Here is a 144179-nt window from a genome sequence, read left to right as displayed (position 1 = left end):
ATGCCTTCTCGACCTTTCCATGGCCGCCCGGTCTTCTGTACGCCTTTCCTCCTGTACAGCTGTTGAGTCAGCTGTTGGAGCGGATACGGAGGGAGCGCAGGACGGTGATCCTGGTCGCGCCGGACCGGGGCACGGTAGTGTGGTTCCCGGTCTTGATCCAGCTTCTGGTCGCTCCTCCTTGGGTCATTCCTTGGTCGGCGACGGCCCTCTCACAGCACGACGGGTCACTGTTCCAGTACCCGATGTTGGGCCAACGACTGTTGGTGTGGCTGGTGGGAGGGTGAGTCTGGAGAGGATGGACCCTTCGGTGGTTGATACCATCCGGAATGCACATGCTCCCTCCACTGTCGCGCTTTACGCGGGCAGATGGGGTGCGTTCCAAGAGTGGTGTAAGGCGGGGGGCTGGGACCCAGTCTCCTGCCCCCTGGATGCTGTCCTGAGTTATCTCCAGTCTCTTCTTGGTAGACTGTCGGCTTCGACGGTGAGGGTATATGCGGCGGCTATATCCTCCTATCATGAGGGAATTGAGGGGACTGTCTTGTTCAGCCACCCTCTTGTGAAGCGTTTCCTGCTTGGCGCTCGACGCGTTAAGCCGGTGCAACGATCCTTGGCTCCGACTTGGGATCTTCAATTGGTCCTCGGTCGGTTGTCCTTGGCCCCGTTTGAGCCGCTCGAGCAGGCGCCGTTGGAACGGCTGTCTTTCAAGACCGCGTTCCTGCTGGCTGTCACTTCCGCTAAACGCGTGGGTGAGCTCTGTGCTCTCTCGGTACGTCCAGAGTGCCTGTCTTTTCGGGCCGATTGCGGTGCCACTCTGCGACCTAATCCTGCTTTCATGCCTAAGAATATCCGGAGTTCCTTCCGCTCCCGGGATATTGTGGTTCAGGCGTTTCGTCCTCCTCCTCACGCTAGTGAGTTAGATGCGGGCCTTCACCTGTCATGTCCGGTCCGTGCTTTGGGAATTTACCTCAGCCGTACTCAGGACCTCAGGGTTACCGATCAGCTTTTTGTCTGTTACGGTGGTTCTCGTGCCGGTAAGGCACTGTCGAAACAGCGCCTGTCCCATTGGTTGTGCGAGGGCATTGCCCTCTGCTACACATTGGCTGGGCAGGATCCCCCTGGGGGCATCAGGGCGCACTCCACTCGTGGGGTGGCTGCCTCTGCCGCTCTCCTGGGTGGGGCCTCAGTGGAGGACATCTGTGCTGCAGCTTCATGGTCCTCCCCGGGCCCCTTTGTAAGGTTTTACCTCATGGACATGACCGGGGGTTCTGTCTCCCAGGCGGTTCTGGGGTCTGTGGCCTTTCCTGCTTCCCGTCCTTTGGTAGGGTAGCAGGAGTGTGTGGGTATGGGCCACAGTGTGTTAGGTCACACTTGGTTCCGCCTGTGCTGTGTGTTCAAGGGGTTCTAGTTCCCTCTTGCTCGCACTCAGGTGGAGTTGACTGCGCCCCCCCTTCATTAGGAAGGATGGGGTGACAGGGCTCCCCAAACCCCTTGATGTGGGCTTACGGGTCCTCAGGGGGTACATCTGTCGGGCCTCGCGTCCGCTCTAACCCATAGCTTAATAGGCTTTAAGAGCGGGACGCGATAAGCCAAGTACGAATATATAACGATAGGTTATGTATATAACCTAGTTATATGAGTACTGGCTGAGCGTCCCGCTCTTAAGCGGCCCTGAGTTCCCTTTTGAGGGATCTTTTACTGGAACGGGATTTTGGCGAGGAAGGGTGTATTGGTGACCATGGTTATGGTCTTATAGGCTGCGCCTCCATAGAGGCGGGACCCGGTCAGGTGTGGGTGTACGTGTTTTTTCCGTGATGGAGTACAATAGGTACATGAGATAAGGGGTATCTCGATAGGCTTTAAGAGCGGGACGCTCAGCCAGTACTCATATAACTAGGTTATATACATAACCTATCGTTAATGTCCCCATGGGCCGGACACCTCTTCTTTAAACTTCTGTATAATTAGTTAATTTTTTGTAAATCACATGTTGGAAAGAATTGTGTCGTATTGTGTCAATTCATACGTTGATCTTGACATAGTAATGCATTAAATGAAGACGTTCCCTGGTGGCTGAGCAGACTATATACCTCTTTACAAACCTGCCTGGGTCTGACTGGAGATCATGTTGTCCTCCATTTTTACCTCTGCCAGGCAAAATCTGTTTGTGGTTGTGTGTGTGTGTGTGTGCGTGTGCGTGTGTGTGCGTGTGTGTGAAAAAGTACATTATAATGCTTTTTGTGTGCACATTCATGAGTCTGTGCAAGAACCACCTGGTTTTGGTGAGTCAGCACCTTGTAAACACCTCCTCAGTTGTAGCGCAATCGAGCACTAATAAAAAGGACATACCATCTGTCCTGCACCTGCTGTTGGATGTAGCAAATGTCAATAGTTGGATTCTCCTTCTATTTCTTTTTTTTTATTAAATATTTATTGACTTTTCTTGGCGGATTCTTCTCTTGGGATTACACTGTCTCATAGTGAAACGGAAGCTGCTCAGGTGTTCCAAAAATCTGAACTATCCCTTTAACCCCTCAGCTTTTCTGCCCTGGTGTCCAGTGAAGAGCTAGTATGTAGGGCTAGGAGGAGCAGGTAGACTCAAGCACCTCCGACTGCACAGCCATGAACGTTACTGGAAGCCTCCGGGCTGCTGTTGCATGCACACAGAAGACAGGCAGAAGTAGAGAACAGCATGATAGATTTGGATTCCTGGTTTCTACAGCAACATGCATTTCAAATCTTACATTTCATTATTGTTTTGAATCTTGCTACTGTAGGGCTGGTGCATTTTGGATACCTTGTAAACAGCATCATTTGGCAAGTTTGGTTAGACTTTGATGCAAACCCTTCAGTCCTCACTTTGCAAACGATTGATACAGAAGGAAGCTCCGTCTCACTGGCGACTTACTGAACTTCACAATCGTTGGAACAACTTCTCATCAATTCTCACCAATTATTATTATTACACCTCTCCTCCATCTTCCTCACCTCTGTGACTACCGGGTCTTTTTCTTATTGGCCAAAAAAGCCAGTGCCCAGGATATGATGTAATTCTCTTGTGCCATACACTCGAGTGAGTACACCTGTTGGACCCAGTCAGGAGGGAATTTACTTGGGTGCTGTTGCTGTTGTTATCAAGTGGGCACCCCCCATCACGGGTGTTTCACCCCCCGTCATGGATGTTTCATTGAGTTTCGCCCATGACATCTGAAGAAGGCTCAACAGTGAATTCCAGCATCCTGGATCCACCCACCTCAACATCCAATCCCATCAGGACCAACTGCACCTCATTCCTGATGTTAGGACTGCTGTTGATGCCGTTGTCCTGTTTCCCTTAGCCTCTTCTACTTGCCAGAGGAACTGGATTTGGCAGGGAATAGCCTCTGCCAGCTTCTTCAGAACTTGATCGTTTCCCCACCTGTAATGGCCCTGTGCTGAGGTGATTCTGCAGGTTGACGGATGCCAGACAGAGCCGGCAGGTCTCCTCTGTACAGAACCACAGCTCTATGTTCCAGGGGCAGGGCAAGGAGTCATGTGTGGTCTTTATCAGGAGGCTAAGCCTTGCCTGAGGGATCTTCCAGTCAGTCCATGCTCACCCACAACCAGATCAGTTGAGGTTCTGTCCATCCCAGGCATCAGGATGTCTGGCAAACTTGGACCATGTGGTCTTCATTGTGGTGATTAGTAAGAAGGAGGAGAGGCCGGAGATTGGTAAGAAGGAGGGGAGGCTGAGATTGGAGAGAAAGAGGGGAGGCTGAGATTGGAGAGAAAGAGGGGAGGCTGAGATTGGAGAGAAAGAGGGGAGGCTGGAGGAGCTTCTGTGTAGAAAGAAGACCTCAAAGGGCATCAGAGACCAGCTGGTGGTGGCAGTCAGGTGTGTGGAGAGGTGGTCCAGACTTACACTTACATGACACATTTCCAGCTAAATTCCTTTCCTTGGCAAGGATTAGATCCCGGTGGATAACTAACCTCACTGGCATGATAAACACCTTTATCCCAACATGTAACTAATGTATAGGCAGGGGTGTAAAGTACTTGAGTAATTGTACTTTGTTACAATACTTAAGTACTGTTTTTGGGGATTTGTACTTTACTCTATTATTATTAGGTTTGTATACTTGTACTTTTACTCAATTACATTTCAGAGAAAAAAAACATACTTTTTACTCCTTACATTTTAAATGCAGACCTACAAAGTACAAAGTACAAATCTCGCAGGTCCAACAATTTTAATTAGTATTTGTTTCTCTGGCCGAACTAACGTTAACATTAATCCTGCAGCCGGACTTTATTTAAAAACAGCCAATCAAATCCCCATCAATGGAAAATTAACCCACCCATACCCATGCTGATTGGTCCTTGTGCAAGACTAGATCTTTGATTAAACTCCTGCTAATATCAGAAGAATAATTTCATATCAAATGAAAACTTGGCCCACGATGGAATGAGTTTGAGACCCCTGGTCTATCCCTTGCAATAAAAAAAAGTTTTTGCTTTGACTTTTTAGTACTTAAGTACATTTAAAAGTAGAAACTTTTTGACTTTTACTCAAGTGTGTTTTTAGCCAGATACTTTGACTTTTACTTGAGTACGATTTTCAGGCGGTACCCATACTTTCACTTAAGTATAATTTCTGGGTACTTTTTACACCCCTGTGTATAGGTTACTATAATGGTTAGACCTAACGTTACTTAGTAGGTTGCAAAAAAATAGTTGTTCCTTTATTGGCAGTGTGATAAATACAACTATAATGTTTATAAATGGTGTTTTAATTTCCCCTGGGCATGCGCAAGAAACTTTTCTGCCACAAATTGTCATGTGAATTAGAAGGTGTTTACAGGGCACTTTCCAGAGTCTCTGCCGGAATAATGTCCATTAATGTTTTGCTGTGATGAGGTGAGTTAGTTCAGTAATGTTCCTTTGTTGGCAAGTACATTTTCTGTGTCGTCCAAAGCTTCATACAGTTCCTTGTTTCTTTTGACTAGTGTCATAGTCCTGTCTCAGGTCTTAACTGAGCAGCCTAGATGTACCCACTCCCATTTCTCAAGTGTAACATTCTTCCCCTCCAGCCTGACCATGGACTGCCCAATATTTATTTCAGTTTCTGATTGGTCAATGTTCCCCAGTTAAAGGAGGGGGGGGGGGGGGGGGGGGGTTCAACTTCAGACAGTTCATAAAACTTAGTTTAGGTAAAAATAAAATAAAGAGAGAGAGAGCACAAGAGTATAGATGACAAGTACAGTATGATAATGTCGAAATATATATTCATAATTCATTATATGCCAATATTAAATACATTTGATTAAAGGTAATTGCATTTCCAATGAATATTAGGTTAGAAAATACATGTTGGTATAAACCACACCCACTTCCGGTCTTCTATCCAAATACAGATAGACACGAGAGACACTTTTCTGGTACTGTAGCCTCGCCTTAATCCTAACCTTAACCACAATGGGTCTCATTCACCAACGGCCTTAAGACAAAAAAAAATCCTTTTCGGGCCGATTTTGGGATTCACCAACCGTCCCTCATCTTGGATTCGGCCCTGACTAAGAGCAGGATTTAGGAGCGCTGAAGAGCAGTCTTAACTTGACAGACTGTTGTGCTCCGTGTTCTTAGGGGATTTATTTGGGTGTAATCATAGTGATTCCTTCATGTCAACTCTACAGGCCTCCTTGGAATTAATTAATCATAATTTAAATAAATATGACAATATTTGTACAATAAAAAATTACACATTTGATGTCGGAAAAATAAATAATATGGATTCATCTGATCACAGGGCAGCTGGATTAACCATATCTGAACCAGCCATTTTGGACAAATAGAATGACTTAATTACTCAGATATTCAAACACAATTATGCAATTATTGTGAAATGATTGAAAAGAATCATAATTTAATTCCTTCTGTGGCATTTGTATTATTATCTGTTTTATTGATTAATTATACATTTGAAAGAATGCAGGTTATAGCCAACATGCAATATATCCCATTGATTGGTACAATGGGACAGACATTTGTCGTTTTATATAGCTATAACCTGCATTCTTTCAAATATATCATTAATCAATAAAACCGATATTGAAATACACTATGTAGCCTACTACACCAACACTGCAAATGACAGTGGATGAATACATAAGAACTAAAGCTAATCGTGTGGATATTAGGGGTGGGACGATACATCGATCCAGATCGATATATCGATCTATTATCAATAATCAAATAGGATCGATGCCACGTAAAAAGATCGATTCATATTGCAATGATTTTAAATCCGGCGACGTCATCGCCCCGCGCCCAGTGTTGTGAAACTCCGTTTAACATCAACAGCACACAGAGCGTCACTAGAGCAAGACTATTGTGCCTATTCTGTGACCCAAAACATGTCCCTGCTGTTTTATTCCGCAACGGGTCCAATGCATCTAACCTGCTTTGCAATCCTCGCCACTCCATTATGCCCACGTCGCGTTAAAGATCGAAGATAACGTTACGTTAGTGACAAGCTAACCCAGAGCCGAGCAAGACTATTGTGCCTATTCTGTGACCCAAAACATGTCCCTGCTGTTTTATTCCGCAACGGGTCCAATCCAATGCATCTAACCTGCTTTGCAATCCTTGCCACTCCATTATGCCCACGTCGCGTTAAAGATCGAAGATAACGTTACATTAGCGTAAGCTAACAAGCTAACCCAGAGCCATAGGCAGAGAGAAGTGGGGACTGGGAAGGAGGGTGCATTCTCGGGATAGCCCCACTAACAGGATCTGGACGGCTTTTCCAGCCAAAATACAGCTCTGTGACAGTGAATAGGATATTAATATCGAGAAAAAAAAAGAAAAAAAAACCAAAAACAGTGAACAGGAGGTCTATTTGTATTAAAAACAATAGATTGTTTTTCATTTTAATGTCTGGAAGAGCTCAAAAATAAAAATGTCAAATGATATTTCCATTGCCTTTTTTTGTTGATTTAAATGTTACTGATTGTGTTAAACGGGCATATAATATCGTCTCATATCGATCGCAGGCACCTGAATCGAATCGTATCGTGGCAGACTGTGTGATATCGGATAATATCGTATCGTTGTCCAAAGCAGTGGTTCCCAACCTTTTTCCCCCCAGGGACCCCCAAACATCTCTGATGAAATTCGCGGACCCCCTCCTAATAAGATACCATAAAATACTTTTTTTTTTTCATTTTAATAACAAACTGCTTATACACAGGCATATGCATCACAATTAGACCCACTATGCTTCTTTGACTTGTGCCTTCAATCAACAAATCTCATCTTGCACCATATGCATTTCAAAATGTTTGGCCAATATTCAAATGCTGTATTCATCCTCTCAAATCAGGCCCTAATGGTGAACGGTTTGCATTTATGGAACAAATCAATGCAACAAATTAAACTAAATATGAGACAGGAAATTCCAATCAGTAGCAGAGAGAATCTGTCCTAGCTGGGTTTAATACCTTTTTTTTGTCATTTTAATAACAAACTGCTTATACACAGGCATATGCATCACAATTAGACCCACTATGCTTCTTTGACTTGTGCCTTCAATCAACAAATCTCATCTTGCACCATATGCATTTCAAAATGTTTGGCCAATATTCAAATGCTGTATTCATCCTCTCAAATCAGGCCCTAATGGTGAACGGTTTGCATTTATGGAACAAATCAATGCAACAAATTAAACTAAATATGAGACAGGAAATTCCAATCAGTAGCAGAGAGAATCTGTCCTAGCTGGGTTTAATACCTTTTTTTTGTCATTTTAATAACAAACTGCTTATACACAGGCATATGCATCACAATTAGACCCACTATGCTTCTTTAACTTGTGCCTTCAATCAACAAATCTCATCTTGCACCATATGCATTTCAAAATGTTTGGCCAATATTCAAATCCAGTATTCATCCTCTCAAATCAGTCCCTAATGGTGAAAGGTTTGGATTTATGAAACAAATCAATGCAACAAATTAAACTAAATATGAGACAGGAAATTCCAATCAGTAGCAGAGAGAATCTGTCCTAGCTGGGTTTAATACCTTTTTTTTGTCATTTTAATAACAAACTGCTTATACACAGGCATATGCATCATAATTAGACCCACTATGCTTCTTTGACTTGTGCCTTCAATCAACAAATCTAATCTTGCACCATATGTATTTAAAAATGTTGGCCAATATTCAAATCCTGTATTCATCCTCTCAAATCAGGCCCTAATGGTGAACGGTTTGCATTTATGTTGAATGAAGTAAGAATCCACTGCAGTAAAAATATCCTCACCTCGAGTGGTGGTAGTAAGGTTGACTGACATGAGAATGTCCTGCTTCAGATCCTCATTTTCGATATATTGCACATAAACGATGAGCACAGCCTCGTCTGCGACAGTTGTAGTTTCATCAAGTTGTATGGCAAATGGACCCTTTCTAAGCTTTTCTGACATCTTATCAATTCGGTCTTTCACTACATTGTTCGAGAGTGGTACTGATTTTAGTTTATCCGCCACCTGTGGGCCGCACAGTTTCTAAACCATTTTGATGCAGGCTGGTTTGATGAGCTGCTCGCCAATATTGTGCGGTTTCTTTGCTTTTGCAATTAAAAGCGAACACTCAAAGGAGGCTTCGGTAGCCTTCTGTAAATCACTGCCACCCCTGCTCCACGCTACTCTAACATCAACAGGCTTGTTCGCCTTGAGAGACTGTTCTTTCCTCCGAAAAAAGTCCGGATCCTTCCCAACGGTTTCTGGGTGCTTAGACGCCTGATGTCTCTTCAGCTTGCTGGGCTTCAGGCTCGAGTTTGCCAACTTTTCTCCACAAATCACACACTCAGGTCGTTTGTCTGGTCCCTCAGTGAAGCCCATGGTGATGTAATTTTCGCGATTGCTGTAGGTCCTAACTTTTTTTGCAGATGAGCTGCCGTCATCTCCTTTTCGTTTGTCACACATTTTCGCCTCTGGCGGCTGACTGCAGACGAGCCGAGAAAGTTAACTAGCGTGCTAGGCTAGCTACAGAAAGTGATACAGTCAACTGATTCGCGTTTTAGCGGCTACCCGGTAGCCTACTGTTAACGTTCAAAAATCATGTCTAGATGTTTATTTATTTATCTTTATTTTTTATTGTAGTGGAGAGACTATTCATGCTTCTGATGATAAAAATATGCTAATTAAATATTTCTCTAAAAAAAAAAAAAAAAAAAGACCTCAAATCATCTGTGGTCTGGCGGACCCCCTGCGCCCCCTGGCGGACCCCCAGGGGGTCCGCGGACCCCAGGTTGGGAATCACTGGTCCAAAGAATCGATATCGTATCGTATTGTGATGAAACTGATGATTCCCACCCCTAGTGGATATATACAGTATATATAGTGGAATAGACTGCATTAATATTCCATAAGTCTTGTTGCGCCACACGCACACTGTATAGCCTACGTGTCTAATGAATGAACAGTAGGCTTATATTATTCTAATTACTTGTTTAATTAGGATTTAGTAGATACTATATGCTCTGCCCTATACGTACAGTAAGTACAGTACACATATTAAGGCCACCAGAGTCGGGCGTACCATGAGCGGACTGGTGGACTGTACTACTAGGCAGCGCAGTATCTGTGATCTAATAAAACAAGTCATTCGAATAATATAAGCCTACTGCGTTCATTCATTACGCACGTAGACTATACAGTACTGTGTGTGTGCTCGCACGTGCTGCAGCAGGTGGCCACGAGCTGTATATAATATGATGACAATACATTCATCTAATCTCATTTTGATCGGTCGCAAAGCGCCTCCGCTACCTATATCGGCCACCATTTCCACACGGCTGCATCATCAGTTGCACTATAATGAGCTGGACAGGTGTGTCTAACAGGTGTGTCTTTTTGCGATTTCATCTTTTTCTCCCATTTTCTATATTTTCTCCCATCCCAATTTTGTATCATCCAATTCAACCCTCCCCTGTCACGAACGCTGTTTCTTGCCTCCCACAAGCCGGCTGCAATGTGGTCATACATACAAAAGTCATACATAGCACAAGTCCCCTCCGGTACTTGAGGTAACAGCAGTCGCATCTTTTCACCTGCGCAGCTCGATCTCTCAGTGGCGAGGAGTAACGCGTGGGAGGCTCACGCTGCCCCCGACACTTCCTGATTCTACTGTGCAGGCGCACCAACCGACCTGTAGGAGTCGCTGTCCACAACGCCCAATCCCCACCCATCAGTTTCCCACCCCCTAATACGGCCAATGTGTATTAGTATGAACGACCAGCTAAACTGAAAGCAATGTGGAGCGCTGGGCTCGAACAGGCGAGCACAGCGTCTCCGCATTCGTGGCGAGCGTCTTGCCCACTAAGCCACGTAGCCGCCCAACTTTTTGCGATTTCATTTGCACACGGGTATGTTTGCTCGCTTTATAAGGAGCTGCCGGAGGCGTGTCTGTATGCAAATGAATGAACTAAATGCGAACGCGCGTTCATGTTTGTCAATAAGTGACATTCCTCATTGTGGCCATCCCAGCTGGGATCGTTTGGGCCACTTAAGACAGCTTCCCCGGGAGCTCCCGTAGCTCACCGCATATCTCGGCGCTATTTCTGCGTCGGGGAAAACCATGCTCGTCACGGATCTGGGGGACACGAGTTCGATTCCCGGACCCGCCGTCATTTCTCAGAATGTCTTCCCCTGCTCTACATCCCATTTCAACCTGTTTCTGTCGGTAATGCTTGACCAGAAAAGCGATAAACGCTAAAAAAATAAAGTAAAAAAAAAAAAAGACAGCTTCCCCACGTGTTGGTGAATCAGGGTGTACTTGTCGGCGATTCTGTCTTAGTCTGTTCCAAGATGGTTGCCCTGAGAGAAATCTTTTGGCAATGTTGGTGAATGAGACCCAATGTTACCTTAAACTAACCACAACCATAACCTTAACTTTAACCCTAACTTCCTATCTTAACCATAACCGTTAAACATTAAAAAGCATCAGAGGGGCGGCTGGGTGGCGCAGCGGACAAGGCGCTCGTCACCAACGCAAGAGACACTGGTATCGAATCCAGTTGTCAACGTTGCTTCCGGCTTGGCCAGCCGTCATACTGGCTCGATTGGCAGAGTCAGCGGGAGGGAAGCCGTGGGTGGGTCTGGGTCGTTGTGGACAGCGACTCCTACAGTTCGGTCGGGGCACCTGCACAGCGAGGGAAGGATCTAAGAGAGGTAGTGTGACCTTCCACACGTTACACTCTCTCAGTGAGAGTCCGCGCTGCCAGGTGAAAAGAAGTGGTGGGCTGGGTACACATGTGTCGGAGGAAGCATGTGATAGCCTCCGCCCTCCAAGACCGACAGTAGGGGGTAGAGTACGCAACGACCAGGAAGGGGATTGGGAATTGGCATAACGACTAACATTGGGATGGGAGAAAAACGGAAAAAGAAGGGGGGGAAATATCATATTAAAAAAAAACACATCAGAACTACCATCTCTGACATGTGCCAACATCTGCAGCATATTTGTTTTTGCAACGTATGTCGGACTAGTTGTTTCTGAGAATGGTGTGACTCATAATTCACATAATTAACACATCCACATGCATTTATTCTGTATTATTTTGAAGACGTGAGGGTAGACGCTGCCTTTCTCCTCACCTTCGCTAAATCCTCATTTTCACCATCACACCATTGTTGAGGCAAGTGAGCAATTTGAATGCAAAGTGATCATTTTGAATGCAAAGTGGTAATCACTGCAGAATGGTCCAGATCTGCGCTCTGGGGGAGAGCCATTCATACGTGTGGGTACCAACACCTGGTGGTGTTGATAGCCAAGATAGCCACTTATACTATTTTGAGAAGATAATTCATCTGTATCGCAACGGAGTCACGGATCTGGTCGGGGTAGGTAGCATTATGTCGGGAAAAATTTTATGAAATAAACAAATGTGAATTAAAGAATTTAAAACGAAGTTTAGCCTATTAAATCATTTTAGAAGCTTATAGCCATGTACATACTTTAATTCTCGCTCCGTGGACGACTGGCTGCGATGACTGCGAGGAGGAGGGGGAATTGCAACCACCGCAAGCAAAACTGAGTTCGGTTAATGATGAATGTATAGTAGTTGAGAAGCTGTGAAGGTTCAGCCCTGTCAGCCAAGGCTGTGGTATTATGAGCTGTGACTTGAATGAAACAAAGAACTTAGCTTAAAGCACACACACACACACACACACACACAGTCACAAGGAAAGCAGTCAAATATAATGCTTCTTCAGGTTGACAAGGACCCCTGTGGCTCTCTCTCTCTCTCTCTCTCTCTCTCTCTCTCACACACACACACACACACACACACACACACACACACACACACACACACACTTGCCTCTCAGTGCAGTGCTAAAAGGCAGCTGTCATTAGGGCCCACTGTGGTGTGTGTTTGTTTGTTTGTTTGTATGTGTGTGTGTGTTTGTGTGAGACAGAGAAAGAGAGAGAGAGGCAGAGTGTGGGGGACCCTGATGTAAACAAGACAAACTACTTTCTCTGGTCTGCATCCCCTTAACACTTTCACTGCCACACACGAGATATCTCGGGTTTCCGATAGTTATGTTGAAAGCCACTCACGAGATTTCTCTGATTTTTTTTTCTTTTTTTTTAGCGATCTGAAATCATATAGCATCACGCGAGCCTACCCGAGTATACCCGAGCGCCGCCGGCGATCATATGTGGAAAAAAGCGCCCCCTATCGTCTCCCAGATGACATAAGGGATTTTGGAATGGACTCAATGAAAATGGATGGGGGAAAAAATCCGGTACTCCACATTTTCCACTCCACTGATCCAGCCGGGGTTACCACAGTTCATTCTGGAGCCTCTCAGCCCCGCGGAATCATGTGTACTACTGTATCACGTTGGATCCATACACTTATCGATTTTTTCGAATGGTGATCAGGAATTGGAATATACCAGTTGGATACCATCTGATGTCAGGTAAGGAATCTATGTTATCAGTGTTAGGATAATCAGACAAATTTTGATGAAGATATAGGCTGTTTTGTGAAATGGGCTCTTTCGGTTTCACTGTAAAAGTCCAAGAGGAAATGAACACGGCGATTATCCATGCGCGGCTCGAATGTGCTTGCGTGCACGTATAATATTGATCATCTAGCGTTTATTTGAAAACGATTCATAAATAGGCTGACGAATATCAACGTTCTGGAATATTCCAGTAAAAGACGATTATCATAGAATGGCCCAGAATAGGCTGTTTTTTACCTCAAAACGGGTGCTTTTCTAAATGCTCTCAAATGGAAATGAAGCGAAAAAAACCAATCTGCCTTGACAGCACTGACTGGAAAAGGATTCTTTGATAAGCGACGGGCAGATTAGACACATAATTTAAAACATAGATTAGGCGATATTAAGCGTAACATTGGCGCCGATGGTGGCATTGAAGCGCTACCTCTGGCGCCACCTCGTGGCATTCAAAGTGTTAACAATTGTGTGTATTGAGCCTTACTGCATTGTACCCATTCTGCAATCTGTTAAATAAAGTTTTCTTTCATTCATTCATTGTGTGTATGTGTGCGCGTGCGTGCGTCTGTTTATCTCTATGTCTTTGTCTGAGTGTGTGTGTGTGTGTGTGTGTGTGCGTGTGCATGTGTGTGCGTGCGCACAAGCTGCCATTAAGGCCCCACTGTGGTGCGGCTCAGTCCACTCTACCCCACGGCATGCTGGGAAAATCTGTAGCTTCCCCACTGCAGGCAGCCCAGAGCCAGAGAGCTAAATAACAGGTTAGCCTCCTCCTGGACGCCCCGCACAGCAAACCCAATGCTCCCAAACTGCTACCCTGCAATTAACACACCACTGAGAGCAGGAGGAGGAGACGAGAGCAGGATAAATGAAATGAAAAAGTTGTCGGTTTGCGCAATCTGATTGGCCACTGACGTTTCTGGTCATGTGACATGTGCGGCCAATCGTGTGACGGCAAGTTCTTTCGACAGTTAAGCTTAGGCACTCTCTCGAAGTTGGTTATGGTTAGAGTTTGTCTTAGAGCATGGCGATAGAACACCAGCCCTGATTCCAAACTCTAACCTTAACCAACTTCAAAAGAGTCACCTAAGCTTAACCAGTGATAAACTAGGCGTTAGGTAGTTTGCAGGCTGTTAGACCCGGAAATTGGCGCAGAACTTGCCGGCACACGATTGGCGCACATGTCACATGACCAGAAACGTCAGTGGCCAATCAGATTGCGCAAACCGAACGAGGAAGGACAACCACCTTAGGGAAAGTATTCACGCGGAGGGGATAGGAGAGGAGAAACATGAGAGGAAGGGAGAGGAGAGAAAGAGACCAGGTGGACAGCGCCTTATTGCTGAAGTGTCATTCAAACTATCCTTACTTAAATATGACTGTGACGGCGACGGAGAGTGGCTGACGAAGCCACCCTGAGCCTGTTCGTTTCCGACACTGAAGATGAGGACTTTGGTGGTTTTAGTACGCAGGAAGAAGACGAAGATGAGGATTAATGACGTGACTCTTCTGGTTACAGCCGTGTACTGCAGTGAAAGGGTTAACGTGTGCCTTTTCTGGTTACAGCCGTGTACTGCAGTGAAAGGGTTAAGTTTAGCTTGCGGTGGTTCCCCCTCCTCCTCGCAGTCCTCACAGCCAGTCGTCCACGGAGCGAGAGTTAAAATACGTACATGGCTATAAGCTTCTAAACCGATTTAATAGGCTAAACTTCATTTTAAATTCTTTAATTCACATTTGTTTATTTCATAAAAATTTTCCCGACATAATGCTACCTGCCCCGACCAGATCCGTGACTCCGTTGCGAATGCGATACAGACGAATGATCTACTCAGAATAGTATAAGTGGCTATCTTTTATGTGTAGTTTAACACTGGTTGAAAACCACTGCTGTAGATCAATGCCGGTATGTGCGTGCAGAACCTTTATTTCAGTGGGGACTGCATGTGTTTATTTGACGTTACTGTACAATATATGTGTGTATTAAAAGACGGAGCTGTCTTTTATTGTAATATAATAATTATTAATATTAAAAATGATAATAATAATTTATAATATCACCAGAGCGCATCAGGTGCATGATGAAATAGCGGGGAACATAGGACCCGGGGAACATAGGACCCTTTTTTAGTCGTGAAGTGTACGTTTGAGAACACCACCGTAATGACAGAGAAATGAAGCAAGCTGACATGGTCGGCCCTCACACAACTCATCGCTTTTTCGGGAGCCGCAACGGGAGTGGGGAACATAGGACCCGGGGAACATAGAACCGTTTTTATCTCGAGCGGGGAACATAGAACCTGGGGAACATAGAACCCGGGGAATATAGACATGCTCCCTTCCAAGTGACAAAAAGACGATAAACATGTTTATAACTATCAAAAAAATAGGCCTGTGCTTCTAATGTTAGAAGTTGCCGACTTCTCTATTCTCAAAGTCAACTTCCTGTCTGTTGTTGCTACGCAACTACGGCTTGGGGGAAACATTCACCCCGGGTAAATTGTGTATGCTTCATTTAGTGCAGAAAACGGATCGGAAAAGCGGAAAATTAAACACAATCAAGGGTAATTTTCTTCAGTGCATCACAATGCCAAAGAGCTGCTGTGTTACGTTTTGTACTAATAACTAAATCAAAAATCTAAATCGCAAGTCGGCTATCAAGAGGGCACACGTAGACGCAGACGGGAGAGTAGATCAAAGCAGACACTGGTCCCCCAAGTCAAATCATACGTATATCTGCTCTACCCATTTCATAACAGGTGAGAATAAGGAACAAATATTTATATCGTAAATAAATTATTGGCTGTGAGGCTGTAAACAGCAGATAAATGTTAGCTGCTAGCTACTTCGCCATATAGTCCATTCTCAGTGTAAGTGCACTGGAGGCTTCAAGTAGCCTACATGCCTTTTTCATGTTTATATGTTACTACTATTTAACACATTCGGGGCCATTTGGATCCGTCTAATATCACTCTAGACGGCCAGCATTTCTAAACAGACTTGCATAGTTTGTGAGGCTGTTTGTAGAGCTAAATCTATACTTTATAGTATTGATATCTGTCCATTCTCATTGTCAATTGACATCATAAACCGTCCCTTCAAAATGGCTTAAAGAAAAAAAAATTTCATCAATACGTTCTCATTTTATAGCGTTGTGAATATAAGCGTTATAAGGGATTTGGACTAGTATATTTCCTGGAAGGCGAGATACAGAGCGCTAAGCTAATAACATTAAATCGAACAGCGTTTTGGCTATAGAGAAGCTAGAGCTAAAACGCAAAATGCATATGATCGATATGATGGTCCACCATGAATGCATGAAGGGGGGGGGGGCGGGGGACGTCGTTTCTGATGATTGATTACCAATAACCGCCAGGGAGCGAAATTAACTTTTTGACTCACCGGCCAGTGGCGGGTAGATGGGAAGAATCTACCCGCCAAGCATATTTCTTACCTGCTAAATTTTTTTTGATTAAAAAAATAAATAAATGTATTTTATATAAAAAAAATTTTTTTAATAAAATATATATATTATATAATCATACTTGTAGTTGTATTATCTGCAAAACATCGCCACCACGCAACAAGTCAAAATGCTCGCTATCTGCAAACAGCTCCACTGTCTGTGTGTATACTCGAGTAGCCTCCAGCTCCAGCAAGGATTCTCCGGCGCTGCAGCTGGACCTTAAACTCTACATTCAGCATGCAAGGATTCTCCGGCGCTGCAGCTGGGCCCTATTCAGCGTGCCCTCATGCGAGAGCAGAGACAGAGCAGAAGAAGAGCGTGTCGCGGATGTCACGTTGGTAAACAAGCCAACGAGATGGATTCTCCGGCGCTGCAGCTGGGCCCTATTCAGCATGCCCTCATGCGAGAGCAGAGACAGAGCAGAAGAAGAGCGTGTCGCGGATGTCACGTTGGTAAACAAGCCAACGAGATGACGCGCCGTGAGAGACGGGGTTGCCAAACACTGCGACTGTCGTGTTTTTTTTTACATGACTATAAGGTACCCGTCACACGGCGGGCAGACCTCTCAGTGGCACATGCCAAATGTAAAAACTGCCCGCAAATGGCGGGTGGCGGGGTCCAATTTCGCTCCCTGATAACCGTGTTAGCCTCAGTAGCCACATTCGCTGATCGGGTGGATGGCTATCATAACAAGGCCTGATCAGCATGTAATTTACGTGAAAAATATCTTACCGTGGGCCGGTTGGATCCCCCAAAGGATTTCCCAGTTATCAATTGCCATCTGGTAGATCGCTATGTCCATTGGCTGATCATATATTCCTTTACTGCACACTGAAATCCGCGTCCCAAAATGTATTCCGTGCTACAGGCTACAGGAATAGCTTCATGTTAGCAGAAAACTACATTGGAGATCCAGAAAAAACAAGACAACTTCTGCCACAGGGAACACTGCATTATCGAGATAGCGCCCCTAAGAGGATCTGGCCGGTAATGCACTTTTTCGAATTCAAAGAGTAGGATACTTCTGCAGTGCTGCTCGGTGACATTGAGTAGGATATTACAATGGAATAAAAGCCAAAACAACCTTGCCACGGACATGTCCGTGGATGGCCGGGAAACGGTTAAAAACGGAGCTCACTTTTGCTGGTACACACCTGTTGGTTGTCCCCTACACTAAGATAGCCAAGAAGTTATTGATTGCTTCTGTTTGATTGCTTCTGTTTAAATGCAACTCATAGGCCGTAAGGTGAAGGCTGTATCGTTTCATCCCGTTCCCACCTCGGCGGACTACTCAATTTTCACTCTGGGTGAAAGATATATTGGTGTAGATTTAGGAATAATTTTACGTAATTGGTGCAAGTTCGGTCATGTATATTGCGCTCGACCAATAGCAGCTCTCTTTGTCCTCTTTGTGAGGATACGGCCGTCGGGTGACAACAAATGACATCCACAGATTAACACTTTGATCGCCATGGTTAAATTCATAATTTACCATCCCTAGCCAGCTCTATTTGTCTATGGAGAAGTTCCTCTTCTTTGCAGGGCTATAACTTTTTTAATTCTATTGCTAAATTGCCATTATTTATTTTTTTGATCCACTTTTTCTCCCATTTTCTATATTTTCTCCCATCCCAATTTCGTATAATCCAATTCAACCCTCCCCTGTCACGAACGCTGTTTCTTGCCTCCCACAAGCCGGCTGCAATGTGGACTAAGTCATACATAGCACAAGTCCCCTCCGGTACTTGAGGTAACAGCAGTCGCATCTTTTCACCTGCGCAGCTCGATCTCTCAGTGGCGAGGAGTAACGCGTGGGAGGCTCACGCTGCCCCGACACTTCCTGATTCTACTGCGCAGGCGCACAAACCGACCTGTAGGAGTCGCTGTCCACAACGCCCGATCCCCACCCATCAGTTTCCCACCCCCTAATACGGCCAATGTGTATTAGTACGGACGACCAGCTAAACTGAAAGCAAATGTGGAGCGCTGGGCTCGAACAGGCGAGCCCAGCGTCTCCAGATTTCGTGGCAAGCGCCTTGCCCACTACGCCACGTAGCCGCCCTGCTAAATTGCCATTATTATGGCCCATTCAATGTCCTATATCCATTGTTCAGGGTGTAGCAACGATATACTTTTTCATTCACATATTCATACTAAAATATGGTCTAAAGTATAAGTATGTTTTTATCGTTTTCTGCAGCTTTCTCCAGAACTTGATTTATAGCTCCAAATGCATTATATTGATGATCAAATACAGTTTGGTAGCTATCGTTGCCAGATGAAAAATGTCAACTGGAGGTACTTCTAGAAGTTACTACGTATCATCTGATATTGACCGGATGGGCGAGGGGGCGTTTATAATTCCGTGGGCAACGTTATACCATTCATCTAGTGTGGGTCATATGATCATCAGATCAGTTAGTATAGAATACGTTAGAAAATAACATTGAAACTCACCGTATCTTCCTCGCGCCGTTGGACGATCAGCGTGGAGTAGACAGTTTTCGATTATGGGATGTTGATCCTGATGAACCATTTCCAGGTTGTATAATACTATATACGTCCAAATAACGTTGTTTATTGAGTTAGGGCGAGCGATTGATTATCCAGTGTGTTGAGATAGAGTCCTGCTAATGATCGCGAGTGCCCGGACGATTTATGGATGAGCACTTCCTGTTTGACGAGTCACTTCCTGTTGGCGATCTGCCGATCGGCCACCAGATGGCGCTCTTGAACCGCTAGAGCAGGGGTCGGCAACCCTAGGCACGCGTGCCTGCTTAGGCACGCGGGACCATTTCCATAGGCACGCGGGGGGGGGGGGGGGGGGCAGCATAAAAAAAAAAAAAAAAAAAAAATTATTATTATTATTATTATTATTTTTTTTTTTACTTCGCTTTGAAATATTATAGTGAAATGTTTTGCACTGTTGTCGCATATCTCTTGTTGAAATCCTCCCACAGTTTCTTTTTTGTAAGTAGACTGTTCTGCACACCCCTATATTATGACAGCAATCAGCTGTTCCCATGTGCTCCGCTGTAGCCGGGGGCCTCCCCTTCACTCGCGCCAGGTAACACAAAGTGCTGAGGTTGCATTCTGTGCAGTGTCATGATGGCAACCCCCGCTAAGAAATCAAAGCAAATTCGGACATTCCAGCCCTCGTGGACAGACGATTACGGGTTTGTAGACATTCAGAAGGACCGTGCTATGTGTTCTTTCTGTTTGGAAAATGTAGTTTGCCAAACGTCATCTGTGAAACGCCATTTCGAGACCAAGCATAAAACAAGTTTCAAGGATCAGGCGGATAAGGCAGAATCTATTAAACGTGCCGTCGCCAGGTATGGGAAGCAAGCCAGCACCCTCAAAGTGTTCACGCGAGCTCAAAACCACGCAACTGAAGCAAGCTTTCGCATTGCCCATTGCATTGCAAAACGTGGAAAGCCATTCACGGATGGCGAGTATATTAAGGAGGCTTTTCTCTCTACCTCAGATGTTTTGTTTGAAGGCTTGCCAAATAAAGATAAAATAAAAGCAAGGATAAAAGATATCCCAGTGTCAGCTCGAAGTGTCGAGCGACGCATCAATGAAATGTTAGAAAACATCCGAGAACAGCAAACAGCTGGATTAAAAGATGCGCCGGTGTTTAGCGTTGCACTTGACGAAAGCATGGACGTGAACGACATACCACGTTTGGCAGTCATGGTCAGATACTGTGACTCAACTGTGAGAGAGGAGCTCTTCTGTTTAAAGCCAATGACTGGCACAACAAAGGGCGAGGACATAGCCAAGGTGTTTATGGAACACTTTGTGGAGAGAGGGATTGACATCAAGAAGATGTTTGCAGTGACTACAGACGGAGCGCCCGCCATGGTCGGGAAACAGAAGGGAGCGGCGAAATTAATTGAGGATGAAGTTGGTCACGCCATCATGAAACTCCACTGCATAATCCACCAAGAAAACCTCTGTGCAAAGATGTCAAAGTCGGATCTGAATGAGGTTATGGCTACAGTGGCAAAGATAGTGAACTTCATTGTTAAGCGATCTTCTCTGACACACCGACAGTTCCAGGCCCTGCTCGAGGAAACGGAATGTGCATATAAAGATCTCCCGCTGTACTGTGCAGTAAGGTGGCTCAGCTGTGGGAAAGTTTTGGAGAGGTTTGTCGGCTGCTTTGGTGCCATCAAGACCTTCCTGGCTGAAAAGGGCCAAGACTACCCAGAGCTCGAGGACGAGAAGTGGGTTGTGAAACTCATGTTCCTCGCTGATATCACGGGACACCTTAACGAGCTCAACCTACGACTGCAAGGCGCAGGGCAGACTGTGCTGGACATGTTTGACACGTGGGCGGCTTTTGTCGACAAGCTAGCGGTGTTTTCCAATGATGTTGCTACTTCCACGTTCCGCTACTTCAGACACGTAAAGGTACTGAGTCTGTCCTCGCAGCACAGCATCAGCACCGCTGAAATATGCACGTACATGAGCGAGCTCAAGTCGGAGTTCCTAATACGATTTGGGGACTTTCAGAAGTATGGACCCATGTTCTCCTTCTTGATCAAGCCAGACAGCTTTGATGGACACGAATTGGATGTAACTCTGACAGACTAGTTGGATACACAGGACATAGAAATGCAGCTGATCGAGCTGAAGAGTTCAACACTGTGGGTGGCCAAGTTTGCAGAGCTACGCAAAGAGCTAGAAACCACGGCAGTGAAAGACCACGGAGCCTGCATCTTCTCCTGCTGGGCATCTGTACCGGAGAAGTTCAGCTGCCTACGGAATGTTGCAATGGCTTTGCTGACGGTCTTCGGGTCAACATACCTCTGTGAGCAGATCTTTTCGCACATGAAGTACGTGCTCAACCCCTCCCGGAGTCGATTGACAACCGACCACTCCGAAGCATGTGTCCAGCTCAAAGTGACTAATTACACCCCCCAAATAACGGAGCTCAGCCAGGCAAAACAGGGCCAGGGATCTCACTAATGCGACAGGTAGGCTGCTGTTTATTTTCATATACATCGGTTTGCATGTTAACTTGAACGTGCATATGCAGGGTTCTACGCATAATAGAGCATAGCACAATCGCGCATATAATATTATTATGCATGCGTATGTGTAGGGATAGGGGAGCTGTCCACTGTGTGTGGTGCTGAACCTTACGTAATGTCTCTCTCGCTCTCGCTCTCTCTCTCTCTCTCGCTCTCTCTCTCTCTCTCTATAGCTGGCTCTGGTGGAGAGATTGGAGGAGGAGGAGGAGGGCTAGGGGAGCTGTCCACTGTGTGTGGTGCTGAACCTTGCGTCATGTCTCTCTCTCTCTCTCTCTCTCTCTCAGCTGAGAGAGAGAGAGAGAGAGATCTGGTGGAGAGATTGGAGGAGGAGGAGGAGGGTGTGCTTTGTGTGTGCACTGTGTGTGTGCCATCATGTTAGCCTCAGTTAAACCTTGCGACGCCTCGTTAGATGAAGCTGTGTTCGGAGGTCCTGTGTGCTGATCTGTGTTCTGATCTGTGTTCTGATGTGTGCTGATCTGTGTTCAGATCTGTGTGCTGTGTGCTGATCTGTGTTCTGATCTGTGTGCTGTGTGCTGATCTGTGTTCTGATGTGTGCTGTGTGCTGATCTGTGTTCTGATGTGTGCTGATCTGTGTTCTGATCTGTGTGCTGTGTGCTGATCTGTGTTCTGATCTGTGTGCTGTGTGCTGATCTGTGTTCTGATGTGTGCTGTGTGCTGATCTGTGTTCTGATGTGTGCTGATCTGTGTTCTGATCTGTGTGCTGTGTGCTGATCTGTGTTCTGATGTGTGCTGTGTGCTGATCTGTGTTCTGATCTGTGTGCGGTGTCATGTGACACTACACATATTTAATTGAGACCCTTTATTTGTTTATTTCAATTTAGCTGGAAATACATTGCTACATCATTCAGTAACATTTGCAGAGCCTTTTTTTTTTTTTTGATCCACTTTTTCTCCCATTTTTCCATATTTTTCTCCCATCCCAATTTCGTATCATCCAATTCAACCCTCCCCTGTCACGGACGCTGTTTCTTGCCTCCCACAAGCCGGCTGCAATGTGGACTAAGTCATACATAGCACAAGTCCCCTCCGGTACTTGAGGTAACAGCAGTCGCATCTTTTCACCTGCGCAGCTCGATCTCTCAGTGTCGAGGAGTAACGCGTGGGAGGCTCACGCTGCCCCCGACACTTCCTGATTCTACTGCGCAGGCGCACCAACCGACTTGTAGGAGTCGCTTGTTCACAACGTTCGATCCCCACCCTTCAGTTTTCCCTCCCCGTAATACGGCCAATGTGTATTACTGCGGACGACCAGCCAAACTGAAAAACAATGTGGAGAGCTGGACTCGAACACGCGAATCCTAGCGTCTCCACACTGGTGGCGAGTGCCTTGCCCACTACACCACCTAGCCGCCCTACATTTGCAGAGCCTTATAACAAAAACATTATTAAGGTCACCATTGTGACATTGTGACATTTTATTATTTATTTTTCTATTATTTCATTGAACATTGCACGTGTTAAAAGCCATTTTTTACCAAGTCGTTCTTAAAACAATGACAATAAACAGTTTTATTAGGTTGAAATAATGTGGTTGTGTACTTATTTTTCTGTTAACTTATTATGGCTTGAAAACTGGTTCTCCTGGTGTGACAGCACACGTACAGTACACACACCGATGGTGTGTGATGTGTCCACAAATAAATGGGCGATTGTGAGTGAAATGGTCGCACTGTATGCAGCTGTTTGTCTGCATTGCATTCACCCCCCCCCCCCCAACTCAGATTTAGGGTTGATACAACCATCATAATAATATTGTTAATAATAACAATAACAATAATGATGTAATAATGTAAAAATTATCATTAAAAAGACCTGATTATGAGAAAAAAAATGTACGATGCATGGAATATTGTTGAGGCACACTAGTTACAACTATATTTCAACCAGGCACTCCATGTCAAAAAGGTTGCTGACCCCTGCGCTAGAGAGTTGAGTGGAGATCAGCAGTATATGATTTCGATCACAGATTTTTGAAATATTGACATCAAAGACGAGTTACGGCGTCTTCGGCAGAATGAGCATGGCTAGGAATGACGTCTAAACACGTCATCGGCGATTAAAGTGTTAAAGTTACATCAGAACAGGACGAAAATGGACAAAAAACACCTAAAGTTCGCAAAAAGGTTTCTAAACAATGTTATATGCATCTCACGTCTGTTCAGAAAGAACGTGTACAAGATTTTACACAGACACGGTGGGATATATATAGAAACTGTGTTGAATGGTGGTTTAACCTATAGCAGAATCATACCATTGTGGAGACATACAAACATTGTTTAGAGATCGATTTGTGTCATAAATGTCATGATATATATCTGTATGTCGTGTATGTCATAAATGTCATTATGAATTGAAAATGGGGGACCCTGATTAGATTAGATTGTACTTTATTGTCATTATATTTGCATACAATGAGATTTGTGACTCAAACCTAAGGTGCAGTAATAAAATCACAAGTAATAAAAGAGAAACATAAAATCATATACAGAAATATTAAATGCTATACAATAAGACAATGTTACAGTCCTGGGCCCTATTCCCCGTACCTGGTTCAACTACGTCGATCAAAAGTCCCATTATCCAGATTCAATTAACCCGATGTTTAAATCCAGGCTTTCCCTGTTCCTCGAACGCTGATTCAGTCTCGTTAATTCGAACCAGACTTGATACTCAGGATAATTGCGCGCGGCCGCCTCACCTGAAAAGACAGCAGGTGTTGATCGCCGAAATCCTGATTTTCTAACGGCATTGATTGATTGATTGAAAACTTTATTAACAGATTGCAGAATGGGTACAATACAGTACGGCGCAATAGCCTCGCAGACAAGTTAAATGCATAATCTATAGGCAAATTTTAAGTCCCTCATTACCCCAATCAATCAGATTATATTTCTTTAAATGTGCCTGCTAGCAGTAGGCTTAATGTAATGAATAATCGAATGAGTTCTTGCTAGCGATAATAATTAGTTCAACTCTTTCAGAATAAGTAGATAAAAACAAGCCCAAAGAGTATCTAATTGATACGAATTATATTATGAGGATATCTGTACTGTATGCACTCGGCTTAGGTATCATGTACTTTATATATAAATACATGGTTCCCGAAATAACGTGTCAGAGAGGCTTGGAGGGAGGCTATACAGTTTCACTATTAATCAGGTTTTAATCTGTTTCGGACATCATCCATACATGCATTGAATTGATTAACCTTTGGTTTATATCAGTGACACCTCATGTTCATCATCAGATAACAGTGCTTGAACAGATAAATGCATTTTCTCAAATTCATTCATCAAAACGTCAAAGGCTCATTCAATTTATCAAGTCACGTCACGTCATCAAATCCGTCAAACAGCGCATCTCATATTTTAAACCCAGTTACAATATCACAATAATGTGTGAGTGACAATTCAATACAATTCAACAATCCACAGATTCAGATTCCTCGTAATTCATATCCACAATCCACAAATATAAAGACGCTTCAATTTATGCTTGAATGAAACACAATTCGGGCGCTCCGCCGCAGATACATCCTCAGCGCCGCAGATACATCCTCAGCGAAGAATATGAAACTAATCAGAGCCAAACGCCCGATAGGTTTCATTTATTAAAAAATATCCCAGCGGGATTCACATTTGCAATGCTCCGTTATTAAAATAACCACATTGTGTGTCGCGATCGCGAGCGCTGTATCCGTATAACTATGACGTGTATTATTTAGGATAAAGTAAATCCATAGGCTGAATATGATTTATTATCAGAATTTTATGTATATTATTTAGGGCTGTCCCCGACTAAGGATTTGGATGGTCGACTAGGATTGGCCAAAATTTTCCGTTAGTCGACTATTGGTCGACTTAATTTTTTTTTTTGTTTTTTTTTTTTTTATCGTTCCATTTGGGCTGTGGGGGTGCTTAATGTCTGAAGGAGTCGACTGAAGGCTTCTTGTCCTCTGCAAAAGCATGCAATTGGTCCACTGATGGATACATCTTGATATTTGTCTAGTATAGTGTGTTCATTAGATGGGTGAAATCCTCTTTCAGTGCCTCTGTGCCTGTTTTCGTAGGCAGTTAGCCTCTGGTATGCGTGCCATTAGCGTTAGCCACGCTTCTATGCCTCTTTTCTTTTGAAAAAAATGATTTTTTTTTTTATATATTCGACTAAGAGGTTGGCCAGTCGACTACGGCCCCCTTCGACCGATTAGTCGACTAATCGATTAATAGGGGTCAGCCCTAATATTATTTTACATTTCAAAAGCCCCCTCTAGAAAAACGAAGCACAAAAACATAATTCAGAATGGTATAATGGTATAAAACTGTGAGGATTATTTCAGGAAGCGAGCTGGCATTTCTTTGCGAGGGCGTGGCCATGCAGGTTATCCAGCTAACTGAATTTAACCCTGCGCTGGAGCAGGTTCAAACTTTTTGATCTGTTGCCATAGTGATTTAGAAAATTGCGCGTCAGGGAACGGAAAGGTCTGGCTTAAGTCAAGTTATATTATCGTATAGCTTACTCTCTGCACTCTAGTGGAACCACATCCCTTATCAATCTAATACTGAATAATCTTCTCCACATGTACACACCCATCCGCCTGGCCACACCCACATCCGCTCCTCTACGTAAGCGGGGTTGTGGCCATACTAACAGCTCCTTTCCTTTTTTCACCACCGAAAAGTGACTGTATACACCACTTTAGTTTGATGCCGAAATAGTTATTGGAAAGGAGTTACGTTATTGGAGAAAAGGAGCTGCGTTGACATTATATCTTTGTTTTTTCGAGGAAATACAGCGATAATGTCTTCGCCACCGGAGTGTCTAGAAGATGATGATCATTCTGACCTCCACCGGCGCTTCGCATTAGGGGCTCGCGTCGCTGAGCAATCCCCGCCGGCATTGCCTCCGGCTCTGCAGCTGGACACTTTGCTTGGGAGGCGATCTGCCGTGTGAGGGCTGATGGCCTCTCTGGGCGGGTGATGTTTTTTGCGACGCGGGCGCCAGGTATGTCGGTTGTGGGGGGAACAACTACACAGCTTACGAAGATCGGCTCCAGGCTAGGATCCTTTTCGCTGCCCCTTAGCGGCATGGAGGGGGTTCTAGTTTGATGCACCACAATAACATTAGCTCCTCCTCAAGTGAAGTCGTAGCTTTGTTTTCCTGGGACCGTGATTCCGAATCTGCGGTTCAATTCCCCGGGTCTCTGGACAAACGGATACCCACTGTCGCCGTGCTGGCCCCGCTTTTCAAGATGAAAAACACCCGGTGCGAGGGAGGTGAGCTTGGTGTTCGTTATGAGAATATCTCCATGCTCAGGTCGGCTATAGGCCGCGGTCAATGAGGGGCTTGGTGCCGACACCGCTGTGTCTGGTAAACACCGTTCTGAAGAGGGACGTGTGTTGCCTTTTTTTTATTTTATTTTATTTTTTGGATAAGAAGAGGAAAAGACAGCGGCTGTCTGAAGTGTTGGCCTGTATTGCTTTTCTCACGTTGTACAGTTTTCAGTAGTAGCCGCTTAGCTTGCTTTCTGCGTGATACCCGGTTTGAGCTAACTGTTAGCCAGTTAGCTGTTTAGCTACGACGTTAGCTGCCGGCTGGGAATGTTAGCTTGATGCTATCAGTTAGCCTAGAGTTAGCTGTTTAGCTTGGGCTACAACCATTGGCGTAGCCATGAGAATAGCAGGCCCTGGCACTCTGACTACGACGTCATCTTTGGCAGAAGATGTTGTCGGGCCTGCGCCATGACCGGCTGCAGGAGGGGGGTGTCACGCCGGAGCAAGGCTTGTGCCTTTCTCTCTACCTAGGAACAGCATTGTTTTTTACGTGAGTAAAAATGAATTTTATTTTTTTTTGTATGATGAGAAGTTGTGTGTCTTCATGTAACGTTTAGACAACGTGGCTGAGCCCACAACTGGCTGGGTTACCCTACAATGCTGTGCATAGTGGCATATGATCGAGGGCTGAGTCCCTCTCTTAGCTTGTTATTCTTTACTTGTAATGATGAAAATAACAAGTGGCAAGTTTTTTTCACACATAAGCTGAGCTGTGGGAAACCTGTTTCAAACAAGGTCTTCGGCTGTGCTGGCGTGCATGATGTAAAGCTTTTACTCTACACATTTGGCGTCGTATCGGGTAAGGTGGTGAGGGGTGGGTGAAATTATTCCCCGGTTTGCCCCTAGCCCCCCCCCCCCCCCCCCATAAATACGATTTTGTTTACAAAATCCCTCCCTCCCCAGTGATATGGACCCTATGCAATTTGCATACAGGCCAAACAGGTCCACTGACGATGCGGTCTCCCAAGTACTGCACAGCACCCTCTCTCATCTTGACCGCCAGAAGGGGGGCTACAGTATGTGAGACTGTTGTTCATTGACTACAGCTCAGCGTTCAACACCATAGTCCCCACCAGACTGGTGGACAAGCTGATCGAGCTGGGTCTGAGCTCCGCTCTGAGCGCCTGGATACTGGACTTTCTGAGCGAAAGGCCCCAGGCGGTCAGGGTGGGGGGTCAGACCTCCAACACCATCACCCTGAGCATCGGGTCCCCCCAGGGCTGTGTTCTGAGCCCCCTGCTGTACTCACTATACACACACGACTGTGTGGCCAAGTTCAGCTCCAACTCCATAGTGAAGTTTGCGGACGACACAGTGGTGGTGGGGCTGATCTCGGACAACGACGAGAAGGCCTACCGGGAGGAGGTTAAGGTACTGGAACGCTGGTGCCAGGACAACAGCCTGCTCCTGAACATAGGTAAAACCAAGGAGCTGATCGTGGATTTTAGGAGGAGACAGCAGGAGACACACACACCACTGAGGATAAACAGGGCTACCGTGGACAGGGTGAGCAGCTTCAAGTACCTGGGGGTCCACATCTCAGAGGACCTAACATGGACAACACACATAGACTCAGTCGTAAAAAAGGCGAAGCAGCGCCTCTACCACCTGAGACAGTTAAGGAAGTTCAGAGTATCTGGGAAGATACTCCAGTCCTTCTACTCCGGAGCTGTAGAGAGCATCTTGACTGGAAACATCACTGCCTGGTATGGCAACAGCACGGCACAGGACAAGAAGGCCCTACAGAGAGAGGTGCGCTCAGCCGAGCGTACCACGGGTATTGCACTACCAACCCTGCAGGTCCTATACAACAAGAGGTGCAAATCCAGAGCCTGCAGGATAATGAAAGACCCTCACCACCCCAACAACAGCCTGTTCATGCTGCTGCGGTCAGGCAAACGCCTGCGAGCACCAGTAACGAGGACAGAGAGACTTAGGCTCAGCTTCTTCCCCCCAGGCCATCAGAGCCTTGAACACTGAACTCTCCACGCACAAGCACACATGAGCACACACACAACACTGTACACGCTCACACACTAGCAGCCACTTTAACATGAGCACACACACACTCATGCTGCACACGCTCACACTATGGACACTTTACAGAAGGAAAGATCACTTTAAGAATAGTATAGCTTGAGATCGTATAATATAGCATTGTATAGCAGTGTACATAAAGACCCAATGCCTCATCTGTAGCTAACAGTTTAACATGAGCACACACACACTCATGCTGCACACGCTCACACTATGGACACTTTACAGAAGGAAAGATCACTTTAAGAATAGTATAGCTTGAGATTGTATAATATAGCATTGTATAGCAGTGTACATAAAGACCCAATGCCTCATCCGTAGCTAACAGTGTACTGCACTGACATAGGACCTAGCATGTCCTACCATGCTCTGTAAATAGCTCATGTACAGATACCGATATGCCTACTTTGTTTACTTGTTTATTGCACTATGTCGCTCTATTGGTTGCACTTTATTATTATTTTGATTTTTTTGATTTGATATTTTTTATTTTCGTGTCTTACATACAGATGTATGCCCAGCCCATATGGGCTTACAAGACACATAACAATAAGTATATAATAATATACTTTACCAATTACTTAACAAATGACATAGACCAAGATGGCCATAAAAAAAGAAAAATACAAGAAAATACAATAAAACGTAATATAACACAAGCTGTACTCAATGTAAATAAACAGAAAAACAGAAAAACAAGGTGAATTCAAATACAATTATATAGGATACAGTGTGTTTTGTCTCAGGTGCCATGCCTTCTCCAAAAATCCTGCAAAACCGAAGATGTCCTCCACAAAAAAACAACTCAACATACAGCTCTCAGACTGCCAAAACAAATCTGGGTTTGCAATTTGAATTTTTTCAAATAAAGCCCTCCTCAAAGTGGTGTACAAAGGGCAATAAAAAACAAAATGATATTCATCCTCCACCACTCCCAGATCACACAGAACACACAGCCGCTCCTCCTTATTACTTGTATTATGCACATCGTTGCGGGCGAGCCCCCCCGCATTTCACTATATACCTGTATGCCGTGACAAATAAAACTCGTATCTTGTATCTTGTATCTTGTAAAATGTGTGTTGATTCACTATATTTTTGGGGATACGGTGTAAATCCCTCAGCTTCTGCTGGGGTTGTGCTCTTGCTTAGAGAGAGGCAATTTCTCTGAAAAATTGTTTGGTCGCTGTCATGTAGACTTAGCAAGGCCTGTGGCCAGCACTTAATCAAGGACTTATGTCTTCTCTCATCATAAAAAACGGTGTTTCCTCTTACAGTAGTGAGAGTGAACTTTTTGCCCTTTTTTGTTGTGATGGAGGGTTGTGTTATTGTATTCACGTTTAGGTAAACGTGGCTTTGAATCCACAACTGGGTTAGGTGTTGGCCTACAGAAGTTACATGTGTAGCTCTTGTACCAGGGCCCTTGGCCCCTCTCTTGGTCTGTGTTTTTCTTACTTTAGGGTAAAGGTGTAAAAATGCAGGTGGCAAGTTCGCACATGAGCCTGAAGCCATGTATGAAACCGGTTTTTGCACAGACGAGGTTATCGTCTGTGGCTCGCATGCAGAATGTGAAGCTGTTACCCTAACAGATATAATGCGCTTTCATGTAGCACGCTGTAACTGGTGTCATGGCTCTACTTTGTCGTTGAATCGTATCAGGGGTGAGGGGTCATGAGGGGTGGGCTGATCAAATCCCCCCCCCCTTTACTGATTGGCCAGGAGGTGGGAGCTCCTGCCTGTCAGTTTTCCCTGTCGGATGAGGGGCAGCGCGTCACAGGGAGGGGGAAGGGGGGGGGGGGGGGTGTTTCCTGGTTCCACTCCCTGTTAGGATGGATTGGGTGGGTCATGGGGCGGTTAGGTGGCGTAACGGAGATTGCGTTCGTCACCAACCCCGGAGCTGTGAGCTGGATTCGCCTGTTCGAATCCAGCTCACAGCTCCGGGGTTGTCACCAGCTTGGCTGGCCGTTCACACTAATACAATTGGCTGTATTAGAGGGTGGGAGAAGCTGGCGGGGTGGGTCCGGGTCGTTGTAAACAGCGACTCCTACAGTTCGGTCGGGGCGCCTGCTAAGCGCGGATAGGACCTGAGTGGGATAGTGTGATCCTTCCACACGCTACGCCCTCTCAGGGAGGATCCGTGCTGCCAGGTGAAAAGAAGCGGTTGATTGGCTGGACGTGTGTCGGAGGAAGCACGTGATACTCGTGATAGCCTCCACTCTCCCAGATGATCTGAGTGTGGGGGGTAAGTGCGCAGCGACCAGGAAGGGGATTGGGAAATTGGCATACGACTAACATTGGGATGGGAGAAAATCGGAGGAAAATGGAGCGGGAAAAAGATTAAAAAAGAAATAAAAAAAGGATGGGTGGGTCACAGGATTTTCCCCCGGCCATGGGATACGTCACTGGGTGCGTTTCCTATTGGCCAGGAGACATCCGTGAGGTTACAGGCTCTGTGTCTTTGTCAAAGTTGGATGATGCATTCTGTTCGTTTTCTGCCCTGCTCTCTATTACAGTGTGTATTGGGCCGTTGGTCACTTGGCCCAATTATTATTGCATGTATCTTTTTCAATTGTACTCACGTGGAGGTCTCTCTGGGGGAACTTCTGTCTTCCCCTCTTATGTGAGGAGCAGAATTGACGGGGTTGCCCTCAGTCGCGTCATATATCGTATCTGTGTCTTATTGACCGGCTTCCTGCTGCTCGTCCCAGACAGCATGGAGGGAACGTCGTCTGGTGTTTTCTTTTTTTTTTATAATTTTTTTTATAATTATTTTACATGAAAACAAGACAACACAATAACCATAATAATAATACACAGAACTTCACAGGGAGATAACAGCAACAATAATAATAACAACAGAAATAACAAATTATAAAAACAGAGTATAACATTTTAAAATTTAAAGGGGTACTATCTTATAAATGGCCTCTCCCAGTATTCAGCACCATTTCCCGGCCATGTGGACCTATATTAATAAGACCTATGTCTCTAATTCTCACATTGGCACATTCTTCCAATTCCCCTCACATTATTCACCCTCATTGAACTGAGTCATCTTAAAATGTGCATATCTGTGATGTCAAGAGATTTCTCAGCTGCATAACAATGTGGCAATTGCCACCAGGCCACACAGTGGTTGGAGCCCAGGATCAAAACGGCTTAAGATCTTGAGGTAGAAAAATGCTGTTTTTGAGTACTTGATTAGAAATACAAAACAATGAACCTATTTGAAAAACAAAAACCCACAGGAACCATGTAAAAGTGCCCAAATAGTGAAAGAAATAGTAAAATAGCTCCTCCCCAATAAAATCACCCCAGTTAAAGTTAAGGAGGACAACACAAAAGACAAGACAAACAAGACATTTCCTCCTCCCCCTCCCACAAGACCGCCGGACTCCCCCGGACAAGCACCCCAACCCCGCTCAGCCGCACACGGCGGTTCTGACCTTTTCGGCTGCGACCCACAGTTCAATCCCAGCCTGTCCCACCCTAAACACCCACGCTGTGAATATCTCAAGATAAATCACATCCATCAGTGTTAGGGACCAGTTCATCACTGTGAGCTTCTCAGGCTCCTTCCATCTCAATGCTATCAGCTTCTTCGCTGCTGTGACGCCTGCCAGGATAACCCTTTTTTGTTGTATGGACGCGGTTAGTGTCGTTATATCGTTCAGGAGTAGTGTAACAGCTGTGAATGGGATTGTTAAGCCACATAGATCTGAAAGTTTGTCCGTTATTGACCTCCAGAAGCGGGCTACTGGTGGGCTATCCCAATACATATGCATATAAGTGCCAGTGGCCCTTTGAGAGCACAAAGTGCAGTCGGTTACCAGTCCCATAGCAAATAGCTTCCTAGGTGTAAGATAGGTCCTATGAATATAATTAAAATTAATTTGCTGGTGATTGGGGTTGCGGGAGGACAATGCCACATTTGTCCAAACCTCATCCCAGTCAAACTCGGGGTCCAACTCTGGGATATCCCCACGCCAGATTGTATCCAATGATACATTTTTATCTGTGGATTGAATTAAGAGCGTATAAAAGTCTGAGACAAACCCTCTGGAGGTTGTCCTGTCCACTATGAGCCTGAGGAAAGGGTGTGGGTGCAAAGCTTGAGCCCAGGGCACGCCATGAGCCCTCAGCGCTGACCTTAGTTGAAGGTAAAGAAAGAAGGACTCGCCGGGAAGATCATAAAATTATTTTAAGTCCTGAAACGCTCGAAGGCCGTTCTTATCATAGATATCCCCCAGAGTATGAACTCCCCTCCCTTGCCATTGAGGAATATTAACCGGTTTGTGCGGGTTGAGGCCGGGCTTGACCCCGTCTGCCCGAGAGTGTGCCCCCGCATTTTTCATGACGTCTGCCAATTGTGTCAGCCTCTCCTCTCCTGTGGGGGGGTAGCCTCTTGGGGCTTACGGCCATGCCAACCTGGATACACCCGATCTCGTCAGATCTCGGAAACTAAGCAGGTTCGGCCCTGGTAGTTCTTGGATGGGGGACCCCCTGGGAATACCAGGTGCAGTAAGCTAGAGTGCTTCAGGGCGGCGTGCCAAAGGGGGGAAGGGCCTACTCTTGATTTGGGCCCTGTCCGATACGCTGGTGATGTGGGAGGTGGTGTCATCAGTGACCGTCTGGTGGGGTCCCGATGCTACGGCATCGTTGACCTCACCGGGCCCCCTTTTTCGGGGGGTCCTGGCCCTCAGGCTGTTCCTGGGGCTGGGTCCTTCTCTGCGCTCCGCTGCTACGGCCTTGCCACGGGGTTGGGTTCTTGACCTTTGACCCCGTGATGTTCGGGGCTGTAACAGTTTTTTTTCCCTTCCTGTTCGTTCCCTAGTGGCATGTGGGATGCGCGCCTGAGTGGTCGCGGGTCCTTCTGTGAAGGTAAGTCCCACGATCTGCTCACCCTGTGCGTTGAGGTGCTAAACCCTCTTCGCACAGTCGGATCCGATTCTCTCCCGTCCTCCTCTAGGGGGTTCCGGGGGCTCGGGTTGTGTGGTTGTGGGGGGCCTCAGCGGGTACATTTGTCGAGCTTCTGCACTGAGGACCCCGTGGTCTTCGCCTTCGGTGCTGAAAGACTTGGGAAGGAGCTGTTAGTATGGCCATGACCCCGCTTATGTAGAGGAGCGGATGTGGGTGTGGCCAGGCGGATGGGTGTGTACCTGTGGAGAAAATTATTCAGTATTAGATTGATAAGGGATGTGGTTCCACTAGAGTGCAGAGCGCTCGCTATACTCATATAACTATGGTTATAGGATAACCGTATGTTATCATGAAGATTATCCGGCTAACTCAGGAACAGTACAATATACAAAATAACAACAATATACAGAATAGCAATACACAAATAACAATCACAGTGTCAGACTGTAGTGGGTGGGTATTGTACTGTATTGCACATCAGGATGTTGCAGTGTGGGAGGAGGGGGAAAGGTGAATTACCCTAGACCAGTCTACCTTTGATGGTCTTAGCAAATATGTGTGCCACCTGTATGGCCAGCCATCAGCTAAGAATGTGAATGATGCCAGATATAAACCATTCTGCATGGCATCATCAACTTTGCCAGAACTCTCTATGCCCCCGACAAGTGACGCATTGTACCAACACTGCAAAAGGGCAAATTACCAAACAGCTATAATGAGACATTCATTGAAAGCTATAATGTGTGCCCTTCACCTGTTGGCAATGGGTGGCAGGTCGAGGATGGGGAGTTAACAGCAGTGGCGTCGCGTGGGTAAAATAACAGGGGAAGCCAAAAAAAAATTATAAAAAAAAAAATTATTAAATATTTTTATTAATATTATTATTATTTTTTTTTTTAAGTCAAGCAGTCACCACGTACACTACAGTATGGCTCGGCGGCCAGTCAAACTTTCTTTTTATTTATTTAACAGATTGCAGAATGGGTACAATACAGTACGGCTCAATACACACAATTGTATAAGGGGATGCAGACCAGAGAAAGACGTTTGTCTTGTTTACATCAGGGTCATTAATACTGCTGGAGCATTGGTTCATTTTTGGTCGGATTTTTCCTTGCACGATTTTGCGCGCCGCGTGGGAGCAAATTCGAGACACATATTCGGTTGCAAAAAGGTGTCCCACGGTCTCCTCTATGGCCGTGAATATTTTCACGCGGATCGGAATCACGGCGCGCCCGTGGGACACTTTTCCGTTTCGGCGAGTTTATTCCATGCTTTCTGTTTTCCTTTTCTAAGCATTTTTGGGGCTACATGTGAATAAGTAAAAGTTGCGGGACGCCCAGATGTTTCCACGATAGAAAGCTCGCGTGGATCCCATAATAGGCTCACTTAATACAGCGTTTTTAAAATCACGCGACATTTTCAGGGTCGCGAGCCGACCTTTTCCCCTCGTTTTCGATGATGGAAGTGATTTAGGAAAAGCTTCGGCACGCCGAGAGGTCCCCGTGGATTTAATCTCGCGAGGATCGGGGCAATATTCGGCCCGTGGGAACAGTTACGGGTTAATACAATGTTCAGAGTGCAGAGGGGAAAATATGCTGTGTTTTCCTCACAGCCCCGTTTTAAACTTTTAGGGTGTGGCAGTCAGCTCGAATCTGATTGGCTAGGATCGGATTTGGACTCTATAATGCTGGAAGCCTGGAGAAAGAGACCTACCCCCTGCCTCTCTCCTATACTAGCATCAGTGAGCACAGTGAGTCTGACAGTGTGTTAGAGGGAGTGAGAAGGAGAAGAGGGAGACATTAAAAAAATAAAAAAATAAAAAAAATATAACACAGATGAAAAAGAATGTAAACTATTATTAAAAAAATTATATTTTTTTTCATTTTTTTTTCATATTTCATATTTGATATTAATTCATATTTTAATATTAGGGAGGCATGGCTTCCGTTGGCTTCCATAAGGATTCGCCACTGGTTAACAGTGACCTGGATGACTACAAAACCCGGCCCCTGATAGTGCAGGTAGTCCACTGCGGTTGCAAACAAGGACAATTTGAGACAGGAAGATGTTTATGTGTGTCTGCAAAACTGCCATGTACAGATCTTTGTCAATGCCAAAACTGCAAATGTTTCCAAGGAAACCGAAGATAGGGCTACATGGGATGATGACTTAGAGATGATAGTGGTGAGGATGATTAACATTAGTGTTGCCTGGGAAGTGTGGTGGTGGATGAGGGTGGACTGGGGTTGGGATTAGTGCACTGCAACCCTGCCCAAGCCCGACGGGGCCCTACCCGACCCAACGGATTCGGGCTGGGTAGGGCTTTATTTTTAAATAAATAATTCGGGCTCGGCCGGGCCGCATGAATATTAAAGGCAACCAACTTGTGTTCGGCTTTTCTCTGATTGGCCGCGCCCCCCCGCGCAGGCAAGCGCAGTCGTCCCACGTCCCAAATGAAATCCAAGGAGCGCAAGCGAGCGGCAGCGCGGGCAACCAACTTGTGTACCATGGGCTGCTGTTCCAACGCACTTGTGTTGGGCTGCTGTTTCACTTGTGTATAAACAAAGCCCATACAGTTATGAAATGCGCTGAACTAGAAAGCGTAACGTTATTATGTTTCGCGTTTTTAACAACCAACTACCAGATTCACTCGTGTATAAACAAAGCCCATACAGTTATGAAATGCGCTGAACTAGAAAGCGTAACGTTATTATGTTTCGCGTTTTTAACAACCAACTACCAGATTCACTCGTGTATAAACAAAGCCCATACAGTTATGAAATGCGCTGAACTAGAAAGCGTAACGTTATTATGTTTCGCGTTTTTAACAACCAACTACCAGATTCACTCGTGTATAAACAAAGCCCATACAGTTATGAAATGCGCTGAACTAGAAAGCGTAACGTTATTATGTGTCGCGTTCCATTGATTAACGCCATTACCTGCTGTGCTGTAGGAAGCAGAGGTACAGTAAGTTACAGTAGGTGTAGGTTACATGTTTAATCAAAGCCCATACAATTTTTTAGATTAATGATTGTGGATATAATATAGAAAACACATCATTATGATATTGTCAGATGGCGCAAAATACAATGGTGAGTGAGAAATATATCTCCAGTGATAAAACCCAGTGCTCTATGTCTCTATGATACACAGCGTGGATGGGCTTTCAGAGGGAGAGGCATGACTTCGCGACAGCCATATTAGACACTCACTGTACATCAGTGTGGAACTGTAACGTTATATGTTATTTCGCCCGTGGAGGCTGCTGAGCCTGAAGCGCCAGCGGGGCGATGCGGTGGTGTATCCCCGGCTTCCATGCGCCGCCCACGGCTTGACTCGGTTCAGCTCCAGCAGCAGCAGCGGCCGTTCCTCCGTTGTAGAAGCCCTTCAAGCGCTCTCATATTTTGCGAATGCATAAACTATATCTTAAATTATGGCTATGTGTCTAATATGGCTGTCGCTTATCAATGACTTCGCGACAGCCATATTAGACACATCGCCATAATTTAAGATATAGTTTATGCATTCGCAAATATGAGAGCTCTGTCATTGAAGTGGGTGGTGGCAGCATTACTAACAGTAGCGATTTTTATTGTTTTGTCATGACCAAACATAATCCCAACATAGATAGGAGGTGTACTGTATGTCAAATGTCGGTCATGTGGTGGAAGAGTTTAGTACAGTCACACAACAGAACACCGCTGTAGTACAGTCACACAACAGAACACCGCTGGTTCGACCAGCGATTCTGCCGCGTCTCTCTTGCCGCAAGGGCGTGTGCTAGTGGATTGATTGATTGGCCGTGTGGCCAATCAGAGAAACGCTGAACGAAAAGCTGAACACAAGTTGGTTGCCTTTAATATTCACGCGGCCGGGCCGGGCACCGCCGTTTTTTTTTTTTTTGCCTTTTTTTTCTTCTTTTTTTCATATAACTAGGGTTATAGGCTAACCTTCGTTTTCCTTAAGATTCGTTTTCTCTTTCGCGCAAGCTGTCATCAGAGAAACATTTGGATGTAATTACCGCAGCGCGCAGGGAGAACTCAGGGGAGAACTCGAGAGAGAACAGTGATGACCCTCAGGTGGATTGATGAACAAATGAACCGGACCGAAGTGGCATTGGTTGTGTTGGAACATAGCCGGTTGGCGAAGTTTTGTTAACGTTGTTCAACAGCGAAGTGGTGAGTCTGATGTTTATTATTTGCTGGGTGCTGCTGCCCTGTTTTGTTGTGCTTTCATTATGTTGCTCTGCTCGAAATCTGATTTCTGTTTTCTGTTTGTTTGTATAGTGACTGAGTAGGCTATTGTGTCGTGTGTGTGTGTGTGTGTGTGTGTGTCAAAGAAGATTCTATAGCCTTCAATACGTTTTACGAGGCTGTCTAATAAGCGAGCACTGGGACGGCATTCTAATAAGAGCGAAACAGGCTATGTAAATGTTTCTTAGTTTTCAGCGTGATATGCGTTATTTAGGCAGACCTATTGGACATTTTCGTTTTTGTTTATTTATTAAGTTAATATCTAAAGTGTTTAGAATATTTAAAACAAAAAAATAATTGTATATTGGACTATATAATAGAATTTGCGAATCAGGCTATAGAATGGTTTATTAGTTTTCAGCGTGATATGTGTTATTTAGTTAGACCTATTGGACATTTTCGTTTTTGTTTATTTATTAAGTTCATATAAAACCGTGTTTCGAATATTTAAAACAAATACAAAAAAAATACAAAATTTAATAATAATAATAATTATAATTTTTTTCTGGTTTTCACGCGGGCTAGGGCTTAAAATCTTATTTACAGTCGGGCTTATTTTCGGGCAGGGCCTGAAGTTCACGGGCTCGGGCTGGGCACGGGCTTCATTTCAAGGCCCTTGCAGACCACTAGTTGGGATGTATAGGGCGAGGGGATTAGGATTATACAGTAGTAGTGTGATTTGTTTGTAATTGTTGAGATCAGTTTGACAAAAATGTTTACTCATTTTACTCTGTATTGTATATACTGTATGTATATTGAATATTCCTCTCTACTTACTTTTTACTTACTTACTTTATTTTTTTACTGTATGAAGCACACTCTCAGGGGCTCATACAGAAACAAGCATTTCATCGTGAAGTACCTGTATTTTATTGTGATAAATAATAAACAAACTTGAAACTTGTGTTAGTTGTGTATGTATGTGACAAATAAACCTTCACACTTCCCAGGCAACACTGATGTTAATCATCCTCACCACTAGTCATCATCCCATGCAGATCACTGGGGGACTGGGATACCCCCTTCTGTTTAATAGTATGATCCCTGGGGGACTGGGATACCCCTTCTGTTTAATATTATGATCTCTGGGGGACTGGGATACCCCCTTCTGTTTCATATCTGATCCCTGGGCCCCGTTCCCCGTACCTGGATAACTGAGTTAGCCGGATAACTTTAACTGGATAACTGAGTTAGCCGGACTTTCCGGTTCCCCGTACCTGGATTTTCCAAATCACCATGACAACAGATCCAAAAGTTTGAGCCTGGTCGAAAGCAGAGTTTAAGTTCAAGTTAGCCTGAACCATCGCCACGCCCCCGCAAAGAAGTGACAGCCCGTTTCCTGAAATTATTCCCACAGTCTACGATCTGCATTATACCATTCTGAATTACGTTTTTGTGCTCCATTCTTCCAGAGGGGGCTTTTGAAATGTAAAATAGACCCAAAATGCTGATACTAAATTCACTTTGTCCTAAATAATGCACGTTATATATACCGTGGTGCTCGCTCGTGCAATGTACACATTATGTGGTTATTTTAATTGTAACTGGGATTAAGATGTCTGATGAGATGCGCTGTTTGACGGATTTGAGAAATTGAATGAGCCGTTGACGTCACATTAATGAATGAGGATAAAGAGATAAAACTTCCTTCAAAACAAAGAATATTCTAAACACGGGTCTCTCGTTCATTAATGTATAAACAATGAATTTATCCCATCTGGCACAGTGGCTCAGCGGTAGTGCTCAACCCTGGCAACCCGGCGACCGGGGTTCGAATCCCCGTCTTTCCAATATAAATTTTTGGAATATAATATTAATGATTATACGCAAAGGTAGCATAGTTTTAAGTTAAAATATTATAAATCTACATGCATTGAGGATGTCATTCTTTATATAGCTCTCAACGTGCACCAAATTGAATTATTCCTATATTGCAAAAAAAAGGAGACGACTGGGTCTCGAACCCCGGTCGTCTGCGTGAAAGTCAGAAGAACAACCCGTTAGACCACAGAGAAGATAAGTAAAAGATCGACCATACATCAATCAATGGGTAAGGGAGCCGTATCGTTATTCTGTATGACAGTTTTACTAATTATTTTCGCTAGCAAGATCTCATTTGATTATTCAATCCAGCAGGCAAGTTTAAAGAAATATAATCTGATTGATTGAGGTAATGAGGGACTTGAAATTAGCCTATAGATAACGCATTTAACTTGTCGGCGAGGCGATTGAGCCGTACTGCAATATGTTAATAAAGTTCTAAATCAATTAATCAATCAATGCCGCTAGAGAATCAGATTCTCTGCTATCGATACGTGCTGGCTTTTCAACTGAAGCGGCCGCGCGCATTTAGCCTGGGTCGCAAGTCTGGCTTGAGTTAACGAGACTGAATCCACCTTCGAGGAACAGGAAAATCCCGGCTTCAAACATCGGGTTAACTGAAGCTGGATAATGACATCTTGATCGACTTAGTTGAACCAGGTACAAGAAACAGGGCCCTGGCGGACTGGGATACCCCCTTCTGTTTAACACATCCTGCCCCAAAAACGTCGTACAACATGTTTCAAGTTCATGCTAATTCTGCCAATCCACGGCGTACGACATTATTGAGATCATATTTAATTTTTTCGCCATGTTATTCATATTTCCCTCACGGAGCCTGGTCTGATGCAGTGTGAGCCGGCACAACTCTGCAACGCTTCAATACTGCCCCCTGGTGGATGATCGGCGAGTTGCCAAACCGGAAATGGACGAGTCGATCTCGGTGCGTCTCCGAAATGCGTCCGGCCACTCGCATATTGTTGCGGGACTGTAGACACACGTCCGTGTGTAGCGATCGCTGCCATAACGCAATAATCTATACGATTTGGCCGTGTATTATGATGATACAAACCGGAAATGGATTTAGGCGATCGAACGGTAAGAGGATGCTGACGTTACTTTCAGCCTGTTTGTTTATTATTATCCATGCAAACTGCTCTGATCAATATATCACCCATACTACATAAAGCATTTAACGACGATCACGGAATTATAAACGACCCCCCCCCCCCCCTCCATTCATCCGCGCATGATCAGTCATAACGTTTAGGATCATGTACAGTTGAAATTTTTTAGATAGCGTGGATCGGCAACAAACGGCATTTGATAATCTATATATGCGTTTATGCCTATATCTCACGTTCTAGGAATTACTGCAGAAAACGATAAAAACATTTATATTCTAGATGGTATTTTCGTATGAATGGAAGCATGAAAAAGTTAAACGTTCCTACATCCTGAACGATAGATAATCGATGTTGAATGGGCCATAGTAATGTCAATTTAGCAATACAATTTAAAAGGTTATAGCCCTGCAAAGAAGGTGAACATCTCCATAGACTTACAGTGCTGGCAGAGAATGGTATAAGATGCTCAAATTGCGTGGCAGGGAATGTGTTAATATCTGAATCCTTTTTCACATTTACTGTCTTTTGTCATTTGTCTGTCTACTGTCTTCAGATTTATCCAACTGCATAAACTTTAGTGGATAAACAGTATAATACTCCTTGATATACCCAGTGACGAGATTCTTCAGACCTTCTCCACTCACGGGTGGTGTTTGCTGATCTTAGATCCAGTTTCTGTTATTTGTTTGCATCCTTCATTGGCACTGGTAGAGGCTTCCCCGCTCAGCGTCAGGATTTTTATGCGTCAAGTTTCACATTGTCATGCTGACATGTCAGATGCTTCATCAAATATCATCAAATTTATTTAGTATTTTTCACGGTTGCAAATGTTTTGCTCCCCCCACATACAGTAGTTTACAACAGAAGCTATTGAATGTTACCCCTTCGTTATAGGAGGGGGAAAAAACACATTTTGGCAACGATACTTGGATTAGTAACTGTAATATAATTACTATTTTGGAAATTGTAATGCCTTACTTTACTCGTTACTGGGAACGTGATACAATTACAGTAACGCATTAGTACAGTAACCAACACTGCAAATATGTGGCCCGGAATTTATGTTTAGGTAATGTAGAATGCTTCTGAGTAAGTACAATTATATTATATGACATACCGTCACACTGGTATATAAAAGGGGAACTACAGCCATTTCTAGAATTCATATTCATATGGTCTAAGACAGTCCAAAAATATTAGTGAACATGAACAACTCTATCCCAAATACAAAAACGAGAGTGCTAAAACTCTAATTTGTGATGTCACCAAATATAAACGGTAAAGCTGCTTCATAGACAATTAATTGGGATAGGTGTTATAGATGACATTGAGAGCACCCAGGGGAATGTTCTTCCCCTGACTTCATAGGTACATTTTCTGTTTCAGAACTGAGAAGACAGTATGGACCGTAAGTAATAAATAAAACAAACATTCTGTGGGTCCACAAAATCTGTCTGCCATTCATTGTCTATGGAGCAGCTCCAGACTTTATACTTGATGACATCACAAGTTTGAGTTACTTCTCTGGTTTCTGGCTTTGGGAGAGAGTAGTTCATGTTCACAAATATTGATTGAAGTTTCCTTGGCCATGGAAATAACATATTTCTATTCCCCATTAAATGTATTCAACTGTTTTATTATTAACAGCTGTGTTGTTTACATTCACATTTCGACCCAAATAGACAGTTTGATATTGTACTTCTATAATTTACAAGCTGAATACATTTCCTACTTCAAACTTCATTTTCACCGTTTTCTTCGCTCTCGCAATGTTTACATCCCATCAGTGTTAAGTTTCAAGTTTTTGGCGAAGTTGTAATGGCGAATGTCTGACCTCCGCTGATCGACAGGCAGTTAGCTTGTTAGATTTTGTCAAATTGAAACACAAGGGCATGTTTTACATGCTTCCAGTGAGCTCTTCCCCCTGTGCTTGTGGCTTGCATGTGCGTCCTCATGTGTGTACTGGAAGAACGTGTGATACATAATGATCGGGGACCACTTGTCTCCTACTGTGTGTAGGAGCGCTAATCTCAGCAACTAGTGGTCGAAAACTCTGCTGGATATCTCAATGTTAATTTGCCCGGCTGTTATATGTAGCTGGCAGAGTGTAGCATTACATATAAAGACGGGGACCAGCACCTACTCATGTGAGTGTTCATTTGAGCCGAGGGGTGAGGATTTGAATGGAAAGCAAAGGATCACGACATTGTCAGTGTACTGTATGATGTGTCTTTTCCTGCTGAGTCACTGGGAGACTCGGTCTGATAGGCTACTTCTTATGTCTGTATCGGCTCAGTGACCCTGTGATTAGAATGCCCACACCAAGTCATGAGAGATTGGGCATTCAGTCCCTGTTCAATCTTTCTCTCGCCACTCTATATGATAATATTGCTTTCGGGGCCCTGTAACACGTTGTCATGCTGTTTTCCAAGGTAGGGAATGGCCCTCTGCCCTGTCATACATGTGTACATATATTTTTGCAGAAAACATGCCCAGGAATCAGCATGTGGCATTGAAAACATCAGTGTTTCTCCTGATAACCCTTTCACTACCACACTACCACATGGTTAACCCTTTCACTGTGACAATACAGGAGGTTAACCCTTTCACTGCCACATGACAAAGGGTTAACCCTTTCACTACCACACTACAGAAGGTTAACCTAGGGCAGTGGCTAGTTCTAGCGGAAGCCGAACTAGAATGGAGAAGTAAGACAACTCCTTCCCTCCACTAGTCTGAGGGTCCACCTTGGGCAAGTGTTAGTACCCTCTCTAGCCTCCCTACCTAGGGATACAGGGTGCCACACTGCCTTGTGTGTGTACGATAGGGATGTGCATCTCCATCACGAGGCCGATGCGATGCGCATCTCGATACGGTGCCAACGATACGATACATTAACGATACATTTGAAGCACCGGGCGATGCAATGCGATACGATTCACCCCCTATTGAGATACGATATGATTCGATACGATTTGATTCAACATAATGCGATTCGGGGCGATACGATGCGATTCAACACGATGCAAAATAATGATACAATTTTATGGTATGACAGAGGATTTGGTTGTATTCCTTATATGCAGCTTATATTATTATTAAAAATAAAATAATCTACTGTAAGACAATTTATATAAAAACTCTTGGGTGCCTAAGAAGACTTTTGCATAAACTGTCTTTTCTATCCACTTTAGCTAAAAACACACACACAATGTACTACTGTGAGACAATAATAATCATACACAAAGGGATAATGGCTTATAGCAGACTTAAATGATTTTATAATATTTCAGATAATGAAATTAAATGTTTATCGTCAACTATCCAATTAGTATTTATATTGTAACGTTTGGCCACGTTAAATCATTGAACAGAGAGAGAGAGAGAGAGAGAGAGCCCGTCTGAGTCGCGTAGTTGATGATGTCACACACTAGGCTAGGATCGGATGTCAACAGAACACACACGGAGCCAGCCTGGATAGCCTGCTGCATGAAGCGATATAAAGAAACCAATAGCCAATAAATGTGAAGTTATCTTTGAACCTGTTGTCAAGCGTCTTCAATATACCCCCCCCCCCCCTCCTCACTAATGGAACTGGTGTTGCGTTAGTTAGTTAGACACTGTAGTTTAGTTTAGCGTTAGCTGAACGGCTAACTGGCGTTAGCCAGAGGAAGCCCAATTCTATTCATGTCCTCGACTTCCACTGTTTGTTGTTGTTAACTGTGACGCGGCTCTCGCCTTCTGTATTAGTAGTATAGTATCAGCTGTGTGCAGTCACAGTGCACTGCTGACAGAAGTGGATGAGAGGAAATTATATTAATGCATCGGTTTTGACCGACTCAAAGACGCTACAACAAGATGCATCGCGAGTTCAACCTGAGTTCTAGCCGGTGCGCACGTATTCCACCGGTGCACGCGCATCGTGAATGTGTATGCCGGCGCACCGATGCAAAACGATGAATCGTCACATCACTAGTGTACGAAGCTAAGGGAGAAAACCCCGAAAGAAAACCGCACTGCCTTGTGTGTGTAGGAATATGCAAAGGCTAGGTCCTCACCGACAATGGGGTTACCTGTAAGGAAGGGCATCCGAGGTATAAAACTAGCTACAAACCAAAAATTATGACTCCAGTGGCATGGAGTCATCGCCCGTCCAACCTCACTGTAGTGGTAAAATAGGGACGTAAAACAAAGATGATGATGATGGTAGTGAAAGGGATAAAGAGCAGCCTTAGCAGCTACCCAGACAGGCCTGTGCAATAGATAGTGGTCCAAAGGGGGCTTGAGCTCCTACTGCATTGCCCTTACATACAAAAGGTGTCCTTCGTGTATGTATATTTTTTGCATACATATTTTAGTTGACCATTGTCTTCATTTAAAATGGCACAAGGATATCCATAGAAAATAAAGGTATTTAATATGTCAAAAAGATATTCCACCCTTTTCCGTTCAAGATTGTCCTTCTGTTGCTCGAGCCCTGCCCACCAAATTGCCTGTGCACATTCCTGTGCTTAGATATGGCAGCGTGATGAAAACATCCCATCTTCCCTAGTGCAGAGTACTCTTAAAATAAGAGGAACACCATGCTTATATTCCATTCATAAAGAACAGGAACACCATGCTAATGCTTATATTCTATTCATAAAGGACAGGAACACCATGCTTATATTCCATTCATAAAGAACAGGAACACCATGCTTATATTCCATTCATAAAGGACAGGAACACCATGCTTATATTCCATTCATAAAGGACAGGAACACTGTTGAAGTCAGAGGTTCTAGGTAGGATTGTTATTAGGCCTGCCACGATAACACATTTTGCTGGGCGATTAATTGCCCCCGAAAATATCGCGATAAGCGATATTATTGCGACCGGTTAGAGTTTTTTTTTTTAGACATTTATTTCCCAAAACTTTTATTTTGAAGCCCACCGCTCCGTCTTTTCCTGTGTTTTAGACTTTTATTTTGAAGCCCACCGACCGGACCGGAAGTATTGTTGTGATTATCAGGTACTTTGGGTACCAGAAAAGTCACGTGAAACACTGCAGACCACTGATTGGTCAGAATAGAGACGCGTCTCTAGGATTTCATAATCATTATGTTTGCAGCAGGCACAAGTGCAATAAACAAAGGATACAGTCACTGTGTATTCTGCCTCATTTATTGATTAAACAAAACCGACATCAACACAATTTGCCACCGAGCGGAGAGTTTAGTCTCGCAAAAAGATCGCTGACTTGTTAAGGCTTGTTGTTAGGTTAGGTGCTAATGTTGTGCTAGCGTTTTAGCATGGCTATCGTACATAGCGTGATCAATATAACTCGCTATTGATTGTTTGTATGAGTAACGTTAATGCTAGTAGAATAGACACAACGTGAGGTAATCACCATCCATTTTAAACCGGTTATTACCTAATGCTAACGTTAGCAAATAGACGCGACTGGTAACGTTACAGCTTGTTAGCCTAATGCTAACGTTAACGTTAACGCTTGTAGAATAGACACAATGAGAGGTAACGTTAGCGTTAGCAGAATAGACACAACGAGGGTCTCGTTAATGTTGTTATTGATTGATTGAAAACTGTGTTTACTCTGTTTGTATGAGTAACGTTAATGCTAGTAGAATAGACACAATGAGGGGTAACGTTAGCCCCACGGAGCTCCTGTGCTGTGCTCTGTAGTAAAGCCAGCGGCCCGCCTCCCAACACGGACAGTGACTGACAAGGGGCACTGGGTCCGCCTCATTAAAACAAACGCGCAAATAGCAATTAATCGCGCCCGTCAAAATCATTGCATTCATTTTAATTATCGCGGCAATTAATCGATTTATTGCTTATCGCGGCAGGCCTAATTGTTATTAACTGTCTAACTGTATATATAACTGTTTCCACTAGAGGGCACTCTAGGCGGCGCTACTCAAGACACCACCAGGTGGCGAGTATAAATAGATATGTCTCCTCCTACTCAATCTCTCTTCCCCCACCTACCTCTCACGAGGAGGACTCATGTGTTACTGCTCTGCCATGTGAATAAATAAACCACGCCAGTTAAGGCTCAAGATAGAAACCATGCCTCTTGACCACATTATTGTCGCCCTATAGCCGGATTCTGTCAACAGGTTATGGGCCCAGATAACGCCGGGGCAAAATAATAAGGGTAGCAAGCTTAGCTAAAGTATAGGCTAGGTTAGCGCCGGGGGCAACGCGTGGCTAGACGCTAGGCCAACAAGAGTTAAAGCTACGCCGACCACCAACGAAGAGGATGGAAAACAAGGGAAGGGGCAAATGGCCCTCATTCAATGGAAAAGCAGAGGACTACGAGCTCTGGGAAGAGCGCATGCTATGCTGCATGCACGGTGCGGGACTGAAGGAGATGATCCTGGCAGCCCCCACAGGAGAACTGACGGCGGAAGAGCAAGCCCTGGACGACCAGCGTAACGCAGACGCGTACTGTGAGTTAGCGCCGCTGCTCGACGACACCAGCTTGGGGCTGATATTCCGCAACACTAAAGACCAAGGCCGAGAAAGCCTGGAGGTGTTGAGAGAGCATTACATCGGGCGAGGAAGACCCCGAGTCGTGGCCCTCTACATAGCACTAACGGCCCTGAGGAAGGGGCACACCGAAACTGTGACCGAATACGTCAACAGAGTGGAGCAAATCACGACGCCATTGAGGAGTGCCGGAGAAGCTCCCAAGCGATGGGCTAATGATGGCGATGATGATGAGAGGACTACCGGAGCTGGACAAACCGGTCACACTCCTGGTAACACACGGTTCAACGGACATGACGCTGGGACAGTTCAAGGCTAAATTAAGAAACTTCGAGGCCTCAGAAGATACCCACCCAGTCGCCGCGGAGGCGGGAGAGAGGGTGCTAAAGGCCAGAGCGACGCCTGGAGAGTAGCGGAACGAGAGGGCTTCATCCCCAGGGCGCAGATGGCGTACGTCACCAGGCCAACGCAGCTGCAACAGGCCCAAAGGAAGGGACGCAGGTGCGTCGTCCCACGTCATCAATGACAGGACTCGGTTCAAGAACTTTGACAGAACTTTCTGCCCTGAGAGACACAGCATGGAGCTGGCAGACGGAAAGCGCACCTACGGGCTGGCGAAAGAGAGGGGAGACGCACAGGTATGCCTCACGGACAGCGAGGGGCGCCGGCGTACAGTGACGTTAAAGAACGCTCTCTATGTACCATCGTTCCCACAAGGACTATTCTCTGTAATAGCTGCTACTGCGAACGGTGCCAGAGTGTTCTTCATTGAAGCCCAACTGTTACAAAGGATCAGATTAAACCGAATATATATATTTATTTATTGATATATATTGCATAGTATTTGTATATCGTTTGATATCCCCTGTATATTCCTTGTACATATACACGGAATATCCCTTTAGCCCAGACCATAATAGTTCATTCTCCCATTGGACAGCGGTCCACCGGCGCCAGGGACCGGCCTCCGGAGCCAGGTTCAAAGTCACCGTCAAGATGCGTCTGGACATGCCCGGCCTTGCCCAGGGATACGCGACAGAAATGAGAGTGGAACTAGTTTTGTTCACCGTGCGTATAAATACGGCGCAGGTGAATGTAGAAGCCCCTTAGCCCCTTACCTCCGTACCCTTAGCCTTAGTATGTTACCGATAAGTTGAAGCCTCACCCACGATACAACGTGCGGTGAAGTATGGCCTGTTTGGCCTCAGAATAGAGCATCGAGACCGCGTGCGAATTAATAACTGAATTGTCAGAGTTTGGCGCTATACCGTCGAGTGCGACATATTTCTATTAAGTCTTTAATAGTCTATTTGTGTATAGTGTATCGTGCGGTTAGAATTCTATAGTGACCAGCATCTCCAACGCTTTCTCATAGTAGCTAGAGTTCTTATCCAGGCTGGGCCGACCGCATGGCGCTTTCACCCGAGGAGACCTAGGCGAGAACCGTATGGACATGTACACTGGATTAATCTACCCGACGACTACATAGCCCTTTGCGGCTGGAATATATTTGCTTTGGTCCTGTGATTTATGGAGCGGATAATCGCCGACGCCTGCACGTGTTGGATTTACCCCGAGAGGAGTCAAGTCGAGTCGGCGCCCAGAGAGCCTGAGGCCGACTAGCTTTCTTCCCTGTGGAGCTACAGTCTACAAGAGAACCAAGCTGTATTCGTCTGTGGATCAAGAGGCTACTGCACCGGCTTCTGTACCTGAAGTCTCCCTAGTCATCGTTGACCAGACGTCCTACTACCGACAGATCTTCTACCCCCCCTGCTGGCTTACAACCAGTGGGAACCCCTTCCAGTATCTTCCGCTATATTACTAGTGCACCATAGATATAATTCCCTAAGATTCAGGTTGTATAATTACCTCCTGCGTAACCAGAGAATGGACATTCAATATTGATTTGCCTACGCATACTCCTTTGCCTTACAAGTGCATTCAAAGAATAATGTAAAGTATCCTATGTACCTTTTGCTCCATTAAATACTTGATTAATACCTTTGACTGGAACCGATTTCATTGTGGGAAGTGTTCATCATATTCATATATCGTGTACTGTATGGCCAGTAATTAAAGTACATAAAGCGGTAGTGGTTTAATGATACCATACTTATCAATACAGTCAGGGAATTGTACCCCTCAGTTACACCAACGGTACGCGATTTGACATAGAGGTGTATCAGAGAATGTATTACCTGAAAACAGAGTGTAATGACAATGATATGTGTAAAGTAACCGTCAGCCACGATATTCAGACATGGCATGAGATTATGGGTCATTGTAATTACGAGGATTTACTGAAACTGCAAGCAGTGACAGAGGGCATGCACATTGAAGGTGAAAAGCGTAGACCTGATAAAGAATGTGTCGTGTGCATAAAGGGGAAGTTTGCTCAATCGAGAAACAGAAATCCCACAGAAAAAGTAAAGGTACCTGTAACTGAGGGGTACAATTCCCTGACTGTATTGAATAAGTATGGTATCATTAAACCACTACTGAGTTATGTACATTACTACTGGCCATACAGTACACAGGTATATGAGATGAACACACCCACAATAACACGGCTTCACAAGAAATACTGTTTAGAAGAATATTTATTAGCAGCACGAAGATTATCTTACATTACTTATCAAGATTGAGAGTTGCGCTTGTAAGGCGAAGAATGTGCATGAATAGGTCAAGAGCGTAAGTCCATGAGCATATTACGCAGGAGATAATTAATACCACCTGTATCATAAGAATTATATATGGTACACTAGTAGATCAGCTGGAGATACTAAAGGGGTCCCTCCGGTTGTAAGCCAGCAGGGGAGAGGATTTGTCGGTAGCAGAAAGTCTGGGTCAACGAGGAATAAGGAGACTCCAGGTACAGGAGACAGTGCAATAATCCCTTGATCCGTAGACGAACAGCTATTCTCCGGTATGCAGTGCCGCATGGAGGAAAGCTAGCCAGCCTCAGAGTACTAGAGGCGGGCTCGACGGTGCTCCTCACAGGGTAAATCCCACACAACAGTGGGTGTAGACGATTCTCCGCTCCAACAGCTACAGGACCAAAGCAAATATAATCCAGCCGAAAAGGGCTCTGTAGTCGTCGGGTAGGTTATCCAGTGTACATATCCACACGGTTCTCGTCTAGGGCTCCTCGGATGACGGCACCAGGTTAGGCCGCCCAGCCTGGATAAGCACACTAGCTCGGTACGATGAAACGTTGGTAATGCTGGTCACTGTAGAACGGTAGCCGCACGATACACTATACATAATAGACTCTGACACTTCAGCTATCAATTCGCACGCGGTCTCAAGGCTCTATTTCGGGGCAAAACGGGCCCACTTCACAGCACGTTGTATCGTGGTGTGAGGCTTCAACTTATTGGGTAACTAACTGCTGTATCCACCTGCGACGTATTTATACGTAAGGTGAACAATCTAGTACCAGCCTTATTTCTGTCTCGTATTCTTGCGCAGAACCGGGCATGTCCAGACATGTCTTAGCGGTGACTTTGAACTAGACATTGGGGGGTATGGCCGTGGCGCCTAGGGGATCGCTGTCCAATAGGAGAGCGAATATTATGGTCTGGCCTGTACTAGGTAAAGGGATATTCCGTGTATATGTACAAAGAATATACAAGGGATATCAGACGATATACAAATACTAATAAATATATATATTCGGTTTAATCTGACCCTTTGTAACAGTACCCCTTGCGTTGGTTAACACAGATCTTGCCGGTCCAGTAAGAAACGAGTCCATAGGTCTGCTGATGGAGACTCAGTGTTCAGGGTAACAGAGCATGAGGTGAGGCGGACCTTTAAAAAAGTGAATATCAGGAAGGCAGCAGGACCGGACGGCATCCCCGGCCGTGTCCTAAAAGTCTGTGCCGACCAACTGGCCCCGGTATTCACTGACATCTTTAACCTGTCCTTGGAACAGGCTGTCATCCCCACCTGTCTGAAGAAGTCCACCATCATCCCTGTACCCAAAGAATCTACGCCCGCTTGCCTCAACGACTACCGCCCTGTAGCCCTCACCTCCATAGCCATGAAGTGCTTTGAGAAGCTAGTGAAGGGCTACATCTGTTCCTCCCTCCCCATCAACCTGGACCCCCTGCAATTTGCATATCGCCCCAACAGGTCCACGGAGGACGCCATAGCCCATGTGCTGCACACAGCAGCATCACACCTGGACAAGAGGCAGGGGAACTATGTGAGAATGCTGTTCATCGACTACAGCTCAGCATTCAATACCATAATCCCCTCCAAACTCATAGCCAAGCTCAGGGACCTGGGCTTGAACTATGACCTCTGCCAGTGGGTCTTGGACTTCCTGACGGGCAGACCCCAGGTGGTAAGAGCAGGCAACTGCACCTCCTCATCCATCACGCTCAACATAGGGGCCCCCCAGGGCTGTGTTCTGAGCCCCCTCCTCTACTCCCTGTACACACATGACTGCGTGGCACAGCGGAACAACAACACAATCATCAAATTTGCTGATGACACAGTAGTGGTGGGCCTGATCTCTGCCAACGACGAGAGGGCCTACCTGGAAGAGGTAGAGAATCTGTCACAGTGGTGTCAGGAGAACTGCCTCTCCCTGAACGTCAGCAAAACAAAAGAGATGATTGTGGACTTCAGGAGGTCGGGGGTCAAGGACTACAGCCCCCTCAGCATCGACGGGGCACCGGTTGAGAGAGTGAACAGTTTCAAGTACCTCGGAGCCCACATATCCGAGGACTTGACATGGACCACACACATTGACAGTGTTGTGAAGAAGGCACGACAACGCCTCTACTTCCTCAGGCCCCTAAGGAAGTTCCAAGTCAGTCAGAAGATCCTTAGGAACTTCTACTCATGTACAATAGAGAGCATCCTGACTGGCAACATCACCTCCTGGTTTGGGAATAGCACTGCACAAGACCGTAGCAGACTACAAAGAGTGACACGTTCAGCCGAACGCACAATTGGAGGGGGGCTTCCCACCCTCCAGAACATTTACAACAAGCGGTGCAGGGGGAAGGCTAAGAGAATCATCAAGGACTCCAGCCACCCGAACAACTGCCTCTTTGAACTGCTGCGGTCAGGCAAGCGATACCGGAGTCTTAAGGCGAGCACAGAAAGACTCAGAAGAAGCTTCTATCCCCAGGCCATCAGGCTGCTAAACGAACAATAAACACTATGCAACAACCATCAAATGCACACAGCACACACACCCACACGCACACACTCACTTAAACAAACAACACACTGCAGCACCCACTCTCCACACTTTAGATCACACAAACACACTTTATATTTATTGATAAAGGATTTGCACTACAACTCGTACACCTACTGTAAATTGTACCTAAATTGCACCTCATCCCATTTCTGCCTTGCACTATATAGTATTGTATATTAGTACACTGCATAGTATATTGTATATTATATGGTAACTCAGTTACGTCTATTCTGCATCGAACATTGTACATATGTCTATACTGAACACTGTGACCTCTTTTTTTTTTTACTTCTAATTTACATGCTATACTATGTTATTTTATTTCATACGTATCTTGTCTTGCACAGTCTCTGGAGCGTAACAGTAAGAAGCATTTTGTATAAAAGTATTCTGTACTTCTGTATGACAACTATTAAAGAAACTTGAAACTTTAGATATGTACAGTCTTTTTTTTTTATCCACTTTTTCTCCCATTTTTCTATATTTCTTTCTCCCATCCCAATTTCGTATCATTTAATTCAACCCTCCCCTGTCACGAACGCTGTTTCTTGCCTCCCACAAGCCGGCTGCAATGTGGACTAAGTCATACATAGCACAAGTCCCCTCCGGTACTTGAGGTAACAGCAGTCGCATCTTTTCACCTGCGCAGCTCGATCTTTCAGTGGCGAGGAGTAACGCGTGGGAGGCTCACGCTGCCCCCGACACTTCCTGATTCTACTGCGCAGGCGCACCAACCAACCTGCAGGAGTCGCTGTCCACAACGCCCGATCCCCACCCATCAGTTTCCCACCCCCTAATACGGCCAATGTGTATTAGTATGGACGGCCAGCTAAACTGAAAGCAATGAGGAGCGCTGGGCTCGAACAGGCAAGCCCAGCGTCTCCGTCATTCGTGGCGAGCGCCTTGCCCACTATGCCACGTAGCCGCCTAGATATGTACAGTCTTTTACAGACGTGTGCACAGGGGCAGTGTTTGTTTACTTTCTTAAAGCAAAGAGTGACACACTCCAGGCCACGGAAAAATTCCTGGCGGACATAGCCCCTTATGGTAACGTGAGATGTTTGAGGTCCGACAACGGAACCGAATTCACAAACAGAGAGTTCCAATCACTGTTGAGGAGGAACAGGATAAGACACGAGACGTCATGTCCATATTCCCCACACCAGAACGGAGTGGCAGAGAGAGAATGGCGCACTCTTTTCGAGATGGCTAGGTGTAAGCTAGTAGATAGTAACTTACCTAAGAGCCTATGGCACTATGCGGTGCAAGAATCCGCTTACACCAGAAACAGGTGCTTTAATAAGCACACTGGCACCACCCCGTATACAGCACTGACAGGAAAGAAGTGTAATCTAGCCAGAATGCACCGATTTGGATCAGTGTGTTATGCATACCTGCAGGACAGAGGAAAGCTCGAGTCCAGATGTGAAAAAGGACTCTTTGTAGGGCATGACAAGGGAAGCCCCGCTTTCCTGGTTTATTATCCCGGTAAAGGGCGGGGGGGGCAGAAACACAGGCTAGTCAAGTTTGTCACAAAGACAACATGTGAGGGCGAGACACAGACAGAGGAGCCAGAGCTGGACTCCAGAGTAAGGTGTGTAGAAACAGAGACACATCAGCCCAGTGTACTTAACACGGTCGTGCAGGCAGACAGTCAGCCACCCCCAGAGGGCGATGACGAGGAGCACCCGAGGGTGACGTCAAGTGCCCCAAGCAGTGGGAGGTATCCCTCAAGGGAACACAGACCCCCAAAGTATCTGACAGACTATGCTCGGAAAGGGAGTGACAAGGAGGACAGTACACCCACCACCGTTGATTACTGCTACAGGGTAGTTAGTGGGGTACCTCAGACCTTTAAAAAGGCCATAGTGTCCCCTGAATCAAGTAAATGGGAGAGAGCAATGATGATGACTTGATGATGATGACTTGGATTTATATAGCGCTCTTCATGAGACCCAGAGCGCTTCACAGAGTCCATTATTCGTTCATACACAGTCATACCGGTGGTGGTAAGCTACAATTGCAGCCAGAGCTGCCCTGAGGCAGACTCACGGAAGCGTGGCGAATAATCAACGCCTACGGCCCCTCCGACCACCACCAACATTCATTCACATGCATACACATTCATACGAGGCAAGTAGGTTAAGTGTCTTGCCCAAGGACACAACGGCAGTGGGATGGACATGGGCTTGAGCGGGATTCGAACCACCAACCCTTCGATCATTGGACGACCCGCTCTACCCCTGAGCCACGCCGCCCCACATGGATGAGGAGATGAGGTCCCTAGAGGACAACCACACCTTCACGCTAACCAAGTTACCAGAGGGCAGACAGACAGTGGGAGGAAAATGGGTGTATTCAATCAAGGAGGGTATTGAAGGCCACGATAAGTACAAAGCGAGGTTTGTAGCTAAGGGTTACAGTCAGAGGGAGGGGATAGACTACAGTGAAACATTCTCCCCCACAGCCAATCTGACCAGTATAAGGGTAGTGGTGCAGAAAGCAGCTGAGGACAGTTTGATTTTACACCAGATGGATGTGAAGACAGCCTACCTGCACGCACCCATAGATAGGGAGATATACATGGAACAACCTGAAGGTTACGAGAAGAAAGGAGAGAATGGCTGCTTTTTCCAGCTAGTGTGTAAGCTGGAAAAATCCATTTACGGCCTGAAACAGTCTGGGCGAAATTGGAACGAGATGCTTCATACATGCCTTATCGAAGATCACTTCCTACAGAACCCAGTAGACCCCTGTGTTTACTCGAGGGAGTCAGAAGAGTCAGGAAAAGTGATCATCGTCATTTGGGTGGATGATTTGATCATAGCAGCAGACAACACCAGAAGCCTAGCACAGGTGAAAGAGATGCTCTCCACCAGATTCAAAATGAAAGACCTTGGGAGGTTAAAGCATTTTCTAGGTATGGACTTTGAACAGTCTGCCAATTGTGTAAAAATATCCCAGAAGAGATATGTGGAAAAGATCCTGAAACGTTTCGACATGCAAGAATGTAGATCAAGGGAAACACCATGTGATCAAAAACTAGACTATCAGGAGGATGCTCAGAAACTGACAGATGTAAAAATGTATAGAGAAGCTGTGGGTAGCCTCATTTATTTAACATGTACCCGCCCTGACCTATGTTGTTTTGTAGTGAGTAAACTGTCACAGCATTTCGCTGACCCCACAGAGGAGCATTGGATCACAGCAAAACATGTTTTTCGTTATCTTAAAGGTACAGCAGACAGACAACTGTGTTTCAGAAAGAGCAGCGAGGGTCTAGGACTTAAAGCCTACAGCAGGGCTATTCAACTAAATTGTTCAGGGGGCCACATTGTCAGAAACCCAAGGGGCCAGGGGCCGGACTGCCACGGCGCCTCCCCGTGCTATGAATATATGTACACTTGACACAACACGCAACCACATTTTCACAACTTTTATTTAACTACATTGCAAAAGTAGTATACTTTTCAAAAAAAGTGCTTCATTTATGTGCCACATCTGCAACATCTCCTGCAAAAAGTGCTTCATTTATGACTGTGCAACAACTGCAACATCTCCTCCTCAACATTTCAATATAAAAATAAAATAAAAAACAAACAAGTGCATGATGTGCATCTGAACATTCTAACATTGACACTTGAACAAAAAAACACATTTATAGTGCAGCTGAGCTTATGAAAAAGTGCTTCATGTCTGTGCAACAACAGCAAATCACAGCATCTTATTAGCACTTATTGTCCACTCTTAACTCTCAAACATCAGGGGGGTGGGGGGCAGACAGGCCTAGCCTACATACACACATCTAATGAGAGCGATTGCACTTCTTTGACTGGGCAATGGCAGAGAAAGAGGGTTCATAGGAAGTGAGGGCTACCCGCAAACAGTGATGCAAATGATCTTTTGTCAAGGAGGCACGTTGCTTGTTTTAATGGCATTCATGTGAGAGAAACTGGATTCACAGGTGTATGTTGAGCCAAACATTGTTAGCACAGATATTGCCAGCGTTTTTATTTTGGGGAATGTCTTGACATGAATACACTTTATCCAAAATGTTGTGGTGGATTCATTCTCAAGTGCCTGCTTCAGAGCAGATGATGCTTGCATGTCAATTATTTCAAGTTGCAGGAGATCTTCATCAATGTGAAGTGATGCAAGGAACTCTTGTCCTTTTGTGGAAATAGCAGCTACATTGGCAAATGGGTTGCTCACAAAATGCATCAATTCTCTGGACATGTCAAATTCATCAAATCGACTTGCAAAGTTTTCCCTCAATTTATCAATGAAATCTGTCATTAATTGAGTGACTTTTGGCTCAATTGTGCGTGTTAACGTTGACATGAAAAGAAAAAAGTAAAAAAATATATATATATTAGAAAAAAATATTTTTTTTTAATTTTTTTTTATTATCATGTAATCTTTGGCGGGCCGCCAGTTGAATAGCCCTGGCCTACAGTGATGCAGACTGGGCAGCTGACACCACAGATAGAAGGAGTACCACCGGATATTGTGTGAGTTTGAACGCAGAAAGCTCACTGCAAAGAAGCAGCCCACCGTGGCTTTATCAACTTGTGAAGCCGAATATATGGCTCTAGCTATGACCATACAGGAGTGTATTTATCTGGAACAACTGCTCGAAGGGATGGATACCTATGTATATAACAATACTGTTGTTTACGAGGACAACCAGGGAACCATTGCGATTGCTAGAAACCCTGTGTGCCGACAGAGATGTAAACATGTCGATATAAAATACCATTTCATCAGATCTGTCATCAGAGAAGAAAGGATGACACTGATGTATTGTCCAACGGACGACATGGTAGCAGACGCTATGACGAAACCTGCTTCCAAATTGAAATTGAAGAGATTTGCAGAGGCCATGTTTGGTGTGTAGATATTGACTGCCATATTATTTTGATGTTTTTGGAGTATATTATTTCCTTTGTAAAATGCATTTCGAAGAAGTTACCCAGTATGCTAATACAGACCTAAGTGGGAGTGTTGAAGTCAGAGGTTCTAGGTAGGATTGTTATTAACTGTCTAACTGTATATATAACTGTTTCCACTAGAGGGCGCTCTAGGCGGAGCTACTCAAGACACCACCAGGTGGCGAGTATAAATAGATATGTCTCCTCCTACTCGATCTCTCTTCCCCCACCTACCTCTCACGAGGAGGACTCATGTGTTACTGCTCTGCCATGTGAATAAATAAACCACGCCAGTTAAGGCTCAAGATAGAAACCATGCCTCTTGACCACATTATTGTCGCCCTATAGCCGGATTCTGTCAACAAACACCATGCTTATATTCCATTCATAAAGGACAGGAACACCCTGCTTATATTCCATTCATAAAGGACAGGAACACCGTCCTTATATTCCATTCATTAACAAAACAGCCTGGATTGTGCACCAATTTAGGAAGAAAAATTATGTGAGTAAAAACACTGTTGCTAGATTCCTGAACGTATACTCGGTTTTTTGGCAAATGCGTTAGGCTTACAGTGATGGGACTAACGGCGCTATAAGTAATGACGTTACTAACGGCATTCGTTTTTTCAGTAACTAGTAATCTAACGGATTACTCTTCCAATCTCAATAACGCCATTACCGTTACTGCAAATAAATGCGGCGCGTTACTATGAATGAACCTGTTTCTTTCATCAGACAGATATCTGCACTGAGGGGCAATATGTTCTTCCTTGTTTAGTGCGCAAATTCTCCACTCATCTCCTCTGCAAGCACTGCTCCACTGTGTGTGTCTGTCTACTCTGGTCCAATCACATTGTGCGTCCCGTCAGCGTGTCTCCCCCCCCACCCACAGTCTGCGAATCAGAGCAGAGTAGGGCGGGTCTTCACGGAATGCATGTTGTCTTTCAGCGGGGCGAGTCAGAGCGAGTTGACAGCGCATCGACAGGTAGTCTAATCTGCGTGTACTGTCTGTAGCTAGTGTAGTATATTCCCAAACTAAAACGGTTCTGCTCTGTACCAGAACCCGGCGCTGATCTGCTCTGCGTTGTGATTCAATAACTCTAAGGCTCTGGGAAATACTTATGAACTTCTCAGCGGTGCAGGCAGGAGAAATCAGGAAGGAAGAGGGTTATTTCAAACGGAGTGGTTTATTAAATCCACAAAGTTATACAAAAAATGATCTGTTTCAATTAAAAGTAAAGAATGCTATAATATTGAGGTACCGAAAGCCCTATACCGCTTGCCCTCAATATTAGACTAATAAAGTAGATTAAAGAATGATAGTTGTTGATGTGTCTTTGTTCTCTGCTGATAACAAAGATGATTCTGTTTTTCCCTCCAAAAGTTCTTTTGTCCTTTGTTGTCCTGCTGCCGCTCCTCTGTGTAGATGGGTGGGTTCCTCCTGGTGAGTTGGGTTCAGAGTCCTCCTCTCGTCACCACACCTAGATCTTATAACCAAGGCCTAGCGTCCCTGTGTGATGACATCATCAGCTGTGGTTGTCCAATCACAGCCTCTCTACGTTTGAATGCAAACCGGGGCTGTCCTTACACAGACAACTATATATTTTCATTTGTTTAAGTCAAAGAGCAACCATCATCTAACAACCTACCTAATACATTGCATTTATTCATTTCCTAATATCTATATTTGAATTACCATTAATTACATGAACCCAGAGATATCATATTTAAACACATTTCTTATCATTAAGCCTATTTTCACCTTAAGTGAAACTAATCTTCTTTACCACAAAGTCTTGCTGACTTTCAATAAATTGCTACCAAGTCTAATCATTCTTTTAGCTTACATCAATATTTTATACAGTTTTAATATGACTTCAGAATTATTATCCCAATGTAAACAGGCCTAATTATATTTCATATAAAAATAATCTAAATGAGTTACCAGACCTTTGAGGATGTACTTAGTTTTTAGCAGACCAGGTGGCCACATATGTGTCTCCTACTAGGCCGCAGGCCAGCAGATACCAACTGTATGTGATTTGATCATCTCATTGTTAGCTGTTTACCCACCCCCGCTTGTAAACAGTTGCTCTATTGTCTTGAAGGAAACTTGTCTACAGCAGCTGGACCAGTTCAACAGATAACCAGTTCAACAGATAACACAGGATACATGACTCTTTATCTATAGTCTGCAGCTGTTGCCCACACTTTGTATGCAAATTCACCTTTGGTTGTGAGCACCAGATCTCTGTCCACACACACCCTCTATGAAACTATATTTGATGGCCAATTGTTCCACTTCGACTGTTTCTATATGACTATTACACATTAGTTTGATTTGAACTCCCGTTATGATGATCTATGTTCAAAATATACCACACTAGTAACCTCATTCCCAGTTGTATCCCCGTGAGATAAATGTAGCTAGTAGCCTAGTTTCGCCAGCAGGCAGTTAGTAGAAAAATGTGGCATGTTCAAAGAAAGTAAAAGAAAAGTCGACAGTGAAAATCGCTGCAATTCAAAGCTGCATGGACTAAAAAATATGCGTGCATGCATCCTCCCAGCACCAAGAAATGGTAGCTCTTGTGAAGAGTGGCAATATGAAACGCCACTATGAAACAAAACACAGTTATTTTGATGCAGCCTTTCCTCAGAATTCAGTGCTAAGAACCACAAAAATAAATGGAATGAAATCATATCAAGCTGCAAGCAGAATTATTGTTAAAAAAATGCACATGCATTTCCATAGCTGTGGATGAGTCCACTGACACCACTGAGAATGCTCAGTTGCTGGTGTTTGTGAGGTTTTAGTGAGTTTGTTTGTGAGAAGATTGGATCAGTTGTACTTTTTTTTGGAATACTTTAAACCCTTTTTTTGTGGAATATTTGATGTGAGACCTCCAGCGGCCCCCAGGTAAATTGAGTTTGAGACCCCTGGTTTAGAATGATTCGATTAGATTCTTATATCTGTATGTTGTGTATGTCATAAATGTCATGAATTGAAAATGGGGGACCCTGATGTAAACAAGACGAAAGTCTTTCTCTGATCTGCATCCCCTTAACAATTGTGTGTATTGAGCCGTACTGCTGTACCCATTCTGCAATCTGTTAATTAAAATGTTCAATCAATCAGTATATATTTGTTATTTATTTTTGGTATATTGCTTAACAAGCATAATTTAATGTTGCCCACAGGGGTGCAGTGCTGGGCAAACGCGGTCAAACGGCGTTTGGCCTTCGTCACTGAGGCCGAAGTGCGCGCATCCTATTATTATGCAAAGTCTAGGTGATAAAATGACTCGTCGCGCCACTTATCACCTAGACTTTGCATAATAATAGGATACCGACAACCAAATACAAGCCCTGTAGGTGTGGTGGGGGGTTGCTTGATCTCCCGACTTCACTGGAAGGATGAGACAAGGTGTATCATCTGTTTTGTGCGCAACAGAGGGAACATGTATGCACGCGCGCGCGGGAGCGTGCTTGCGCGGGAGCGCGCTTGCGCGGGCGTTTGGCCTTCGCCCATATTACGACTGCACCCCTGGTTGCCCAGTTGTGGCCTGTTGAGGGGCAATACATATCAAAAGTTCCAAAACATCTATTGTATTTGTATGATCCACTATATAAACATAGTAATTATAATATCTACATACATGGCATTTGATTGGAGGCTAGTCTCACTTTGTCCCACAGCAACATTAAAATAGTTTAGATTTGTGTATGTTGTTTATGTAAAAAAAAATTGAAAGTAACGCAATAGTTACTTTCTGAAGTAACTAGTTACTTTTATAATTTGTAACTGAGTAAGTAATTTAGTTACTTTTTGGAAGAAGTAACTAGTAACTGTAACTAGGTACTTTTTAAAAGTAACTTGCCCAACACTGGGCTTCAACAACACTCAAATGTTTACCTTTTGTACGTACCCATAACGACATGCCATTCCATGAGAGGAGTGACATGTTGCAGACAGACAGTAATGCAATTATTACAAATGGTAACTGACTGTTTTGACTGACAATATGCATTAAGCGTTGGGTATATTGCTGTGCATTGTTATGTCTGCAGAGCGAGTCATAATTAAATGTGTAGTGTGTGGTGCAATATCTTGTTATTGCTGCTGTCGTGCACTTCAGATGCATTCTAAAAATGTATTGAACTGGTCAACTTAGTTTATTGCACCAACGATTATTATTGTGAGGAACATCTGCCACCCTGCTATCTTAAATGTCAAGGAAAGTTAAACATGAATGAATGAATGAATGAATGAATGAATGAATGAATGAATGAATGAATGAATGAATGAATGAATGAATGAATGAATGAAAACTTTATTTAACAGATTGCAGAATGGGTACAATTCAGTACGGCTCAATACATACAATTGTTAAGGGGATGCAGACCTGAGAAAGACGTTTGTCTTGTTTCCATCAGGGTCCCCCATTTTCAATTCATATAGACATTTATGACATACACAACATACATGACATTTATGGCATAGGGACATATAGGTATTTAGTACTGATACATTTGTGACATAAGCGGTATTCAAATATACAGTACTGTTACCCCTAGATCCTGACAGAGTATATACATATGATGGGGAGGGGACTGTACATTAGGAGGGGGTGGGTGGGTGGGTGGGAGAGAAATATACATACGGCGGGGAGGGAATATATACATGCGGTGGGGAGGAGACTGTCTATTAGGAGGTGGTGGGGGTTTTGGGCATTTACGGTGGCCAGTTTCGAATTGCAGCCTCCTGTAGGTGCTCTTTAAGAGCGGTTTTGAATGTGGGCAGGGATTCACATTCCTTTACAGCTTTGGGTAGGGCGTTCCACATTGTTGTGGCATAATTGCGAAACGTGTTTAGTCCCTTGATTGAGCCGAATCTGGATTTAACATGATTTGTTGAGCTTCCTCTGGTGTAGTGGTTGTGGTATTCACTGACCTTTGGGAAGTATTTTGACATGTACATGGGCACCCCGGTCGTATAGTGTATCTTGTAGACCAGGCCCATTGCAAGTTGCTGTACTCTGTCGTCTACTCTAAGCCATCCTAGGTTGTCAAAGTGGGCAGGGGTGAGGTGGGTTCTGGGGTTCAGGTCAAGTAGTAGTCTGACCAGTTTGTTTTGTGATGTTTGTAATTTTGTTTTAAGCGCCTTTGAGGTGCTTTGGTACCATGAGGTGCACGCATAGTCATAGTACCCTTGAATGAGTGCTCCTGCCAGAGTCTTCAGGGTATTCTTGTTTACCAGAGAGGAGATCCGGTACAAGAATCTAGTTCGTTGGTTGACTTTTTTTATTACATTGGATGCCATTTTGTCACAGGAAAGATTTGCCTCTAGGATGGAACCCAGGTAGGTAATTTCGTCTTTCCTTGTGACAATATTGTCACCCACTGTAACTGAGAAGCCGTCGGTCTTGCTGAGTTTGTTATTTGAACCGAAGAGAATGGACATCTAGTTGACTTATGCATCCCTAAATGTAATGAAATTTCCCGCTCTTTTCTGTGTAAAGAGACAAAAAGCAGCCATTTACTAAATGATTGTACACCAGGCTCTGACTCATTCCTTACTGACCCTTTCTCCCTTTCACTCTCTCTCTTCCTTTAAACTCAAGATGCGAGATGAGGGTATGTATGCCCTCAGTTATATTTGCCCTACAATAAATAGTTACAATATATAATCTAATCCAATCATCTAAATCTAATCTATAGTCTGAAAAAAACTTCATTCATTCATTCAAATGCTAAAAGCTAAATATGCAATATAGTCTAATAATCCAATCATCTAAATCTAATCTAATCTAATATATAATCTAAAAATGCTAAAATGCTAAATGCTAAATATATGATCTGATGAAGTATACAGTATTCAGTATTCACATAAAGTGCAGTATGCATAAGGTAGTATATTGTCCTTTTAGGTTCCTATAGTAGTTGGATGTCTGGCAGCAGTCCCTGCCCACTGTTGTGGAGCCTGATGGCTGCTGGTATGAAGGACTGGCCGAGGCGGTTAGTTGAGTGTCGGGGGGGTATGAGTCTGTGACTGAACGTGCTTCTCATCTTGACTAGCTTGTCGTAGAGGGGGTGGGAGGGATTCTCCAGGGCCCTCATTCATCAACGTGGCGTAGGAAATGTTCTATTTCCACACGTAAGCACAGAATTTAGAATCAGTGCACGCACAGAAATATTGGGATTCATCAACCGTGCGTACACAGGTCCTATGCTCCTCCGTGTTGATAAATACCACTTTGTTCTACCATCAATGCTCGTGCATGATTATCCATATATGGTCATGAAAGTGATGAAACACCCCCCATGGGATGTGAAATAATGGACTGACCCGAGCGGAACTCTGAGAAACTTCACGGAGATTGTTCACTGCTGTCGAACCAAGAAGACACAACGCGTGTTATGGGATAAATAAAAGGCGGACTTGTAAACGGTGATGTCAGATATCAACGGCTCCCTAAGACCATTGCTGCAATTCTGCCTGGACAGCTCAAAATACTAATAAAGACCGTTCGTTGACCACTGTTTGGCGTTGGTTGTGTGTCATTATAACCGTGCTGTAATATGAATGCCTTTATTAGTTGTGTTCGATTGGCTATATGATTTTTAGAGGCATCTATTTTGTTGTCGGTATTACCGACAACAAAATAGATGCCTCTAAAAATCATATACTATTAGGTAGCCTATATGAATTACATATAATAGCAGCCATAGCCTACATTATGCAACAGTAACTTGCGCATACCAGTGTATGCGACGGACCAGTGTATACCTTATATCATATCATATTCATATAATAGTTTACTCTATCAGCATACCAGCATGTAATATGTTCTTTGTTAGAACTCAACTCGTTATTATTTTGCACATAGATTGCAGAAATACGGGAACGTTTTGATTTACATTAAAAGGCTTTGACATTGTAAAACTAAATACGTGGAATTCTGTAAGCATAATACAAGTCATATCACCCACACGATATGCTCTGTGTCCAGAGCATGTATGCTTTTCATTCATTTAAGACACATTATTGCAAGGGTTTTGTAATAAACATACACCCTGGTGTCATTGCAATGCGTTTTTTATTCTTTCTTATACAGTAAAAAGGGGGAAGAACACTATATCGTGGGTGTTCATATGACTTGTATTCTGCTTACAGCTTCGAAATTCCACTTGTTTCGTTGAACGTAAAGCCTTTTAAATATAATCAAAACGTTCCCGTGTTTCTGCGGTCTGTGCGAAAAATAATAACGAGTTGAGCTACGCGGAGCGCAGTCAGTCAGTACACCCCGTATATTCCGATAACGCTATATAAACCATGCTGCATTCATTCTGAGAGAAAGATCTATTATTCCAAATGCTATTTATAGGGTTTTGACCATAATTACACTACTGTTGCTATTTTACAATGAACTATAATGAATTACAGTTTATACAGAACATGCCAGTGTTGAAACTAATGCACAGAAGCTCATTTCCTTGTTGTAATAATATATTCTACCACTGGGCGTCAGCTAAGTGTGCTCCGAGCTGTGCGTACACATAAGCACGAAGTCAAGTTCAAGTTGAAATTGATGAATCCCACTCTTTGCTTAGAAATGGTCGTACGCACAGGTTAAGCACATATCTGTGCGTAAGACACGTTGATGAATGAGGGCCCAGGATACCAGCCAGCTTCCTTCTCATCCCCCTCTCTGCCACCACCTCTAGTCTGACCAGCTCGACTCCCACCACGGAGCTAGCCTTCCTCACCAGCTTGTTCAGTTTGTTGGTGTCCCTGGAGTTGATGTAGCCCCCCCAGCATGCCACAGCATAGAAGAGGATGCTGGCCACTACAGACTGGTAGAATGACTGCAGCAGTCTATTGCAAACATGTATGGATCCATACTAATACTATAATAAACTATAATGGGGCGTGACAGTGGCTGACGAGGTAGAGTGGTCGCCTGGTAATCGGAAGGTTCCCGATTCGATTCCCGCTCCTCCCAGGCAGCGTGTCGAAGTGTCCTTGTGCAAGACACTTAGCCCCTAATTGCTCCCGATGAGCAGGGCCCCGTTTCATGTACCTGGATAACTGAGTTAGCCGGATAACTTTAGCTGGATAACTGGGTTAGCCGGACTTTCCGGTTTCATATACGTGGATTTTCCAGATCACCATGCCAACAGATCCAAAAGTTTGAGCCTGCTCGAAAGCAGAGTTCAAGTTCAAGTTAGCCCGATCACGCAGAGCCACGCCCCCGCAAAGAAGTGACAGCCCGTTTCCTGAAACTATTCCCACAGTCTACGATCTGCATTATACCATTCTGAATTACGTTTTTGTGCTCCATTCTTCCAGAGGGGGCTTTTGAAATGTAAAATAGACCCAAAATGCTGATATTAAATTCACTTTGTCCTAAATAATGCACGTTATATATACCGTGGCGACGGTGGCGCTCGCTCGTGCGATGTACAACACATGATGTGGTTATTTTAATTGTAACTGGGATTAAGATGTCTGATGAGATGCGCTGTTTGACGGATTTGAGAAATTGAATGAGCCGTTGACGTCACATTAATGAATGAGGATAAAGAGATAAACTTCATTCAAAACAAAGGATATTCTAAACACGGGTCTCTCGTTCATTAATGTATAAACAATGAATTTATCCCATCTGGCCCAGTGGCCCAGCGGTAGTGCTCAGGCCTGCCAATCCAGCGACCGGGGTTCAAATCCCGGTGTTTCCAATATGATTTTTTTGAATATAATATTAATGATTATACGCCAAAGTAGCCTGGTTTAAAGTTAAAATATTATAAATCTACATGCATTGAGGATGTCATTCTTTATATAGCTCTCAACGTGCACCAAATTGAATTATTCCTATATTGCAAAAAGAAGGAAAAGACTAGGGTCTTGAACCCCGGTCGTCCGTGTGAAAGTCAAAAGAAGAACCCGTTACACCACAGAGAAGATAAGTAAAAGATTGACTATACATCAATCAATGGGTAAGAGAGCCGTATCGTAATTCTGTATAACAGTTAACTAATAATTTTCGCTAGCAAGATCTCATTTGATTATTCAATCCAGCAGGCAAGTTTAAAGAAATATAATCTGATTGATTGAGGTAATGAGGGACTTAGAATTAGCCTATAGATAACGCATTTAACTTGTCGGCGAGGCGATTGAGCCGTATTGCAATCTGTCAATAAAGTCTTAAATCAATTAATCAATCAATGCCGTTGAGAATCAGGATCTCTGCCATCGATACGTGCTGGCTTTTCACCTAAAACGGCCACGCGCATTTAGCCTGACTCGCAAGTCTGGCTTGAGTTAATGAGACTGAATCCACCTTTGTGAAACAGGGAAATCCCGGCTTCGAACATCGGGTTAACTGAAGCTGGATAATGGACATCTTGATCGACTTAGTTGAACCACGTACATGAAACAGGGCCCAGGTTGGCACCTTGCATGGTTGCCTCTGCCGTCGGTGTGTGAATGTGTGAGTGAATGGGAAAAATGTGAGGAACAATATTGTAAAGCGCTTTGGTAAAAGCACTATATAAATGCACCATTTACCTATTACCTCTCCTAATTATATGTCTCCTAATTATAATTTCTTTTGGACAGCAATTAAATATTATTTTCTTTTATCAATTAAGACATCATACATATAAAATATTCATCATTAATGGGTGAAGAAAGTAGAACAGACACTGAAAATAGAACAGCCCATTGGTTCGACTGAATGCTCCAGTCGGTTAACACAGTGTGCCCACTGGAGCCTCCATTAGCGGCACTCGCTCCGTTCGTCTCTTTCCGTTGAGTTTGCATGCATTTCTGCCACCTCTAATTTTTGCTTCGCATTTTAACAGACTTTAAACAGTTGTAGTTGTCAAAATAACTGGATCCTCGAAAATTCATGATGTAATTTTGCTGTTATATTTCGTATTGGCATCGCGTCCCGCTCTTAAGCCATACCGAGATATACCTCATCTCATGTACCTAGTGTACTCCATCAACGAATAAAACAAAAATACACCCATCACCTGCCAGGCCCCGCCCCTAGTGGCGTACTATAAAGTACTAGGCGTGGTCACCACTCACTCTTCCTCTATTTTCGTTTCCATCATAGCGGATGCAAGACGCCCTATGCAACTAGTTGATATGAAAAGTTTAGAGAAATTAGGTTTGAGTGCTTACCGAAGATTTGCCTACCCCTGAAATCTTCGCGGCATGTTCTGGCGGTTCTGCGACTCTGCAGCGGGATGCATTTTCGATGCATCTCAGCGTCGAGTTCTGTAGTCTCCTTGTCTTGTTGACAGCAGACAGAGGGACAGCGTGTGCGGTGTAGCTATCGAGCTACCTCGCACAAGGTAGGACTTACGCCACTAGGCATTATCGCTGGTGTTAGTAAATGCTGCTTGTTGTGAGTTGTATATTGCGCCAGGGGGAGGATGTTTGGGTAAACGTCCCTCTAAGAGGTGGACGTTTCCCAGGCTGTCCTGGAGCGCGCTGCTAATACTAAATGCTATAAATGCTGGGTCAATGTTCTACTGTTCCCCGCTGTGGGATGTCACTAGGCATGACAAATGCTGGCGTTTGTGATGTACTCGAGTTGTCCCGAGAGACAACCGAGTGTGTATTGGCGCAAGCGGCGGGATATCTGGGTAAACGTTGTTTTCCCCGTTATCCTGGAGCGCGCGGCTAACGCTATGCTATATTGGGCTACTGTTTTCTGTTCTGTCTCTCTGCTACGGGAAGGTCTGTCTATACTACGGTCTTCCCTCCTCTCAACCATTCATGCTGACGGTCAATCGGTGTCTACTGGGGGAGTATTGCGGGGGGGCTTTGTTTACGTTCATGGATAAATGGGCTGAGGTCTAGGGCTGGTGTGCTGTTGTGAATATTATGAATGAATGCGGGACTGGTTCTCTCTGGTCCGCAACCCCTTAACGTTGTGTGCATGGGCTTGCCCATTCTACAGTATTTTCGTGGTGTTAGTTCATTTATTCATTAACCCCTTCATGGTGCACACCACAGTGGAGGTTGCTGGTTGCAACCACCACTGGTGCTCCGTGTTAGCATCAGTCCTTTGCTTTTGACATGTTGAAACAGTGCCCCTCCCGGCCGACGCCATGAGGTGGGTCGGCCCGGCGAGTGGCTGGTGGGCTGCTAAAGCCTGTACCGCCACGGTATGGAATTGGCAGCGATTAGTAACTGTGTTTCGAATTGCTGTTTTTTTCTATCAAAAAATGGTGTCTGGTGGCGGGGCCTTGAGGACACATCGCGCAAGGTTGTTGACGTTATTAGCTTTGACCTAGCCGCAAGCTATAACCGCTCAGGGCTCCCCTCTCCGCAGAGGATCTTGGTCTTCCGCTGGAGCGCGGGCGGTATTGTCCTAGGCCCCACACCGCCTCACACCGCGCAGCCAGAAGAAGAGAGAGCACGGCCTCGTCAGCGGCAATGACGAGGCCCTCGACAGGCGGCCATGTTTTCCCCCGCCAGAGGTATCCTGGGCGTTGAATCGACAGGTGTCCACAAGGCCGACAGCCTTGGCGGCCGAGGGATCGGCCATGTTGGATGAGCTCGGCTTGGAATATACAAGCCGTCGACGTCCTGCCGCGAGCAGCCCGCTCTCCGATCACTCCCTCCCCCAACACCAGCGGAAAAATGGGCTCTGATTGTTTCCTTTGGCTGCGGGCCGCGTGCCTTCGTTGAAGCGCGTGCGGCCCCACTTTTCGCTTCTCATGGGGACAGGGGCTGACACCCAGTTGATGGCTGAGCCTGGGTCTGTCCGTGAGAATGTTGTGCTGTCAAGCGGCTCCCACACCATAATCTATGTTGGTTGAGCCTGGTGTTACGTCTGTCAACTATATGTGTTGTCAGCAGGGGGGCTCGAAACCTTTTTGAGGCACACAGTGCGGGCTTCCCCGACCTCGCCTTCGCCAGGCCAGGTTTCATGTTGGTGCCTCCCACTCCCGCGAGATTGGCAGTGGTCTGAAAAGAAGAGGTGCGCGTGATTTAGGTGGTAGTAATATCACTGCAGGGCTACGGTGTGTAGGAACCCATGGGGTCCTCACGCCTTGCATGTCCGGCTGCAGAACAACTCCTCAGCATGTTCTGGAGGGGTGTTCAGTGGGGGGGCTTTTGTCACCTAGATTGATGTCAGCTTCCCCCGTATCAAAACGGCCCTTTCTGTCAGGGTCCCCCCTTGGGTGCGATTGCCTCGTGGGTAGTGTCAGGTTCCGACCCGACTCCACGGAACACTCTGCTCGCACGGGTCCAGGGTTGGCTACGCACAGCGGGTGGGACCGGGCTGCCTATCTACAGTTCCTGGCGGACCTGCGCCACATGGCGGCGGGTGCGTTGGGAGTGTCATCACATATGGCTACGGCAGTACCATATGTCGAGGTTGATGGAGAGAACGCTGAGGCGGGGACTTGTATTTACACAACCCCACCCGTTTTCGGGTTTGGTACAGACCCTATTGTTAGGGTCACCAGCAGTGACAGCTCTGGTCAACGAGATCCAATCTCTGTGGACGAAGCAAGCCATCGTCGTGGCGTTTTCCTCCCGGTGTTCTCTGGTGCCTGAGAAATCGGGAGGGGGGGTGTCAGACCCATGCTGGACCTGTCCCATGGGAAGGTTCAGCATTTTTGGATCGTCTCCTACCTGTTGAACACTGTCAGGTGGGGGTCTGGTTCTCCTCCATAGACCTGTAGGATGCGTATTCGCATCTCCGATCTTCCATCCTAGGGCTTACCTACGCTTCCTTTGCAGGGTTAGCGTACGAGTACCAGAGGCTGCCGTTCGGTTTTCTCTAGCTCCCCGCATCTTCACCAAGTGCGTGGAGGCCGCACTGGGGCCTCTGCGTCGTCAGGGGTTACGAAGTGTATTCTGCCCTGACGACGTTCTGGTCCTTGGCGGTCATGGTGGATTGTCAGGTCTCGTACCAGGCAGGTTCCTACCAGCCTGGGGTTTGCTGTAGACTGGAAGTAGAGTACTCCTCTTCCCAGTCAACGGTTGGAGTGCTATGGGCATCCCTCTCAGAGCGTGTTGTCGACACGCTCAGGAGGTTCCGTCCTAGGATGTGGGTACAGGTGTAATGTCGCGTGGCGGTCCTCACCCTGACGGGTCGGGTACGTTGAGGAGCGCAGGTCCTTGATCCTGATTGCGCCGGACCGGGGCGCAGCTGTGTGGTTCCCGGTCCTGATCCAGCTCTTGGTATCCCGTCATGGCCTGTTCCTTGGTCATCGCGGGCCCTCTCTCAAGCGCACGGGTCTCTGTGTTAGTTCCCTGTGCTGGGCCAGCTGCTGGTGGGTTGGCTGGTGAGAGAGTGAGTCTGGAGAGGATGGATCCTTCTGTGGTTGGTACCATCCGGAACGCGCATGCTCCTTCAACTATCGTGGGTTACGCGGGTAAGTGGCGTATTTTCCAAGAGTGGTGTACGGCCACCCTCTTGTGAAGCGTTTCCTGCTTGGCGGTGACGCCTTAAGCCGGTGAAACGCTCTTTGGCTCCGAGCTGGGATCTTCAATTGGTCCTCGGTCGGTTGTCCTTGGCCCCGTTTGAGCCTCTTGAGCAAGCGCTGTTGGAACGGCTGTTGTTCGAAGACTGCGTTCTTGCTGGCCATCACCTCCGCTAAAACGCGTGGGTGTGCTTTGTGCTCTCTCGGTACGGCCGGAGTGCCTGTCTTTTTGTTCCGATAGCGGTGCCACTCTGCGGCCTAATCCAGCCTTCGTGCCTAAAAATATCCGGAGTGCTTTCTGCTCCAGGAATATTATGGTTCAGGCGTTTCATCCGCCTCCTCACGCTAGTGAGTTGGAGGCGGGCCTTCACCTGTCATGTCCGGTCCGGGCTTGGGGGTTACCTCAGCCGTACTCAGGGCCTCAGGGCTACCGTTCAGTTGTCTGTTACGGTGGCTCTCGTGCTGGTAAGGCACTGTCGAAACAGCGCCTGTCCCATTGGTTGTGCGAGGGCATTGCCCTTGCTTCACGTTGGCCGGGTTGGCTCCCCCTGGGGGCGTCAGGGCGCACTCCACTCGTGGGGTGGCGGCCTCTGCCGCTCTGCTGGGTGGGGCCTCGGTGGAGGACATCTGTGCTGCAGCTTCATGGTCCTCCCCGGGTCCCTTCATAAGGTTTTACCTCATGGACATGACCGGGGTTTCTGTCTCCCAGGCGGTTCTGAGGTCTGTGGCCTCTCCTGTTTCCCGTCCTTTGGTTGGGTAGCAGGGGTGTGTGGGTATGGGCCACAGTGTGTTGTGTCACACGTGGTTCCGCCTGTGCTGTGTGTTCAAGGGGTTCTAGTTCCCTCTTGTTCGCACTCGGGTGGAGTTGACTGCGCCCCCTCTTCATTAGGAAGGATGGGGTGACGGGACTCCCCTCCCCCTTGATGTGGGCTTACGGGTCCTCAGGGGGTGCATCTGTCGGGCCTCGCGTCTGCTCTACCCCATATCTCGGTATGGCTTAAGAGCGGGACGCGATGCCAAATACGAAATATAACGACAGGTTATGTATATAACCTAGTTATATGAGTACTGGCTAAGCGTCCCGCTCTTAGCGTGCCCTGAGTTCCCTTGGGGAAACTTTTCTTTGGAAACGGTTTTTTTCCGAGGAAGAGTGAGTGGTGACCACGCCTAGTACTTTATAGTACGCCACTAGGGGCGGGGCCTGGCAGGTGATGGGTGTATTTTTGTTTTATTCGTTGATGGAGTACACTAGGTACATGAGATGAGGTATATCTCGGTATGGCTTAAGAGCGGGTCGCTTAGCCAGTACTCATATAACTAGGTTATATACATAACCTGTCGTTCTCATGTGCCGAGTGTTCGTAGCATTTCCTGCAAATTGGTGTTCCCAGTGCTAACCATAAACCCGCCCCTAATCCTAACCTTAAAGGTATAATATGTAATGTTGTCAAACAGCAACCTATAGGCAAAATATGATGTTTTTTATTTGTTTTGTCTGATGTTTGGGTTGGATTTCAGTGGTATAGGGGAGGGGCTACTACTGTTAGCCACACATCAGGCTTTACCAAGAGAGGTCTGGAGAAATCTACAGTATAATAAGTTACTAAACTCCAATCCACAACAAAACAGAAAAGTAAACACAGCGCAAAACCAATGCCTAAAGGTCGCTGTTTGACATGCTTACATGTTATTCCTTTAACCATTCCCCTAACCGTAACATTAACTTAACCCTAATTTTAACCATAACTTTAATATAGAGAGATGGCAGCACGACAACATGGAAAATGGTATTTCGCAGTTCGTAGGAAATATGAACTTCTTTCATATTTTGAACCCTCAGGGACCGGACAACATAATAATAATAATAATAATAATAATAATAATAATAATAATAATAATAATAATAATAATGACTTGGATTTATATAGCGCTCTTCATGAGACCCAGAGCACTTCACAGAGTCCATTATTCGTTCATACACAGTCATACCGGTGGTGGTAAGCTACAATTGCAGCCAGAGCTGCCCTGAGGCAGACTCACGGAAGCGTGGCGAATAATCATCGCCTACGGCCCCTCCGACCACCACCAACATTCATTCACATGTATACACATTCATACGAGGCAAGTAGGTTAAGTGTCTTGCCCAAGGACACAACGGCAGTGGGATGGACATGGGCTTGAGCGGGATTCGAACCACCAACCCTTCGATCATCGGACAACCCGCTCTACCCCTGAGCCACGCCGCCCCATAACACTCTTAATTCAACTACATACTGTATCCAATACTGTGTTTGAGTATTCTGATGGAGAGTTCATAGAATACAGAGAACTACTTCACAATAAAAACACGTTTCAAGTTTTGTTTTATTTGTCACATATAAAGTACATACACATTACAGTGAAATGCTTGGTTCTATATGAGCCCCCTGAGATTGTGCTTCATACAGTAAAAAGTCCTTTTTCTGTACGAGAGCCTGTTTTTGTGTTTTGGACATCGGACTGTATTACGGCTATAATCAATAAATATTCTTATTGATTGATATTGCACTTGTGTGGACAATTAAATGTTTGTTTTTTTAACCGTGACGAGTCTGAACACCACCAGGCTTGTCACAATACATACATACATACATACATACATACATACATACATACATACATACATACATACATACATACATACATACATACATACATACAGGGTGTTTTGGAATTAACAAAACACACACAGCACAAGGTAGAAGCACGTTTAACAGCAGTTGTATTACTGTTTAGGGGGAAAGGAGAGGTTCGGGAAATTGTCAGCCAGTCCGTAATACAAGAGAATCGTCTTGGTCCATTAGCGGGGTCCGGGATCCGGGATCCGGGAGAAGAGACGTCAGACAAGCAGGGGTCGATACACATGCAGGTTCTCAGACGATCAGGGGTTACAGCACACAGCAGGGTCCTAGCAGATAAACAACGCATGACTTCCGGTTTAGCTGTGGAATGGAGTAGGTCGCATGTGACACAGCTGCTCACCCGTTATTTTTTTTTTCGTTTTAAAATCATAATTATATACCATTAATGCGTTTAAAACTTGACGCATATATCAACTGAGACTATCAACTAACTATATTGACCAAAAGAATCGAGATGCCATCAAGGAAAAACCTAGGGAAAGACCAAAAACTAGTCGAAGAGATCCCGCTACGTAACCCAGGATACGTACAGCGGGCAGCAGAAAGTATTGACTCGACAGAGGCCGCTTCAAGTTCAACCCCATCAAAGACCTCCGCAGACACCGAACATATCATCCGGAAAATGGAAGAAATGGGGAAGACAATGGAGAAGAGAATGGAGGAAATGATCACAGAATCACAGAAGATAATAACCCAAAAAGTAGATGCTATTAAAGAATCTATTGAAGGCAAAATCGATGCGCTGAGAGCGGACGCCGAAGCACAGAATAAACGCACCGAGGCTCTGGAGAAAGTAGTGGAAGCCCACGAAATCAAATTCACTCACATCTACAAAGAAGTAGACGCTAACACAGTTAACCTAACTGCCGAGATGAAGGGGAACTACAATGAAATCAAGACGGAGCTCAGCGGAATAACGGAGGAGCTCACGCGAATCAATAAAGAACAGAAAGCCAAAATATTCGAGATGGAATATCAAAAACGCAGGCTGAATATTCGCATTGTCGGTCTGGACGAATCAGTGAAATGTGAAAACCCTGAAGAGTTTGCCACAGAATTACAGAAAATCTTGGGAACAGGAATCCTTCCTAAAATACCGGAGGTGGATGAGAGCTTCAGATTGGGACCCCGCTCCAGTGACAGCAACGCTAAGCCCAGAGTGATATTAGTTGTACTGCGCCAAGTCAGAATAAAAGAAATGATTATGCGTGGAATTCGCAGGATGAAAGGCAATCTGAAACACATGGAGGTACCAATACACTGCTTTGAAGATCATTGTCGTGAGGTAGTGGAACTGCGTGCCAAGTTCAAGACGGTGATGTCTCAACTATACCTGGGGAAATACAGACCCCTACTAATATACCCTGCAATACTTCGCGCCGTCGACAAACAAGGAGCAAAATTTCTCCTCAAATCGCCTGAAGAGGCAGCCAAATTCCTGTCTGAACAGGAGCAGATTAATGTATAAATGGCCTTTTAAATCTCAGTTATGCAAGGTCACCATATAGTACAACCTTTAATAATCAAGGATTTGGGACAGAGAGACCTACGTGCTCAGAGTTTTTGAATACTTTCCCCGACGTGTATATTATTGCGGACATATTGGATTTAAGATTGGAACACTCCAGAACATACTGGAACATTCAGACAATGTAAAAATGACATATTGGAATAATCTAGAACATCGAAGCATGCTTTGATATATGGAACATTCTGGAATATCAGCAATACGTGGTCATTCATTCTACCAGAAGCCCCTCGGGGGAATAATCAACAGCTATCTAGAGGCAAACCACAGAGCCATCATAGCCGGCCGGCTGAAAGATCACTCTACACAACGATCATCGCCCACCCCGGTCGGGGGAAATGCTGCATATACGTATTTAAAAATTGTTTTTTTATTAATGGGAAATAATTTCACTACTTCTCCAATTAATACTTTAGATGTTTAAGCATAGCAATGCTCTTTTAAGATCTAAGTTAATGTTCTCTTCCTTTTACTTGTTTTTTTTTTTCTTTCTTTTTCATCCGCTCTCTCTGATTTATTGAGGCTCTCTCTTCAGTTCAATACCTTCATATTATTCATGGGTTACTATAAATTACTATAAATTACAAGTTCATATAAAATGTAAGTGATTAAGGCATGACAATTGAAGCTTATTTTTGGTCTTTATTTTTAGTTTATCTCATTTAAATTTTTATTTATTTATTTTTTACGGGTAAGTGGCCAAGCCACAGTCGACATTCTACTTATGGTAGAATTTAGAGTGTTAGATCCTATGGTATACATAGGAATGTTAAGGATAATTGGATCATTCTGGGATATCCGGTGGTGCAAGGGAGAGAGTCATACGCAAAGGTTGTGTTCATGGAACACAATCCTGTACGACTCTCGGTGGGAGGGAAGGGTAGGGGATTTTTATTTGTATATATGTATGTTTTTAAGCTCGGCTCTCAACGGGACCTCACTAGTGGGATGTATATCTAGTATTGCCTCGCACTCTAGAAGCATTACCAAAAATTACAATGCAACATGTATAGACTATGGCTAGTTTGAATATAATGATATGGAACACCGGGGGAATAAATAACCAACTTAAACGCAAAAGCGTGCTCACACTGATGAAAAAAGAACATGTGGACATTGCTCTGCTAAGCGAAACACACATTCTAGGGAAAGACATAGGTAAATTAGCGGACAACATATACCATAATATCAGTCACTCCTCTATTGGTACGAGAACTCGGGGTGTAGCAATAGTCGTTAAACGTAAGTTGAATATTGTACTAAAGGGAGTATGGTCTGATGTAGAAGGTCGGATAACTATAGCTAAGATTGAACATAAGAACAGGAAAATAGCGTTGATAGCGGTATACGCCCCAAATTTGTACGAAGAAGATTTCTTCACTACACTAACCAATGCAATGTTAGACATTCCCGATTACTCATTTATAATAGGAGCGGATTTTAATGCCATCTGGAACCCAAGGATAGACAAATCTTACCTCGCCTTTTCCAGCGAACAAAAGAATTCATCGAAGGCATTAAAGGATTGGTCAAAGATTACAGGTGTAAAGGACTTATGGCGGTTACTTAACCCCACGACCCGAAAGTACTCTTGTCGATCTGCGAGACATAAGACACTATCCAGAATAGATTATGTCTTTGCATCACAGAAACTATTTGATAATTATGAAGTGGAAATGATACCCAACGCACTATCAGATCACTGTTATTTACTCCTTAAAGGTACATTTGGTATACTATCCTCCCGAGCCCCAAGATGGCGATTTAACTCGTTGCTGCTTAACAACAAGGAATTCATTACACAACTCAAAGAAGCTCTTATAGTATTCCAACGGGAGAATGTAAACTCGGTGCAAGACCCCAGAATAATATGGATGTCGGTAAAGGGAATGATCAAAGACTTCACGGATAGCTTTTCCTCCAAAATGCGCAAGAATCAAAACACAAAACTGGATGAGCTGGAAACGCTTTACTCAACGTTATTTAATTCTCTGAAATACAACAACTCAACTCGACTAGAAAATCAAGTTAACGTACTAAAAATAGAGATCAATGACATATACAGACAACAATCGGAAATACAAATACGCAGCACAAGACAACAGCAGTACTCTCATGGTTCCAAACCCAGCCACCTATTAGCCATGCGATTAAGAATTAATGCAACATTTGCAGATATAACTACCATTAGAGCACAACAAGTACTTGTAACAGATCCGGTAAAAATAAACGATACATTCAAAGTATTCTACTCCGATTTATATAAATCAGAAATGACCTTCGATCAAAACAAAATGGACACATTTCTTAATCAAATTATTCTCCCTAAACTTTCAGAGGATGACGCTAAACAGTTAGAAATACCGATCACACTAGAGGAACTCAAGATGGCCATAACCGCAATGAAAAGTGGTAAGGCTCCAGGAAGAGACGGTTTCCCATCAGAAATGTACCTTTCTTGTTGGGACATAATTGGCCCATTATTACTAAATATGATCTTATACTCAGTCAAAGAGGGGAACTTCCATAAAACCGACAATATTGCACTCATAACAGTCCTCCTTAAAAAAGACAAAGACCCCAACGAGTGCGGTAGTTATAGACCTGTAAGCCTCCTCGGAACAGATATCAAACTGTACTCTAAGGTATTAGCCATCAGATTACAAAAGCATATGACGTCTTTAGTTCACCCGGACCAAACTGGCTTCATAGGAGGCCGCCTGATCACTGAGAACATAAGACGTATACTGCACGTACTTGATGCCGACAAAGAGGATACCATACCTAAGGCGATACTGTCCCTGGATGCTATGAAGGCCTTTGACAGGCTGGAATGGTCGTATCTGTGGGCAGTGCTAGAAAGGATGGGGTTAGGAAAAGGATTCATCGATATGATTAAAGTATTATACAAAGACCCATCGGCCATGATTATAACAGGCACAATCATCTCCGATATCTTTCCGGTATCGCGCTCAGCCAGACAAGGTTGCCCTCTTAGTCCCGGTCTGTTCAATCTATCATTAGAGCCGTTAGCACAATATATAAGACAATCCCAATCCATAGAACCTATCGTAATCAAGGGCACACAACAAAAAATTTGTTTATATGCGGACGATGTAATATTGTTCATGAAAAACCCCAACACCACATTGCCTCATCTGCTCAAGTTGATTGAGGACTTTGGTGATTTATCGGGATTTAAGATAAATTGGCCGAAGTCGGCTTTCCTTCCACTTAACACCCCTGCAAAAAAAGATACAACCCTCCCAGGACAGATACCGATGGTAAAACATTTCAGATGCTTGGGAGTGGAAATATTCCCTACCATAAGACAAACGGTGAAGCACAACTACACAAAAATCCAAAACAAAATCAAAGACGACCTTGATAGATGGGCAAAACTTAAGAACACAGTACAAGCACGGATATCAATAGTTAAGATGGATGTACTACCTAAAATCAACTTCTTCTGTTCAATGCTACCGTTACCCCCTCCAGAGGGTTACTGGAAAAGATTACACTCCTCCACATACACATTTATTTGGAATAACAAACCACCACGTATAAAAAGATCCACCGCACAGAGAAATAAAGCAGATGGTGGCATGGCATTTCCAGATTTTTTCCTATATTTTAAGGCGTACTCATTAAGTCCATTGACAACATGGTTTGACTCCCAAGCATTAGCATCTTGGAGGAAAATAGAAGAAAACATAGTAGCCCCACATAGACTGAAGGACATAGCACACACTAAACTACCAATCAAGCACTGTGAACGAAAATTTGGCCCCATAATTACTCATGCGATCCGGATATGGCGTGAATCACAAAAAAAAAATCCTAACCCACAGGAATGGCACAACCATACTCCCTTATTCAATAACAATGCTCTCTTAATTGGAAAACGACCTATAAGATTCCCTATATGGGAAAAGCAAGGCATACACTCATTAGGGGATATTTTTAACAAACAGGGTTTTTGTAGTGATAAAGAAATACGCAAAAAATTTAATCTCACCAAGTCCACATGGCTTTTTCACAAACAGTTAGAGCTATGTTTGAAGTCTCACGGTGTTCCATTAGACAGACCAATTGAACACCACAGATACCACAAATTCTTCTACTCAAGAGAGACATCGAGAGGTTTTGTTTCAGAATTTTATCATCAATTACTAACGTCCTCGTATGAAACCCTCCAACTTGACTCTGTCTGGAGGAGGGATATACCAGACCTGGAAAATGACTTTGATTGGCAAGGAGCCTGGGCAAATGTCCGACTTACATCAAGGAACCCGGATCATCAACAAATCAATCTTAACTATATTCACAGGACATACTTGACTCCTATAAGACTGTGCCGAATGGGGCTCAAACAAGATTCCAAATGCACCCAATGTACAAATGGGGACGAAGGGACATTTATGCACATGTATTGGGACTGCTCACCAGTTAAGGCATTCTGGAAAGATGTGACCCAACAAATATCAAAACTCGTATCTTGGAATATACCTGTACACCCCTCGGTATTGCTGTTGAATGATGTTTTTGAGTTTGCAGTGAATCCACAGCTAAAGAGATTGGTTTTATCGGGTATCACAGTAGCCAAAAAGCTGATCGCATCACGCTGGTTTCAACCGGAAAAAATGTGCCGTAAAGTTTGGTTTCTTACATATCTCGATGTAATTTACCATGAAATATCTACAGCAAGAATTCTGGGTCTCAATGAATCCAAAATGTCAATGTGGTTAGAAGTGGTGGAGAGAATAAAAGCTAGCTTATAATGGTAGTGTCTGGTTAGGTGCGAGGGATAGTGGAGGTACTTCTCAAGGTGGGGTCCGGGAGGGGGGGTTTCGAGCTGAGCATACGTATGTAGGGTTTTTTTTTAGATAACAGGTATTATGGGTATATCTTATATAAAACAACTAACCAAAATGTGATCTCATTGGATGTGCCCTGACAATTAATGCTTGTATATCTTATCGTGTGTTGTCATGTTTGTTTATATGTTTGTTTTAAAAAAGAATAAAAAAATAAAATACAAAAAAGAATACAGAGAACTACTTCACAATAAAAACACGTTTCAAGTTTTGTTTTATTTGTCACATATAAAGTACATACACATTACAGTGAAATGCTTGGTTCTATATGAGCCCCCTGAGATTGTGCTTCATACAGTAAAAAGTCCTTTTTCTGTACGAGAGCCTGTTTTTGTGTTTTGGACATCGGACTGTATTACGGCTATAATCAATAAATATTCTTATTGATTGATATTGCACTTGTGTGGACAATTAAATGTTTGTTTTTTTAACCGTGACGAGTCTGAACACCACCAGGCTTGTCACAATACATACATACATACATACATACATACATACATACATACATACATACATACATACATACATACATACATACATACATACATACATACAGGGTGTTTTGGAATTAACAAAACACACACAGCACAAGGTAGAAGCACGTTTAACAGCAGTTGTATTACTGTTTAGGGGGAAAGGAGAGGTTCGGGAAATTGTCAGCCAGTCCGTAATACAAGAGAATCGTCTTGGTCCATTAGCGGGGTCCGGGATCCGGGATCCGGGAGAAGAGACGTCAGACAAGCAGGGGTCGATACACATGCAGGTTCTCAGACGATCAGGGGTTACAGCACACAGCAGGGTCCTAGCAGATAAACAACGCATTGGTCACACAGACAATAATCTTCTCCTCTTCTCTCTCTTACTCACATCATCTCCTTCCGTATGGTTTCGCCTCAGCTACTCCAATGCTTCTGTATCTCTGTCTCCATTTTCTATGCTTCTTGATTGAGTGGTGATTGCGCTCACCTGTCTCGGGCGCCTCTGGCACAGGTGTGCTTCATCTGTGCTGATGCGCTCTGCTCTGACAGGAGTCTCTCCGGAACTCCTAATATGGGCATATGCCCCAGTACCTTGGCCGACACATATCGGCCGTCTATTACCACCCCAGCCGGTCTGCCACAATACATACATACATACATACATACATACATACATACATACACACACACACACACACACACACACACACACACACACACACACACACACACACACACACACACACACAAGCAATGCCACCCCTTCGGCAACTTTGGTGATATAATATATAGATGTTGATTTTAGACATTGATTCAACTGTATCTGCTCCTTTCCTGTTTCTATTTTAGCCTGTGCAGTGTAGCCATGGGGAAGACGGGGAGTAAAGTCCTCAAGAAAACCACAGTGGACGGGGTTCGAGCACAGGTACTGTCAAAGTAACCACTTCACTTACATACAAATAATGTCATGCCTGCTTACTCACAAACATGCACACATGCACATACAACACACACAAGCAAACACACGCATATGGGCACACAGAGGCACACAATCACTTGCTCTACTGCTGCTATTTATGTGGACATAAATAAAGATTCTAAATGTGTGTGTATGTGTGTATGCATGTGTGTAGTGTGTTAGTGCTCATTTATCTCCCGATGTGCCAGCTGCCATGTTCCCCTGCTATCAGCCTGTTATGCAACCTGGATCAGCGCCACAAGCTTTCTTTCACACGTTATTTTCCCATATCGCATCATTAGATCTATGACCGTTGAAATATATTACCAAGCCTTAATAGACCACATGTTTACTGTCATTAATTAACGAGCCCTGATTAACACTTTTCGTGCCAGCAGGGGGAGCCAAAAATTGCGCTTGAGTGCCAGCGCTGTAGTCAATGGAGGGCGATCACATTTGCGAACGCATAAACTACATCTTAAATTATGGCTATGTGTCTAATACGCCCGTCGCTTATCAATGACTTGTTTGCAGTCAACATTGTCAAAACGGATTGTTTTTTAATCGGTTCATTTCCGTTTTATACCATTTTGAAAAACGCTCGTTTTTTGAAACTTCCAGGAAAAAAATTATTCTGCAGGAATCGCGCTTTACTGTAATACACAAAACACGTTGTCATTTTTCGGCCTATTTATGAATCGTTTTCAAATAAACGCTAGATTATCGATAGTATATGTGACCCAGTCTAGCGAAAATGCCTACAAGTCTCCATTTTCATTTTCCAGATTTTTCCAGATTGTGAAAGTACAGAATGTAAGCTTTCAAATGATGTGTCATACTTTGAAATCTGAGAATGTTATTATTATGATGTGCTCAGTTTAAATCTTGTAAGCTGTGTTTTTTCTCAGAGACTGAAGCAGTGAAAAGTGCTCTCAAAGGTGATGCCACATTTGAACAACTATGCGAGTTTGTGGTGGGCGTAGACAATACCTCCCATCCACACCTCTCCCCTGAATAGTATTAACATAATTAAGTGCTGTGACAGGCATGCTGTCATGACAGATCAGAATGGATGCAATCATGCATCCACTCTTACGCCAAAACAGGGGGGGGGGGATAAAAATCACAGATTCATTCTGCAATTAAATCACAAATCACTGGACGTACCCGGGTGATAATATTCCTGTATAATAAAGCTAAACTCAGGGAATGGACTGTCACTGTTCGGTTGGTGACTCTTGGGTAGGTTATGACCCGAACTGGCATACAAGGAAATGTGCTGTAGCACTGCTTTTCATAGGAGTAGATATACACACTAGATTCAGTAAATAGGAGTAGATATTCACACTAGATTAAATAAATATGAGTAGATATTCACACTAGATTCAGTAAATATGAGTACATTCACACTAGATTCAATAAATAAGAGTAGATTCAGTAGGAGTAGATATTCACACTAGATTAAATAAATATGAGTAGATATTCACACTAGATTCAGTAAATATGAGTACATTCACACTAGATTCAATAAATAAGAGTAGATTCAGTAGGAGTAGATATTCACACTAGATTAAATAAATGAGTAGATATTCACACTAGATTAAATAAATTTGTAGATATTCACACTAGATTAAATAAATATGAGTAGATATTCACACTAGATTAAATAAATGAGTAGATATTCACACTAGATTAAATAAATATGAGTAAATATTCACAAAAAGGCTGCAGATTTGGGACTGACTCACCATGCAACGGCGGTGGGACCTGGCACTTTTCTGAAAAGAAGCTGCAATGTCACTGCGCTGAAAGGGACTCCAAACTAAAACAGACCTTCCACTGGCATTGTGCATTTGATATGCACACCGCGCATAGTTGGGTATAAACTTGTACTCGCAAGTCTGGTTTTCACGCACACAGCCGCAGGTCCTTTGGGGGAATGTTATGAGAGTGTTTGTGGAGAAAAGCCGCTTTATAATTTGGAGCATCGATTTTGGAAAGATATACATGGCTGTGCGTTCATAGCTTTTGATCGCCACCGGTGGTGCATTCACGTTGTCGAGTCGGGGGGAATAAGCTATACGAACATGTTTGGACATTATCAGTGAGGTCCCGTACAGCAGGCTGGAATACCACGCAGGGGATCGAGTACAAAGCTCTCCTCAGTCCATGGATTTTGCGCTCCTCGACCGGGGACCTTGTCAAACCTGAGTGCGCCAGGCCACGTATACTGACAATCTCTGTGCGTCCATCGTTAACGGTAATGACTCTCTCTGTGTGAATGCCTTTACCTGGCTCAGTGAATCTGAATAAACACACAGCGTGGGCGTACCTCCCAACGCGTAGCTATTCAGATGCAAAAATAAACCCAGCCCCCCCCACCTCTCCTCTGTGGAGAGGACAAACAAAGCCTTTTTTAAACACAGAATTCTTACAATTAGAGTTATTATATCTGTTCGCTGTTATACTAAATATGTTCTTCAACACTTGAACTGTAATATCAACAACAAAAAAAACACACAAAAAAAAGATAATTATTTTATTGTGTCTCTCTGTCATTTCACCCTGCCGACTTGTATGCATCATCACCAGACTGGGTCACATATGTGGGCTGAAAAATCGATTATCATATTTCCTGATCAGCACACACACACTCACAGCCACACACACACATATGGGACAGGCTGAGATATAGGTGAAAAGAGCTCTGATTATCCCAAGACTGTGTAACAGTGAACATTTCCTCCCTCCTGACACTTGTCTCCTACCTCCAGTTTCCCCCCTGTTCCTGTCCACGTCATGTTGCACTGTGTTTTCATTCTGAGTAAGTGTTAGTGTTTTGTTGTTGCTGTTATTTTCCATATTCTCAAGTTCTGTTTCACTAGTACCAGCACTGCTGCACCGTTTATGTTATTTTGTTATTTGTAGTTTAGCCTTGCTCTCTCGGTTCTAAAATAAATAGAACACCACTTCTTGTGAAGAGCAACCACCGTCTCCGTTCTCTGTCATTCTGTAGTTCTGGGGCTCCTCCATCCTTCTGCATATTGGGTTCTGTTCTTCCCCATAATCCTAACAGACTGGTAAAATAGATTCCTTCACTCTGATCAGATGTTTTCCAAAAAGATTATTCCAATTCCTGATTGCCATTCCAAATATCGATCGTGTTTATTGATCCAACGCTGGGTACTGGAAATACCGATTCCACACTGTTCTGAGGGTGGGCAATGAGTGGGATCGTCTCCGGTGATTGATTGATTGATTGAAAAGTTTATTAACAGATTGCAGAATGGGTACAGTACAGTACAGCTCAATACATACAATTGTTAAGGGGATGCAGACCAGAGAAAGACTTTCGTCTTGTTTACATCAGGGTCCCCCATTTTCAATTCATCATAACATATATGACATACATGACATACAGATAGACAGTACTGCTACATCCAGGGCCGCCTGGGAGAAATGCGAGGCCCTGTGCGAGATATATATATTTTTTCATACAGTCAACATATTCTTAAATAATAGCGCTGCCCGAGGCTGGGCATGATACAGTCAACATATAGCAAGAGAGAGAGCGAGAGAGAGCTCCCGTTCTACAGTCAATATACAGTGTACAAAGAGAGAGAGAGAGACACATTGGAAATAAATTGAAATGCTATTTGGCCCTAAACAGAGAGTACACAGTGGCAGAATACCTGAGCACTGTGACTGAAGATCCTTGACTAGGTACAGACTCAGCGAGCACAGCCTAGCCATCGAGAAAGGCCGCCATAGGCAGACTGTGTGTGTTACAAAGAGAGAGAGAGAGAGAGCATGTGTGTTTGTCGTGTGTGTGTGTGTTAGAGAGAGAGCATGTATGAGAGATCCAAAAGGACAAAGATCAACACTTAAATCCAAAGAGAGAGAGAGAGAGAGACACATTGGAAAGAAATTGAAATGCTATTTGGCCCTAAACAGAGAGTACACAGTGGCAGAATACCTGAGCACTGTGACTGAAGATCCTTGACTAGGTACAGACTCAGCGAGCACAGCCTAGCCATCGAGAAAGGCCGCCATAGGCAGACTGTGTGTGTTAGAAAGAGAGAGAGAGAGAGCATGTGTGTTTGTCGTGTGTGTGTGTGTTAGAGAGAGAGCATGTATGAGAGATCCAAAAGGACAAAGATCAACACTTAAATCCAAAGAGAAGAGGGTCTATACCAGAGAAAACAAAGCAGCAAGGAGCCAATGGCCGACATCAGCTAAATAGGCTAGCCAGGTACTGTGACACCAGGCCACACACAGCTTTGGCCAACGGCCCAACGCTACCCAAGCTACACAAACGACCAAGACATTCACACACAGCACATGTCGTATCTCCAAATGTTGTGAAGTAACATATGTTTTTCCTGGAAAAAAACATCGTTATTAACAAAACATTCGGGAGGGGAAGGAAGGAAGAGTGGGGTAATGTCATTACATTTTCATTCATCTTACCTGCACCAAGGAACGCAGGGCGAAAGGCCGCAACACAGGTCTCCACGTTGACGAAAGGCCTCTCGCTGGCGGGACAAAAAGAAGCTATGCTATGGCCGGAGCCTTGTCATGGTGCAGGCCCGACTACATCTTCTGTCAAAGATGATGTCGTAGTCAGAGTGCCAGAACCCCCTGCTATTCTCACGGCTAATGTCAATGGTCGTAGCACAAGCTAACAGCTAACTCTAGGCTAACTGATAGCATCAAACTAACGTGCGCAGCCGGCAGCTAACGTCGTAGCTAAACAGCTAACTGGCTAACAGTTAGCTCAACCCGGCTATCGCTAACCATTAGCTAACGCAGAAGCAAGCTATGCGGCTACCACTGAAACTGTACAACATGAGAAAAGCAATACAGGTGCTGACACCAGGCCACACACCGTTAGCTACTAGTACTACAACAGCTAGTCGACCAGTTTGGCTCCAGAGAGAGAGAGAGAGAGAGAGAGATCCACGGCGGGAATAGAATAGGTTGCATGAACTCACCATAACGCAGTATCAATGGTAAAGTTGGAAGGAGACTTTCTTGGCCCACGGTGTAATTTCTTCTGATCCATGCTGCTTTTGAAAATACATCCACTCGCTCCTCTGAATAGCACTGAATTAGATCCCTGTACCTCGTGGGTCCGAGAAGAGCCCGGAAACACTATCCTAAAATCTGTAGAGCAGCAGAGCCGCAGAAACCGGAACACTGCAGTCTGCAGAGCCGCAGAGGCAGGAACAAGTCAGACACATTCTACAAACGTGTCTAATGTGAAATATATAAGCATATAAGCAAAACTATATTTTAGGTCTGTGATGAAAAAGGGCCTTGCGGGAAGGGGGGCCTCGCAAAAAAAAGATTTTTTTTTTTTCTTTTTTTTTTTGCGAGGCCCCCCTTCCCGCGAGGCCCTGTGCGACCGCACTGCTCGCACACCCCCTGAGGCGGCCCTGGCTACATCTATACATTTATGACATATCAGATTTGCAAATACAGTACTGTTTGTGATACAAAAGTGTCCAGAAAAAGAGTGTATATACATTTGGCGTAGAAACTGTACATTGGAGGAGGTTGGGTGGGTGGGGTGGGGTTGGGTGGGTTGGGTGAGGGCTGTACATTGGAGGTGGGGGGGGGGGGGGTTGGGTAGGGGACACACAGACATTTTACACTGTACATTGGAATACTGACAAAGCCTTACTTGGTAATTTACTGTACAACTAGGTTAGGACATTTGTAGGGGCCAGTTTCGAATTGCAGTCTCACGTAGGTGTTTGCCTGACAAGTAAAATGTGGAATCCGGACTCTTTTTTCCCCATCCATTTCATTCAGTCCAATGGGGTGCAATACCATCGGGAGAGACGATAGGGGGCGGTATTTTCCCTGTTCGAGCTTAGACAGATCCCCACTGGTAACGTGAGGCTAGATTGATGAAAAATTTATGGAAATCGATAATAAAAAAAATAACGATTAGAAACAAGATTTCTCGTCGGTTGGCACTCAACGCATGGCATGAACTAACGAGATTTGTCGTGGCTGGCACTCAAAGTGTTAAGATCAACGAGGGATTGAAAGAGAGGTAAGCCCGAGGACGGGCAATGGCTACTGTACGTCTAGCAATAATTGTTGTGGGGGAGCGCACACGTCCTGTCTGTCTATGAGTACAGAGTTAAGATAGTGTTTATAATATAAAAATACAAAGGAGTGAGAGAGTCCCCCACCCCGACACACACACACACACACACACACACACACACACACACAATGCATGGTCATAACAGTACTGATATCATTTTTGAAAATGCAATGCAGATTAATCTGTGACCACACATTTTGCTCTTACTTCCCCAATGATTACCTCTGGTTCCTGCCAGTGTAGCGGTGGTCACTAGGTACTAGCAGGCACTTTGCGCCTAGCACCTTTCCTCGTGACAACCTCGAACCCTCCGCTCATCAGCATCACCTGATCACGTATGGTAAACACAGCGGTCTTATCCATTCCACCACCTGTAAAGTGATCCACTTAGGACTGGGTTTAGACCAATGTAAACCACCATGTGAACCATTGCAATGTTTCAACGTTCTTATACCGACATTGATCCAAATGACTAGCTTCTACTCCTTGAAATTATTCTCAATTGTCAGGCACCAAACACAACACCACCAGCGGAGACCTCACCCAAGCAGAATCCCATCTGAATCGTCACTCAGTCCACTGGGCGTGTAATAGAAACATACACACTAGACTGCACGGCACGCGTGGCTGTCGGTAAGTTTGGCCTTGCCATCCCAGCCTTTCTGTTCTCTGTCAATATCCAATTCCACTTGATTGCTAGTCCCAAATCACGTGATTTCACCTTTTCAACTCATTGTTTCGACTGAGGTGGCCAAAGACTCAACCCATGATTACCCTAGCCAGCCCTGTGCTGTGTGGGATGAGAGGGTGCCATGTTTGTCAGCTGGGACAGCTCAGTGGTGGGCTTCAGTGGGGGTAAACTGGACTGGAGTGAATTGATTCTCGAGGATTAGAGATTAAGATCCCCCCCCCTCCCGCTCAGCTGGGCTTTGGCGGAGTAAATCTGGGGATTATGATGTCAGAGGCCCGTGGCCGTTGAGAGGAAATTGAATTGTGAGAGACGGGAGGAACGCTGACGGTCCGGGAATGATCAGAGTGGAGCTAGGGGACGGGAATCCGTGTCTGTGGCATTCCTCTGGTCAGAGAAACCGTCATGGGAGACCATGCTGCTGCTTTTGACGGTTGGAGGCTGACACTGAGTGGACTGTTGATGTTGATTCAGTTACAAGAGGATTGTTCATTCATTGGTAGTCCAGTCCCAACTCCTCTGTCTTGTGTTAGCATCAGGTGGTGAGTACTCCTTTTAGTCCTTTTTATTTTTTTTAATGACACACATGAATTAGATATATTAAGCACAGCCACCATTAACCCAATGGCCACTGTGTGTGTGTGTGTGTGTGTGTGTGTGTGTGTGTGTGTGTGTGTGTGTGTGTGTGTGTGTGTGTGTATTGCAGCCTGCCCCTGCTGCTGGTGTGACAGTAGAGGGACAGACTAAACCCGGGAGGATGAAGGTGAAGTGGACCCAGATAGGTCTGGTGTTCTTCTTGCTGCTGTCTGTGGTTATGACAGGGTGCTTCCTGTGGCAGTACCAGCTGCCTAAGCTACTGCCAGGTAAGATTGCTTCCATATTATCCACTCAGATACATATATATGATACATAAATTACATATATATTCATCTTGTTGCTATATATACAATCAATCATCTTTATTAACAGACACACAAACATAATCAACAAATTACATCACAATAAATAAAAACATAAACCAATAGCAGCTCTACAACAGGGCACTGTACCAATACTTCCAGATACAGGACTGGAACTTGATGTCACTGAGACTAGGTTGAGACAGCAACAGGATGATCCTATTCTGAGACACATTCAGACGACAGATACATTTGTACATCAGGTGTCTCACTACACTATACAGTACATGGTATAACAAATATATAGCAACAGGTTAACATTTATGTATATATATATATATATATATATATATATATATATATATATATATATATATATATATATATATATATATATATATATATATATATATATATACATAAATGTTAACCTGTTGCTATATATTTGTTATACCATGTACTCTGTTTCTGGCTGGTCATGACAGGAAACAGACAAGGCAAAAGGGGAGTGCAGCTGCATCGTCATGCATGGAAATAGACCGCTTGTGTAAACACAGGATTTGGCCTTGCGTGTTGGAGAGTGGCCACGCGTGACAAAACGTCTCAGTGCAGAACCTCTCAGTGATGTCAGGGAATAAGCGTGGCACGCTGCATGCAGCAATATCACTGTGCTCAGCCTTGTATGGTTAGGAGATAGGTCTCTAAACAATATTTTCGGTGAAGTGATGGTTCTAGCAACATTGCAGCATTGACTTAGACACAATGCAATTGTGTTTCCAGTAGATGCATAATTTATTCAAAATATCATATATCTTCTTTCAGAATAACACACACACACACACAGAGAAGTCTCTAGTATCTTTGCCACACAGTTCAGCAACCCGGGTTTCTTTTATGTTCAAGGGAATATTTGCACAAACTAAACAGGATGGTCTTCAATTAAGAAAAACAACCAAATGAATCTTGATGAATACAAATACAACTCTACAAAACACATAACACTAGCCCTCAGAATCAAATGTAACCAATCTAAGCACAGCCTACACTGTGTAATTGCTGGGTGTTTTAAGTGAGACTGTGAAATCCAATTAGCCTAGGTTCTTTCCGCAAACCGGAAATGGATTACCATTCTATATATGGTCTTTATGGTGCTTACAGAGGCAGTTCTGAGTGTGTAATGTTGTCTTCTGTACTGCTGCTTCACTGCACAGTTCCACAGACCCTCCCCCTGAAATTATTTTTGCAAAGTAAGTAAAGTAGGAGATGAGATAAAAAAAAAATGTAATGTCCCAGAGTTGAAATAGTGTAGTTGTTCACAGCACCATACAGCAATGGAATAGGTGAATAAGAACCTTCCAAAAATTCCATGAAATGAAACCCGCTGGGGTGAGTACAAAACAGGCACCTGGTGGGGCCCGACATAGTTTCACAGCTACTGGAGTGCTGCGAGGAGGATCTGAGGAAGGACCTCACATGCGCGGCGGGCAGTAGCCTAGCGGGCAACGGCGAGGAGGACGTCCTCGCTGCCATGAAGGCACTCGCCGTTCGTGCAGAGAACACCATGGTAGCTCGGGCAGCCCTGTCTAACATGCGGCAGGGATATGAAGAGCCCATCCGGTCGTTCCATGCCCGCATCAAGGGGCAGGCGGACACGTGCAAGTACCAGATGAAATGCACTAGGACAGGGTGCGACCAAGTCAACGACTTCACGGAAGAGATCCTACGTGACGTAATTGCCCGTGGCATCGCAGACACAGAAATACAGCTCGACCTGCTCGGTGAGAAGAACCAGAACATGCCACTGAAGGACATGATCGAGTATAACGAGGCTAAGGAGTCTGGAAAGCGATCGGCATCGCGCCTGCTCGACCCTCAGAGTGCGGACACGGTCAGCAGTTCGTACCGGCGGGTGAGACAACACGACACCCACGCCAGAGGAGGAGCCAGGCTAGAGAAACCGAAGGCCAAGCCCGAAGGGGTATGCATCCACTGCGGCGAGGTGGGCCACGGCAAAACACCCCAGTGGCACGCCAGACGTGCCGAGTGCCCCGCATATGGTAAAAAGTGTCGGAAGTGTGGCCGCCAGAATCACCTCGAGAGGGCCTGCCTGGGTGGCCGATCGACTAGGCCCCCACCCGAGGAGACCGACTGGATGTGTGACGAGCAGACATCAGCCTTCGTTGAGCTATGTACAGTCAGCGCAGATGGCGAGTTACACACACTTCCCCTCGCTCACCACCTGTACGATGACATGTGCGACAAGTGGATGAAACGTGCGTCCAGCCCGCAGCCATACGTCAACCTCACTCTCACCACCGAGCACGAGGATTACAAGGCTCTGGGTTTTGACCTCCTCAAACGCACCCGTGCAGTATCCCTGCCTGCCATGGCCGATACGGGATGCCAAAGCTGCCTGATTAAAGCTGCATTAAAGTCGCTCAGCAAATGGGCCTAAGCACAGAGGACCTCATCCCCGTATCCATGACCATGAAGGCTGCGAACAACAAGGGAATTCGGATCCTCGGAGCTGCGGTAGTCAGATTCACCGGCAACAGTGGTGACCAAATCGCGTATGTGACGGACACTTCAGACCGCATATTTCTCTCCCGCGCAGCCTGCGTGGACCTGGGAATGATCTCCGCCCAGTTCCCAACACTCAAGGAGGTGAATCTGGCGACCTCAGAAGTGTGTGACTGCCCGCGGCGTGCAGAGCCGCCGACCAGACCGACCACACTCCCCATGTTGGCTATCGAGGCTAACAGGAAGGCGTTACGGAGACACTTATTAGAACTGTACGCCCAGAGCACATTTAATACATGCCCCCACCAGACACTACCGGAAATGACCGGCCCACCACTCCGCCTCATGCTTAATGAGGATGCGACACCGGTTGCCTGTCACACCCCCATCCCCGGCAAGAGGAGGTAAAGGCAGGCCTCGACCAGGACGTCCGCCTCGGCGTGTTGGAGGAAGTACCTATCGGTACACCGGTGACGTGGTGTCATCGCATGGTGATCTGCACGAAGAAGACAGGCAAACCACGACGCACTGTCGACTTCCAGGCCCTGAACAGGTATGCACTCCGCGAGACCCACCACACCCAATCTCCATTCCACCAAGCGAGATGTGTGCCTAACGGGAAACTCAAGACTGTGTTCGATGCCTGGAACGGTTACCACAGCGTCCCACTACACGAGGACGATCGCCACAAGACAACATTCATCACTCCATGGGGGCGCTACCGGTACCTGTCGGCCCCACAGGGGTACATGGCATCGGGGGGGGGGGGGGGGGGCGGTACGACGAGGTTGTCGCAGACATAGGCAACAAAACTAAGTGCATAGACGACGACACGTTACTATGGTCGGACACGATCGAGGAGAGCTACTTCCAGGCGGTCCAATGGCTGGACATATGCTGCCGGAATGGAATAGTCCTCAACCTGGAGAAGTTCGTCTTTAGCGCACCCACGGTGGACTTTGCGGGCTTCACAATCACCATGACTGACGTGCGACCGTGCAGTCGCTACCTGGAGTCGATACACGACTTCCCACAACCACGTAACATTACGGACATCAGGTCGTGGTTTGGGCTGGTCAACCAGGTGGCCTACGCCTTCAGCATGGCCGAGCGTATGCAGCCATTCCGGAAGCTCCTGAAGAGTGGGGAACGCTTCGAGTGGTCCACGGAGTTGGGAGAGATATTCCGTGAGTCAAATCCAAGAAATTGAGCGTGGTGTCCGCATCTTTGACAAAACCAAACCAACATGTATCGACACGGACTGGTCGAAGGAGGGCATTGGATTCTGGTTATTCCAGAAACACTGCCGATGTATGCCAGTCAGACCCTTCTGCTGCACCGATGGTTGGAAGGTAACCCTGGTTGGCAGCAGATTCACGCATGCGGCGGAGTCCAGATACGCACCAAAAGAGGGCGAGGCTCTTGCGGTCGCGGACGCATTGGACAAGGCACGCTACTTTGTGTTGGGATGCGAGGACTTGATCATGGCGGTAGACCATAAGCCGCTGCTGAGACCTCTTGCAGACAGGGCGCTCGATGACATACCGAACCCCCGCCTCCGGAACCTCAAGGAGAAGACCTTGCGTTATCGTTTCCGCATTGTGCATGTCCCGGGCATGAGGAACAAGGCGGCAGATGCCATGTCACGTAGGCCGGTTGGCACCACACGGCCATCACTTATGGACCTTCCGGATAACAACGCCGTAGTGGCCCACCTCCAACCCAGTACGCACACTGATGTACTGTCTTTCCTACGCCAGACCGAGCCAGGGAATGACGACGACACTGAGGAGGACGACCTGGCATGGTGCGCTGCGGGCCTCGACTCATTGCGGTCAGTGACATGGGATCGTGTCAGGGAGGCCACCAGCACACTCTGGAGGAAATGGCGACGGACGGCATCCCTGACTCAAAGTTCGAGATGCCGAAAACTATCCGTGACTTCCACCAGTACCGTGAGAACATCACATCAACTGACGGGGTGGTCCTGTACAAGGACAGAGTAATTATACCACCCTCCGCAGAGAAGTGCTGAGCGCCCTACATGCTGCCCACCAGGGCGTATCGATGATGGCCGCCCATGCAGATTCCTCCGTGTTCTGGCCAGGCATGTCGGCTGACATCAGCGCCACTCGGAGGAACTGCGAGCACTGCCACCGGATGGCACCTTCACAGCCTGGAGTGCCGCCAACTCCGCCTATCCCAGCCGTTTACCCCTTTCAGGCGGTGTGTTCGGACTTCTTTATGCACAGGGGCATGCACTACCTCGTGACCGTGGACCGGTACTCAAACTGGCCGATCATCTCGAAGTCGACGGGGGGCGCAGCCGGCCTTATAAATCACCTACGTTGGGCCTTCGTGACGTACGGGACACCAGAAGAGCTCACATCGGACGGGGGCCCAGAGTTCACCTCCACTGAGACCAGGTAATTTCTATACAGATGGGGCGTACACCACCGCCTCTCGTCTGTGGCCTTCCCCCACAGCAACTGCCGCGCTGAGTTTGGGGTGAAGACAATGAAACGACAACACCGGCCCAAAGGGGGAGCTTGACACGGATGCTGTGCAGAGAGCGATCCTGCAATATCGTAACACACCTGACCCTGACACAAAGATATCTCCGGCAATGTGTGTCTTCGGCCGCCCGATACGTGACTTCATCCCGGTTGTACCTGGGAAGTACAGACCACACGAGACATGGTGTGAGACACTGACGGCAAGGGAGGAGGCCCTCCGCAAACGGCACATCCGCACAGCTGCCTGGGCGGAGCACACAAAACGCCTCCCGCCACTCACGGTAGGGGACATGGTCCGTGTACAGAATCAGACAGGGCCGTACCCCAATAAATGGGACAGGACAGGCAGTGTTGTGGAGGTACGCCAGCATGACCAATACGTGGTCAAGATTGACGGCTCGGGCAGAGTCACACTTCGGAACAGGAGGTTCCTACGCAAGTTCAGCCCTGTTCGCAACAACCTTCCACCTCCTCTGTCAATTTCTGACGACCTGGCGACCCGTGTCACCGTACCAGCACTCGTTGTGACACCACGTCTGCCTGGCCTCTACTGCGACCCTGTGACCCCCACATCGCCACCGGTACTCAAGTTGGCGAGCCAACCCCGGCGTGGGATGCCGCCTGCTTCGCACATGATCCTTTGGGAGAGAGAGGGGGCACTTGGGGGGGGGGGTACCTGCCGGCCGCGCGCCACACACCCGCAAACGGGAGATTGAAAGAAAGAAGAAAAAAAAAACACAAGCTGCCGCGGACTCTCATCACCGAGAGCCGAGAGGGAGAGAAAGGAAGAGAGAGGGAGGGAGGGAGAGAGGGGGCCTTGTCATTAACGGCCTGTCTTTTTTTTTCTCTCTCTCTCTCTCTCTCTCTCTCTCTCTCTCTCTCTCTCTCTCTCTCTCTCTCTCTCTCTCCCACCCCCTCCCTCTCTCTCTCTCTCTCTCTCTCTCTCTCTCTCTCTCTCTCTCTCTGCCGTGCGGACTCATCACCGAGAGGGAGAGAAAGGAAGAGAGAGGGAGAGAAAGGAAGAGAGAGGGAGAGAGAGATGGAGAGAGAGGGGGCACTTGGGGGGGGGGTACCTGCCGGCCGCGCGCCACACACCCGCAAACGGGAGATTGAAAGAAAAAAAAAAAAAACACAAGCTGCCGCGGACTCTCATCACCGAGAGCCGAGAGGGAGAGAAAGGAAGAGAGAGGGAGGGAGGGAGAGAGGGGGCCTTGTCATTAACGGCCTGTCTTTTTTTTTCTCTCTCTCTCTCTCTCTCTCTCTCTCTCTCTCTCTCTCTCTCTCTCTCTCTCTCCCACCCCCTCCCTCTCTCCCTCTCTCTCTCTCTCTCTCTCTCTCTCTCTGCCGTGCGGACTCATCACCGAGAGGGAGAGAAAGGAAGAGAGAGGGAGAGAGGGGGCCTTGTCAATAACGGCCTGTCTTTTTTTTTTCTCTCTCTCTCTCTCTCTCTCTCTCTCTCTCTCTCTCTCTCTCTCTCTCTCTCTCTCTCTTCCCCCCCCTCCCTCCCTCCCTCTACCAGTGCAGACTGTGGACTGACTGTCACTCAAAGTACTTATGGGCGGAGCCAGGCCATAACAGCCTGATTTCTTGAGGCTGAAAAATGATGGTTTTGAGTACTTGATTAGAAATATAAAACAATGCATTTTTTTGAAAAAAAACTTACAAATGTCTTCAATAGACTAACAGGAATTGTGTAAAGTTGCCCAAATAGTGCTAGGAATAGCAGTACATAGCCCCTTTAAAGACTCTGGGGGAGATAGAGAATATGCTATACAGCGCCCCTATAATAGACGGCCCTGCACAGTAGCGCAGCGACCGGAACAGGAAGCTGAGACGCTATTTGTAAATACACCTGCAGTCGTCCGAGACTTGTTTGTATATTGTTATCTTCCTTTATTAAACTGGATGGAACAAATGGAATATCGTTCTTATTTATGTATTTATCTATATCAGCGTGCAACAGTACTACTGGATGTGCCACTTCTCTGTTTGCCTCTAGTTCAGATACTCAGCCTTTCTCAGTTTCACTCCATGACAAGCCTTGCATGCATCATGTTGTTTTTTTGTATCCCGTTTTGTCTTCTAATTCCAAGCACTAATCCATCTTTTCATTATAATATGTCCCCTGTTGATCTGCAGTCGCACAGTGGAGTCCGATATTGCGGTTCTCAAGTGGAGAGCACAGTGATCTCCAAGTTAATTATGAATTCAAATAATTATTTCTGATCAGTGAGGTGCATATTAGCATATACGTATCAAATTGGATTCTTTGACATTTACTGTGCTCCCCCCAGAGAAGTCATTTAGCCACAGAGTTAGTCAATTATGCCACACTGTGTTAGCCCTTTTTATCATGCCATTCATGTATTATTCTATAAAATGTCAAGAAGAAATTTCAATCGACCACACTCTCTCTCTCTCTCTCTCTCTCTCTCTCTCTCTCTCTCTCTCTCTCTCTCTCTCTCTCTCTCTCTCTTCATTCTCATTCTCTCTGTCTCTCTTAACTGCTGCCAGATGAGGCAATGGGGCGTAATGCCAATTTAGAGCGAATGTGTCCTCGCTTTCCAGAGCCTCTCCCGCTGGAGCACCCGATCCCCAGTCTGAAAGAGGCCCTGGAGAAGGTATGATTCTATTTGTTAGCTACTAGTCCTTCAATCCATTTAGATCCACATCTGCAGTCGTCTTTTGTCACGTCCGCCTGAGCCAGGGAAATGTGCTGGCTGTAGCTGGCTGGTATAACCCTGCATACCAGATACAGCTATGGATGACAGGAGGAGATTAACCTTTTTTTTTTATCCACTTTTTCTCCCATTTTCTATTTTTCTCCCATACCAATTTCGTATCATCCAATTCAACCCTCCCCTGTCTCGAACGCTGTTTCTTGCCTCCCACAAGCCGGCTGCAATGTGGACTAAGTCATACATAGCACGAGTCCCCTCCGATACTCGAGGTAACAGCAGTCGCATCTTTTCACCTGCGCGGCGCGATCTTTCAGCGTCAGGGGTCTGCGCTTTGGAGGGGCGCCGCCCCCATCGCTTCCTGATTCTACTGCGCAGGCGCACCAACCGACCTGTAGGAGTCGCTGTCCACAACGCCCGATCCCCCACCCATCAGTTTCCCACCCCCTAATACTGCCAATGTGTATTAGTACGGACGACCAGCTAAACTGAAAGCAATGTGGAGCGCTGGGCTCGAACAGGCGAACCCAGCGTCTCCAGTATTCGTGGTGAGCGCCTTGCCCACCGAACCATGGTCCTCTTGAAAAGTTGAGACTCGGTCCGTTTCAATCGAACTATAGTACCTAATCCAGGAAGCAAAGTAGCCTACAGTGCATTGCAGTGTGGCTCTGAAGTCAGACTTGCGCTGCTCGCGTAATGAGTCTCTCCTCTCTAGACTTGCGCCGCGCGCTGACAGTCTCTCTCTCTCTAGACTGGCGCCGCGCGCGGACAGTCTCTCTCTTCCTCTCTAGACTGGCGCCACGCGGGGACAGTCTCTCTCGTCCTCTCTCTCTCTCTACTCTCTACTCTCTAGTCGACTTGCGCCGCGCTCGTAATGACAGTATCTCTCTCTCATTACGCTGTCGGCAACTGTTTACGTTTGTGAGTGCTATAGTCCAATAGATGAACGACTTGGCGACTGTGTGTCCTTTGTTTACAAATTAGATCCGCACCAAAAAGGGTAGTGTGAACGCAGACCAAAATCAAACTATGTATTATTTTCACATTTGGTCCACCAGAAAGTCCGGACTGGACTATCCACAGACTTTCAGGTGTGAACACGCCCTTAGAGTATCGTTGGAAGCGGACGCTCGTTGGCTACAACGCTGACCAATAATTTTCGCCATCAGTGGTGATTGGTCAGTTTGGACGTATACGACCTGCTGCACGTTAGGTAAGCATACAGTATACAGATATACAGTGGATGCCATCGCTGACTTTGTCGTGATATTCCATTATTGATTTCATAGCACTTACAGTACCAGTCCACGAGTGGTTAAAAGTCTTAAACTGGAACGTGAAAGCCCTTTTGCTGACCAGTTTAGCCATGAGAAATTGTTTTAATAAATCAGCTCTCCGGCAGAAAATTCTTGTGTGGGAATCCATGGTGGTTGGTCCCGGTGCTGCTTGAGTGGGTGTGAGGTCAGTGTGTGTGTGTGTGTGTGTGTGTGTGTGTGTGTGTGTGTGTGTGTGTGTGTGTGTGTGTGTGTGTGTGTGTGTGTGTGTGTGTGTGTGTGTGTGTGTGTGTGTGTGTGTGTGTGTGTGTGTGTGTGTGTGTGTGTGTGTGTGTGTGTGTAGGGATGGGGGTTGTTGGATAATGGACCCTTGTATCAAAGGCACGGTCTGTTCTCATTAAATTCCTTTTGTGAGACACCAAAGTCCCAAACCATACAGTACTTTCAGATGGTAGATCAAACAACCACTCAGATTTTAGCCAACCCCTGTGCACACATTAAAACAGCGGTTTTCATTCAAAAGGCTACTCCCCTTAAATAGGAGCCGACAAGAAGGTTTTTGCATCCAGATGTTTACCAACATTTCGACTACAACCACGTGACATGTTATTTATCGATTATTATACAATGGCATGCAAATTTCTTGATTCTGATTGGCTGAAACAGTTCAGACGTTGTTATTTCGTATAACACACTCCACGTGACCCCAGAACTCGCCCACAACCAAATAACTTTTTTTCCAAATGAATCCGCCGTTCATTCTTTTCCGAATGAAACCAAGATGGCGGACAATAATCTGTATGAATGGATGTATTGATTTCGTCATAACGACTCATTCAAAAAAGATAGTCACCTGGAATATGTTAGTTGTTTACACAATGTTGGATTATATAATTGGTTTGTCATGACCCATTGTAAAACAAAATAAAAATCGCGGGGGGGGGGGTTCTGAGCGGAGTGGCCACTGGCTGACAGTGCTCTCTGTCTCGGGTGCCGGAGAGGAGAAAAGGACAACATGAGAGAGGAGAGATTAGACGCACCTAAATCCATTGCGGGGTGAACATTTTCCGCAAAACATTAATATCTTTGGAACCGTGTGTTAAATTGTATCTGAATCGGGAGATGATCTTCTCTCACAATTGAAATTGTATTTCTCCGTCGCGCAAAAGCTGGCTGGCAGTCTCATTGAATAATATAAGTCTGTACATTTATACAGCAGGAGAAGCCGGAGAAGGAAAAAAGACATGCTGATATTGACGAAAACGAACTTATCATTGTACATTTTTATCTATGTACATGTATGATGTTACCCCGAATAATGTAAAGCCGCGGGCACCGACACGATTTACTCCAATCATTGTTTATGAAGCACAGTGAAGTTACCGGTTGTTATTTCGTATAACACACTCCACATGACCCCAGAACCTCAATGTAAATAAACCATAATCACCCTACAAAAACAGTTCTGTATTTGTAAATCTGGTATGTCATAAATGTATAGATGTAGCAGTACTGTCTATCTGTATGTCATGTATGTCTGTAAATTTGTGCATAACGGAGTGTGGCTCAGATAGCAGAGTCATTTTATATGAAGTTTGTTGTTAGATGGCATGCTTTGTAGAAACCTCCCTCTGCTTCAAAAGGACACTGTCGCACGAATCGATTTCACTGGATGTCCCGGACACGATGGAAGTATGGATATATTCGTAACGAATAATTAAAAAAATATACAGTCAACTGGAATATGTTAGTTGTTTACACAATGTTGGATTATGTAATTGGTTTTTCATGACCCATTGTCAAAACAATAATACATTGCGGGATTTATATGAAGTTTGTTGTTAGATGGCATGCTTTGTAGCAACCTCCCTCTGCTTCTAGACACGGAGGCAACTTTTATAAAAAAAAATTGGACCTACTTTTTCTGCGGATGGTTTTGTGAATAAATCTCCATTATACTTCAATTACTGTGTGTTTATTCTATAGCAATAAGGTTGGGTGAATTCGGCCATTGTATAAAAGTATTACATCACTTGAAGTCGTGTGTTATAGGAATTAGATCACGCCTAGGGGTGGTTGTTAGGCCCGACGAGCAGCAGAGGTTTTAGAGTGTATACATATAAACACTAAGATAACTTTCATTTAAGCATGGTTATATTTCGTATCTGGCTTATCGCGTCCCGCTCTTAAGCCTATTGAGATACCCCTTATCTCCTGTACCTACTGTACTCCACCACGAAAACAACTTGTACACCCACACCTGACCGGGTCCCGCCTCTATGGAGGCGTAGCCTATAAGACCATGGCCATGGTCACCAACACACCCTTCCTCTATTTTCGTTCCATCATATTGGATGCAGTGCACCTTATGTAACTAGTAGTATGAAAAAGATTGGAGGAATTGCGTAATGTTGAAAGCTTACCGGAGGTTTGTTTCCCCTGGCATCTTCGAAGCATGTTCAGCGACACGACGGGCCTATGTTGATGTTTCCTCGTCTGACGACAGCAGATCGAGGGGCAGTGTACATGGTTTGGCTATCGGGCCGGCTTGTACAACGGTGAGCCCTGTGTCATCAGGCACGGGTATTAGTGTTAGTAATGCTGGGTTGTTTGTTACACAACCATGTTGTGTGTCGGCGCCAGGGGGGGATGGTTTGGTGAACGTTCACTGCGGTGAACGGTTTCCAAACGGTCCTGCAAGCGTGTTGTTAAACAACTAATGCTAGCTACATGCTAATACTAATGCTACATGCTGAACACTACTGCTACGCTGTTCTAATGTCTCCGCCGTGAGATGTTGTCACTTCTCCCTCCTCTTGCCCGGTTCATCAAAGGTCAGTCGGTAGCTGTTGTGGGGGTTTTGCTGAGTCATATTTACCTTTTTACGGGTAAATGGGTTGACAACAGGGTAGGCCGTGGCTAGGTAGCTTAGCCAGGTACGTTACCTTTGTGTTCCGGCGGGGTCTGTTGAACGGTGTCCCCATCTGGGAGCCGATGCGTGAGCTCGGCGGTGTAGCAGTAGAGCTATACTACTGCAGGATGGGACTTAACGGCGGGTTATGGCTCAGCTGGCTAGTTCCTATCCACATTGGCGTCGCGTAGTGGGGCTATGGGTCCAGCCGACATTGTAAACATGTTGCGTGTTTGTGCGCAGGCGGTTGTTGATCTGGGTTCCACATCGCCTCACGCTAGGCTGTAGTAGTGTAGTGGGCTACTGTTTTGTTCTGTCACTCTGCTATGAGAAGGTCTGTCTATGCTACAGCTTTCTCTCCTATCAACCATTCATGCTGACGGTCAATCGGTGTCTATTGGGGGAGTATGCGGGGGGGGCTTTGTTTACCTTGTTTGGTAAATGGGCTAAGCTAGGGCTGGTGTGCTGTTGTGAATATTTTGAATGAAGGCGGGACTAGTTCGCTCTGGTCCGCCTCCCCTTAACGTGTGTATATGGGCTTGCTCATTCTACAGTATTTTGTGGTTTAGTTCTTTTATTCATTTAACCCTTTCATGGTGCACACCACAGTGGAGGTTGCTGTTTGCAACCACCAATGGTGCTCCGTGTTAACATCAGTCCTTTGCTTTTGACATATTGAAACAGTGCCCCGCCCGGCCGACGCCATGGGTGGGTCGGCCTGGCGAGTGGCTGGTGGGCTGCTAAAGCCTGTACCGCCACGGTATGGAATTGGCAGCGATTAGAACTGTGTTCGAATTGCTGTTTTTTCTATCAAATTTTTTTTATCTGGTGGCGGGGCCTTGAGGGCCAGCCGACGTCGACACATCGCGCAAGGTTGTTGACGTTATTAGCTTTGACCTAGCCGCAAGCTATAACCGCTCAGGGTTCCCCTCTCCGCAGGGGATTTTGGTCTTCTGCTGGAGTGCGGGCGGTATTGTCCTAGGCCCCACACCGCCTCACACCGCGCAGCCAGAAGAAGAGAGAGCACGGCCTCGTCAGCGGCGATGACGAGGCCCTCGACAGGCGGCCATGTTTTCCCCCGCCAGAGGTATCCTGGGCGTTGATTCGACAGGTGTCCACAAGGCCGACAGCCTTGGCGGCCGAGGGATCGGCCATGTTGGATGGGTTCGGCTTGAACAACAAGCTGTCACCGTCCTGCCGCGAGCAGCCCGCTCTCCGATCACTCCCTTCCCCAACACCAGCGGAAAAAGTGGGCTCTGATTGTTTCCTTTGGCTGCGGGCCGCGTGCCTTCGTTGAAGCGCGGGCGGCCCCACTTTTCGCTTCTCATGGGGACAGGGGCTGACACCCAGTTGATGGCTGAGCCTGGGTCTGTCCGTGAGAATGTTGTGCTGTCAAGCGGCTCCCACACCATAAGCTGTGTTGGTTGAGCCTGGTGTTACGTCTGTCAACTATAAGTGTTGTCAGCAGGGGGGCTCGAAACCTTTTGAGGAACACAGTGCAGGCTTCCCCGGCCTCGCCTTTGCCAGGCCAGGTATCATGTTGGTGCCTCCCACTCCTGAAAGATTGGCAGTGGTCTCGCAGGCATGCGTGATTTGGGTGGTAGTAATATCACTGCAGGGCTACGGTGTGTAGGAACCCATGGGGTCCTTACACCTTGCATGTCCGGCTGCAGAACAACTCCTCAGCATGTTCTGGAGGGGTGTTCAGTGGGGGGGCTTTTTTCACCTAGAAAGCCCCCCGTATCAAACCGGCCCTTTCTGTCGGGGTCCCCCCTTGGGTGCGATTGCCTCATGGGTGGTGTCAGGGTCAGATGTCCCGACACGGAACGCTCTGCTCGCACGGTTCCATGGTTGGCTACGCACAGCGGGTGGGACCGGGCCAACTATCTACAGTTCCTGGCGGACCTGCGCCACATGGCGGCAGGTGCGTTGGGAGTGTCATCACATATGACTACGGCAGTACCATATGTCGAGGTGGATGGAGAGAACGCTGAGGCGGGGACTTGTGTTTACACAACCCCACCCGTTTTCGGGTTTGGTACAGACCCTATTGTCAGGGTCTCCAGCAGTGACAGCTCTGGTCAACGAGATCCAATCTCTGTGGACGAAGCAAGCCATCGTCGTGGCGTTCTCCTCCCGGTGTTCTCTGGTGCCTGAGAAATCGGGAGGGGGGGGTGTCAGACCCAGGCTGGACCTGTCCCATGGGAAGGTTCAGCATTTTTTGGATCGTCTCCTACCTGTTGAACACTGTCAGGTGGGGGTCTGGTTCTCCTCCATAGACCTGTAGGATGCGTATGCGCATCTCCGATCTTCCATCCTAGGGCTTACCTACGCTTCCTTTGCAGGGTTAGCGTATGAGTACCAGAGGCTGCCGTTCGGTTTTCTCTGGCTCCCCGCATCTTCACCAAGTGCGTGGAGGCCGCACTGGGGCCTCTGCGTCGTCAGGGGTTACGGAGTGTATTCTGCCCTGACGACGTTCTGGTCCTTCGCGGTCAAGGTGGATCGTCAGGTCTTGTACCAGGCAGGTCCCTACCAGCCTGGGGTTTGCTATAGACTGGAGGTAGAGTACTCCTCTTCCCAGTCAACGGTTGGAGGGCTATGGGCATCCCTCTCAGAGCGTGTTGTCAACACGCTCGGGAGGTTCCGTCCTAGGACGGTTGCGGCGCTGTCTCACGTCACGTTTTTCACCGACGCCTCCCTCGCTGGTGACGCGTCGGGCCAACGCAGTAGGGGGCAGCTGGCAAACCATGCTGCCCGGTCTGCGCTACGTTAAATGTGTTGGTATTGAAAGCGGTCCTTCTGGTCCTCAAACGGTGTTGATCAGGACGGACAATACGACGTCAGTGTCGTATATCGACAGACAGGGAGGAGTACGCTCCCCCCGTCTGCACCAGGCGGCGGGCGGCTGGCTATGGGCGTCCTCCATCTCCGCGGCCTGAGGGCTCCCCACATCCCCGGCAGGGAGAATGTGGGTACAGGTGTACTGTCGCGGGGCGGTCCTCATCCTGACGGGTGGGGATTACGTCCGGACATAGCCAGGCAGGTCTGGGACCGATGCCGTGCCGCCTGGGATTCTTCCCCATACATCTGTTAGGTCAGTTGTTGGGACGGGTACGTTGAGGGGCGCAGGTTCTTGATCCTGATGGTGTTACCATCCGGAATGCGCATGCTCCCTCCACTGTCGCGCTTTACGCGGGCAGATGACGTATGTTCCAAGTGTGGTGTAAGGCGGGGGGCCGGGACCCAGTCTCCTGCCCCCTGGATGCTGTCCTTAGTTACCTCCAGTCTCTCCTTGATAGACTGTCGGCTTCGACGGTGAGGGTATATGCAGCAGCTATATCCTCCTATCATGAGGGATTTGAGGGGATGTCTTGTTCAGCCACCCTCTTGTGAAGCGTTTCCTGCTTGGCGCTCGACGCGTTAAGCCGGTGCAATGCTCCTTGGCTCCGACTTGGGATCTTCAATTGGTCCTCGGTCGGTTGTCCTTGGCCCCGTTTGAGCCGCTCGAGCAGGCGCCTTGGAACAGCTGTCGTTCAAGACCGCGTTCTTGCTGGCCGTCACCTCCGCTGAATGAGTGGGTGTGCTTTGTGCTCTCTCGGTACGGCTAATCCTGCCTTCATGCCTGTAAATATCCGGAGTTCTTCCGCTCCAGGGATATTGTGGTTCAGGCGTTTCATCCGCCTCCTCACGCTAGTGAGTTAGATGCGGGCCTTCACCTGTCATGTCCGGTCCGTGCTTTGGGAATTACCTCAGCCGTACTCAGGACCTCTGGGTCACCGTTCAGCTTTTTGTCTGTCACGGTGGTTCTCATGCCGGTAAGGCACTATCGAACAACGCCTGTCCCATTGGTTGTACGAGGGCATTGCCCTCTGCTACACGTTGGCTGGGCAGGATCCCCCTGGGGGCGTCAGGGCGCACTCCACTCATGGGATCATGGTCCTCCCCGGGCCCCTTTGTAAGGTTTTACCTCATGGACATGACCGGGGGTTCTGTCTCCCAGGCGGTTCTGGGGTCTGTGGCCTTTCCTGCTTCCCGTCCTTTGGTAGGGTAGCAGGAGTGTGTGGGTATGGGCCACAGTGTGTTAGGTCACACGTGGTTCCGCCTGTGCTGTGTGTTCAAGGGGTTCTAGTTCCCTCTTGCTCGCACTCAGGTGGAGTTGACTGCGCCCCCCCTTCATTAGGAAGGATGGGGTGACAGGGCTCCCCGAACCCCTTGATGTGGGCTTACGGGTCCTCAGGGGGTACATCTGTCGGGTCTTGCATCCGCTCTAACCCATATCTCAATAGGCTTAAGAGCGGGACGCGATAAGCCAGATACGAAATATAACGATAGGTTATGTATATAACCTAGTTATATGAGTATTGGCTGAGCGTCCCGCTCTTAAGCGGCCCTGAGTTCCCTTTTGAGGGATCTTTTACTGGAACGGGATTTTGGCGAGGAAGGGTGTGTTGGTTACCATGGCCATGGTCTTATAGGCTACGCCTCCATAGAGGCGGGACCCGGTCAGGTGTGGGTGTACAAGTTGTTTTCGTGGTGGAGTACAGTAGGTACAGGAGATAAGGGGTATCTCAATAGGCTTAAGAGCGGGACGCTCAGCCAATACTCATATAACTAGGTCACTCTTTCTGCTGGGAAGGTAAACTCACTCTTTCTGCTGGGAAGGTAAACTCACTCTTTCTGCTGGGCAGGTAAACTCACTCTTTCTGCTGGGCAGGTAAACTCACTCTTTCTGCTGGGAAGGTAAACTCACTCTTTCTGCTGGGAAGGTAAACTCACTCTTGCCGATTTCTCCAAATGTGCCTACTGCAGCTTTAAGTACTTCACAACCACAAATGAATGATTAAATAATCCGTTAGTAGTTATTCATTCTTGTCCTCTTCATACAGGTGGACACAATGCTGAGGCAGAGCATGAACCCTCTCAGCCTTCCCTCCTTGTCTGCTATTGTGATCTTCAATGACACAGTTCTGTGGACGGGGAACTTTGGAAAGAGGAACGGGTCGGACCCTCTCTCTGCTCCACCCAATGAGTATACAATCTACAGGTGTGTGTACATGTCAGTCTCTTGTTTATAACGTCATATCTTGATATTTTGGCACCTAATAAGTCAGTATTTATTTATAAAAAATATTTATTTGTAAAACGTCCAATATTGATGAAAGATATATACGTTTTTTTTAAAAACATTGATCGATGTTGAGTTAAAAATCTGCATTGTACTTAACCTTTTGTTCCCCATTACCTTTGTTAGGACTCTGTAACAGGTAGGCTCAAATGCACAACACGGGAGACAGGATAATGTTCAACCCCGTAGGGCATTTATTAATACGTTGAAAAAAGGGAAAAGAACAAGTGCAGTGTGTGTGCGTCTTTAGCCTGGCGGGCGGATGACCGTGACCGGTGGAGAGCACGGGAGTAGAACTGTGAAGACACAGAGGTAGAAAACAAAATAAGTCTTCACAGGATAAAAAAAACACAACGGGAAGAGGATTAACACAAGACAGACGCAAACACATTATTACGAGAAGTAATATAATATACTTGCCAGGCCATTCTTAAAGAAGATCTGACGGATCTACAAGGTATCTTGTAGGGTGGTGTGGTGATTAGCAGACAGGTGCGGAGCCTCCATCCATGCATGATTAGTATCACCTGTGCCGATTGTGCGCCCGTAGAGCGCACGCCGAAGTGCAGGGGGTGTATGGGACAGACACGGAGGGTGAGACAGACACGGAGGTGTGTGACGGTGGTAGAGAGAGTTGTGGAGGTGAAACCGTAACAACCTTAACTTAACTCCTAACCTTAAGGAGTTAACTTAACTTAACTCCCTTTTCTTGCCTAACATTAAAGGGGTATTTTATCCATTTGAATGTTTTTTCCTGTGCGCCAGGACAGTTCAGACAATATTTGTGAACATGTACCACTCTAGAGCTAGAAGCCTCCAATCGGTGATCCAACTGGGATGTAAAATCTGGGGCTGCTCCATTAGGCCTCCATAGACAATGAATGGGCCTCTGAATGTTCAGATGATGTTTGTGTGAGCGCTTACACCCAAATTTGGTTTTATATTTTAGCATTGCTACAAGGTCTGAACCAGAATTAAAACCTAATTTGGGTTTCATTTCACACAAATATGTTTTAGCCTCATAAAATTTATTTACATTTACATTTTGTCATTTAGTTTATCCAAAGCGACTTACAAGTTTTGTACAACAAGACAGCAGGAAGGGTACAACTCTATCAGCTGAGTAACAATGTTCATCAAAGTGTTGAGTGCTACAGTGTAGGTATATTAGGACAAGTGCATGAGAGCAGGGCCGCCTGGGAGAAATGCGAGGCCCTGTGCAAGAAAAAAAAAAATATATATATATATATATATATATATATATATATAATATATATTTTTTTTCATACAGTCAACATATTCTTAAATAATAGCGCTGCCCGAGGCTGGGCATGATACAGTCAACATATAGCAAGAGAGAGAGCGAGAGAGAGCTCCCGTTCTACAGTCAATATACAGTGTACAGAGAGAGAGAGAGAGAGAGAGACACATTGGAAAGAAATTGAAATGCTATTTGGCCCTAAACAGAGAGTACACAGTGGCAGAATACCTGAGCACTGTGACTGAAGATCCTTGACTAGGTACAGACTCAGCGAGCACAGCCTAGCCATCGAGAAAGGCCGCCATAGGCAGACTGTGTGTGTTAGAAAGAGAGAGAGACAGAGCATGTGTGTTTGTTGTGTGTGTGTGTGTGTGTTAGAGAGAGAGCATGTATGAGAGATCCAAAAGGACAAAGATCAACACTTAAATCCAAAGAGAGAGAGAGAGAGACACACATTGGAAAGAAATTGAAATGCTATTTGGCCCTAAACAGAGAGTACACAGTGGCAGAATACCTGAGCACTGTGACTGAAGATCCTTGACTAGGTACAGACTCAGCGAGCACAGCCTAGCCATCGAGAAAGGCCGCCATAGGCAGACTGTGTGTGTTAGAAAGAGAGAGAGAGAGAGCATGTGTGTTTGTCGTGTGTGTGTGTGTTAGAGAGAGAGCATGTATGAGAGATCCAAAAGGACAAAGATCAACACTTAAATCCAAAGAGAAGAGGGTCTATACCAGAGAAAACAAAGCAGCAAGGAGCCAATGGCCGACATCAGCTAAATAGGCTCGCCAGGTACTGTGACACCAGGCCACACACAGCTTTGGCCAACGACCCAACGCTACCCAAGCTACACAAACGACCAAGACATTCACACACAGCACATGTTGTATCTCCAAATGTTGTGAAGTAACATATGTTTTGCCTGGAAAAAAACATCGTTATTAACAAAACATTCGGGAGGGGAAGGAAGGAAGAGTGGGGTAATGTCATTACATTTTCATTCATCTTACCTGTACCAAGGAACGCAGGGCGAAAGGCCGCAACACAGGTCTCCACGTTGACGAAAGGCCTCGCTGGCGGGACAAAAAGAAGCTATGCTATGGCCGGAGCCTTGTCATGGTGCAGGCCCGACTACATCTTCTGTCAAAGATGATGTCGTAGTCAGAGTGCCAGAACCCCCTGCTATTCTCATGGCTAATGTCAATGGTCGTAGCACAAGCTAACAGCTAACTCTAGGCTAACTGATAGCATCAAACTAACGTGCGCAGCCGGCAGCTAACGTCGTAGCTAAACAGCTAACTGGCTAACAGTTAGCTCAACCCGGCTATCGCTAACCATTAGCTAACGCAGAAGCAAGCTATGCGGCTACCACTGAAACTGTACAACATGAGAAAAGCAATACAGGTGCTGACACCAGGCCACACACCGTTAGCTACTAGTACTACAACAGCTAGTCGACCAGTTTGGCTCCAGAGAGAGAGAGAGAGATCCACGGCGGGAATAGAATAGGTTGCATGAACTCACCATAACGCAGTATCAATGGTAAAGTTGGAAGGAGACTTTCTTGGCCCACGGTGTAATTTCTTCTGATCCATGCTGCTTTTGAAAAGACATCCACTCGCTCCTCTGAATAGCGCTGAATTAGATCCCTGTACCTCGTGGGTCCGAGAAGAGCCCGGAAACACTATCCTAAAATCTGTAGAGCAGCAGAGCCGCAGAAACCGGAACACTGCAGTCTGCAGAGCCGCAGAGGCAGGAACAAGTCAGACACATTCTACAAACGTGTCTAATGTGAAATATATAAGCATATAAGCAAAACTAGATTTTAGGTCTGTGATGAAAAAGGGCCTCGCGGGAAGGGGGGCCTTGCAAAAAAAAAAAAAAATAATAATAATAATAAATTTTTTATTTTTTTTATTTTTTGCGAGGCCCCCCTTCCTGCGAGGCTCTGTGTGACCGCACTGCTCGCACACCCCCTGAGGCGGCCCTGCATGAGAGTAAGGTTAGTTAGAGTTAGGGTTAGAGTTAAAAAATAATAATAATTTAGATAATGATTGAAGAAGTGCGTCTTTAGTCGACGGCGAAAGATTGGATGGGTTTCGGCTGTCCTAACTGTGGTGGGAAGTAGAGTTGTTCCGATACCGATACCAGTATCGGAAATGCCGCCGATACTGCCTAAAATGCTGGTATCGGTATCGGCGAGTACCCTCTAATGTTGCGCTCCGATACCATATGACGTAATTTATCAACAACACTGCGGACGTTGGGCTCTGTAGATATACCCTACTCGCTGAGTGAGCATTATAAAACAAACGTGTGCTTAATCGACCGTGAATTAAAGTGTCAATTGCCATTTGTCATTTTAACAGCAGAGCAGATACTTTCTTAAAATGCCATCGTCCCGACAGAGCGCTGTTGACAGGGAGCTCTGATGAGTTCGCTTGGTGGCTGGTGTTATTAGCATTGAACAGCTAACCGAAAGCTAGCTTTGACGTTACCTTGGCTAAAGTTGGGGCTATTCATAATCCAACAATAATGGCTGCAGACCTGCAAGCAAAGTACAGCAAGTTGGCAAAGGAGTATTCCAAGTTAAATCACAATGTCACCAGTAACGTTACAGTCTTCTATGGTCTTTCCATATACCGGTAGCTCCTGCTAGCTAACCTAGCTCACGGTAACGTCGTCATTGCACAATTGCACGTCGCGTACACAATTAATGACATGTTGCGGACAGCCATATCGGCGACAATGTTTAGCTTTTAGTGCCAAATGATAAGAGTCTGAGGCGGAGTCTCAAAAGAGAATGTTGAATATTTATTGTGCAAAAATCACAACAGTTCCTCTGCTACTTCAACGGAGCCTTGTAGACTGAGTAGGGTATATCTGCAGAGCCACTGGGTAGCGAGTGCAAAGCGAGTGGATCATTGGAGTAGGGTATATCTGCAGTGCTGCAGCCCCATACTCATTGATTAATGATATTAATACAAATCTATACAATCACCTGTTGAATAAATACCATTACTTTCTAGTTATTACTAAAAAACAGTATATATAAAACAGTATCTGTAAAAAAATATATATATATATATAATTTATATAAGTTTTCTTTTTTTTTTTTTTTTATATATGTATGCACTGGTATCGGATAAGTATCGGTATCGGCCGATACCCAAAGCTTAGGTATCGGAATCGGATCGGAAAGGAAAAAATGGTATCGGAACATCTCTAGTGGGAAGTTCGTTCCACCATTGTGGGGCAAGGACCGAGAATAGGCAACTTCTCTTTGATGACCCTCCCGGAGCTCGGATAGGAGTAGGTCTGAGGCGGCCAGAGGAAGCAGAGCATAGGGGTCTTGAGGGTGTGTAGTTAGAGACCATTGACCGGAGGTAGGCGGGAGCCGTTCCCTTCGCCACATGATATGCCAGGTCGAGGGCCTTGAAGCGGATTCGTGCGGCAATGGGGAGCCAGTGCAGGTCCATGAGAAGTGGGGTGACATGGGCTGACTTCGGTAGGTTTGAGATCAGGCGGGCCGCTGCGTTCATTGTCTATGGAGCAGCCCGAGATTAGACATCCCAGTTTGGAGCGCTCATAGAGGGTTCTTTAGGAATGAGTGGTGCGTGTTCACAAATACTGACTGAACTGTCCTGGGGCACACATGTGAATTCATAAAATGGGTGGCATTACCCTTTAACCAGGAAAACGCCAACCCACCGCTCATCTGTACACAGTATGTCAGAGGGATCAGGGAGGTAAACAGACTAGAGTCTCTTGCTTTTGAAGTTGTGGGAGGCGGTTGGGTGAATGATGGATGTGGTTTTCAAATGAATCACCAAAGTTAATGTCTTAATATTTACAGCCCTTCATTTTTGTATCTCTCTGCTGCGTGCGTTATGACTCATCTTTACATTTACCTTTAGTCAGATGCTTTTATCCAAAGCAACAAATTGTGTACAAGTCAGCAGGAGGGGTACAGCTCTGGCAGCATGTGTTTTGAAGTCATTATGGCACAAATCAAAACTAATGCAAAGCTACGTGACATTATGTGATTCACCCCTCCCAGTTACTATTCCAGGCTTCAATATACAGGGGATTTCATGCATTCACTAGAGGATGGAATTCAATGGTAGAGATGCGTTTAAAGGAAAATAATAATCATAATAATTATAAATGCCGAAAAATACCCACGTGCATTTTTATGAAAGAGCAGAAACATTTTCCACTTCAAATCCTCACTTCATCTACTTTATGTAACATTTAAATGTCAAGCATTGTCAAGACCAAGCTGAGTGTTTTGAGTACTCAAACCATATAGATTCCACCCACGTTAATGTCACTAATTTATGGATGCAAGATGTTTTTGCTCCTTGTCGATACAGACTATTGAATGCTCTTGGTATATCTGTATGTTGTGTGATCAACCGCTATAATGACAATAATAAATAACTAGCCTTCAGGTCTGTATGTTGCAACGAACTGCGTGTCTCAATACACAATTATTCAGAAGCTATTATCGGAGCATATATACTCATTGGACTTTGAAAGTGTGTTTATCTGTCTGTCTGAACGTATTTCAGAATTGCCAGCCTCTCCAAGATCTTCCCGACACTGATGCTCTACAGGCTGTGGGAAGATGGCAAGATCGGCTCTCTGGATGACCCTTTGGAGAAGTACGTGGAAAACTTCACCATCAAAAACCCGCTTGGAAAGACGCGAGACTTGGAGCTGAAATATGTAACGGATGGTCTGATCTTTCTGGACAGCGGGGAGGTTCAGATCCGTTCCTCTTCGGTCACCTTGCGCAGGATGGCCAGCCAGCTCTCAGGTAGCTTGGCTGGGCACTAATGGAGAGTTTAGCATCTTAAAAGAACACACCAACATTTTGGGAAATTAGCTTATCGTCTTCTCCAGAGAGAGACAAGAAGATAGATACCACTTTCCTCTCAGTAGAAAGCTATCTGGCTGCACATTAGCCTAGCTTTGCACAATGAATGGAAGCGGACAGTGACGGGTAGCCTAGGCGTTGTCCAACTAATACGTCTCCCGAAGGCTACCCGTCACTGTCCGCTTCCATTCATTGTGCTAAGCTAGGCTAAGATGCAGCCAGATAGCTTTCTACTGAACGCACAGAGAGGAAACTGGTATCTATCTTCTTGTCTCTCTCTGGAGAAGATGGTAAGGTAATTTCCCCAAATGTTGGCGAGTTCCTTTAAACTCTCTCTCTCCCTCTGTGATAATCACATCAGCTGTACACATTTACTTTATCATGCTTATTGAATATTATATAACAGTTGACAAAGTGAGACCATAACTCCCATTCCTAATTATCAAATATTAATATGAATATTAGGCTCTGAGATTTCTTTCTGGCTTACTTTTGCTTGTTAGTGACAGTGACTAATTGGCTGCTATAGTCTGTTATGGCAACAGTAAATATTTCTGTACAGTTTCTTAGAATCCTTGTTAATGTAGATGGACTCAAGAACATTTGGACTGCCTTTCACTTCTCATGGACTGTCTCTAGACTAACAACGATGCACAATCAGGCTCTGTGGAGTGGGTATACAGTATACTACAGCATCTCAAGCATCATAAAGCATCTCAAGGTTGCTAATATAGCATCAGTAAGCTTTCTGCTCAAAATTTTTAAATGTATAGCTAAGCTTTACTGGCCATATACCAGCTCATTTAAAGGCAACTAAATAATTTTTTTGTCCAAGGGACTTTGAGTAGTAATCCGTTAAGATGTTTATTTTGGCAACATTTATTGGTGATAAGCAGTCTTTTGCTGTGTGATTTTTGCACTGTATCGACTTGCTTTCCATCTAGGAAATCCATGCTAACTACAGAGTTAGTCTTCTATTCATTCCAAACAACCTGCTGTTGCTGCTGGGTAAAAAATAAATTAAGAAAGTAAATTCCTTAATCGAATTCAATTATATATATATATATATATATATATATATATATATATATATATATATATATATATATATATATATATATATATATATATATATATATATATATATATATATATATATATATATTTGTCAAATAGTATTTAGACAGTAGGGACACAGGCTATGCAACAATGTTTGCAACTAATCTATACAAAATCAGAAACATGCTTTGCTTTTCTTTCTTGTGCACTGTGTGTCCCTCCCAGGTCTCCCCCGGAGGCTGAGAGCCACAAATCTCCTATGGAAAGGGAAAACACAGACTGCAATCAATCTACTGCAAGATGATGTTCTTGTTGCAGACCCAGGCACAAAGTAAGATTTGTTATGCTTTGGATAGCTCAAAGGGATTGGACAGATTGGAATTGTAGGCGATCGCAGCATATTGGAATTGATTGGTATTGGCTATATTAAGCCTGATCAACCTGTTCGAGCCCAGCGCTCCACATTGCTTTCAGTTTAGCTGGTCGTTCATACTAATACACATTGGCCGTATTAGGGGGTGGGAAACTGATGGGTGGGGATCGGGCGTTGTGGACAGCGACTCCTACAGGTCGGTTGGTGCGCCTGCGCAGTAGAATCAGGAAGTGTCGGGGGCAGCGTGAGCCTCCCACGCGTTACTCCTCGCCACTGAGAGATCGAGCTGCGCAGGTGAAAAGATGCGACTGCTGTTACCTTGAGTACCGGAGGGGACTTGTGCTATGTATGACTTAGTCCACATTGCAGCCGGCTTGTGGGAGGCAAGAAACAGCGTTCGTGACAGGGGAGGGTTGAATTGGATGATACGAAATTGGGATGGGAGAAAAATATAGAAAATGGGAGAAAAAGTGGATAAAAAAAAAGAAAAAAAGCCTGATCAAATTCAGATCCTCGTTTGTTGGAGAAAAAAAAGAAAACCATTAAGGGAAAGCTGTGATGTAGGCAATTTCTTTCTTTAAGCAGAGCTATTCAATTACCAAGCATATCTTACCTACATTGGATTGGTTTTACTAACTTGAATATACTTGAAGTGTGCACTATTCAGAATTTCCCCAAGGGGATCAATAAAGGAATATCTTATCTTATCTTATATTATCTAGGAAAATAGTATTGGATCCAGACTCGGTATTGGCAGATACTCAATATTAGATGACTAGGAACGGGGGCAGATTTAAATTATTCATACATTAAAATGTTCATTGTGTATACATGGATAACACAATGTATTCATATTATCATTCCATCTGCAACAAATCAATAGCATTTGTTTGTTTTGTTCCGTCGTATTCAGAGGTTGATTTCTTGTCTAAATACAAACAGATGTGTGATTTACTTTTCATCCCTGCTGATATCATAACCTTGAAATAACAACGATTTCCCCGCTTATTGCTTATTCTCTTCAAGATGTCACTACAGCAACCTTGCCTTCTCCTTGCTGGCTCATGTGATGGCTGACAAAGTGGTCGGAATCGACTACCAGCGCTGGATCACGGACAACATCCTCGACCGTCTGGGGATGGAGGACACTGGGTTCGACATCACCCCGGGTATCCAGAGTCAGATGGCTGTCGGGGTGTACTCCAGTGGACAGCCCGCCCCTCTCTACGACCTGGGTTGGTATCGGCCCTCCGGTCAGATGTTCTCCACGGCGGCGGACCTGGCCAAGCTGGCCATGATGCTGCTGGGAGCCTACCACCGCAAGCTGCTGGAGCCAGACACCCTTAAGATCATGTTGACCCCCCTCTTCAGATGTGATAAGGATTACTTTGCCAACCGCACTGGAACACCCTGGGAGGTGAACGAGCAGCTGGGCTACGAGGTGGTGCGCAAGGACGGAGACCTGGACGGTTACTCGGCCACCTTCTCCCTGGTCCCCCGGCTGAAGCTGGGTCTGGTGGTGCTGATGGCCGGCAGTAAGTCACAGAGCCAGGATGTGGTGGCCAAGGCCTATAGCTACATAATCCCAGCCATGGAGAAGGCCTTCAGGGAAGCCAATAAGGTCCTTGTCGCTCCCCCGAACCCAGCCCCTTACGTCGGCTTCTTCACCTATGGTAACATCACCTTCTATGAGATCAAAGCGGGAGCAGATGGGGTTCTGATCATGCAGCAGTTTGGACCTCAGATCGAGGAACTGATCCCAGAGAGGTACAGGACAATTAAACTAAACTACCTGGTCGACCGGGTGTTCAGGGTGGTTTTTGAAAAGGAGTACCCCTGTGTCTTACGGGTCAGCACTGCCTCTGTGTCGCTCGAGGCCCAAGATGGCCAACTATTTAACTTCTACGTGTTTGACAAGCGGGGTTTGTCCCCTGGCTTTGATGCCCCAGGGCTGAACACATATAACGTGGTTAGGATCCCTCACAGGCCCTCCTTCTCGAACTGAACTGCAACTACAGTACGCATGCTGTTAGTCTCGTCTCTTTGGGATTCATAACGTGCTACAATGAACATGATGATCCTTGCTACTGAAAAGAACATTGTTGAATTACATACAGTAATAAAGGCCACAGGCAGGGAATGCATTTTGTTTACTCATTTGTGTCATATCTTGTACAGAACATGAAATTATTTCTTTGTCAAATGAATATGGCACTGTATATATAATTGTCTTTTTATAGAGATGTTAACCTGACCCTCGCCATGCAGAATATATTCACAATTTGCGCTTGTGTTGTTCTGGATTTCATATACAATGCAATGCTCTTGTGTTTTCTTGGCCAGTAGGCTATATTTACACACTTGACCTTGCATGAGAGAGAGAACAGAAACACAGCTTTCTTCATGGCACCCCTTCACTGCAGTCATTTGCATAATCATTCACAATATGTTCAAGTCCTGTTCTATGAATGGAATTCAAATATAAAATGATCATACTATGAATTATACCCTTTATAACCTTTGTTCAGGGGAAAAAATGCTGTATATAATATTTATTGTTTGTATCGCTAACTCTCTTTTTGTGGCCCTGGAGAAACCCATGATGTGTTCCTGCCAAACGCAAATAAACACTGGTTTTTCAATCGTCACGTCTCATCCCATAGCTGTTTCAGTGCAAGGATGTGAACTAAGGTACAAAATCATTTGGCAGTCAGTCCAACAAGGGAGGATTGAGGGCAGAGAGGCTTATGGTTGCACAAAGGACTCTAGAATGTGTAATCCCTCAAAAAAAGACCTCTAACCTCAATATGAAAAATATATTGCTATGTCTGTCACCTGAACTGGCACATACCGGTATTACTAAATGTCAGCTCACAAGAATAACCATCATGAGCAAAGCCCACTGTTGAGTCTTTAATTTATAATGTCTGAAAGAGAAAGATTCTGATGACATTTGATTAGACAAAAATGTATTGTTCAATTTTGATGAACAGGTCAATATCTATTCCATCATGTCCGTCCTGGCGGCTCGCCACGCCAGGGCTCATAGCATGTATCACAATGACACAATGAAATGTAATATTCTGTACATTAAGATATACAAGAACAAATAGGCAGGATTATAAGGTGGAGACTATTGTCCTTATGGATGTGAGTGGTAAAGTCTGTTTTATGCAGTTATTTAAGTTACTGTAATTGAATAGCATTGACATGGGAATTCTATCATGCTGATTCTTAGAATTTCTTATCTTATCCAAAGGCTTATTCAATTATGGATAAAGTTAGGTTCAGACAAACTCTCGTGAATGATGCAATCATACAGTGCAACATGATAGCAATGTTCCGTGTTTATATTTCAAACGTGAAAGTGTCAATGTTAACCTAATCAATCAACAATAGCAGTAGAAAAAACTATTCTGAATTGGCTCAACTTACTGTAATTATTTAGCTTTTGTGTGAGGCCCTGCAAACAATCACAGCCTCGCTCATGGCAGTCGCATGGCATGGTGGAACAGTGGTTAGCACTGTTGCCTGGCACCAAGAACGCCCTGGCTTCAAACCCCAGCAGGGGGCCTTTCTGTGTGGAGTTTGCATGTTCTCCCTGCATGTTGCGTGGGATTTGTCTGGGCACTCCGGTTTCCTCCCACACCAAAGGACAAACACGCTAGGTGCTGTATATCCTGCCATTGACCTTCACCAAGGTACTGGCATTACAACTTGAGTTGGTCCCCGGTTGCCACGCACTGTGGCTGCCCACTGCTCCTAAATAGTTAGGATGGGTCAAATGCAGAGGATGAATTTCCCTGAGGGGATTAATAAAGGTACAACAACAACAACAACAACAACAACAACAACAACAACAACAACAACAACAGTGAACAAGAGTATCAGTGAACAGTGGCAAAAGGCAATGCAAAACCTTACACATTTTAAAAACACAACATATGCTGTACACTGTGTTGTTTTTCCAGAAAAAAATATTTTCATTATAGGAGCATGCATCCAAGTAGACCACTGTAAGTTAAATTCTGTCTCAGAACTGTCTGTATCGAAAGATCCAAGACCATTCTAGATCCTATCCTGTTGTGTTCCAAATAGCTTTAGGATCGGGAAACATAATATATATATTTTTAACTGGACTAAGGCTAGGGGAGCAGGCACTGCTGATCTCATCCAGGGATAACAAACAATCAATGACATGTGCAACCGCCTCATGTAATGCTAATTAAATGTACTCAATGTTCTCTGTATCAGCTGCTTGACTTGTTCATTCTTACCGTCATTACATAAGCTATCTCGGAAACAAAGTTAACACATGGAGGCTATGCTGTTGGGCTCTTTGCACGTACACGAGAGGTTCATGGCTTCTGTGCTCAGTGACACGCTAGGTGACAGCAGGGAGAGGAGATGGTTGGGGTCTTTGCCTTTGCCCTGGACTCTTGGACTCGGGCAGGAGGTGCCCAGGAGAATCTTCGGGAAGGGTGGGGAATCTCTAACGGAGGTGCTGTCGTTGGCCGGCGGGCACACAAGTTCTCTGAAGCACTCCCGGAAACGGGTGGAGAGCAGGTTGTAGATGATGGGGTTGACCGCAGAGCTGAGATAGAACAGAATTCCTGAGAGGATGTGGACACACTGGTAGATGGCGTGCATCTGGTCTGTCCACTGGCTGATGGAGCTCCAGAAGAGACGCTCGATGTGGAAGGGAGCCCAGCAGATGCCGAACACCACCACTACAATCACTAGGAGATGGGGGGGGGGGGGGGGGGGGTGAGAAAGAAAGAAAGAATGATAGTCAGAACAACGAATTATAGTTGTGTCAGGTGTGAGATTCAGAATACTGTATAGCATTAGCTAACGTTAATTAGTAGACATGTATTCCCGCCAAATGGCTGTTCACTGAACTGAAAACTAAAACTGTACATGGTAATGGACAATATACATGCAGTATAATTCACAACTTCCTGATGTGGTGTCTCCATACCCATCCCCTGGTGCACAGCATCAAAATGCCAGATGTGCTAATAAATTAGCACTCAAGGTGCATCAAAGCATTCAATGGTACTCAAACTGGACCATTATTTAATTCCGAGCAATTAACTGTAATCAAAGCCTGTTCATTTACTCAGAGTATCCTGAGTGCACTCTGGCTGAGGAGGTGCTACAGCTACGTTGTGTATGAATGTACTAATATTATCAGGCTGACTGGCTATAAGCTTGCTGGCCTGCTATAGCTACTGTACCACTCCACACCGTGCTGTACTGCTGTGTGACTGACACTAATCAAGCACTTTAAAAATTCCTCTGTTATAGTGGAGGTGGAGAGTGTCAGACTGGCTAAATAGCCCTGTTGAGATGACTCAAGCTAAAGTGCTGCATGGTTGTCAAATGAACATTGTCCATTCAACCATCAGTTGAGAACTAACTACCAGTATTTATCCATGAAAGAAGGAGAAAATTAAATAGTGCTGTTAATAGCAATGGAAATGCCACTCAGGGAGATCCTACAAATTATATGAGGGATGGAGAACTATTTTGAATACATTATCGCCATCGCCATAAGCTCCAAAGCGTAAGGGATATACAGCAAAGAATCATCAGAATACCAAATATCGATCTAAGATATACCTGACAGAGCCCTCTTATTGATTTGATTGTGTTTTTTGTCACGTTTTGTCTTTGGTCCATGTCTTGACATTATAGATTAGATGTGACCTAGTTTCTATCCACGTTTTTCCAGGATAAACACTTGAATCGGTTCTAAGCCACCACTGAACTAATGCCTAATTTATACTAATATACTAATGGTTTCGAAATTTGCTGCATGCCTGCAGAGCTCCCGCAGGCCTACCGACAACGCCTACATGCAGCTGGCTTAAAGTTTAACTGCGGGTCAAATCGATGCAAGCTGACATGGACAGTGCAGAGCTGTGATTGGCCACTGCCCTGACGTACCTCTATATTTACCATTTATCATTGCAGGAGCTAGGTCGGCGCATTCCATTATCGATCGTGATTAACTACATTACAAATATGGACCAAATCAAAGAAAGACTGGCAGAGGAAGTCTGAAAATATAGCCATCAAGACCCATCTTTTCTCTCTCTCCTTCAGCCTACCCTGTTCTCACCTGGTTGGGGACAGACCCTTAGCTTAGTTTGGTTAGTTCAGTCAGGATGTCTGTTTATTGCTCCCATGTCTGCCTATTGCGGACATGGGAGATTTTCTAACCCTTGTCCCTGTCTCTCTGTGAGTGGATGTTTCGAGTGATAGTGTGTTGATATACAGATTGCAGCGACTGTTCTACCTCAAACTGGATCTGAGCACCACAGGTGCAATGGATCTGCTTTAGCCGTCCTCAGTCAGACCTACAGTGTCTAACCATGCCAGCTCTACTTCAACTTGATCTGAGTGGTTCTCCTGCCCCCTGTGTGTGTGTTTTACATGTATTACATGTATTGCTCCATATTGCGGACATCAGCTTTTCTAACCCCTGTCCCTGTCTCTGTTGGTGGATGTCTCACGTGATAGTGTGTTGATATACAGGTACATAGCATATACAGCCAGCCCTGGTCCTGCCCCGTTCGGCCTGTCAAGGTGGTGTAATCTTCCCTGCACCATCCTTGATGTGGCCAACAGCATCGACTGCAGCGACTGACTGATCTCCCTCAAACTGGATCTGAGTACCACAGGCATGATGGATCTGTTCTACGCCGTCCTCAGTTGACCTATGGCGTCTAACCGTGCCCGCTCTACTTCAACTGGATCCGAGGGGTTTTCCTGCCCCCTGGGGAGTGTGACTTTGAGACTTTGAGCTTTGAGCCTTCATCTTATTTGTCATACCAGTGCTTGTATTCCTATGCTTTTTTGTTCTTAGCTCTATTATTATTTAAATTGTAAAATGTTCTTATATACTTTAGATACTATTGCTACTATGTATGTATGTATGTATGTATGTATGTATGTATGTATGTATGTATGTATGTATGTATGTATGTATGTATGTATGTATGTATGTGTGTGTGTGTGTGTGTGTGTGTGTGTGTATGTATGTATGTATGTATGTATGTATGTATGTATGTATGTATGTATGTATGTATGTATGTGTGTTTTATTACATGTATTATATATACATACACATACCAATTATTTGCTTGTTCTTTTCTCCATCCATCTATCATCCATAGCAACACTATAATATCAGCAGCATCCTGATGGGGGATCCCCTTTGAATTGCTCATCTGAGGTTTCTCCCCACCACGGCGCCTGTGGTGTTTTCTTTTCCTATTGCTAGGTTTTAGGGGGTCGTTCCTTATCTTCATTGGGGGAAATCTAGGGGTGTTGCAATTTTTTTTATTTAATGGTGGTTTTTGTTGTGGATCTATTGTGATGTTTCTTCTTGATCTGTGAAGCCCATGGGGGCAATTTGTTGTGATTTCGGGCTATATAAATACATTTTATTTGATTTGTAGAACACAATGCAGCACAGCCACTGCAGCCCACACGTCGAACTGACGTGGAAGTATGTTGGTCTAGCTCCCATGCGCATATCTCGGCCTTAAGGTGATATGTATTATAGTAATTGTTGATATAATAAACAACACAATACAAATTCATTAATGCATCCCTTGACGTTTTTTTAAAATGTTGTATATTGAATATCAATTTGTTGCCACCAAAGATGTTCAATAAACTACTGAAAATGGCTTAGCAGCATTCCTACACCTTTGACCTCATTGAGAATGTAATGACCTATGAATGCCCCCCCCCCCCCCCCTTCTGTGAATGTGAAAAGGTCGCTCTGATGACAAGTGCTGGACAAATACCAATATGCATAGTTAAGGTCATGTGTTAACTGTAGCAAAAACACATTTTGAGTGGAGGGGACCTTTAAGTGAAGGTGTTAGCTGTGGCTATGGAAGGTGTTAGCTGTGACCAGTGATGCAGTGGTGGTACCACTCTGTACCACGCCGTCCTAGCAGTTCGCTGAGCAGAAGTGCGCGCACGGATGTGCATGGGCGTGCACACAAAAATGCGTTCAGAACTTTCACTCTACTCTAAGTACCCGGCAATTATCACCTAGTCTTTGCATAGCATAACAAAGAAAGAGAAGTGCAAGACCAAAATACAAGCCCTGTGGGGGGTTTGCTTGAGCTGGTCTGTGCACACGCGAGGGAACATGTATGCGCGTGCACGTGGCGTCCAGGCAGTTCTGATATTACGACTGCACCCCTGGCTGTGACTATGGTTATTGGTTTTAAGAAACAAGGATAAACTCACTGAGCATCTTGGTGACTTGTCTCCTGCGCCTGTTCTCCACGTGGATCCGCCACTTGGTGCTGGAGCTGCAGTTCTTTCCCAGGTTCCCAAGGGGCTGCCGCCTCTCTCTGCCCAGGTGCACACCCATCACCAGATACAGCATGCTGATCACCAGCATGGGGACAAAGTAGAAGCACACAGTGGTGATCTGGATGACCAAGTTATAGATCCAAAGGGGTTTCAGCACCGTGCAAATGGCTGACTCGTCCATCCACTCTGGTAGATAGAAGATGCCATGCAGTGACGTGTTGGGAATGGCACAGGCCATGGACACCAGCCACACAACGACAATGGCCTGTTTGGCATGCTTGTTCGTGGAGAGGTAGCGCGTCTTGAGCGGGTGCACAACAGCCATGTACCTCGCCACGCTCAGGGCCATGACGTTGAGTATCGACGCGAAGCAGATCGTCTCAAAAAGGAATGTCTTGAAGTAGCAGCCCCCCACACCGAAGGGGAAGGGGTAGTTTTGCCACAGGTCGTATATTTCCAGGGGCATGCCAAACAGAAGCACAAGGAGGTCGGACGCAGCCAGGCTCATCAGGTAAAAGTTGGTGGGGTTACGCATCTTCTTGTGTTTGGCTATCACCGCACACGTCAGCAAGTTTCCAGACAAGCCGACGAGACAGATCAGAAGGTAGACAAGGGTAACAGGGAGGAAGAAGGGAGATCGTTTTGGCCCTAGAACCTCGGAAAGGGTGTCTTCCATCGATCTGTCGTCTGTGTAATTCCCAGTGGCGTTAAGCTGCATGGTGGCATTGTGGAATATACTGTGAAGCTTTGAGAGGTTTGAAACAGATTTATGCAGGGATAATCTCTCCATCTCAGAACAACCGGTGCCCAGAGGAGTAAGAGAATGACAGGAGATGTCAACAGATCGTATGCCTTCATCCGAATGATTTCATTTTACACCGAAAGCCTAAAGAGAAAAAGAAAAGTAAAAACGTAAGCTTAGGAAGACTAATAGAGGCAGATTTGATTTGATATTCGCATGCATCAAGTGTTTTCAAGATTCAAGAGTTTTTATTCATCACATACATACCAGGGCATACAGTGAAATGCGGTTGGCAATGCCTGCTTCGATTGTGCAATAAAACAATAGTAATAGTAATAATAATAAAAAGATAACTAGAATAGACATGGTAAATAGACATGTTAATAAATCGCTTAAAGGCACTGGATCCTATGTACATTCCTATACAATGTGCAGTTTTTCTTTATGTCCCTATGCTATACTTGGTGTTTCTAACTATACTATACAACAATCACAACAAGTGTCCTTTTCCTTCCTTTAAAGTGTCCTTTTATTGTGTGTTTAAAGTGACCTGTGGTGCGTTTGTGTGTGTGCGAGTGCAGAATGTTGTGTTGTGTGTGTTCATGTGTGCTTGTGTGTGGAGAGATCAGTGTTCATTGTTCTGATGGCCTGAGGGAAGAAGCTGAGCCTAAGCGTCAGTATAAATGGAGATAATCTTGATTAATAAATCGGACAACTGGCATGCCCATTCTCTGAGCGTCACCCAGTCATTAAACATTGTTGCATCTACTTATCTCATAACTCTATCTCAATCTTTTTGTCACTTGAAATATGTACTGTATAATCATCGTCTGTGGGAAATTTGGAATCCAAAAGGTCTTAAAGCTAATAAGGATGAGTAATTTTCTGATCGATTCAGAAATGAAAAGATGTAAGATGTCATTTCCAGGGGGAAAAAAACATTAACCCAATGCTCACAACAACATGCAAAAAACAATTACTTCTAACTCAGAGTGCTAAAATAGAAGCCGATAGATTTTGAAATGCTGTGTGTCCTGCTGTTCAGTAGCCTATGCTGTACATAACTACCTTGATAGACCTTTTTAGAGATGAGGAGTAATGGCTGTTGTAATGGATTTTTTTAAAAGCTTTTTAGTGTCCATATTATTACACATACATCAAATATTGACTGACATAAGCATAATTGAGATACTCTAAGGTCATTTCTATTTGCTATCCTGCCTTTAAAGGTCAGGACACTTGTATGTGATGACAGGCAGTACAAGCTACATGTTATGTTAATATTAATTCCTGCACCATGACCACAGACCTACTATACACCAAGAACTAATAACGAAGGTTATCTTATAACCCTAGTTATATGAGTAATAGCGAGCGCTTTGCTCTATTGGAACTGTCCCTTTAATCATATCCTAAATGAAAGCTTTCACCTCGTGTACCTGCCCACATCTGCCTGACCACTCCCACATCCGCTCCTATAAAGTGGGGTCATGGCCATACAACAGCTCCTTCGCCAGTCTTTCACCGCCGAAACGGAAGACCGGGGGGTCCTCAGTGAGTCAGAGCAAAGCGCTCGCTATTACTCATATAACTAGGGTTATAAGATAACCTTCGTTATATTTCGTTATAGCTTACGCTTTGCTCTATTGGAACACAAGAGCTGAGCAGAACGTAAGCCCGACAGATGCACCCGCTGAGGTCCCCTACAACCATCAGAACCGGGGAGGATCCGGGCCCCTCCGCCCCCCCCCCCCTAGCGAGGGACGGGAGGGAGATCAGACCCTGACTGTGCGAAGAGGGTTTAGCACAGGGTGAGCAGACCGTGAAACTTACCTTTGTTTAGAAGGGCCCGCGACTACTCAGACGCGCATCCCACACGCCACCAGCGAACAGACGTGAGCAAAACCCCCGTCACAGCCCCCAACATCGCGGGGTCGGAGTCAAAACACCAACCCCGTGGCAAGGCCGTAGCAGCGGAGCGCGGAGGAGGTCCCAGCCCTAGGCCACAACCCGAGGACTAGGACCCCCTCAAAAAGGGGCCTGGTGAGGCCAACGAGGCTGCGGCATCGAGACCCCACCAGACGGTCACTGGTGACACCACCCCCCACATCGCCAGCGTATCGGACAGGGCCTAAATCAGGTGAAGGCCCTTCCCCCCTTGGCATGCCGCTCTGAAGCGCTCTCAAGGAGGCTTCCCCCCCACAATACTGTGGGGCCAGCCGGCGTGCCGGGGAGACAACCCTCCAAGGAGGTTGACCCCTCAATCCAGGCAAACAGGTCCCAAGAGCAGAACTCGACCTGTGCCCGGAGCACTGCGGACTAGACAGGCGCCTAAGGGGTCTACTGTAAGAACAGTACCCCGGCGGAAAGGGTGTTCGGTATGCTGTGCACCATGTCACAATCTCCACGAAACCCGACCCCGCCAATTTATTGATCCTGCGGGGTCGAGGTTCAGAGAAAGAGGCTGACACAATTGGCAGACGTCATGAAAGATGCAGGGGCATACTCTCGGGCAGACAGGGTCAGGCCCGGCCTCAACCTGAGAGTCGACTCTGCTACCAACACACCGGGGAGCCAACCACCCCCCTATGTTTATTTTAACAGGATGCGATTGCTCCCTTAACCCACTAAGAAACCCCAGAAACATAACTGCGCATATACACAGGCTATACAAGCAGTTCAAGCATTTCAGGTTTCAAAAGGGTTAACCCAGGCCAACAGGTCATCGAGGGCAAGGCCTGACCTGGGCCTGGTGGACCGGGACCTACACAGGGATGCAGAGAGGAGTTGACAGGGCAACCTCCCCTACAGCCCCCTCCCATCCCCGGCTTAGCACGGAGGGAGGGGTGAAACAAATGGAGAAGGACCAAGCCCCCTAACATAGTGCAAAGGTACAACACAGTATGGACCAAAGCACGTCACTGTTAAGGGCAACTCGTGGTGGCATCCATATGACACACACATTCATGACATCAATCCCTGTGACGTCCGGCCCGACCTGGCATTTTCCCCCCGGAAAAGCACAAAGTCCTTCGGGGTACCAGAACTGCAGATCTGCGCCCCAGCAGGGACACGGGTTAAACTGATCCGGTCCGGCGCGACCATCCCCCGGAGATGTACGTGAGCCGTCGAGTCTAACCTAGTGCACTGGCGCTCGGTAGAGACAAAAAATCTCCTTCCCAGCCGCCCGCATAAAAAATGCCATTTTATGATGTTGGGCAACCAAGGTGCGCCCGTAAGACCATACGCTGATTTCATAAAGTGTATATGCTCGCAAAGAACGCGAGAACAGTGACGGCGGATTTCCAACCAGAAAGAGCCTCACAACGTTTCCCCTTGCTGTCTGGGATGAGCAGCAGAGAGCCGATCTACAAGACACAGACACGGGTCTGCACATGACGAGCCTTGGAATAACAACCGCGTCAATTCTGCTCTTCATGTAAGAGGAGAAGACAGCGATTCTCCCAGAGAGACCACAACGTGAGTAAAAACAATTGAAAAGGGTTCATGTAACAATTGGACCAAGACTCTCTGAGGAGGAGACTCTGAAACTCTGAGGAGGCTCTCACACTGAGAGGGAGGTTCTGAAACTCAGAGGAGGCTCTGAACTCCCTGAGGAGGAGACTCTGAAAACACCCTGAGGAGGAGGCTCTGACCCAATATACACTACTGGTAGGGAGCAGAGTAGAAGATAAATTGTCTCTACTGCATTGCATCACCTATCCTTTACAATGACAGCGGTCTGTAGCACAGGCCCTGTAACTCATGGTCATGTCTCTTGGCCAGCAAGAAAAAGCGCCTGTGACGTTTTCAAATGGCCGGGGGAAACCTGGGAGACAGGAAACCCCCCCCCCCCCCCCCCCCTGTGACGAGAGAGAGAACGTCCTCGACAGGGAGACTGATAGGTAGAAAGGCACAACCTCTCGGCCAATCAGTTTCGTAAGGATATAACTATATCCAGGAGGGGGAGGTTTATTTTACCCACCCCCTCACCACCTCACCCCTGATACGACGCCAAAAGAAAGCAGAGCCGTGACACCAGGTGCATGGCGTGCCAGATGAGAGCACACACTTACCTGTAGAGTAAAAGCTTTACATCATGCATGCCAGCCACAACCGATAACCTTGTTTGTGTAAAAAAACTGGCTTTATCCACGGCTCTGGCTTATGTGTGAAAACTTGCCACCTGTTATTTTTATCATTACCCTTAAGCAAAGAAAAAATATCAAGCCAAAGAGAGGGACTCAAGGCCCTTGGTCATATGCCACTATGTACAACTCTGTAGACTAACACCCAGCCAGTTGTGGACTCAAGCTATGTTTCCTAAACGTTACATGAAACACACACACAACTTCTCATCATACAATAAAAAAAACAAGTTCACTTTTACTCACGTAAGAAGAACGCTGTTTTTAAGTAGAGAGAAAGACATAAGCCTTGGCCAAGTGCTAGAACTTACAACCTTGCTAAGCTATACAAAATAGCGACCAACACAATTTTCAAAGAAAACTGCACAACACTCTAAGCAAGAAAAAGCTACCCCAGCATTTGAAGCTGCGAGTGCACACGTCATATCTCCCAAAATGCAGTGAAGTAACACGTTTTGTTAAACAAAGACATCGTTATTAACCAAAAACATAGACTCGGGAGGGGGAGGAAGGAAGAGTGGGGCATAGTGTAATGTCCTACAGCAGGGGTCGGCAATTAGGTTTGGCCACGGGCCAGATTTTCCCCAAGCCATTGCTTGGCGGGCCAGGATAAAAAACAATGGCTAATTTAATATAGTGAAAAAAGACAAACGTTTTTCTCTGGTCTGCATCCCCTTAACAATTGTGTGTATTGCGCCGTACTGTATTGTACCCATTCTGCAATCTGTTAAATAAAGTTATATTAGTCGTACTGGCGAATCGCGTCCTGCTCTTCGCCATCGAGATATACCTCATCTCCAGTACCTAGTGTACTCCATCAACGAATAAAAAACAATACACCCAGCACCTGCCAGGCCCCGCCCTAGTGCTACGTACTATATAGCACTAGGCGTGGTCACCACTCGCTCTTCCTCTATTTTAGTTTCCATCATAGCGGATGCGTGCACCCTATGCAACTAGTTGTCATGAAAAGTTTAGAGAAATTGCGTAATATTGAGTGCTTACCGGAGATTTGCTTACCCCTGGAATCTTCGCGGCATGTTCCAACGACACGTCGGGTCTATTCTGATGTTTCCTCGTCTTGTGGCAGCAGATCGAGGGACAGCGTGCAAGGTTTGGCTATCGAGCCGGCTCGTACACAGGTAGGCCCTGTGTCATCAGGCATTGATGCTAGTGTTAGTAATGCTGGTTGTTTTGTTACACAACCGAGTTGTGTGTCGGCGCCAGGGGCGGGATGTTTTGGTGAACGTTCCCCTGAAGTGGACGGTTTCCAAGCGATCCTGGAGCGCGCTGCTAACACTAATGATAACGCTAATGCTACAATGCTGGGTCACTGTTCTAATGTTCCCTGCCGTGGGATGTTGCCGCTTTTCCCTCCTCTTAACCGGTTCATTGATGAAGGTCAGTCGGTAGCTAATGTGGGGGGTTTTGCTGAGTCCTATTTACCCTTTTTACGGGTGAATGGGTTGACAACAGGGTGCAGGGCGGGTGTGCCGTGGCTAAGTAGCCAGGTAGCATCGATCCTGTGCCCCGGCGGGGTTGAACGGTGTCCCACCCGGCTGACGCTTGAGAGCGAGTCGGCCCGGAGGGTGGCAGTATGGACTGATGAGAGCTATACTGCTGCAGGATGGAATTTAGCGGTGGCCAGTGTTGTGGCTCAGCTGACTGTTTTTCTGTCCACATTAGCGTCGGGTAGTGGGGCTACAGGACCAGCCGACGCTGAAAACATTTTGCATGTTTTTGGTGTTATAGAGATCTTGACTCAGTCGCAAGCTATAACTGCGGGGAGGATTAGGATGCTATCAACGCTTGTTAATAGGCATTTCTGGTTGGAGCAATCTCCTCTTGGGGAAGAAGAAAGGTTTTCTCTCCTCATGGCTCCTTTTTCCACAGAGGGACTCTTTGGTCGTTCTGCGGAGACGCAGGCGGTTGTTGATCTAGGTCCCACACCGCCTCACGCTATGCAGCCAGAGGTTGGAGCACAGCCTCGTCAGCGACTGTGGCGAGGCCCTCGACAGGCGGCCATGTTTCCCCGCCAGTGGTACCCTGGGCGGAGAGTCAACAGGGGTCCACAAGGCCGACAGCCTTGGCGGCCGAGGGATCGGCCATGTTGGATGTACTCGGCTTGGAAGATACAAGCCGTCGTCATTCTGCCGCGAACAGCCCGCTCCCCGATCACTCCTCTCCCCGTCACCAACGGAAGAGGGGCTCTGATCCTTTTCCTTTGGCTGCGGGCCGCGAACCTTCTTTGAAGCGCATGCGGCCCCACGTTTCGCTTCTCATGGGGACAGGGGCTGACACCCAGTTGATGGCTGAGCCTGGGTCTGTCCGTGAGAATGTTGTGCTGTCACGTGGCTCCCGCGCCACACGTTGTGTGATTGGTGAGCCTGGTGTTACGGCTGCCACTATTTACAGTGGTCAGCAGGGGGACTCGAGGCCTCTTCGTATGAATGCTCAGCACGGGTTACCCCGACCTCGCCTTCGCCAGGCGGGGTATCACGTTGATGCCTCCCACTCCCGCGAGATCGGCAGTGGTCTGCAAAGAAGAGGCGCGCGTGATTTGGGTGGTAGCAATATCACTGCAGGGCTACGGTGTGTAGGAACCCATGGGGTCCTCACGCCTTGCATGTCTAGCTGTGGAACAACTCCTCAGCATGCGCTAGAGGGGTGTTCAGGGGGGAGCGTGTGTCAACCAGTTTGATGGCAGCTTCTCCCGTATCAAACCGGCCCTTTCTGTCGGGGTCCCCCCTTGGGTGCGACCGCCCTGTCCGCTTTGGCGGGTTCAGAGGCTACGCACAGCGGGAGGGACCGGGCCACCTATCTGCTGTTCCTTGCGGCCCAGCGTCAGTTGACGGTGGGTGCGCTCTGGGATTATTATCACATATGGCGACAAGAATGCCGTTTGGTGGGGTGGATGGAGAGAACGTTGAGGCTGGGGCTTGTTTTGCAGTTCGCACAACCCCACCCTCCGTTCTCAGGTTTGGTGCAGACCCTATTGTCAGGGTCAACAGCAGTGACAGCTCTGGCCGACGAGATCCAATCTCTGTTGGCGAAGCAGGCCGTAGTCGTGGTCCCGAGAGAGGACGCGATGTCAGGCGTCTACTTCCGTTATTTTCTGGTGCCCAAAAAAACGGGAGGGGTCAGACCTATACTGGATCTGTCCACGTTCAATCGTCTGATTGTGGCGAGACCATTCAGAATGTTGAATGAATGAATGAAAACTTTATTTAACAGATTGCAGAATGGGTACAATACAGTACGGCTCAATACATACAATTGTTAAGGGGATGCAGACCTGAGAAAGACGTTTGTCTTGTTTCCATCAGGGTCCCCCATTTTCAATTCATATAGACATTTATGACATACACAACATACATGACATTTATGGCATAGGGACATATAGGTATTTAGTACTGATACATTTGTGACATAAACGGTATTCAAATATACAGTACTGTTACCCCTAGATCCTGACAGAGTATATACATATGATGGGGAGGGGACTGTACATTAGGAGGGGGTGGGTGGGTGGGAGAGAAATATACATACGGTGGGGAGGGAATATATACATGCGGTGGGGAGGAGACTGTCTATTAGGAGGTGGTGGGGGTTTTGGGCATTTACGGTGGCCAGTTTCGAATTGCAGCCTCCCGTAGGTGCTCTTTAAGAGCGGTTTTGAATGTGGGCAGGGATTCACATTCCTTTACAGCTTTGGGTAGGGCGTTCCACATTGTTGTGGCATAATTGCGAAACGTGTTTAGTCCCTTGTTTGAGCCGAATCTGGGTTTAACATGATTTGTTGAGCTTCCTCTGGTGTAGTGGTTGTGGTATTCACTGACCTTTGGGAAGTATTTTGACATGTACATGGGCACCCCGGTCGTATAGTGTATCTTGTAGACCAGGCCCATTGCAAGTTGCTGTACTCTGTCGTCTACTCTAAGCCATCCTAGGTTGTCAAAGTGGGCAGGGGTGAGGTGGGTTCTGGGGTTCAGGTCAAGTAGTAGTCTGACCAGTTTGTTTTGTGATGTTTGTAATTTTGTTTTAAGCGCCTTTGAGGTGCTTTGGTACCATGAGGTGCACGCATAGTCATAGTACCCTTGAATGAGTGCTCCTGCCAGAGTCTTCAGGGTATTCTTGTTTACCAGAGAGGAGATCCGGTACAAGAATCTAGTTCGTTGGTTGACTTTTTTTTATTACATTGGATGCCATTTTGTCACAGGAAAGATTTGCCTCTAGGATGGAACCCAGGTAGGTAATTTCTTGTTGACCGTCAAACACCTGCTACTTGCTGTCAGAGTGGGAGACTGGTTCACCTCCATAGACCTAAAGGATGCGTATTTTCACATCCCGATTTTTCCTCCTCACAGGAAGTTCCTACGGTTCCTGTTTCAGGGCGTAGCGTACGAATACCAGAGGTTGCTGTTCGGCTATTCTCTGGCTCCCCGCACATTCACCAAGTGCGTAGAGACTGCGCTGGAGCCTCTACGTCGTCAGGGAATACGAATTCTATTCTATCTTGACGACATTCTGCTCCTCAGCCGGTCGGAGGAGGTCGCCAGGTCTCATACCAGGCTGGTGGTGGAATTCCTCACCAAGCTGGGTTTTGCTGTGAACTGGAAGAAGAGTACGCCTCTTCCCAGTCAACAGGTGGAGTACTTGGGCTTGACATTGAGGTCGAGGCCCATGATTGTAACCCTCTCGGAGCAACGGAGGGTGTCTATCCTCCACGCGCTCTGGGGTTTCCGTCTTGGAAAGACGGTCACGGTGCTGCAAGTGATGCGCCTGCTCGGTATGATGGCATCCGCTCACGCGGTGGTCCCTCTTGGCCTCCTCTTCATGAGGAGGATACAGAGGTGGTTCTCCAGTATGAGAATAGACTCGGTGAGGGACAAATGGAAACGGTTGACGGTTCCTTTGTCGATATGGGGGGATCTCGCCAATTGGAGGAGGCCTGGTATCTCACGGGTTGGGGAGGGACGTGTCGGACCGACGCAGTGGGGGGCAGCTGGATGATCCATGCTGCCCGGTCTACCCTGCACATCAATGTGTTGGAATTGAGGGCGGTCCTCCTGGTCCTCAGACGGTTCGCCCACCTGGTGGTAGGCGAGCACGTTCTGGTCAGAATGGACAGTATGACGGCAGCGGCCTATATCAACAGGCAGGGTGGAACACGATCCACCCGCCTGCACCGGGCGGCGGTCGAACTCTGGCTATGGGCAGCTCTCAGGCTGCGCAGTCTGACGGCGCTCCACATCCCTGGCAAGGAGAATGTGGGCGCGGATATGATGTCTCGGGGCGGTCCTTGTCCCGGCGAGTGGGAACTGCGCCAAGACAGTCAGGCAGATCTGGGATCGCTTCGGGGAAGCTTCAGTGGATCTGTTTGCGAGCAGACAATCTCGCAAGTGCCCCTTGTGGTTCTCGGTCAGTCGGGAAGACCATCCCCCCTTGGGGGTGGATGCCTTCTCAATGTTTTCATGGCCGCCCGGCCTTCTGTACGCCTTTCCCCCTACACATCTGTTGAGTCAGTTGTTGGAGCAGATACGGAGGGAGCACAGGACCGTGATCCTGGTTGTGCCGGACCGGGGCACAGCGGTGTGGTTCCCGGTCCTGATCCAGCTACTGGTAGCCCCGCCGTGGTCTGTTCCTTGGTCGGCGAGGGCCCTCTCTCAAGCACACGGGTCGCTGTTTCAGCCCCAGGTGATACACCAACCTCTGATGGTTTGGCTGGTGGAGAGGGTAAGTCTGGAGAGGATGGACCCTTCTGTGGTTGACACCATCCGGAATGCGCATGCTCCCTCCACTGTCGCGCTTTACGCGGGTAGGTGGCGTATGTTCCAAGAGTGGTGTAAGGCGGGGGCAGGGACCCGGTGTCCTGCCCCCTGGATGCTGTCCTTATTTACCTTCAGTCTCTCCTTGATAGACTGTCGGCCTCGACGGTGAGGGTATATGCAGCAGCTATATCCTCTTATCATGTGGGATTTGAGGGTGTTGTTTTGTTCAGCCACCCTCTTGTGAGGCGTTTCCTGCTTGGCGCTCGACGCATTAAGCCGGTGAAACGCTCTTTGGCTCCGAGCTTGGATCTTCAATTGGTCCTCGGTCAGTTGTCCTTGGCCCCGTTTGAGCCTCTTGAGCAAGCGCCGTTGGAACAGCTGTCGTTCAAGACCGTGTTCTTGCTGGCCGTCACCTCCGCTAAACGCGTGGGTGAGCTTTGTGCTCTCTCGTTACGGCCAGAGTGCCTGTCTTTTCGTTCCGATATCGGTGCCACTCTGCGGCCTAATCCTGCCTTCGTGCCAAAAAATATCCGGAGTTCTTTCCGCTCCAGGGATATTGTGGTTCAGGCGTTTCATCCGCCTCCTCACGCTAGTGAGTTGGAGGCGGACCTTCACCTGTCATGTCCGGTCCGGGCTTTGGGGATTTACCTCAGCCGTACTCAGGGCCTCAGGGCTACCGATCAGCTCTTTGTCTGTTACGGTGGCTCTCGTGCTGGTAAGGCACTGTCGAAACAGCGCCTGTCCCATTGGTTGTGCAAGGGCATTGCCCTTTGCTACACGTTGGCCGGGCTGGCTCCCCCTGGGGGCGTCAGGGCGCACTCCACTGGTGGGGTGGCGGCCTCTGCCGCTCTACTGGGTGGGGCCTCGGTGGAGGACATCTGTGCTGCGGCTTCATGGTCCTCACCGGGTCCCTTCGTAAGGTTTTACCTCATGGACATGACCAGGGGTTCTGTTTCCCAGGCGGTTCTGAGGTCTGTGACCTCTCCTGCTTCCCGTCCTTTGGTGGGGTAGCAGGAGTGTGTGGGCCACAATGTGTTGTGTCACATGTGGTTCCGCCTGTGCTGTGCGTTCGAGAGGTTCTAGTTCCCTCTTGTTCGCACTCGGGTGGAGTTGACTGCCGCCCCCTCTTCATTAGGAAGGATGGGGTGACGGGACTCCCCTCCCCCCTGATGTGGGCTTTAGGGCCCTCAGGGGGTGCATTTGTCTGTCCTCACGTCTGCTCTGTCCCCATATCTCGATGGCGAAGAGCAGGACGCAATTAGCCAGTACGACTAATATAACGATAGGTTATGTATATAACCTAGTTATATGAGTACTGGCTGAGCGTCCTGCTCTTAGCTTGCCCTGAGGTCCCTTGGGGAAACTTTTCTTGGGAAACGTTTTTTTCCGAGGAAGAGCGAGTGGTGACCACGCCTAGTGCTATATAGTACGTAGCACTAGGGCGGGGCCTGGCAGGTGCTGGGTGTATTGTTTTTTATTCGTTGATGGAGTACACTAGGTACTGGAGATGAGGTATATCTCGATGGCGAAGAGCAGGACGCTCAGCCAGTACTCATATAACTAGGTTATATACATAACCTATCGTTTTCATTCATTCATTCATTCATGAACAGCAGATCAGCTGTTGCAGATCACCGCGGCGCGTGATGAACAGATCAGAAGACAGAATGCATGAAAACACGACTCACCATACCTTGTTTGTTGTTAAGTCCTCCAAAATCCCTGCTAATGTTTGAATAATGTCACATATCCACTCGCCGCCCTCCAATTCCAGATTGGCGTTGAATGCAGCTACTTTATCTGCCAACTTGAACACAGTTGTCATCATTTCCTCGTTGTTGTTGTTGTTGTTGTTGTTGTTGTTGTTGTTGTCGCCACATATTATGCAGAGAGGCTCGGCACGCAAGAATCACCGACCTGTTGCGATAAACCCGTATTTTAAGTATGGCTCCTGTTTATTAAAAGAAGCGTTATATTTCCCCGTTGCAAAGAAGCTATCCAAAGATGTTTGTTTTGTTTTGTTACTCGCTCCATCTCGAACGCGGAAGTGAAAGTACGTTAGGGAAATATACACGCGGCCCGGTGGGACTATTCCATTGGTTCTCCCAGTCCACGTGACCATTTCTAGCATTTCAATTGGCTATAGTGACAGACATGCTTTTGATGACTACCGGTAGATAGATACAGCTTCACAATAAAAGACACCCTGGCGTCCCGAGTGAATATTTCCCGCGTGTAAAATAAATATCATATTCTCAAAATAATCTGACGGGCCAGAAATTATTGCTGGCGGGCCAATGTCGGCCCGCGGGCCGCCTATTGCCGATCCCTGTCCTACGGACTCCTACCTGACCACCTGGACGCAGGATGAAATGGCCGCAACAATAGGCTGGTCCACCACGTTGACGAGGCCTCTTGCTGGCAGGGCCAGAAGCGGCGACGGCTGGAGCCTCGCTCCGGCGCGACGCCCACACCCTGCGGCCGGTCATGGTACAGGCCGACGACATCTTCTGCCAGAGATGACGCCGTAGTCAGAGTGCTCAGGGCCCGCTACTGCCTCATGGCTAATGCCACGGTTGTAGCACAAGCTAACAGCTAACTCCAGGCTGACGGTTAGCATCAAGCTAACGTTTCTAGCCTTAACTTAGTAGCAAGCTAATGGTTTAGCCTAACAGCTAACTGGCTAACAGCTAGCTTTTACCGGCTATCGATAGCCACCAGCTAACGCAGTAGCAAGCTAAAGCGGCTACTACTACTGAAGCTGTGTAACGTGAGGAATAGCGATACAGGCCAACACTTCAGACAGCGGACTGTCTCTCCTTCTTTTTATCCAAAAGAAAAAAGGGAAGGCAACACACGTCCCTCTCACAGAACGGTGTTACCAGATACAGTGGCATCGGCAGTAAGCCCCGCTGTATGCGGGCTGCAGCCGCTTGAGCACGGAGATATTCTCATAATGAAACACCAAGCTTGCATCCTCCGTGCCGGGTGTTTTCGTCCTGAAAAGCGGGGCCAGCGCGGTGGCAGAGGGCATCCGTTTTCAGAGACTGAGGACTTGAACCGCAGACTCGGAATCACGGCCCCAGGAAAACAAAGCTACGACATCTCTGAGGAGGAGCACTGTTTCATCGTGGGGCATCAAACTAGAACGCCCGCTATGAAGAGGCAACGAAGGGGTTCTCGCTTGGAGCCGACCTTACGCAAGCTGCGCAGTTGCCCCCTCACAACTGACACACCTGAGGCTTGCGTCGCAAAACATCACCCGCCCAGAGAGACGTCAGCTCTCACACAGCCGACCGCCTCTCGAAGCATAGTATCCAGCTGCATAGCCGGAGACAACGCCGGCGGGGCGCCCCAATGCGAAGCGCCGGTGGAGGTCAGAATGATCATCATCTTCTAGACTCTCCGGTGGTGACGACATTATCCTTTCTTTCTCCCGTAAATTAGTCAGAGAGGAAGAAACAAAAGAAAATGACAACACAGCTCCTATAACTAAACTAACTACTTTATCACTAAACTTAAAGCAGTGCTATGACACAGGCTCTGGTGGTGAAAGTAGGGAAGGAGCTGTTGTGGCCATGACCCCGCTTTATAGGAGCGGATGTGGTAGTGGTCAGGCAGATGTGGGCAGGTACACGAGGTGAAAGCTTTCATTTAGGATATGATTAAAGGGACAGTTCCAATAGAGCAAAGCGTATTGGTTTATATTTTTGCTCTTAAAAACCTCAAGCAATTGATGTCAAGCATGGGCATTTTCGATTAATTGACTCATAACAATGAATATGAATTAATATATATATATATAATTCAATCAACAGAGTAGGCTGTGGCAAACAAGAATGTATTTATTTAAAAAAAGAGAGACCATTTTGAGGTCTATGTATGCACACATATATATATATAGAGAGAGAGAGAGAGAGAGATAGAGAGAGAGAGAGAGAGAGAGAGAGAGAGAGAGAGAGAGAGAGAGAGAGAGAGAGAGAGAGAGAGAGAGAGAGAGAGAGAGAGAGAGAGAGAGAGAGAGAGAGAGGGGGGGGGGGGGGGGGGGGGCGGTTCAATGTACATTTTAAGTTCCTTCATTGCTTTCAGTTGGCTAATCTATAATGCTAATGATAATTGATATAACGCACAATAGCCAGTGACCAAAAGATTATCTGAAAGGTAAATGATGGCAGGGCTCTAACATGCCTGGTACAATCAAGGATGTTTGAGTTGGAAGGGGAAAGGATCAGGGTTCCAGTTCTGAGTTTTGTGTCCATAGGACACATTTTGATCAGCTTATTAATCATTTGAGTCACCTTACAGTAAATCCCAGCTACCACTGAACCACATGTACTGTAAATGCAGTCGAAATAAATAATAAAATAGCCAAACTAATAAACAAATAAATACCCAAAATATAATTGCAGCCTGATTAAGTATTTGAAGTGCAATATATATTGTGTAGCTTAAATATTCGATTAAATATGAAAGAAAGAAAAAAAAGTATACGTTTGTGGACCAAAGTAGCCTATGCTCACAAACGCCTCACCTTGACACCGGTAGACTGCAAACATCTGCCAGAAACCCGCACTGTTATCCATCCATAGGATTTGAAAGAAAAACGTTCTCTTCAAAAAGCCTGAACGCGCCGAATGTATCGTAAAAGTTAATAATGGATGTATGTCTGCAACAGAGATGGCCAGCTGGATGCTGCTCCGCTGCCACGTCTCGTCTGAGTCTCTGTGAGGCAAGGAAGGAAGGATGCTCTGCAGGAAAGCCTATGTGTGAGAGACTAGGGGGGGTTGGAGGGGGGAGGGGGGGAATCGGTGTGATTTTTCTCTCCTTCATTAACCCCCTGGACCCTACTGTTCCAAATCTGAACATTCATGAACCTGAACTTCATGGGTTTGTTATGGAATATTTGTTAGTGGGCATGTGCAAAGTACCTCATGGTATCATATTGAAGATCACAACTAGGGCTTTCAAATTATATAAAATATGTGTATGATTATCACGATTATTATTGTGATTATTCTTCATATGTACAGCAATCTTTTTCGAGTTGAAATTGAACTTCAAACAAACAAATGCAAACAAAACCACTTTACTGACATGGGATTGAAAACATTTGAGGGTAGGGGATTTAGACAATTTAGAACAGTTGACATATTAGAAATATAATATATTGTTCAAAAGTTATGAATGAATCAATGAATGAAACTAAATCTCACAAATATAAATGGTTTCAAAATAGACCCATATTTTTTTATTCGTTTTTTACTATTATATTATTTATCTGATAATTGAATGTGTGCGTTAACATTTTTATTCAAACTTACCCCGTTCTCTTCCTAGAGGTAACACTGCTCTCTCTATCTCTGCAGGCCTGACAGTCTCATCCTTGGGGGTCTGTGGGCTCACGCGAGGGGTTGGGCGTGAGCTAGCTAGCTCTGCTGCCGTCTCGTGACCGCAATAGAGGCTTACCGGAAGGGCTCTCTGGTACTCGAGGCGCGCTGGATATCCCATCTCGTTATATTTCTACTGGCTTAAGCGTTCCGCTTCGCCTATGGGGATGTCCTCTGCGCATGCGCGCCTACTTGAAAAACATCTCACATGTACCTTTACATCTACCTTACCATGCCCACCTCCGGCCACCATATAGCCCAGGTGGCGTGATCAGCTCTCCCTTCCTAATTTTTTCAAATGAAAAGTCTTGCTCACAGGCCGACTGCAGTTCTGAAACGTTAGTTTACTTTAGTTAGTTAGTTAAATAAGATTTAAACCAAGCAAGTGCGTGACCCTGAATGCCAACATGATTCTAACGCCAACACAGAAGAATGGAATGATCAACAGTGTCAAAGGCTGCACTGAGGTCAAGCAATAAGAGCACAGAGGTTAAGTTAGAATCAAGAGAAAGCAGTAAGTCGATTGTGACTTTGGTAAGCACCGTTTCGGCGGAGTGGAAGGTTCTAAAGCCAGATTGAAAAGATTCATGAAGGTTGTTACTTGATAGATGGTCAGTAAGTTGCGTTGCGACAATCCATAATATTTTGGATAAGAAAGGAAGATTGGAGATAGGTCTGTAGTTTTTCAAGATTAGAGGGTCGAGGTTCGTTTTCTAAGTAGTGGTTTAACACTTTCTTCGCCAGGCTTATGTACATCAATATACCATCCTCTGCCAGCTCTATTTGTCTATGGAACAGTTCCCCTTCTTTGCAGGGCTATAACTTTTTAAATTGTATTGCTAAATTGACATTACTATGGCACATTCAACATCAAGTATCTATTGTTCAGGGTGTAGCAACGTTATACTTTTTCATTCACATATTCATACTAAAATACGGTCTAAAGTATAAATATGTTTTTATCGTTTTCTGCAGCTTTCTGCAGAACGTGATTTATAGCCCTAAATGCATTATATTGATGATTGTATACAGTTTGATAGCGATCGGCGCAAGATAAAAAAATTCAAATGGACATGCTTCTAGAAGTTACTACTTATCATCTGATGTTGACCGGATGGGGGGGGGGGTTGTTTATAATTCCGTGGCCAACGTTAGATGATTCATCTAGTGTGGGTGATATGATCATTAGAGCAGTTTGTATCGAACGCGGTAAAAAAAAAACGCTGAAACTCACCCCAGTCTCCTCGGGCCGTTGGGCGATCAGCGTGGAGCAGAAATATTCCTATTATGGGATGTTGAAATATGCGATCCATCTCCAGGTTGTATAATAGTATATACGTCCAAATCATGTTGTTTATCGAGTTATTGGTAACGGATTGCTATCCATTGTGTCTAGCTTGAGTCCCGGGACCTATAGCGAGTGATCGGACCGAATTGGGATGAGCACCAGTTTCCGTTTCCGGTTTGGGCAATCCGCCGATCGGCCACCAGATGGAGCTCTTGAACCGTTGGAGAGTTGAGAGGGGATCAACAGTAGATCTCAAGTCTCCGCGGGAGAAATATGATTGCGATCACAGATTTTTTAAATATTGATCTCAATGACGTGTTAGGGCGTCATTGGCAGAATTAGCATGGCGGGGAATGACGAGTGTAGGCGTCCTTGGCAGAGAAAGTGTTAATAACGGCTGATTTAAAGGCCAAGGGCACCACGCCAGTGAAGTGAAGTATTGAAGATGTTAACTTCTTAAGCCCTAGCCATATTTTCAGAAGATTCACCTAAAAGTACATACCCAAGTAAATGGAAGATTGCTCCACTTCTACAAGGCCATTTGCATGTCCCTGGTATCTAGGGACATCTATGGACCTCAAGGAATGTATTCCCAGTGTCAGAAATATTGTGTATGTTACTATACTAGTAAATTGTAATGAAGCAAAGGAGAATATAATTTTTTTTAATGTTATTCTTTTTTTCTTTTTCTTTTTATCTTTGACCATGCTTGTGTGGTACTCTCAAGCATATGTACATATCTTGTGTAATTTTTGCAATTGTTCATATCTAATTATTATTAGAAGGAATTGTGGTAGACTTCGTGTTGCCAGCTGCACGCTAATATAATTAACTAAGTTCACATTTACTGTGAGGAGGAGAATAGGTTATACAGGAAGTGAAGGGCGGAACCTATTAGTTCAGGTGATGCGCCAGGTCCCATAAGGTGACGGTTTCTGCCCTCTCCCCAGAGGAGATTTGGACCAGAACGTGAACAGGTCGTGTCTTCATTCCTCGTGACCATTACTCTGTGTTTCAGGTCAGTACACTGTGAAAAGTACAAGAAACACTACCTTTAGAAGTTATAGCGTTAGGTGATATGAATGTAATGAGGATTGTGAAATAAGTTGAATGGTTAATAACGTCAATAAGAATGTGATATATGTTATGTGAGCGAGCATTGCGACACACCACAACCAGGGGCGGATTTAGGATTGTAGGAGATCCGGGGCTTAGCCCAGATAGGTGCCCTTTATTTTAAATTTTTTTTAATTCTTTTTATTTTTATTTTATTAAAAAAAAAAAATTGGGCAGGCAAGGGTTGATTTGGAGGGGGTCAGGCACGACCCCCTCCACGGCAGATTTTTTTTGAATTTAATGAACCTGTACGTGCAATTTCCTGCAATATAGAGCCTTCAATCTTGACCAATAAAGCTGCTCTTTTCACTATAAAACTCAGTTAACCATAACGTAGTTATGGTTAGATTTATATATTGGGGGGGGATATATCATATTTTTCATATTCAAAAAGTGGTGGAGCAAGATCATACCTTTGCTCCCCCAAGTTCAATAGTGGGAGAGCAGAGATGCTCCCAATGCTCTTATGGCCAGGCGTCTATGATTCACTGATACAAAGTAAAATAGTGCAGTGCAATAAAATAGTTAGTAAAATAGAATAAAATAATGCAATAGTGCATTGCAATAAAATAGTTATCATCGTATTTTTTCGGGAGGCCGGTAAGGAGTGCATTACAGTAGTCGAGTTGGCTTGAGATAAAGGCATGGATCTGGTTTTCAGCGTCCTTTTGATTTATAAATGGCCGTACTTTAGCTATGTTTCTAAGGTGGAAGAATTAAGTTGTCAACTTGTTGATTGTGATTTAAAGCTTAGGTCTACCATAACACCAAGACTTAACTCACTCAAATACAGTTAGCAGCTGGATAGACCACAGATGGAAATTAGCCTCTGCTAAATCTGGTGCAAACATATTTTCATGTAACAATGATGAATTGTAAAAAAAAATTAAAAAAAATTATAAATAGATTCAGGGCTTTTCAGAATACATTCGGGGCTTGAGCCCAAGTAGCCACCCCCTAGCCCCGCCCCTGACCACAACAATGGGGGTAAAATGGCGTTAGTCCAATAGGGTCCAACTGCAGCTCCGGAGAATCCTCTCACGGGGGGCTGTGGCAGCCACAGAGAGCGTATGCTGATTGGCGGAGAGGGGACGTCACTCCACATTGGTTCTAGCCCCTCCCCCCTATCTACTCCTGCACGTCTGGCGTAAAGTACGGAAGTTTCTCTACCTTAGCAAACGTTAGGTCTGGCGTAAAGTACGGATGTTTCTCTATCTTAGCGAACGTTAATTGAACGTTAATTGCCATAAAACAGAAAGTTTCTCTACCGAAAGCAGAACGCAGTTAGTTTCTCTACCCTAGCAAACAACTTTTATCAAAGATGGAGAAACGCAATTACAAGGTAAGCCTTATTATATTACCTTGTATTAATTTATAAGATAAGATATTCCTTTATTGATCCCCTTAGCAAAATTCAGGTATAGCAGCATGGGGGAGGGGGGAGGGGAGGTACAAGTTGTAGAAGACATACAGGTACAGGTCACATAATTATAGTACAGTGGAGAATACAAATAATTTTTTTTATAAAAAGGCAGTGGAAACAATATACAATATTATTAACTCTGGACATGTGCATATAAGCAACAAGGTGCGAGATGAGGGTATGTATGCCCTCTCAGTTATTTTACTTACTTACTTACTTAAACCCTTTTGCTCTTTGGGGAGCATAGGTCATTCATGAAATTTCTCCAGCTGGTTCGGTGTTGGGAGATTTTCTCTGCTTCCTTCCATGATGTTCTTTCTTCCTTGAGATCCGCCTCGACAGACCTTCTCCAGCTGTTTCTGGGTCTTCCCTGCTTTCTCTTCCCCTGTGGGTTCCAGGTTAAGGCCTGCCTGGTTGTGTTGGAGGATGGTTTTCTCAGGGTGTGTCCAATCCAGCCCCATTTCCTGCGTTTGATTAGGGTTTCAAATGGTTCTTGTTGAGTGGTTTGCCAGAGCTGTTCGTTTGTGATGGTGTTTGGCCAGTAGATTCCCAGGATGTGTCGTAAACATCTGTTTATGAAGGTTTGCAGTTTGTTTGAGGTTGCTTTTGTGGTTCTCCATGTCGCTGCCTTCATCCTTTCCCACGATGCTTCCCAGGTATGTGAAGGTGTCCACCTCGTCCAGTGCTTCTCCGTCCAGTTGTACGGCCTCTTCTAAATTGTGGTTCATCTTCATCTCCTTTGTTTTTGCTTTATTGATGTGTAGTCCTGTGGTAGCTGCAATTGTGGCAAGTTTTGTGAGTTTGGTCTGCATTTGTGTTTGTGTGTGTGAGAGGAGGACTATGTCGTCGGCAAAGTCCAAATCCTCTAATTGAGACCACATTGTCCACTGAATGCCCAGATTTTGTTCGGCTGTGGTTTGTTTCATGATCCAGTCGACTGCCAGAAGAAAGAGGAAAGGGGACAGTAGACAGCCCTGTCTGACTCCTGTCTCTACTGTAAAGCTGTCTGTGAGCTGGCCGTTGTGTATTACTCTGCAGGATGATTGTAGGTACAGCTGTTGGATGATGGTTATGAACTTCGTTGGGATACCGTAATGTGCCATGAGTTTCCATATAGTGTCTCTGTCTAGACTGTCGAATGCTTTGTGGAAGTCGATGAATGTGAGGTGGAGAGATGTGTTCCAGTCCAGGGTCTGTTCTATGATAATGCGGAGGGTGGCAATGTGATCTGTACATGATCTGTCCTGTCGGAAACCTGCTTGTTCTTCTCGGAATTCTTTGTCCACTTCTTTGGACAGTCTTTCCAGGATGATCCTGCTCAAAATCTTCCCTGGCACAGATGTGAGCATGATGCCCCTGTAGTTGTTACAGTCCTTCAGGTTGCCTTTTTTGGGGAGCTTCACCAGGTATCCCTCTGCCCAGTCGCTTGGCACCTTTTCTCAGTCATTTTGCCCTGCAATAAATATAGTTGCAATATATAATCTAATAATACAATAGTCTAAATCTAATCTAATTATCACGGTTGTGTTTGGAACCCAATATAGAGAGATAGAAAGGAAGCACTGCCTGGCAGGAACCATGACACTAATATATAATCTAAATGCTAAAATGCTATTATTATATTATAACACATACTTTAATCAAAGATGGAGAAACGCAAAAAAAGGTAAGATTTATTATATGACCTTGTATTATTATTATATAATTATTAGGAAAAAAATATTTTTTGCTAAATTGACAAGTACTCCACTTCAGATTTATTATAACCTTTTAAGAATGTGGTGATGTCCCTACCCTTTCTCAACCTCAGTTTGATCTGTGGTGATGAGTGGCCAATTTCTTGTGTGCAACAGAAATATTACTTGTCCTATTATTGTCCCTTATTTGAAGAGATTAATGCACAAGAGCTGTACTGGCCTAACAGAAATTATGTTTGTGCTTTCTTCTAGATAACGCCATTCAACCATCATTTGGCCATGGGACTGGTTTTCGGCAATGAAG

At 45.7% G+C, this 144179-nt stretch overlaps 2 protein-coding genes across 2 annotated transcripts; one reads left to right on the top strand and one right to left on the bottom strand.

The window, feature by feature from the left end:
* Nucleotides 1-81559: 81559 nt before the first annotated feature.
* lactbl1b (lactamase, beta-like 1b) lies at nt 81560-115962 on the top strand (the record flags this gene model as incomplete). Its single annotated transcript, XM_084317796.1, has 7 exons — nt 81560-81619; nt 89168-89324; nt 96911-97017; nt 106146-106303; nt 112218-112465; nt 113810-113915; nt 114984-115962. The coding sequence occupies 7 exons, from the start codon at nt 81560-81562 to the stop codon at nt 115960-115962; spliced, it is 1815 nt and encodes a 604-aa protein (XP_084173922.1).
* Nucleotides 115963-118265: 2303 nt separating this feature from the next.
* Nucleotides 118266-135471, bottom strand: nmur3 (neuromedin U receptor 3; the record flags this gene model as incomplete). Its single annotated transcript, XM_084315709.1, has 3 exons — nt 118266-118696; nt 122235-123048; nt 135313-135471. The coding sequence occupies 3 exons, from the start codon at nt 135469-135471 to the stop codon at nt 118266-118268; spliced, it is 1404 nt and encodes a 467-aa protein (XP_084171835.1).
* Between the last annotated feature and the right edge of the window lie 8708 nt (nt 135472-144179).

The sequence above is a fragment of the Notolepis coatsorum genome (assembly GCF_963971535.1).
Source record: "Notolepis coatsorum genome assembly, chromosome: 6".
Taxonomy (NCBI): Eukaryota; Metazoa; Chordata; class Actinopteri; order Aulopiformes; family Paralepididae; genus Notolepis; species Notolepis coatsorum.
The sequence above is the reverse complement of the archived record's forward strand: the minus strand, read 5'-3'. Positions and strand labels throughout refer to the sequence as shown.